Source organism: Macaca mulatta, chromosome 11 (genome assembly GCF_049350105.2).
Source record: "Macaca mulatta isolate MMU2019108-1 chromosome 11, T2T-MMU8v2.0, whole genome shotgun sequence".
In the NCBI taxonomy this organism is placed as follows: Eukaryota; Metazoa; Chordata; class Mammalia; order Primates; family Cercopithecidae; genus Macaca; species Macaca mulatta.
In genome coordinates this window covers 127565741-127706715 of record NC_133416.1, presented here as the reverse complement: position 1 = coordinate 127706715, position 140975 = coordinate 127565741, and the positions used below count along the sequence as shown (strand labels likewise).

At 49.2% G+C, this 140975-nt stretch overlaps 3 protein-coding genes and 3 non-coding genes across 21 annotated transcripts; 5 read left to right on the top strand and 1 right to left on the bottom strand.

Moving 5' to 3' along the window:
- The first annotated feature begins 37932 nt into the window (after positions 1-37932).
- On the top strand, positions 37933-66155 carry MSI1 (musashi RNA binding protein 1). 11 transcript variants are annotated; one of them, XM_077955421.1, is made up of 15 exons: positions 37933-38084; positions 38244-38284; positions 38848-38926; positions 39026-39110; positions 42378-42419; positions 43979-44071; positions 48049-48097; positions 49226-49308; positions 50099-50216; positions 53404-53484; positions 55487-55543; positions 59935-60003; positions 61161-61315; positions 61825-61887; positions 64366-66155. In XM_077955421.1, the coding sequence occupies exons 1-14, from the start codon at positions 38026-38028 to the stop codon at positions 61864-61866; spliced, it is 1053 nt and encodes a 350-aa protein (XP_077811547.1). In that variant the 5' UTR covers positions 37933-38025; the 3' UTR covers positions 61867-61887; positions 64366-66155. The 11 variants fall into 11 exon arrangements, with proteins under 11 accessions (XP_077811547.1, XP_077811545.1, XP_028685813.1 ...); XM_077955419.1 differs by having other exon boundaries at positions 61128-61315; XM_028829980.2 differs by having other exon boundaries at positions 38845-38926.
- A 10123-nt stretch (positions 66156-76278) lies between these two features.
- SIRT4 (sirtuin 4) lies at positions 76279-116437 on the bottom strand. Of its 6 annotated transcripts, XR_013401563.1 has the most exons (6): positions 105693-105750; positions 103421-103918; positions 98518-98812; positions 98172-98384; positions 82671-82752; positions 76279-77033 (listed from the first exon to the last, which is right to left on the bottom strand). XR_013401563.1 is itself a non-coding variant. In XM_015152957.3 (4 exons), exons 2-4 carry the CDS (start codon positions 103915-103917, stop codon positions 98232-98234), a joined length of 945 nt encoding a protein of 314 aa, XP_015008443.2. In that variant the 5' UTR covers position 103918; positions 115856-116437; the 3' UTR covers positions 98028-98231. The 6 variants fall into 6 exon arrangements, 3 of the variants coding, with proteins under 3 accessions (XP_015008443.2, XP_015008442.2, XP_077811555.1); XR_013401564.1 differs by lacking the exons at positions 76279-77033; positions 82671-82752 and adding an exon at positions 91235-91251; XR_001448248.3 differs by lacking the exons at positions 76279-77033; positions 82671-82752 and adding an exon at positions 97569-97889.
- On the top strand, positions 76595-83247 carry PLA2G1B (phospholipase A2 group IB). Its single transcript, XM_001088684.5, has 4 exons — positions 76595-76735; positions 79294-79453; positions 80274-80401; positions 83046-83247. Exons 1-4 carry the CDS (start codon positions 76702-76704, stop codon positions 83168-83170), a joined length of 447 nt encoding a protein of 148 aa, XP_001088684.1. The 5' UTR covers positions 76595-76701; the 3' UTR covers positions 83171-83247.
- On the top strand, positions 97926-98032 carry LOC114671154 (U6 spliceosomal RNA). Its single transcript, XR_013401763.1, has one exon. It is a non-coding gene; the product is annotated as a U6 spliceosomal RNA (small nuclear RNA).
- On the top strand, positions 115643-115783 carry LOC114671243 (U4 spliceosomal RNA). Its single transcript, XR_003721118.1, has one exon. It is a non-coding gene; the product is annotated as a U4 spliceosomal RNA (small nuclear RNA).
- Positions 116438-116669: 232 nt separating the features above from the next.
- LOC114671242 (U4 spliceosomal RNA) lies at positions 116670-116810 on the top strand. Its single transcript, XR_003721117.1, has one exon. It is a non-coding gene; the product is annotated as a U4 spliceosomal RNA (small nuclear RNA).
- Positions 116811-140975: the final 24165 nt, after the last annotated feature.

Sequence of the window (140975 nt, the reverse complement as noted above, 5' to 3'; positions counted from 1 at the left end):
CAGAGAAGTGCCAGGTTGAGCCCCTGACCTGCTGTTAACCAGCTGTTATGTGTCTTGAATAAACTCCTTTAAGATCTTTGTGGCCAGGTGTGGTGGCTCACGCCTGTAATCCCAGCACTTTGGGAGGCCGAAGTGGGTAGATCACCTGAGGTCAGGAGTTTGAGACCAGGCTGGCCAACATGGAGAAACCTCGTCTTTACTAAAAATACAAAAATTAGCAGGATGTGGTGGTGCGTGCCTGTAATCCCAGCTACTCGGGAGGCTGAGGCAAGATAATCGCTTTAACCCAGGAGGCGGAGCTTGTGGTGAGCCAAGATCGTGCCATTGCACTCCAGCCCAGGCAACAAGAGCAAAACTCCATCTGAAAAAAACAAACAAGATCTTTGTCTGTCTCTGCATCCATAAAATGGGCATAATAACGCCTTCCTCAGGGTTAGTGAGGATTCTATTAAATATTGCAGGCAAAATAATGCGTGCTTGGCTGGGTGTAGTGGCTCAGGCCTGTAATCCCAGCACTTTGGGAGGCTGAGGCAGGAGGATCACTTGAGCTCAGGAGTTCAAGACCAACCTGGGCAACATAGTGAGTCCTCATCTCTACAAAAAATACGAAAAATTAGCTGGGCGTGGTGGTGTGCACCTGTAGTCCCAGGTCCCCAGGAGGCTGAGATGGGAGGATCTCTTGAGCCAGGGAAGTCAAGGCTGCATTGAGCCAAGATCACGCCAGCCTGGGCAACAGAGCAAGATCCTGTCTGTAATAATAATAATAACAATAATAATTCTTGCTTGTCACCCAGCTCATCTCCATGAGGTTAGTTCTGTCCTTTCCATATTATCCCCCTTCTCCATCCCCCAGACTTAGCAAGAGCAAGGCAAGGAGAGAAAGGAAAGCATCTTTTATCTTTTCCTAGCCAGCCCGGTGGGATCTCCTCCCCTCCTCCCCTGCCCAGCATCCATAATAGCACAAAATGTGCACGGAACCTCGCGTTGTGTTCCTGGGTTTGAGTCTCAGCTCAGCCGTCCTCTTCCTAGGCTTGTGACCTTGGATAAGTCCCTGTCACCCCCCGCAGCTGAAGAACATGCTCCCTCACCGAGTCTGATGAAAACGCCCTCCGCAAACGTGCCTGGCACATGGTTTGTTTATTCTCTGGGTCTGAAACGGTGAAAGGGGCAGAGCTGGGTAGGTCGGGCTGCCTTGGGCAGGGCTTTGGTCAGCAGAGGGGCCGGCTTCACGCCACTTCCCATCTCCTGAATAATTCATGACAAACAAAATGACTGGGCCAGACCTGGGCCCTCCCTCCTCCTGTCGTGAAGGCAGAAAAGTTTCTAATTACAGATCAGCCGGCCAGGCTCCCTGGGCTCCCTGGGGCCCCTGGGCGCTGCACACAGGGGGCATTTATGGGAAAAGACCATGGAGGGGAGGGGTTCGGTCCCAGCCCCTTTCCAGAAGAAACTCAACTCCTTTTGAAATTGTAGCCTTGGCCTGCTAAGGCCCAGGAAGGGACTGGGGAAAGAAACTTAGAAGAGGAAGAGAAAACCCTGCCGAGGGGTCAGAGAGAAGCGCCCAGAAAAAAATGTCAGGTCAAGGAAGGGGTTCTGGGGAAGTCCTGGTAAGAGGAATGCACGGGGCATCAGGGAAAGAGATTTGCTCGAGTCCCATGGAAAGCATGACAAAGCTGGGCTTCAAAAGGAAGCTGTCCTTCGAAAATACATTGAAAAGAATAAGATCCAGCGTTCTACAGTACAGTAGAGAGACTAGAGTTAATAATTTGTCATAGAGCTCAAAATTGCTTGACTGGGAGTGGTGACTCACGCCTGTAATCCCAACACTTTGGGAGGCTGAGGTGGGCAGATCACATGAGGTCAGGAGTTCGAGACAAGCCTGTTCAACAGGGCAAAAAACTCCGTCTCTACTAAAAAAACACAAAAATTAGCTGGGTATGGTGGCAGGTGCCTGTAATCCCAGCTACTTGGGAGGCTGAGGCAGGAGAATCACATGAACCTGGGAGGTAGATGTTGCAGTAAGCCGAGATTGCGCCACTGCACTCCGGCCTGGGCCACAGAGTGAGATTCCATCTCAAAAAAAAAAAAAAAAAAATTGCTGGAAGAGAGGAACTGGGATGCTCCCAATATGAAGAAGGGGTGAATATTTCTGTTAATGGGTGTCTCAGTTATCCTGATTTGATCATTATACATTGCATGCATGTATCAAAATACCAGATGTGCCCCCAAAATATGTACAATTATTATGTATCTTTTTTTTTTAAAAAGGAAGATGTCTTGACTCCAAAAGCACAGCCTCTCAGTTACACTACAATTTCCTCATTCATCTGTAAAATGGGGAGATGCCCAATGCTACCTTACAGCATTACTGAGGAGTTACACGAGTTAATAAATATAAAGTGCTTAGAATACTGCCTCACACATAAACTAAAAATATATATTAGTAGTTGTAGAGTTTTTTTTTAAATATATTATGCTCCCTCCATAGAGTGGTCAGTAAAGGGTGAAGGTGACAAGAAGAGAAGATTTGGGGAGATTGTTAGACAGAACAATGATTGTGAGGCAGTTTAGTATAGTGATTAAGATAAGGAGCCCATACATAATACCGTAATAATAATAATAATAAAAGAGGTCAGCTGTGGTGGCTCATGCCTATAATCCCAGAACTTTGGGAGGCTGAGGTGGGCAGATCACTTGAGTTCAGGAGTTCAAGACCAACCTGGGCAACATGGTGAAACCCCATCTCTACTAAAACTACAAAAATTAGCCAGGCATGGTGGAGGGTGCCTGTAGTCCCAGCTACTTGGGAAAGTGAGGCATGAGAATTGCTTGAACCCAGGAGGCGAAAGTTTTAGTGAGCCAAGATGGGCAACAGAGTGTGACTCTGTCTCAAAAAATAAATAAATAAAATAAAAAAGAGGCCAGGTGCAGTGTGGTGGCTCACACCTATAATCCAGCACTTTGGGAAGCTGAGGTGAGTGGATTGCTTGAGTCCAGGAGTTCAAGACCAGCCTGGGCAACATAGTGAGACCCTGTCTCTACAAAAAGTACAAAAATTAGCTGGGCATGGTGGTGGGTACCCAACTGCTTGGGAGGCTGAGATGGTAGGATTGCTTGAGCCTGGGAGGCAGAGGCTGCAGTGAGCCAAGATCGTGCCACCGCTCTCCAGTCTGGGTAACACAGTGAGACCCTGTTTCAAAAAAATTAAAAAAGTAAGGATTCCAGAACTAGGTTGCCTGGGTTCAAATCCCAACTCTACCTCTTACTAGCTGTGTGATCTTGTGCAAGTTTGCTGTAGGTCTCCGAGCTCCTATTCACCGTCTAAAATAAATGGTAGCCACTGCAGTTAGTGGAGAGTGGTGAACAAAATGGCCAAGGTACCTGTCCTCATGGAGCTTACAGTCTAGCAGGAAGGTTCCATTAATCAAGAGCATTTATTGCATGCCAACTGACTGCAGGTCCTGTGCACTCTGCAGACATTCTCTTAACAAAATTTCACAGAATCCACCCCTGTCTTACAGATGAAGAGGGTGAAACTCAAAGAGGTCACAGGCAGAGAGAGGATTTAGAACTGCAAGGTCACTCCACAGTATGGATGAGTCACCACATTAGCATGGTGAGCGAAAAAAAAGCCAGATGCAAACGAGTATACATTGTATGATTTCATTTATATGAAACTCTAGAAAATGCAAACTAACTTATAGTGACAGAAAGCAGATCAGGGGTGGTGTGGGATGGGTGGGCGGGGCATCCACTGCAAAGAGCCTGAGGAACCTATTTGAGAAGATGGAAATGTTTTACATCTGACATTGATACCAGTTACACGGGTGTATGCGTTTGTCAATGTTCATCGAACTGGACACTTAAAATGGGTGCATTTTCCTGCATGTAAATTATACCTCAATGAAGCTGATCTTTTCAAGGGGGTGGGGAAGGTATACCAGACTCCAGAGCTCTGCAACCCTTCTTATATTATTCCAGTGTCTGATTTCAAGCTCATTTGTGGGCAGAGACTGTAACAGATTCATCTTTAGGTCCTCCCCTCACTTCCCACCCCAAGGGCCTAGCAACATTCTTTTTTGTTGTTGTTTTTTCTTTTTTTTTTTTTTTTTTGAGATGGAGTCTGACTCTGTTGCCCAGGCTGGAGTGTGGCAGCACAATCTTGGCTCACTGCAATCTCTGCCTCCCAGGTTCAAGAGATTCTCCTGCCTCAGCCTCCCAAGTAGCTGGGATTATAGGTGACTGCCACCACATCTGGCTAATTTTTGTATTTTCAGTAAAGACGGGGTTTCATCATGTTGGCCAGGCTGGTCTCGAACTCCTGACCTCAGGTGATCTGCCTGCCTCGGCCCCCCAAAGTGTTGGGATGACAGGCATGAGCCACCACGCCCAGCCAAAATTCTTAAACCCAATAGTAAGATTAGCAAGTATACCCTGGGCACCTTCTTTGTGCTGGGTGCTGCGGTCACAGACCAATCAGTCTGGGGGGAACGCAGAAGGAAAGGGCCAAATAGACACAGTATAGTGGGTAAATGTGCTGATGGAGTAAACAGTTCATTACTGGTCCACAGCAACGAATCCTGCATAGAGCCTGGAACTTGGGATGTGAAGATCTCAAACTCTGCAATGCATCGCCTGCATTCAAATCTCCACTCTACCGCTTGCTGCATGACTTTGGGTGCCCATTTTAGCATGCCAAACCTCAGTTTCCACCTCTGGAAAATGGAGATCATAGTAGCTCCAATCTAGGGGGGTGTTATGAGAATTAAAGGAGACAGCAATCAAATGTTTAGCATGGCAGGCATAGTAAGTACTCCATAATTGTTAGCCATTCTTAGCATGATTGAAGAGCAAGGAGGTGGGAAGAGGCACATGGGGTGTGTGTATGTGTAGTGGGGGTTTGCTACCCAACCTGAGGTGGGAGAAGGCTGAGAGGTGCTTTCCCAGAGAGGTGATACTCAGAGGAGGAATTGGCTAGTTTAAGTAGCCATGGGCGCAGGAGGGAGTGGGAACAGCTTGGAACAAACGCTCAATAAATATTTGCTCAATAAATAAAAAAATAGAGACTGTGCAAAACCTGCCTGTAACCAAGGGGACAGAGAGGGCCTGCCAGAGGAGACTGGGGGATCCTCAGGAGGCGGGGGCTGGGTGGCTGGTCCCTACAGGTAGGCTCCAGACCTTCCTAGCCTGGCCCGACCCCACCCTGTGCCCTGCCCAGTTCCCCTGATAGGTTTGGACAGGCCCAGACCTGAGGCCTGCAGCCCACCGGAGGAGGAACCGGTGGGGAGGGCTGGCGGGACGAGGGTCCTCGCGGGCCTTCTCCCTCTAATGAGAATGGGCCAAGTCCCCGCAAGGCGCCTCCCGCGCCCCCGTTGTCCGAGCCACAAAGGACCAGGATCAATGGAAGGCGGGAGCGGCCGAGGGGCCTCCTCTTTGTGCGGCTGTCTCAGGCCTGTTTGCGCCGCCGTCTCCGCGCCCCCATTGATCAGGCATGTGGAAAGATTCCGCCTCCCGGGCTCCCTTTGTGGCCGCGTTGCCAGGCTGCGCCCGGCGTGACTGCACCGCGCAGGCTGCACCCGCCTGTGGTGGGCACCGGGCTGCGAGACGGGGTGGGATCCCAGGAGGGCAGGGTGGCCAGACTTCGCAAATAAAAATACAGGACCTCCAGTTAAATGTGAATTTCTGATAAATAACAAACAAAAGCAAAAAGCAAAAAAAAAAAAAAAAAGTATAAGTATGTCCCAAATATTGCATGGGACATACTTACACTCAAAAAGTATTTGTTGATCATCTGAAATTTCTGAAATTTCAACTTAACTAGGCGTCCTGTATATTATCTGACACACTTTGAGGGGGAAGCTGAATACATCTCCATTTTCTAGCACTTATATTACCCCCAACTTCAGTGGTTGAAACTTTGTTTGCTTGCTTTTTGTTTTTTATTTTTATTTGTTGGCCATATCTGCATACCCCGAACTGCTCTTTAGATACAATTTCTCTTTAAATAAATTTATTTTTAAAAACCTTAACCTGGCCCAGCTCAATGGCTCAAACCTGTAATCCCAGCATTTTGGGAAGCTGAGGTGGGAGGATCACTTGAAGCTAGGAGTTCAAGATCAGCTTGGGCAACAAAGTGAGATCCCATCTCTACAAAACAAAACAAAAAACTCCCTTAACCTATTAACAGTGATTTATTGATGCATAGTGCAAATACATTAACTTGAACAAATATGAAATGTACCTGTTGATGCATTTTGCCTACAAGGACACTCATGTGACCGCACCCACATCAAGCTATAGAATATTCCCAGCCAGGTGTGGTGGCTCATGCCTGTAATCCCAGCACTTTGGGAGGCTGAGGTGGGTGAATCACTTGAAGTCAGGAGTTCGAGACCAGCCTGACCAACAAGGTGAAACCCCCTTTCTACTAAAAATACAAAAATTAGCCAGGTGTGGTGGTGTACGCCTGTAATTCCAGCTACTCAGGAGGCTGAGGCAGGAGAATTACTTGAACCTGAGAAGCGGAGGTTTCAGTGAACCCAAGTGGTACCACTGTACTCCAGCCTGGGCAACAGAGCAAGACTCCATCTCAAAAAAAAAAAAAAAAAGAGAGAGAGAGATAGAATATTCCCATCACCCCAGAAGGTGCCCTGGGATCCCTGAGCAGTTGAGCAGTATCCACCTCCCCACTGGCAACCACAGATTTGCTTTAGCTATTCTTGAACTTCATATCGATGGAATCGTATAGTATAATGTGTACACTCGAGTCTAGCTTCTTTCCCTCAATATTATGCTTGTAAGGGTGGGCACGGTGGCTCACACCTGTAATCCCAGCACTTTGGGAGGCCCAGGTGGGCAGATCAGGATCACCTGAGGTCAGGAGTTTAAGACCAGCCTGGCCAACATGGCGAAACCCCATCTCTACAAAAATACAAAAATTAGCCAGGCATGGTGGCAGGTGCCTGTAATCTCAGTTATTTGGGAGGCTGAGATAGGAGAATCACTTGAATCCAGGAGGCAGAGCTTGCAGTGAGCCAAGATTGCGCCACTGCACTCCAGCCTGGGCTACAGAGTGAGATTTCAACTCAAAAAAAGAAAAAGAAAAAAAAGTCTGTGACATTTGTCCCCATTGTGGATTGACCAGTTGTTTGTTCCCTTTCGCTGCTGGCTGAGTATGCCATTATATGGCTGTTCCATGGTTTGTTCCTCTATTATCTTGTTGATGGGTGTCTTGGTTGTTTCTGGGTTTTGTTTTGTTTTGTTTTGTTTTCTGAGACGGAGTCTGGCTCTGTCGCCCAGGCTGGAGTACAGTGGCGTGATCTCGGCTCACTGCAAGCTCCGCCTCCTGGGTTCACGCCATTCTGCCACCTCAGCCTCCCGAGTAGCTGGGACTGCAGGCGCCCGCCACCACGCCCGGCTAATTTTTTGTATTTTTAGTAGAGACAGGGTTTCACCATGTTAGCCAGGATGGTCTCGATCTCCTGACCTCATGATCCGCCTGCCTGGGCCTCCCAAAGTGCTGGGATTACAGCTGTGAGCCACCGCACCCGGCCTCCAGTTTTTGCTATTATGAATAAAGCCACTGTGACCATACTTGCACTGGTCACTGTATGAACTTAAATATATTTAACCTAAGCAATACTATTTGTGAACTCATAGGCTTAAAATGCTGTTTTAATTTTTTTTTCTCCTGCACGTGAAATATATAACGATGACACGTTTCTGGGAACATCTTTGTATTGACCAAGCTCACCTTTTGCACCGTCAATGGTCACATACCAAACTGCAGAATAGACGTTAAAAGAACAGACTGGCTTGGGGGTAGATCTTGAGCAAGTGCGTCAGTCCCTCTGGGCCTCGGTTTCTTCATTTGTGCAATGGGGGGTGATGATGTTAATTATCTCACAGAGTGGTTGAAAAGGCAAAATGGGCCAGGGGTGGTGGCTCACACCTGTAATCCCAGCACTTTGGGAGGCTGAGGAGGGTGGATCATGAGGTCAGGAGTTCAAGACTAGCCTGGCCAAGATGGTGAAACCCTGTCTCTACTAAAACTACAAAAATTAGTCAGGTGTGGTGGCAGGTGCCTTAATCCCAGCTATTTGGGAGGCTGAGGCAGGAGAGTTGCTTGAACCCGGGCGGCAGAGGTTGCAGTAAGCCGAGATCATGCCACTGCACTCTAGCCTGGGTGAGAAAGTGAGACTGTAGAAAGAAAGAAAAAGAAAGAAAGAAAGAAAGGAGGGAGGGAAGGAACAAAATCGGATAACACCTTATAGAAGGGCCAGCCATGGTGGCACACAGGAGAGTTGCTTGAGCCCAGGAGATTGAGATCAGCCTAGGCAACATAATGAGACTCCATCTCAAAAAAAAAAAAAAAAAGATACAGCATAGGGCTGACACACAGTGGGTGCTCTACACAGGGAGCTATTATCCAGTGCTCGATGGGCAGTAGCAATTGAACTGGCTATGTTAGATGCTTGTTCTCATTCTATTCTCATTTCAACCCTTTGAGGTAGCTACTGTTATTATCAACCTATTTTGCAGATTAGGAAACTGAGGCTCTGAGAGGCAGTCACTTGCCCAAGATGGTATAGTTAGTAAGTGGCAAAGGCATCACCTAGTGTGTTTTCCAGAGCCCAAGGGGGCAGGAGGGACCAATGAGGCTCTCATGCCTGGAGATGAGAATGGGTTAGATGGGAGGAGGAGCTGGGTACCTTCTCCTTCCTGCCTCTGCGTCCCCAATTAGCGCCCAGCTTGAAGGCAAGCAGGTTTCTCTTTGGAGGGTGGGAGGAGCTGGCCTGGACATTTCTAGGAGACGCCAAGCCTTCCAGCCAACGGGCAGGTGGGAGGACAGGCAGGGCAAGTCTGACGGGGTAAGCGGGGGAACAGAGGAAGCCGGAAGCCGGAGGAAAAGCCTGGCCTCCTGTAGCCACAGCCACGGAGCAGAGCCCGGCCTCGCTACCTGCCATCTGAAGGGCACGGGAACTGCTGATCTCAGGCGATTAGCATAACAATCCCCGATCCGGCGTCCTCGGGTCCCAAAGCTGGGTCTGCACAATCCCATTTCAAGCCAGCTCTTTCTTTAGCTGGTTAATTAGGGAGGGCACAGACTACTTAAAGGGCCCTGTACACAGGGCCCTGGCTGGAGCTGGGAGTGGGAGAGGGCCCGACAATACCTTGAGTCCTGGCAGGTGTGGGTGCTGCCATAGTGCTTCACCGCAGGCTGCGGCGAAAAGGCTGCTCTCACCGGGGATTTAACCGGGCCTCCTGTTTCCACCCTCCAAAGCCCCATTAGCACACAACTAGGATAGATATGGCCTGTTCACAGCTTATGCCAGTGCTCGGCACAGAATAGGTGCTCAAATATAACTTCTAAAATAAGTAACTGGGCCAGGCGCAGTGGCTCATGCCTATAATCCCAGCACTTTGGGAGGCCAAGGCGGGAGGATCACTTGAGTTTCAGACCAACCTGGCCAACGTGGCAAACTTCGTCTCTGCTAACAATACAAAAATGAGCCAGGTGTGGTGGCACATGCCTGTAATCCCAGCTACTCAGGAGGCTGAGGCATGAGAATCGCTTGAACCCGGGAGATGGAGGTTGCAGTAAGCCAAGATTGCCCCACCACTTTCCATCCCGGGCAACAGAGCAAGACTCTGTCTCAAAAAACAAAAATAAAATAAAATAAATTATCCAGGTGTGGTGGCGCGTACTTGTGGTCCCAGCTACTTGGGAGGCTGAGGTGGGAAGATCGCTTGAGCCTGGGAGGCTGAGGCTTCAGTAAGCTGTGATCCTGCCACTGCATTCCACGCTGGGTGACAGAGCAAAAACTTGTCACAAAAATAAATAAAACAAAATAACTCCCCATGGAGCCCGTGGTCCAGAACTCAGGACTGTACCTACTCCTATAATGAGGGCTGGGTGCTAATGGAGGGTACAGGGACAGCCCCAGCCTTGCAGGTCCCTCAGGTTCCTAAACCCTTCCTTCCCTTTCCCACAGCCTCCTTGCACTGCAAGTCCAAGAGGGCACTTAGATCAGAGTAGGCAGAACACAGTCTTTGGGATGAGATAGAGGATAGAGCTAGGTTCAGATCCTGGCTCTGCTGCTTACTAGCTGTGTGAGCTGGAGGAAGTCTCCTAACCTCTCTGAGGCTGTTTTCTCTTCTGTAAATGGGGACGATCAAAATCTGCTTCAAAAGTTGTTTACAAGTATTTCGTAAAATACCATATGAGAGCATCTGCCACAGAGCTGGGGCTCAGGGAATGGGAGTCCTTCCTCTTCTGTCGAAGTACCCACTGCCTTTCTACCTGCACAGCTAATGTTCCCCAGGTGCCCATCATGCACCCGCTCAGTGCTTACGTTCTCTCTGCCATCCTGTCAAACGCCCTTGTGAGGTGGGTTCTGTGGTTTTTAAAGAAAAGAGGCCCAGCGGTGCAGTAGCTCATGCCTACAATCCCCGCTTTTTGTTTGTTTGTTTGTTTGTTTGTTGTTTGTTTGAGACGGAGTCTCGCTCTGTCACCCAGGCTGGAGTACAGTGGCACGATCTTGGCTCACTGCAACCTCTGCCTCCCGGGTTCAAGTGATTCTCTTGCCTCAGCCTCCTAAGTAGCTGGGATTACAGGCACCTGCCACCACGCCCAGCTGATTTTTGTATTTTTGTAGAGATGGGGTTTCACCATGTTGGCCAGACTGGTCTCAAACTCCTGACCTCAGGTCATCTGCCTGCCTCCCAAAGTGCTCGGATTACAGGTGTGAGTCACTGCGCCTGGGCAATAATCCTAGCACTTTGGAAGACTGAGGTGGGAGGATCACTTGAGGCCAGAAGTTTGAGATCAGCCTAAGTAATGTAGCAAGACCCTGTTTCTTCAAAAAAATTATATATTAAAAATTTTAAGGCTGAGCATGGTGGCTTGTGCCTCTAATACCAACACTTTGGGAGGCTGAGGTGGGAGGATGGGGCTTAAGCCCAGGAGTGCAAGATCAGCCTGGGCAAAATGGTGAGACATCATCTCTACAAATAAAATTTTTTTAAATGAAAAAATAATTTTTAGGCCAGACATGGTGGCTCATGACTGTAATCACAGAACTTTGGGAGGGCAAGGCAAGCTGATCACTTGAGGTCAGGAGTTCGAGACCAGCCTGGCCAACATAGTGAAACCCCATCTCTACTAAAAATATAAAAAAATTAGGGCCAGGCGCAGCGGCTCACACCTGTAATCCCAGAACTTTGGGAGGCCAAGGCGGGCTGATCACAAGGTCAGGAGACCGAGACCATCCTGGTCAACACGGTGAAACTTTGTCTCTACTGAAAATACAAAAATCAGCTGGGCATGGTGGCGCGTGCCTGTAATCCTAGCTATTTGGGAGGCTGAGGGAGGAGAATCACTTGAACCAGGAAGTCGGAGGTTGCAGTGAGTCAAGATTGTGCCACTGCACTCCAGCCTGACAACAGAGGGAGACTCTGTTTAAAAAAAGAAAGAAAGAAAGAAAGGCTGGGCATGGTGACTCACGCCTGTAATCCCAGCACTTTGGGAGGCCGAGGCAGGTGGATCACCTGAGGTCAGGAGTTCGAGACCAGCCTGACCAACATGGAGAAACCTTGTTTCTACTAAAAATACGGAAGAAAAAAAAAAAAAAACAGCCAAGCGTGGTGGCGCATACCTGTAATCCTAGCCACTTGGGAGGCTGAGGCAGGAGCATCACTTGAACCCAGGAGGCGGAGGTTGCAGTGAGCTGAGATCACACCATTGCAGTCAGCCAGGTCAACAATAGTGAAATTCGGGCCGGGCGAGGTGGCTCAAGCCTGTAATCCCAGCACTTTGGGAGGCCGAGACGGGCGGATCACGAGGTCAGGAGATCGAGACCATCCTGGCTAACACAGTGAAACCCCGTCTCTACTAAAAAAATACAAAAACTTAGCCGGGCGAGGTGGCAGGCGCCTGTAATCCCAGCTACTCGGGAGGCTGAGGCAGGAGAATGGCGTGAACCCGGGAGGCGGAGCTTGCAGTGAGCTGAGATCCGGCCACTGCACTCCAGCCTGGGTGACAGAGCGAGACTCTGTCTCAAAAAAAAAAAAAAAAAAATAGTGAAATTCGGTCTAAAAAAAAAAAAAATAGTCAGGTGTGATGACGCATGCCTGTAATCCCAGCTAGTTGGGAGGCTGAGGCAGGAGAATCTCTTGAACCCGGGAAACCCACTGCACTCTAGCCTGGACCACAGAGTGAATGAGACTCTGCTTCAAAATAAGTAAATAAATAAATAAAAATAATAATACTTTTTTAAAAAGGAAAATAAAGTCAGAGGCAAAGTGACTTGCCTAAGGCCACAGAGCTAGAAAGTTTCAAAGGGAGGCTTGAGCTCAGCTGACCCTAAGAACAATGGCTCTGGAGCCAGGAAAGGATGGGCATTATTGGAGCCACTACTCCCTTTCCACTCAGCCAGTCAGATAGTCTCAGATATCTTTTGATCTTCTGCTGTGTGTTAAGCATTGTGCTGAGGGCAGGGGATGGAGCTGAGCACAATCGCCATTTTCCATCAATTTCTGTGAGTGTTAAGGGCCTGAGGACAGTAAAACAGGGTGATGGGCTAGAGGCCTGGGGGTCTAGGAAGACTTCTCATAGGTGATACTTGAACTGCAGGATTGCCATGGGAAGAGGGGGGCAGGTAAGTGGGAAGTATTCCAGGTAGGCGGGAGAGCAGGTGCAAAGGTCCTGAGGTAAGACTGAATTTGGGGTATCTCAGGAACCGAAAGGCAGCCAGTGTGGCTGGAGCACTGGGAGGGAAAGTGAGAGTGGGATGGGCCAGGCTGGAGAGGGAGGAAGGGCCTTAAGGGATACCCTAAGAACTCCTTCCTTCCCTTCCTCCCTCTTCCTTCCTTTATTCCCTCCCTCCCTTCCTTCCCTTCCTCCCTCTTCCTTCCTTTATTCCCTCCCTCCCTTCTTTCCCTTCCTCCTCCTCCTTCCATTCTTCCCTCCATCTTTTCCTGCCTTCCTTCCCTTCCTTCCCTTCCTTTCCTTCTCCTTCCCCTTACCTCCCATCCTTTTTTCTTACTTCCTCCCTCCATCTCTCTCTCTCTTCCTCGTTTCCTTCCTTCCTTCTCTTCTTCCTTCCTCCCCCCTCTCCTTTCCTTCCTTCCCTCCTTCTTTCCTCTTCCCTCCCTTTCCTTCTCTCCTTCCTCTGTCCTTCTTCTTCTTTTTTTTTTTTTTTTTTCAAGACAGAGTCTCGGCCAGGCATAGTAGCTCACGCCTGTAATCCCAGTACTTGGGGAGGCCGAGATGAGGTCAGGAGAGTTCGAGACCAACCTGGCCAACATGGCGAAACTCCGTCTCTAGTAAAAATACAAGCATTAGCTGGGTGTGGTGGCGGGCACCTGTAATCACACCTACTCAGGAGACTGAAGCAGGAGAATTGCTTGAACCTGGGAGGCAGCGGTTGCAGTGAGCCAAGATCACGCCAATGCACTCCAGCCTGGGCGACAGAGCGAGACTCCAGCTCAAAAAAAAAGAGACAGAGTTTTGCTCTGGCACCATCTCAGCTCACTGTAACCACTGTAACCTCTGCCTCCTGGGTTCAAGCAATTCTCCTGCCTCAATCTCCCAAGTAGCTGGGATTACAAACACCTGCCACCACACCCGGCTAATTTTTGTGTTTTTAGTAGAGATGGGGTTTCACCATGTTGGCCAGGCTGGTCTTGAACTCCTGACCTCAAGTGATCTGCCCACCACGGCTTGCCAAAGTGCTGGTATTACAAGCGTGAGCTATTGTGCCAGGCTCCTTCCTTCCTTCCTTCTGTCCTTCCATCCTTCCTTCTTTCCTTCCTTCCTTCCTTCCCTCTGTCCCTCCCGTCCTTCTTTTTGCTCTCTCTTTCCTTCCTTTCTTCCTTCCTTTCCCCCTTCCTCCCCTTTTTCTCTCCCTTCCTGCCTTCCTTCCTTCTTTCTCTCCTTCCTTCCTCCCCTCCTCCCTCTCTTCCTTCCTCCTCTCCTTCCCTCCCTCCCTCCTCCCCCCTTCCTACCCTCCTTCCTTCCTTCCCCTCCTTTCTTCCTCCCCTCCTTCCTCTCTTCCTTGCTTCCCTCCGTCCTTCCTTCTTTCCCTCCGTCCGTGCCTACTATTTCTCAAGCACTGGCCCAGAAGGCTGCAGGCCTGAGTCTCTCTGTGCTTCTCTCCCTCTTCCCTTCTCCCTTCCTCTCCCCTCCCCCTCCTCTTCTAACAGCTGCCCCACCCCCACTGGTCCAGCTCTTCCCCTCCCCCCTACCCCATCCCCTCCCCTCCACTCCATCCCCTCCCCTCCACCCATCCCCTCCCCTCCACGCCACCCCCTCCCACTGACAATGGGGAGGAACCCTGGGCTCAGCTCCCTACAGTATTGTCCCTTTAAGGAATCCCTAAATCCGGACACCCCTCTCCTCCCCCACCTGAGAACCAATTAGGGTTCCCGAATTCAAGTAGAGGCTTTTGTGTGTCACGTGTTTGGGGAACAAAGCCCTCTCCGGCAGGAATAAAAGCTTCTATTCAGGAGCCAGTTTGTTCTCATTCTAATCGTTTCCACTCCAGCCTCGCCTCCTTCCCGGGTTCCCAGGGCCGCCCAGCTCGGCCTCACCTTCCCGCCTCAGCACCCTGTATTAGTGCCCTACCCAAAAGCAGGTGGCCATCGACCCAGGGCTCTGCCCACCTTTTCTTCCCGAGAGATCACGTGACGCCGACCGGCTGCGAGCTGGGCCCTGTGCTCAGCGCTGTGTGAGCATGATTGTATGGGACTGTGAATATCCTCAATGCAACGGAGGAAACTGAGGCTCAGGGAGGTTAGGGCACTTGCCTGAGGTCATATAGCTGGTAAGACAGGGAGTCTACACCCTCGGGCATTATTCTGCGGTACCCCCAGCTGGCCCTAGCATAGCACAGGGTGCGGAAGAAGGGAGCTGCCATTTTTATAAAGCCCACGGGGCCAGGCACCTGCTGGATGTTAGAGACTCCTGACAATGCCACTTGAAGGAGCAACAATTGAGGTCAAAGTCACTGACAAGTTAGAGGCAGGATGGCGTTGGGACTCAGAACTTGGAGGGAAACAGTGGGGCCCTCAGGTCTGAAGATGAAGAGACGGGGGAGTATGGGAAGCCCATATTATGAAGCCATTAAGAAAACTGTATTGATATGGAATGGTAATTGACACATTGCCAAGAGAAAAAGGCAGTACACTGAGTGGAATATAATCCCATTTGCATAAGAGGAAAAGGAAAGATCTACACACAAACACATATACACATATTGCACATTTCTATATGTATGGAATAAATTTGGGAAAAAACATCATAAATTGTAGTATCCTGTATTTCCTTTGAAGAGTGGAAATAGAGCATGGAGAAAAGTCACTTAGTACCATTCTGTGCTGTTTGAAAAAAGATATTTTCTTACTATGATCATGTATTTATTTTATGATAATTATTTTTGTTTCATTGAAGTTAACCATTTTAAAGTGTGCATTTCAGTTGCATTTAGTATATTTACAACGTTTTCATCACCCTAAAGGCAAACTTCTAACCTCATATCCAGTAAGCAATTACTTCTCATTCCTTATTCCCCCCGCCCCTGGCAATCACTAACCTGCTTTCTGTCTATACAGATTTACCTATTTTAGATATTTCATAGAAATGGAATTACAGCATTTCATAGAAATGGAATCAGTATGTGACCTTTTGCGTCTGGCTTTTTTCTTTTCTTTTCCTTTTTTTTAAGATGAGTTGTCACTCTGTCCCCCAGGTTGGAGTGCAGTGGTGCAATCTCGGCTCACTGCAACCTCCACCTCCCAGGCTCAAGCGATCCTCCTGCCTCAGCCTCCCAAGTAGCTGGGACCACAGGTGCCCACCACCACATCCAACTAATTTTTTTGTATTTTTGGTAGAGTTAGGGTTTCTCCATGTTGCCCAGACTGGTCTCAAACTCCTGGGTTCAAGCAATCTATCCGCATTGGCCTCCCAAAGTGCTAGGATTAAGGCCAGCAAAATGTACCCCCAAGCCCAGCCTGGCTTTTTTCATTTAGGATGATGTTCCTGAGGTTTATCCATATTGTAGCATGTGTCCTATTTCATTCCTTTTAATGTCTAAATAGTATTCCCTTGTATGGGTATACCGCATTTTGTTTACCCATTCATCATTTGATGGACATTTGGGTTGTTTCAATCTTTTGGCAGTCGTGAATGGTGCTGCTATGATCATGCATGTTTTTGTCTGAATACCTGTTTTTAATTATTTTGGGTATATACCTAGGATCTGGGTCATACGATAATTGTTTTACTTTCTGAGAAACCATCAAACTGTTTTCCACAGTGCCACACCATTTCACGCTCACACCAGCAATGTACAGAAAGCTTCAATTTCTCCACATTCTTGCCAACACTTGTCATTTTCCATTTATTTATTTATTCATAGCTGTGGTAGTAGGTGTGGAGTGATATCTCATTGTGGCTTTGCCTTGCATTTCACTAATGGCTCAAGATGAATATCTTTTCAAGAGCTTATTAGCTATTTGTGTATTTTCTTTGGAGAAATATCTATTCAAGTCCTTCGCCTATTTGTACTTATTTATTAGTTTGTTTTTTGAGAAAGAGTTGTGCTTTATTGCCCAGGCTGGAGTATAGTGGCTTGATCACAGCACACTGCAGCCTTGACCTCCCTGGGCTCAAGTCCTCCTGCCTCAGCCTCCCAAGTAGCTGGGACTACAGGCACACGCCACCATGCCTGGCTAATTTTTGTAATTTTTTTTGTAGAGAGAGGGTTTCACCATGTTGGCCAGGCTGTTCTCAAACTCCTGACCTCAAGTGATCCGCCCACCTCAGCCTCCCAAAGTGCTGAGATTACAGGTGCTACAGGTGTCAGCCACCGCACCCTGCCCTTTTCACTTGTTCGTTTGTTTGTTTTTTTGAGACAGAGTCTCGTTCTGTCACCCAGACTGGAGTGCAGGGGCACAGGGTGCAGTGGCTCACGCCTGTAATCCCAGCATTTTGGGAGGCTAAGCAGGAGGATTGCTTCAACTCAGGAGTTTGAGACCAGCCTGGGCAACATGGTGAGACCTTGTCTCTACATAAAAGAACAGGCCGGGCGCGGTGGCTCAAGCCTGTAATCCCAGCACTTTGGGAGGCCGAGACGGGCAGATCACGAGGTCAGGAGATCGAGACCATCCTGGCTAACACGGTGAAACCCCGTCTCTACTAAAAAATACAAAAAACTAGCCGGGCGAGGTGGCGGGCGCCTGTAGTCCCAGCTACTCGGGAGGCTGAGGCAGGAGAATGGCGTAAACCCGGGAGGCGGAGCTTGCAGTGAGCCGAGATCGCGCCACTGCACTCCAGCCTGGGTGACAGAGCCAGACTCCGTCTCAAAAAAAAAAAAAAAAAAGAACACAATTTAGCCGGGCGCGGTGGCTCACGCCTGTAATCCCAGCACTTTGGGAGGCCAAGGCGGGCGGATCACAAGGTCAGGAGATCAAGACCACAGTGAAACCCCGTCTCTACTAAAAATACAAAAAATTAGCCGGGCGCGGTGGCGGGCGCCTGTAGTCCCAGCTACTCAGGAGGCTGAGGCAGGAAAATGGCGTGAACCCGGGAGGCGGAGCTTGCAGTGAACCGAGATCGCGCCACTGCACTCCAGCTTGGGGGACAGAGCGAGACTCCGTCTCAAAAAAAAAAAAAAAAAGAACACAGTTTAGCTGGGTGTGGTGGCAAGAGCCTGAAGTCCCAGGTACTTGGAAGGCTAAGGCGGGAGGATGGCTTAAACTCAGGAGTTTGAGGGTGTAGTGAGCTATGATTGTACCACTGCACTCCAGTGTGGGTGACAGAGTGAGACTCTGTCTCAAAATAAATAAATAAATAAAAATAAAACTTGTGCATCAAAAGGCACTATCGAGAAAGTGAGGCCAGGTGTGGTGGCTCACGCCTGTAATCCCAACATTTTGGGAGGCCAAGGCAGGCGAATCACTTGAGGTCAGGAGTTCGAGATCAGCCTGACCAACACGGTGAAACCCCAACTTTATTAAAAATACAAAAAATTAGCTGAGAGTGGTGGTGGGTGCCTGTCTCAAAAAAAAAAAAAAAAAAAAAGGCCTGATCTTGAGTGCTCCCAGGGACACACCCCTCTGGTGCTTGCTGGTGCTGCCGATGCCAGAGTGAGGTCAGCCCACCCTCTAAAGGCACAGCCGGGACAGCTGCAGGCAGGCATGGGAGTGGGCTGTCCAGGTTGGGTCTGACTTTCCTCTTCTGAGTCACAAAATCTCACATCAGAAGGATGGGTGTTTGAATCCTGATTCCATCTATTTCCCAGTTGTGTGTTACTATATTAAGCTATATTTGGCCACGTGCAGTGGCTCACACCTGTAATCACAGCACTTTGGGAGGCCGAGGCAGGTGGATCACTTGAGGTTGGTAGTTGGAGACCAGCCTGGCCAACATGATGAAACCCCTTCTCTACTAAAAATACAAAAATTAGCCAGATGTGGCGAGCACCTGCAATCCCAGCTACTTGGGAGGCTGAGGCAGGAGAATCACTTGAACCTGGAAGGTGGAGATTGCAGTGAGCCCAGATCGTGCCATTGCACCCCAGCCTAGGCAACAGTGTGAGACACCGTCTCAAAATAAAAGCCATATAGCTATATTTAAAAAACAAAGTCCTAACAGACTTTTTTTTTTTTTTTTTTTATAGACAGGGTATTGGCCGGGCACGGTGGCTCAAGCCTGTAATCCCAGCACTTTGGGAGGCCGAGACGAGCAGATCACGAGGTCAGGAGATCGAGACCATCCTGGCTAATATGGTGAAACCCCGTCTCTACTAAAAAATACAAAAAAACTAGCCGGGCGAGGTGGCGGGCGCCTGTAGCTGAGATCCGGCCACTGCACTCCAGCCTGGGTGACAGAGCGAGACTCCGTCTCAAAAAAAAAAAAAAAAAAAAAGACAGGGTATTGTTCTGTCATCCAGGCTGGAATGCGGTGGCATGATCATAGCTCCCTGCACCCTCAACCTCCTGGGCCCAAGCAATCCTCCCACCTCACGTTTCCAGGTAGCTGGGCCCACAGGCAAGTGCTGCTATGCCTGTCTAATTTTTTAATTTTTTAGAGACAGGGTCTCCCTATGTCGCTCAGGCTGGTCTCAAACTCCTGGCCTCAAGCAATCCTCCCACCTCAGCCTTCCAGAGTGTTGGTATAGGTGTGAGCCTTACACTTAGCCTTTTTTTTTTTTTTTTTTTTTTTGAGACGGAGTTTCACTCTTGTCCCTCAGGCTGGAGTGCAATGACGCAATCTCCGCTCACTGCAACGTCTGCCTCCCAGGTTCAAGCAATCCTCCTGCTTCAGCCTCCTGAATAGCTGAGATTACAAGCATCCGCCCTCATGCCAGGTTAATTTTTTTTTTTTTTCCGAGACAGAGTGTCTTGCTCTGTCGCCCAGAGCTGGAGTATAATGGCTTGATCTTGGCTCACCACAACCTCCGCCTCCCGGGTTCAAGCAATTCTCCTGCCTCAGCCTCCTGAGTAGCTGGGATTACAGGCACATGCCACCTCACTTGGCTAATTTTTGTACTTTTAGTAGAGCCGGGGTTTCACCATGTTGGCCAGGCTGGTCTCAAACTCCTGACCTCATGATCTGCCCGCCTCAGCCTCCCAAAGTGTTGGGATTACAGGCATGAGCCACCGCGCCCAGCTGGTTATTATTTCTTAAGGCTTAAAGAGGACAGTGTATCTTCCCCACAATTTACCTATTTGTTCATTCAGCCAAGATGTAAAGAATGCCTACTATGTGCCAGCCATAATGGGGAACAAGAAGAAAGCAGTCCTTACTTCCTTTTTTTTTTTTAAGAGGTGAGAGTCTTGTTATGTTGCCTAGGTGTTTGCAACAGTGCCTGGCTAACAGGCCTTTCTTTTGAGAAGCATATGACCTCGGGATACACAGACATTACAATATACACACACAAATACATATTGTGTGTATTTGTGCAGTGGAGCAATTATAAGTCACTGCAGCCTCTACCTTCTGGACTCAAGGGATCTTCCCACTTTAGCCTTCCAAGTGGCTGGGTTTGTGTAAAGGCATGAGCCACCATACTCTGCTAATGTTTTATTTTTAGTAGAGGTGGGGGTCTCAGTCTATTGCTCAGGCTGGTCTTGAACTCCTGGCCTCAAGTGGTCCACCTGTCTTGGGCTCCTATCTAGCTAGGATTACAGGGACATGAACATCACTCTCAGCTAACTTTACCCTCTCCATTTCTGATGAATGAGTTTTTTTATTTTTGTTTTTGTTTTGTTTTGTTTTGTTTTGTTTAGATGGTGTCTCACTCTGTCACCTAGGCTGGAGTGCAGAGGTGCAATCTCGGCTCACTGCAACCTCTGCCTCCCAATTTCAAGTGATTCTCATGCCTCAACCTCCTGAGCAGCTGAGCAGCCAGGATTACGGGCGTGTGCCACCATGCCCAGTAATTTCTGTATTTCCAGTAGAGATGTGGTTTCACCATGTTGGTCAGGCTGGTCTCGAACTCCTGACCTCGGGTGATCCACCCACCTCAGCCTCCCGAAGTGCTGAGATTGCAGGCGTGAGCCACCTAGGCTGGCCAAATGAGTTCTTTTTTAATTTAATTTTCTTTCTGCCCCTGAAACCCCCCTGAATGAGTTCAATTCTGCATTAGTCAACCAATAATTTAATGTTGACCCAACACCATGGTGGACACTAGAGGCAACAGTTGGGCCAGTGGCAAATACACAGTTCAGCCAACACAGGTACCCACTGGCTCTCCTTTGAGGAGTGCCCACTCCTCCATTTCTGCTTTTCTGACCCAGCTCAGATGCCAGCCTTCCCTTTCCTCTCCAACCCACTGTGCTCCCTCCCTCCCTTGAGCTTCCAAAGCTCTCTTAAGGCTCTCATACTTTGCTTTATATAATTTGTCCCTTTACTGGAGCATAAATGCCTCAAGAACCGACAGCAAGCCTTATTCAGGTGTGGATGCCTCCAGAGTACCTGATACGGTGGAAAAGGCACATTTGATTCATTCACTGGGAAGAGAAGATGCAAAGATGCAGCCGCTGAGTACTAGCTGTGTGACCTTGGGCAAAATAATTATTTCTTTGGATCTCTAAGTTTATCCGTAAAGCAAGAAGGGGGCATCAGAGGCTCTCCAAGGCAGCCTTTCTCAACCTTTATAAAATTGGGACACTCCTGATGAATGGCATTCCCACGTGACTCATGCTTCCATGGTGTTCAGATAAGATAGTCTGAATTCTACATAACCCCAGCTCTTCCTCTCTCCCTCCGGAGAGCTTGTCCAAAGGCCAGGGAGCAAGAGTGACGGTATTTATAGACATAACCTTGACTCCACTTTTCCTCATTTGTTTATTTCTTTTTCTTCTTCATTTATTTATTTAAAGCAAAGAAAGCATTCTCAAGCTTCAGTAGAGGTAGTGTTTAAAAGTACCAGGCCAGAAACCAGAGACACCTGACTTTGAATCCCCTCTTTGCCATTTCTGAGTGCAGTATCCTTGGGTAAGTTTACTGAGCCTCAGTTTCCCCATCTACAACATGGGAGGATCATCATAGAACTAACTTCAGAAGGCTGTAGAGGGGATTAAATGTGATCAGACAGGAAAGCTCTTAGCACCATGCTGAGTGGATGGTAAGGGCTCAGTAAAATTGTCAATATTGGCCAGGTGCAGTGGCTCACGCTTGTAATTCCAGCACGTTGGGAGGCTGAGGCAGGCGGAGCACGAGGTCAGGAGATCCAGACCATCCTGGCTAACTCAGTGAAACCCCGTCTCTACTAAAAAATACAAAAAAACTAGCCGGGCGTGGTGGCGGGCGCCTCTAGTCCCAGCTGCTTGGGAGGCTGAGGCAGGAGAACGGTGTGAACCCGGGAGGTGGAGTTTGCAGTGAGCCAAGATTGCGCCACTGCACTCCAGCCTGGGCGACAGAGTGAGACTTCATCTCAAAAGAAATTAATTAATTAATTAATTTAATTTAATTAAGCAAAGAAAGCATTCTCGAGCTTCAGTAGAGGTAGTGGTTAAAAGTACCAGGCCAGAAACCAGAGACACCTGACTTTGAATCCCCTCTTTGCCATTTCTGAGTGCAGTATCCTTGGGTAAGTTTACTGAGCCTCAGTTTCCCCATCGACAACATGGGAGGATCATCACAAAACTAACTTCAGAAGGCTGTAGAGGGGATTAAATGTGATCAGACAGGAAAGCTCTTAGCACCATGCTGAGTGGATGGTAAGGGCTCAGTAAAGTTGTCAATATCTACTTTGTTGTTATTAGTTACATGTTACATGTGACACACTAAAAAATTGGGATATGATGCTAAAGACCAAAAAGTAAACTCCTTTTTTTTTTTCTGAGGTGGTGTCTCGCTCTGTCACCCAGGCTGGAGTGTAGAGGCGTGATCTCAACTCACTACAAGCTCCGCCTCCTGGGTCCACGCCATTCTCCTGCCTCAGCCTCCTGAGTAGCTGGGACTACAGGCACCCGCCACCACACCCGGCTAATTTTCTTGTATTTTTAGTGGAGATGGGGTTTCACCGGGTTAGCCAGGATGGTCTCGATCTCCTGACCTCGTGATCCACCTGTCTCGGCCTCCCAAAGTGCTGGGATTACAGGCCTGAGCCACTGCGCCCGGCCAGATATAGCTCAATCCTTCTTTACCTTTGTTACTCTATCTCCACTCGCTCATCCTATTCCTCTTTTAATTTTTTCTGTTTTGTCTTTTTTACTTTTTTTTTTTATAAAGTGTCACTCTCACTTCTTTTTTTCTTTTTTGACAGGGTCTTGTTCTGTCACCCAGGCTGGAATGCAGTGGCACAATCATGGTTCACCGTTTGCTCAAACTCCCAGGCTGAAGAGATCCTCCTGCCTTAGCCTCTCAAGTAGCTGGGACTACAGGCTCATACTACCACATCTGGCTAATTTTCTTATATTTTTGTAGAGATGGGGTTTTGTTATGTTGCCCAGCCTCGTCTTGAACTCCTGGCCTCAAGTGATCCTCCCACTTTGGCCTCACAAAGTGCTGGGATTAGAGGTATCAGCCTCTAATCTATGCTCGGCTTGGATGAATTTCAAAAACTGTATGTTGAGGCCGGGCACAGTGGTTCATGCCTATAATCCTAGCACTTTGGGAGGTGGTGGAGGGCAGATCACTTGAGCCCAGGAGTTCGAGACCAGCCTGGGCAGCATGGCAAAACCCCATCTCTACGAAAAATACAAAAATTAGCCAGGTGTAGCGGTGCATGCCTGTAGTCCCAGCTACACGGGAGGCTGAGGCAGGAGGATCGCTTGAACTCGCTTGAGGTCAAGGCTGCAGTGAACCGAGATCATGCCACTGCACTCCAGCCTGTGTGATAAAGTGACACCTTGTCTCAAAACAACAACAACAACAAACTGTATGAGCAAAAGAAGCCAGATGAAAAAAAATACATACAAAAATTCCACTTATATGAAATTATGGAACAGGCAAAACTAATCTATCGGAAGACAGGTCATAATCGCGTTTATCTTTGGCAAGAGGGAAGCAGATATTGACTTGGAAGCAGGAGATAACTTTCTGGAGGAAGGAGAGGTTCAATATCAGTGCTGCCCAATAGAAATAAAATGCCAGCTACACTCATGCCTGTAATCCCAGCACTTTGGGAGTCCGAGGCAGGCGGATCACGAGGTCAGGAGATTGAGACCATCCTGACTAACATTGTGAAACCCCGTATCTACCAAAAATGCAAAAAATTGGCCGGGCGTGGTGGTGGGTGCCTGTGGTCCCAGCTACTCGGGATGCTGAGGCAGGAGAATGGCGTGAACCCGAGAGGCAGAGCTTGCAGTGAGCCAGGATCGCGCCACTGCACTCCAGCCTGGGTAACAGAGCGAGACTCCATCTCAAAAAAAAAAAAAAAAAAAAAATGCCAGCTACAGCTGTAAATCATATATATAATTTAAAATTTTCTAGTAACCACATTAAAAAGACATAAAGGCCAGGCGCAGTGGCTCACTCCTGTAATCCCAGCAGTTTGGGAGGCTGAGGCGGGTGGATCACCTGAGGTCAGGAGTTGGAGACCAGCCTGGCCAACATGGTGAAACCCCATCTCTACTAAAAATACAAAAATTAGCTGGGCCTGGTGGCTGGTGCTTGTAATCCCAGCTACTCAGGAGGCTGAGGCAGGAGAATCGTTTGAACCCAGGAGGTGGAGGTCGCAATGAGCCAAGATTGTGCCACTGCACTCCAGCCTGGGTGAAAGAGTGAGACTCCGTCTCAAAAAAATAAACAAAACTAACTAAATAAATAAATAAAAATAAAAAGACATAAAATGAAACAGGTGAAATGTATTTTAATAAAATACTCAAAAATGTCGTTTCAACATGTAATCAATGTAAAATTATTATCACTGTATTTTACATTCATTTTCTGCATTCTTTGATATCCAATGTATATTTTGCACTTACAGCACTGGTCAGTTTGGGTCAGCTGCATCTCAAGTGCTCAGTAGACACACGTGGTGAGTGGGCACTTTTATGGATCTGTATCTTAATCTGGGTTGTAGCTATTTATAAAAATTTATATATAAAACTTGGGAGGCACTCCCGCCTGGGTGACAGAGCAAGACTTTGTTTCAAAAGAAAGAAAGAAGGAAGGAAGGAAGGAAGGAAGGAAGGAAGGAAGGAGAAAGAAAGAAAGAAAGAAAGAAAGAAAGAAAGAAAGAAAGAAAGAAAGAAAGAAAGAAAGAGAAAGAAAGAGAGAGAGAGAGAAGGAAGGAAGGAAGGAAGGAAAGAAAGAAAGAAAGAAAGAAAGAAAGAAAGAAAGAAAGAAAGAAAGAAAGAAAGAAAGAAAGAAAGAAAGAATCATTTGTATTGTTAAATGTATCTGTCATTTGTTCTTTTTTTTTTTTTTTTTTTTGAGATGGAGTTTTGTTCTGTTGCACAGGCTGGAGTGCAGTGGCACGATCTCAGCTTACTCCAATCTCTGTTTCCTGGGTTCAGGCAATTCTCCTGCCTCAGCCTCCCCAGCAGCTGGGACCACAGGCTTACACCACCACGCCCAGCTAAGTTTTGTATTTTTAGTAGAGATGGTTTCACCATGTTGGCCAGGCTGGTCTTGAACTCCTGGTCTCAAGCAATCTGACTGCCTCAGCCTCCCAAAGTGCTGGGATTACAGGCGTGAGCCACCAAGCATGGCCTTTTTTTGTTTTGTTTTGTTTTTTTGAGATGTAGTCTCTGTTACCCAGGCTGGAATGCAGTGGCGTGATCTTGGTGTGATCTTGGCACACCGCAACCTCCACCTCCCGGGTTCAAGTGATTCTCCTGTCTCAGCCTCCCAAGCAGCTGGGATTACAGGCCTGTGCCGCCACACCCAGCTAATTTTTGTATTTTTTTTTTTTTTTTTTTTTTTTTGAGACGGAGTCTTGCTCTGTCGCCCAGGCTGGAGTGCAGTGGCCGGATCTCAGCTCACTGCAAGCTCCGCCTCCTGGGTTTACGCCATTCTCCTGCCTCAGCCTCCCGAGTAGCTGGGACTACAGGCGCCCGCCACCTCGCCCGGCTAGATTTTTGTATTTTTTTAGTAGAGACGGGGTTTCACCGTGTTAGTCAGGATGGTCTTGATCTCCTGACCTTGTGATCCGCCCGTCTCAGCCTCCCAAAGTGCTGGGATTACAGGCTTGAGCCACCGCGCCCGGCCTGTATTTTTAATAGAGATGGGGTTTCACCATGTTGGCTAGGCTGGTCCTGAATTCCTGGCCTCAAGTGATCCACCCGCCTTGGCCTCCCAAAGTGTTGGGCGCCCAGCCCTTTTCATTTTACATAGTATTCCATTGTATGAATATATCATAGTTTATCCATTCTCCTGTAGATAGACATTTGGATTACTTCTAATTTCTGGTTATTATGAATAATGCTGCTATCAGTGTTCTTGAACAGTCTTTAAATAGACTCATTTAAATTATTTTTACTGTTTTCTGGTTGTTAAGATAAATCTATACTCACAGAAAAAATTCATAGTCATACTAACACACGCCTCCCCACCACGTTAAACAGTTTTTACTGTTTTCTGGTTAAGATAAATCTATACTCACAGAAAAAATTCATACTCATACTAACACACACTGCCTCCCCACCACATTAGTGGTTTGAGGCAAATGGCTTATGGTTTGCTATAAACTCTTTTCCTCCACATATAGAATCACGTATTATCATTATTAATAAAATTGTCACTTTGACGGTTCTTCCCTTGGTTGCCTTACTCCTGGGGATGCTGCATAGCTCTTAATCCTTGCCCTTCTTGTTCTAAAGTCTCTAGAAGACCAAAACTGGAAAAGATGTAGTGATTATCTAGTCCAGAGAAGGCAACTCTATAGCACACCTTCTACTGTTCCGTGACTACCTGCACCAAGGCAGACATCACTAATCAATCACCGATTTCTATCCTTGCCCAGCCCTAGCCACTACCAGTCATTTTGGAGGTAATCTGGGAGGCCAAGTAGAAAAACTGAAACCAGCCGGGCGCGGTGGCTCAAGCCTGTAATCCCAGCACTTTGGGAGGCCGAGGCGGGCGGATCACGAGGTCAGGAGATCGAGACCATCCTGGCTAACACGGTGAAACCCCGTCTCTACTAAAAATACAAAAAACTAGCCGGGCGCGGTGGCAGGCGCCTGTAGTCCCAGCTACTCGGGAGGCTGAGGCAGGAGAATGGCGTAAACCCGGGAGGCGGAGCTTGCAGTGAGCTGAGATCCGGCCACTTCACTCCAGCCTGGGTGACAGAGCAAGACTCCGTCTCAAAAAAAAAAAAAAAAAAAAAAAAAAAAAAAAAAAAAGAAAAACTGAAACCAATTTTCCATCTCTGGAATAATATGCCACTTTCCATTTTGCACATGAATAAACTAGTGCTCAGAGAGGGGAAGAGCCTGCTTCAAGGTCGGAGGTGGAGCCCCAGGCTCCTAGCTCCCTAATACTTTTTCCACTAAGTTCACAAACTCCAAAAACTATTTCCCTGGTCCCTGAAAACCTGGGCTCTAGAGAGGGCGCTTTGTTCTCCAGACGGGGCTCAGAGATGAGAACCTCTCCTGTAGCCAGCCCCTCACCTTTAGGTCTGGCCTAAGTGTAAGAGAAGCCCCTGCCTGCAGCCTGGCACCCCTTCCCCACAGTCAGCACTGACAGACCTGCGCTTTCACTTCTCCGGGTCCGCAGTTTCAGTTTCCCAAAATAAACATTAAAAAAAAAAAAACATAAAGGAGGCACCCTCTTAACATCTTTGTCTTTGGCCCCTGAATTGTAGAATGATTAGTTGAACAGATTAAATCACAGAGTTAATTACAGCAGAGAGGTGACTTCAGATGCTGAAACCATAAAACTCTGAAGCATCCCCCCTTTCACTGACACATCAAACCAGCCCTGGCTGTCATTGGAAGCGACAGTGAGAAAGTGAGAAAGCGGGAGAGTCAGCAGGTCTGGACAGACTGTGGGTGTTCTCAGCTGGGCAAGCAGAATAGTTTATTTAATTCCCTCTCTGCCAGGGCAGCGGGGGAATGTCGGGGGGTGGGGAATGGAGCCAGCGTGTAGCATAATGTTTGGGTCAGGTAGAGCTGGACTTTTAGACTGGTCAGCTGCATGACCTTGGGCATGTCACTTCAGATGTTTGAGTCTCAGCTTCGTCATCTGTTAAGGCAAGCACATTAATAGAACCTACTACATTTAATTATTGCAGTGATTCAAATGACCTGGTTAAAAAGATGTATATCACCCAGGCGTGGTCGTGCACGCATGTAATCCCAGCACTTTGGGAGGCTGAGGCAGGAATATCGCTTGAGCTCAGGAGTTAAAGACCAGCCTAGGCAAAAAAGATGTATGATAAACTATTGTGAGTGTCTCCAGATTGTCACATCTGTGAAAGTAGGAATCACTGTCTGTCTCATTCACCATCTCATCCTCCAGCCCTAGCACAGCGATGGCTTCTAGGCAAGTACAACTAGTGAGGCTGGGTGTGGTGGCTCATGCCTGTAATCCCAGCACTTGGGGAGGCGGAGGCGGGCAGATCACTTGAACTCAGGAATTCGAGACCAGCCTGGGCAACATAGCAAAACCCTGTCTCTACAAAAAATACAAAAACTAGCTGAGTGTGGTGGCTTGAGCCTGTAGTCCCAGCTACTTGGGGGACTGAGGTGGGAGGATCCTTTGAGCCCAGGAGGTGGAGGTTGCAGCGAGCCGAGATCATGCCACTGCACTCCAGCCTGAGTGAGAGTGAGACCCTGTCTCAAAAACAAACAAACAAAACCCAACTACTGAGTACTTAGTGTAAGGCATGGTACTGAGGATAAGGGGTGGTGGAGCAGAATGCAAAGAGGTTTAAGGGACTTTCCCTTAGAGAGCTCCCATTCCAGCATAACAGACATTCCAGAACCATCTGTAATAATAGGTACACTGTGTGTGCATTAAATAGGTGGATAATATAAAGTTATGTTCATGATGTTCATGATAAAGTTCATGATGGGAATTCTGGTGTCAGACCTGAATTCAAATCTCAGCCCCCTCACTTACCACCCTTCTTATCTTTATTAGTAAGTTGACCTCTCAATGCTTTCGTTTCCTGATCCATAAAATAGGGACCTACCTCAGAGAGCTATTGCAAGCATTGAATGAGTTTCCCAATGCAAAGTGCCTGAGACACAATAATTGCTCAATACATCTTAGTTATTACTTTAGCATTTAGTACACATGATCCCTGATTTACAATGGTGTGACTTACAAGATTTTGACTTTGTGTTAAGTTTTTCCAGGTATGAAATGCCATATATATATATAATTATTATTATTTTTTTTTGAGACAGGATTTCACTCTGTTGCCCAGACTGGAATAGAGTGGCACAATCATGGTTCACTGCAGCTTCAACCTTCTAGGCTCACCTCATGCCTCAGCCTCCAGGGTAGCTGGGACTACAGGGTGTGCCACCACACCTGGCTTTTTGTGTTGTTGTTGTTGTTGGAGACAGTCTTACTCCCTTCACCCAGGCTGGAATGCAGTGGTATGATCATGGCTCACTGCAGCCTTGACTTCCTGAGCTCAAGCCATCCTCCCACCTCAGCCTCCTGAGGAGCTGGGACTACAAGCACGTGCCACCGCTCCTGGCTAATGTTTTGTATTTTTAGTAGAGATGGGATTTCACCATGTTGCTCAGGCTGGTCTCAAACTCCTAGACTCAAGCAATCCTCCTACCTCAGCCTCCCAAAGTTCTGGGATTACAGGTGTGAGCCACTGAGCCTGGCCTGAAAATATTTTTGGCTTATGATGGTTTTATTGGGATGTAGCTTCATTGTAAATAGAGGAGTATCTGTATGTGACTTTGGACAAATTACTTAACTTCTCTAAGGCTTGTTTTCTTGGTTAGAAAAATAAAAATATAGTAGTTTCTACCTTGTAGAATTGCTGGGAGAATGAAATGGGAAAATCCCTGCAAAGTGTAAAATGCTTAGTACCATGTCTAGGATGTGGAAAGTGTTTAATAATTTCTAGATAATAATAATAATAATAAAAGTGAAAGCAAAATGTTAAGGGAGAAAAGAGGGGCAATTCATTTCCATGGACAGGCAATGAAATCAGGGAAAGGTTCAAACTAGGTAAATTTTTTTTTTTTTTTGGTAACAGCTTTATAGAGATATAATTCACATGCCTTCCAATTTACCCACTTAAAGTATATAATTCAACATTTAAAATATATTCACAGAATTGTGTAACCATCACTATAACCAATTTTAGAACATTTTTATCACTCCCGAAAGAAACCTGGATCCATTGGCAGTCACTCCCCACTTCCCCATGTCTTCCCTCACACTCCAAGCTCTAGGCAGACACTGTTTACTTCCTGTTTCTGCGGATTTGCCTATTGTGGACATCTCACGTACATGGAATCATGAAATATGTGGCCTTTTGTTTCTGGCTCCTTTCACTTAGTAAAATGTCTTCAAGGTTCATGTGTGTTGTGAAATGTACCAGTAACACATTCCTTTTTATGGCCAAATAATATTCCATTGTATAGAGTTGATGGACAGCTCTATCCTTACCTTCCCGTCGTGCTGCCTTTTTTCTTTTGTTTTGAGATGGAGTCTCACTCTGTTGCCCAGGCGAGAGTGCAGTGGCAAGATCATGGCTCGCTGCAGCCTCTGCCTCCTGGGTTCAAGCGATTCTCCCACCTCAGCCTCCCCAGTAGCTAGGATTACAGGCATGTGCCACCACGCCTTGTCAATTTTTGTATTTTTGGTAGAGACGGGGTTTTGCCATTTTGTCCAGGCTGGTCTCAAACTCCTAACCTCAAGTGATCTGTCCACCTCAGCCTCCCAAAGTGCTGGGATTACAAGCGTGAGTCAGCACACCCGGCACCCCCACAGTACTTTTGATGGACTACCTTTACTTTCCCATAGTGCTTTAGAGTGTCTAAGGTGCTTTCAAATACATGATCTCACTTAAGTCTTGCAGCAACTCTGAAAGTAAATGGAAGCTCAGAAGGCTAAGTGGTATATCTCTAGAACCACCCAACCAGAAATGGTGGTAGTCCCAAGACCAGCATATGGATCTTTGGACTCTCAGTCAAGTGCTCTCATTACTCCAGCTGATAGCCTTCTGGTTAAGTCCAGAAATTTGAGAGAAGGAAAAAAAAAAAAAAAAAAACCAGAAAAATTAGGATGAAAAAGTGAGGGACTGAAGACCTATGTCCACGCAAAAACCTGAGCTTTATTCATAATTGCCAAATCTTAAAAGCAACCAAGATGTCTTTCAGGAGGTGAAGGGATGCATAAACTGGGGTACATCCAGAGCACAGACTATTATTCAGCACTAAAAACAGAGGAGCTATCAAGCTATGGAAAGACATAGAGGGGGCCAGGCAAGGTGGCTCACACCTGTAATCCCAGCACTTTGAGAGGCTGAGGCAGGTGGATCACTTGAAGCTAGGAGTTCCAGATCAGCCTGGGCAACATGGTACAACCCTGTCTCCACAAAAAATACAAAAATTAGCCAGGGGTGGTGGTGTGTGCCTGTAGTCCCAACTATTCTGTAGTCCCAGCTGTTTGGGCGGCTGAGGTGGGAGGATCGCTTGAGCCTGAGAAGTTGAGGCTGCAGTGAGCCTGATCATGCCACTGCATTCCAGCCTGGGCAACAGGGTGAAACCTTGTCTCAAACAAACAAACAAAAAAACCCAAGAAACAAACAAATGAAACCCACACACAAAAAAAGCCACCATGGAGGAATCTTAACTGTGTGTTACTAAGTGAAAGAAGCCAATCTGAAATGGCGACATACCATGTGATTCCAACTATATGACATTCTTTTTTTTTTTTTTTTTTGAGATGGAGTCTCGCTCTGTCCCAGGCTGCAGTGCGGTGGTGCGATCTTGGCTCACTGTAAGCTCCGCCTCCCAGGTTCACGCCATTCTTCTGCCTCAGCCTTCCCAGTAGCTGGGACCACAGGTGCCCGCCACCACACCCGGCTAATTTTTTGTATTTTTAGTAGAGACAGGGTTTCACCATGTTAGCCAGGATGGTCTCAATCTCCTGACCTCGTGATCCGCCCGCCTCGGCCTCCCAAAGTACTGGGATTATAGGCGTGAGCCACCGCGCCCGGCCTATATGACATTCTTGAAAAGAGAAAACTATGGATCAAGATCAGAGGTTGTCAGGGGTTGGGGGAGAGAAGAACAAATAGGTGGAGCACAGAGAATGTTTAGGACAGTGAAACTACTCTGTATGACGGTATAATAGGAGATACATGTCCTTATGCATTTGCCCAAACCCATAGAATGTACAAAACCAAGAGTGAACTCTAAACTATGGACTCTGGGTGATAACAATGTGTCAGTATAGGTTCACCAGTTGTAACAAATGTACCACTCTGGTGGGGGATGTTGACAGTGGGAAAGGTTAGACACATGTGGGGGCAGTGGGTATGGGGAAATCTCTGTACCTTCTCATCAATAAAAATAAAATCTACTTTTTAGACTGGGCATAGTGGCTTACATTGTAATCCCAGCACTTTGGGAGGCCGTGGTGGCGGAGGATTGCTTGAGTCCGGGAGCTTGAGACCAGCCTGGGCAATGTAGTGAGACTGTGTTCTGCAAAACAGAACAAAACAAAAATTCGCTGGGCATTGTGGCGTGCATGTGTGGTCCCAGCTACTTGGGAGGCTGCGATGGGAAGACTGCTTGAGCCCAGGAGGTTGAAGCTACAATGAACCCTCATTGTGCCACCACACTCCAGCCTGGGCAACAGAGTGAGACCCTGTCTAAAAAAAGAAAGAAGGCCGGGTGCTGTGACTCACACCTGTAATCCCAGCACTTTGGGAGGCCGAGGCGGGCGGATCACGAGGTCAGGAGATCAAGACCATCCTGACTAATATAGTGAAACCCCGTCTCTACGAAAAATACAAAAAAAAATTAGCCGGGCGTGGTGGCGGGCACGTATAGTCCCAGCTACTCAAGAGGCTGAGGCAGGAGAATGGCGTGAACCTGGGAGGTGGAGCTTGCAGTGAGCTGAGATCATGCCACTGGACTCCAGCCCGGGCGACAGAACAAGACTCTGTCTCAAAACAATAAATAAATAAATAAAGTATATTTTAAGTAGGGGAAGTTTGTAAAACGGACTGATTATAAATGCATGGCTCTTAATCGGCTTACAGTAAATTTTCCTTGTCTTGCATGGACAAGAAATGGGATGTTCCGGATAATTCAGAACTTTGCTTGGATATTGCATTTTCTTTTGTTCTTTTTTCTGAGATGGAGTCTCACTCTGTCACCCAGGCTGGAGTGCAGTGGTGCGATCTTGGCTCACTTTAACCTCTGTCTCCCAAGTTCAACCAATTCTCCTGCCTCAGTCTCCCGAGTAGCTGGGATGACAGGCGTGCACCACCATGCCAGGCTAATTTTTGTATTTTCTGTAGAGACGGGGTTTCACCATGTTGGCCAGATGGTCTCGAACTTCTGACCTTGTGATCCACCTACCTTGGCCTCCCAAAGTGCTGGGATTACAGGCAAGAGTCACCGCGCCTGGCCAATATTGCATTTTCAAAGAATGAGAACACTGAAATACTCTGCACACTAAAACCATATGGATTATAATTTAATCTTTAATTTTGTTGTTTTCATTCTCAAAGGCCCTTCAATAGATCTTAAAGCTGTGTTTCTCCAAGAGTGGCCATGGAAACCCCTCAGCTCTCAGCCTCCTCATCTGATAGAGGTGTTTGTTCAAAAACTGCCATTTTATGAGACCCCATCTACCCCGAGTCCACTTGACCTACAGTTTTAGAGTAGTGAAAGTCAAAACATGAAAGTTGATTATCATCGCGCTTAAGAGATGCAGACATTCTGCTTAAATGAGTTTTGTATCATAGAGTAGACTCCTTTACCTCATCTCCTTCAAGTCTTTGCCAAAACATCACCCTCCCCATGAGAATGTTGATTTAAAATTGCATCTCAGGTTCATGCCTGTAATCCCAACGCTTTCAAGGGCAGAGGTGGGCAGGTCACCTGAGGTCAGGCGTTCAAGACCAGCCTGGCCAACACGGCGAAACCCCATCTCTACTAAAAATACAAAAAATTAGTCAGGAATGGTGGTGGATGCCTGTAATCCCAGTTACTGGGGAGGCTGAGGCAGGAGAATTGCTTGAATCCAAGAGGCAGAGATTGCAGTGAGCCGAGATCACGCCACTGCACTCCAGCCTGGGCGACAGAGCAAGACTCCATCTCAAAAAAACAAAAACAAAGAAACAAACAAATATATATATATATAATTGCATTTCACCTTCTTCCCCATGGTACCCACCCTCCCTATCACCCTTCCTTCTCTGTGGCACTTACAACATCTAACTGAACACACCATTTATTTATCTATTATTTATTCATTCACTCATTCATTCATTTACTTATATGACTCATCTCTAGAATGCAAGCTTTACAAAGGCAGCTGCTGGGACTACAGCACCTAGGACAATGTCTAGTACATAGAAGATGTTCAGTAAATACGTGCCAAGTTGCATAATATCATTTACTCACTGTCTTTCTCAAGAGGATTTTTTAAAAACTATAAAGCAAATTCTTCTTTTATTCTCTGAGTGTTCTGTATATGTAGTACCAGAGAAAAAGAGCTGGAACCACATCCTCTAATCTCTTAATTCTGAAGTCTGGGCCAGTTGCTCTAAAGATCATTTTTCCTTAATACCACTGAGATCCTCAATTTACTATGAGGATCATGCGTTTACAACTGCATTGTCCTGTGAGGGCTACCGCTAGAAGGACTTGTGGCCCCTACTGTGAACAAAATGGACTGAAGGTGCGCGACTGAGATAAACCTGCACTGAAAGAGAACTTGTCTAAGTCTAACCCATGTTACTGTGATACTAACAAGCTACCGACCAAAAGAGATAGACCTTCTCGGAGATCCTGAATGAAGATGCTAATACATGGATCCTATCTCAAGCTACTTCTTACACAGCCTTGGCTGACTCTGAACAGATGCCCTTACCCATTTCCTTTTTTTTTTTTTTGATCCAAAATTTGTTTATTGAGATGGTTTCCCACTCATCTTGATTCAGAGTGCTTTGAGTGCTGCTTCCTCCTGAAGGAACATCCTTCTGTAGCCTTCTTTTCCTTCTGTAGGCTGGCAGAGAACAGTGGAGCAGGCAACACACAAAACTGCCGTTTGTGCATGGCTAAAGACCATGGTGATTTTATAGCATCCTGGGCATGTCACATCCATGAAGTAGGAATCAGGACTCTGCACCAGGCGTTCTTCTTGTGTTTTCTCTTCTTTTCTGGAGAGGGATGACGGAGATCCGTTTCGAGGGGCACGTTCTCGCTCTCGTGGGTAGGTTGCCGCTGCCGGAAAGGACCCATTTCCTATCCTTCAAGCTCATCTGGCCAGCAGCACCAGCACACAAACCAAAGTCCAGAACACTGGGAGATCCCTACTCCCTGCACCTCTCCAATGACTCTTTTTAGCTTCAGACCTAAGAAGAGTCAGCTCCCTAATACTGCAGAGGCTACCTGCTCACCCTCGTCTGTGTCTCTCCTACGACACAAACTGGAATGTTTTTGTGTTGAAATGGTAAGAAATGCCTTGTGTGGGTTGCCCCCCAGTCCCCAGTCCAGGGGATGCTGAGACACTGTGGGGCAGAGTAGGGGACACAAACAGGAAAAAGCAAGTTTGTTTCTAGTGTTATGCTCACAGGGTGGCAGGATATACCTGCTGAGCGTTCCCAGAAGGTCCCCAAGGAAACCATTACTGTAAGTCTCTCACTTTCTTCTCTGCATGGTGGCTGGGGTTGGGGGAGGGAAGGAGGGCTAACAAGAGGGGGATGGGCACCCTTCCAGGGGTCAGAGTTATGATGCCCAGGAATAAAAGGTGTTGAATTCAGGATGGATGTGAAGGTGAACAGAAAAGGGTTTGTCAACAAGGGTTGTCACTGGATTACACGGGATGGATTACACGGGATGGGGGAAGGAGTAGAAGGTGAGTTGGGAGGGAGGGGCTTCTGTGGCACTGAGACCCCCAGCAGGAATGGGGAGAAGGGGTGTTGGCCGCCTAAGCTTCCTGCTTTGACCCTTTCTTGGCTGGTTTCAGTCAGGGAAGTGAGGGGTTCTAAGGCTTGAATATGGAAAGGTGGGGATATGGAGAGGTGGGGATATGGAGAGGTGGGGATATGGAGAGGTGGGGATATGGAGAGGTGGGGATAAGGAGAGGTGGGGATATGGAGAGGTGGGGATAAGGAGAGGTGGGAATAAGGAGAGGTGGGGATATGGAGAGGTGGGGATAAGGAGAGGTGGGGATATGGAGAGGTGGGGATAAGGAGAGGTGGGGATAAGGAGAGGTAGGGATAAGGAGAGGTGGGGATATGGAGAGGTGGGGATATGGAGAGGTGGGGATAAGGAGAGGTGGGGATATGGAGAGGTGGGGATATGGAGAGGTGGGGATAAGGAGAGGTGGGGATATGGAGAGGTGGGGATAAGGAGAGGTGGGGATATGGAGAGGTGGGGATAAGGAGAGGTGGGGATATGGAGAGGTGGGGATAAGGAGAGGTGGGGATATGGAGAGGTGGGGATAAGGAGAGGTGGGGATATGGAGAGGTGGGGATATGGAGAGGTGGGGATAAGGAGAGGTGGGGATATGGAGAGGTGGGGATAAGGAGAGGTGGGGATATGGAGAGGTGGGGATAAGGAGAGGTGGGGATATGGAGAGGTGGGGATAAGGAGAGGTGGGGATATGGAGAGGTGGGGATAAGGAGAGGTGGGGATATGGAGAGGTGGGGATAAGGAGAGGTGGGGATATGGAGAGGTGGGGATAAGGAGAGGTGGGGATATGGAGAGGTGGGGATATGGAGAGGTGGGGATATGGAGAGGTGGGGATAAGGAGAGGTGGGGATATGGAGAGGTGGGAATAAGGAGAGGTGGGGATATGGAGAGGTGGGGATAAGGAGAGGTGGGGATATGGAGAGGTGGGGATATGGAGAGGTGGGGATAAGGAGAGGTGGGGATAAGGAGAGGTGGGGATGTGGGGATATGGAGAGGTGGGGATAAGGAGAGGTGGGGATATGGAGAGGTGGGGATATGGAGAGGTGGGGATAAGGAGAGGTGGGGATAAGGAGAGTGGTCCCGCAGCTCCCCTGGCAATCCAGAATACTTTATCAGGGTTGTTCCCAGGCTGGAGGGAGGGAATTTTAGGGGTACCATGAGGTGACTCCCAGGAGCCTTGGGTGCAAGTACTGGGGGATCCCAGAGACCCAGAAGATGGGGGTAGAAAGGAAGGTGTTTGTCTTCATGGGGAGTAGCCTCAAAATAAGAGGTATTGAGGGAAGCCATTCCAAATGCAGTGGGTAGGTAGTTTAGGCTCTTCCAATCGGATGGGTGGAGCTTAGACCTCTGCAAAAGAAGGGGGTCATTCGGAGGGGACGGGGCACAGCTAAGGCGTTGGGCTCCTAAACTGGAAACGGGAGGCTCTAAGAGGCACTGCCTTTTCCTCCAGCCTCAGTGTGGTGGGGGTGGTGAGCGTCTGAAACCGGGTTTCCCGAATCAGGACAGAAGTCTGGAGCTCACAAAAACCGGCCAGGGAGGGAGAGAACCAGGGGAGACTCCTCACACCGGGGGGTGGGGGTGACGGCAAACTGGGAACCCGGGCTTGGGGCGGGGGAGTTTCTCAACAGACTATAGGGTCCACTAATGGGGACAGCAGGGATTTGGGGAAGCTAAGGGGGACTCTCACTTTGGGCACCAAGGGCTGAGGACGGATTGGGGAAGCGGATGCGGTTTCTACTGGGGTGCTGATGGAGGTTCCCCACGCGGGACGCGAGGCACTGAGAAGGTCCCCAAACTGAATATGGGATCGTGGGAGCGGAGACAGGACTCTAAATTAGAGCCCTGGGGTGGGGGCGGGGGGCTCTGAATTAGGCTGGGAGGAAACTGGGGGCTCTGAGGGTGGCTTCTCGCTCCAACTGGGGAAATGGAGCGTGTGGGGACTGGGGGGCACTGGGGCTATCTCCCCCCCGACCCGAGGAGATTGGGGTTCTCTTCAATTCTGGACAGCAGGGACCTGAGTGGGAAGACCGGGGAGGGTTCTCGATCCGGAACCGAGCTACCTTGAAGGCACCGGGAAGCGCTTCATTCCGGGAGGGCGTTCCCGCGGCCGGGCCCCCGCGCCGGGGTGGGTGGGGGGTGCGGCCGCGCCCTGGTCCCGGCCCGCACCGGGATTCGGGGTCTCGCTCGGCCCCGGGGACCCGGGAGCCCCGCGGGAGGGGGGTCCCGGCGCCGCCGCCTCCGCGGGCGCCCGGGCGCGCGGGCGAGCGCGGGGCTTTATGCGCGCAGGGCGGCGGGGGGAGGAGCCGGCAGGTCGGCCCCCGGCGGGCCCTCCCCTCGGCCGTCCCCGCCCGCCCGCCCGAGCGGGGTCGGGGGAGGGGGCAGCATGGCCTGTCCGTCCGGCCCCCTTCGCCGCGCTCCTCATCTGCCCCGCGCCGAGCGCCGCCGCCGCCGCCGCCGCCGCCGCTCCGCTGCCCGCGCCGCCCGCGGCTCCCGATGGAGACTGACGCGCCCCAGCCCGGCCTCGCCTCCCCGGACTCGCCGCACGACCCCTGGTACGGCCCGGCCCGGCCTGCCTGGCCCGCGCCCGCCCCGGCCCCGCCAACATGGCCGATCCGGGTCGGGCCGGGCCTCCCCGGGGCCCGGGCCCGCGCCCCCTGCGCCCTGGCGCCCGGCGCTCACGCGGGCCCTTTGTGTCTCTCCTCCTCCCGCAGCAAGATGTTCATCGGGGGACTCAGTTGGCAGACTACGCAGGGTGAGCGAGCCCAGGAGCGCCCGCCGGTCCGGCAGGGCACCCCGGACCCCCCGGCGCCCCGGACCCGGACACCCCAGCCCAGCCCTGCGCCCTACTGACCCCGGGCGCCCTCGCGCCCTCTTTCGCGCCCCGCCCGGAGACCCCGAGAGCGACGGGCGATCCGCGAGCGCACCCGGCCCAGCGGGTGGAGGGGAGCAGATGAGGGGTTCAGGGGGTATCGGGGGGTGGGCTGGGCCCCCGGGACCCGCCGGCGGCAGCGCCAACTCCGCTCGCACCTGCGGCTCAAACTTTTGTGAGGCTGCTCCCGGAGCGGCGGGAACCCGGCCGGAGCCGTCCCCCCTCCAGCCCAGCTCGGCCCTCGGCTTCCCGGGGCCCCGGTGGGCGCCAGGAGGCTCAGCGGGAACGGGGCGAGGGCGGTGGGGGGCGGCGGCAGTGGAGAGCGCGCGGGCAGCTTGGCGCGGGGGCGGCCGGGCCGCTCCGGGGTCACCGGGGGCAAAGGACGGGGGAGGGGGGAAGGGCGCGGGGCCCGGGCTGGTCCGAAGGCGGGTGTGTGGTTACAGAAGGGCTGCGCGAATACTTCGGCCAGTTCGGGGAGGTGAAGGAGTGTCTGGTGATGCGGGACCCCCTGACCAAGAGATCCAGGTGAGCCCCTCACCCCCTCCTCCTGCTCCCGGCTCGCCCCCCTCCACCCGCCACTCACTGCCTTGTAACCATCTGCCTCTCCCTCACTACGGCGCGCAGGGGTTTCGGCTTCGTCACTTTCATGGACCAGGCGGGGGTGGATAAAGTGCTGGCGCAATCGCGGCACGAGCTCGACTCCAAAACAGTGAGTGGCCCTCGGGGCTTCGGGGGTCCTTTGGGAGAGGGAGGCTGCCGGAGGAGAGGGTCAGGACTCTCCCCAGGGGACAGCTGGACGGGGTCCGTGAGGAAGGAGGGAGTTTTTCTGAGTAAGAGGGCTGCCATGCTCTGAAACTTTGTCACTAGAGTTGGGGGGGAGAGGGAGGAGAAAAATCCCCGGCTTGCCATGAGATGCTACATCCCCCCTCCACTAGGCCTGGTGAGGGGAGAGGCAGCTGCCACCCTCTCCCTAGAAGTACTAATCATGATGCCTCAGAGCAGAGATTGGGGTGGGGCTAGGTCCCTCCCCCAGCCCAAATTGGGTGAGTCAGGGTAGCAGTGACCCACCCGGTGGCTTCTGTGAACTCTAACTAGTATTTGGCTCAGCGACACCCCCTCTTCATCCAGACCAATGGCAAAGCATCCCTTGAAGCCCCCTCCCTTCCTCCTTCCCTCCTCCCCCGACTTTTGGTCAATGAGCTCCTTGCTTTGTGTGGAAGACAGGGACCTGCTTTGCCCACGGAGGGGATTTATGAGAAGGGCTGTAGCTTGCCTGGAAACGACCCTTTGGAAAACTAGATCATAGGAGAAGCTGCTTGGTTGGCATTCAGACTCCTGGAACATTTTGCTGTTGTCCCACAGCTCCTTCGTGCCTTAGACCCTGCAGGGGGCGCTGGCTCCAGGGCAGATGGAAAAGGAGGAAAGTCAGAGGAGGGGGTTACCCCATCTGATGGGGGTGTCTGTCTGCCGGGGTCAGGGATAGTGTGGATCTCTTCTCTCCATGCTCCCTGGCTGTCCCCCAGTCCTGGGCCTCTCTGCTTGGGTGCTTGGGTCAGTCCCTGGCTCCTGTTTACCTGCAACAATAGCTGCTTGTGCCCAAGAATTTGTCAAATTACCGCCTGTCCCCAGCTCCTGTTATCTCTGCCCAGTGGCTCCCGCTCCTGCTCGCAGTAATGAGCAAATGAGGCCAGGCCTCAACTTTGCCGGCTCTGAAAGGATCTTCTTGGCGCAGCCTGAGTGACCCAAGCCTGGAAATGGAGAGACAGTGGCCTATTGTTTTTGGTGATTATCTGCCATCAAGCTGCCTGTTCTGCTACCATCCCCTGTCCTCAGAATGCACTGATGGCTTCTGCAGTGCTGAGGAAGCTGAGATTTAGGGGCTGGGGGATGGAGGAGTGGAAGATTGATAAAGGGGAAGAGAATGAGGGAGGAAGGAGGGTGAGATGACTATCCTTAGGAGATGGGGCCGAAAAGAGCCAGGGCTTTGTCTGTGTTTGGCGTCCTCCAGCCTGGGAAAGGGGGTGGGAGGGAGGTTTACTGTGGGGAGTCTATTTTGAGTTCTGACTTTCACCTTTTATTTACTTGTTGGGTTTTATTTATGTTGCCAGCTGTGAGTCACAGTGGAGGTGGGGTGTGTCAGGGATGGGGTGTGCGTGGGTCTGTGGGAACATGGCTTGGGTACCGTCTCCCCATCGGGGTCTGTGTAGGGGGACTGTGTGTGGTGCGCTGGTGGCTGGGGCGGCTGCTTCTGGGAGAAATAGGATGGACATGTCCGTGGAGGTGTGGAATTGAAACTTCAGGCGGGAGAAATGGGCAGTTGTGATTTTTCCCCGGAGCCCAGTGGGACTTGGCAGGAGAGGAGCCATTGCCCTAGTGTGGATTTTGGAGGTTCCATCTCTGTGGACAGATTCCAGTGGGGGAGCCTGTAGGAGGCTAGTTCCTGGTCTGTGCCATTCAGAGAGAAGCCAGAGCCAGCTGCCTAGAACGAGGCTGAGTTTTGAACACAAGGAACTTTGGGAAAAGACAGATCTTCCCTGCGATTGGCTGGTGAACTTATGAATGACGTCCACCCATGTGGGTGGCAAAAAGCTCTGGCCTGACCTGGCCCCGTAGGCCCTGCGTGGATCACAGCGTCTCATGCCCTGTCTTTTGCTGTTTGTCATACAGCTATAGTACCCAGGAGTACACCCAGATGCCTCTTGATTTTTCCCTCTAGTTGTTCACAGCCAAGGGCAAAGGTGGCCTGCTGGTAATAGCACCTTTGTTTGTGCAATGAAGGGCAGTTCACAAAGGGCCGCTTTCACCCGCGTTATCTCATCTGATTCCCCGCAGCTGCCCCTGGGAAAAGCGGGTGTGATTGTCCCCACTTTGCAGATGAAGGAACTGAGGCTCAGAGAGTTCGAGTGCATTACCAAGAACTTGTCCGTGGTCTCACAGGCTTGGCAAGAGGCCCAGAGTTTCTAAGTTCAAGTCCCATGCCCTTTCACGTCACCGAAGACTGCACTCTGCCTTGCCCCAAGCCCAGCTGCATTATCAGGGAGCTGTTTGCTCACAGCCTCAAGGAGAGCTGTTTGATGTTGATAGTACCGGGAAAACAGAACTGAGCCTACTCCTGATGGTTATGAACTGTCATCCTGTAGTCTTTTGCAGACAGAGTATTCCCATTTGCAGGGTTTCCAAAGCCTGAATTGCATACCTTACCTAGATAGGTCATCTGTGTGAAGTCAGTTACGCAAGGAAGGCCCTCGATTTACCTGATACTTGAAGGAATAAGACGGCTTACATTGTTTTTGTTTTTGTTTTTGCTGTGAGCTAGACACCATGCCAAGTGCTTTGTATGCATTATCTCCAATAATCTGCTGATGACCCTTTGAGGTGGGTGTTATTATTTGCCCATTTTGCAGGTGAACTTGACCCTGACGTTCAAAGAGGGGAAATAACCTGTCCATAGTCTCACAGCTGGGCAGCAGTGCAAATGGAATTTGAAGCCAGCAGTGGGACGTTAGGGTCTAAATGCTTAACTGGCTGGGCACAGTGGCTTATGCCTGTAATCCCAGCGCTTTGGAAGGCTGAGGCGGGTGGCTCACCTGAGGTCAGGAGTTTGAGACCAGCCTGGCCAACATGGTGAAACCCCATCTCTACTAAAAATTCAAAAATTAGCTGGGTGTGGTGTTGCGCACCTGTAATCCCAGCTACTAGGGAGGCTGAGGCAGGAGAATCACTTGAACCCAGGAGGCAGAAGTTGCAGTGAGCTAAGATCGTGCCACTGCACTCCAGCTTGGGTGAGAGAGTGAGACTCTGTCTGAAAAAAATAAAAATAAATGCTTAACCACTATTCTGTCCTCCTAGAGGCTTTTGTGATTTCTGTCACCTTTGTGTCCTGGGAGGAGAGAGGTCCTGAGGGCTGAAGGCTGTGTGGTCACTCTTCTAAAAATGCGATAACCAAGACCCCTTCTACCTCTCCCTTTTCTTGTAGATTGACCCCAAGGTGGCCTTTCCTCGGCGAGCACAGCCCAAGGTAGGTGTGTCTGTGTCTGGGAGGAGCTCTCTTACTGCGGGCAATGCTGAGCAGTGATTTTCCCAGTATTTTCTGCTCTGGAAGATGCTTCTGGAACCTCTGCTTGGAGTGTTTGTGGAATGGGCTGGGCTGGGAAAAGGGAATTCTTCACGTCCTTGCTCTGTGGCCTGAGCAAGGACACGTCTTTCCATGTGAGCTCTGGAGTGGACTGGAGAGGGGCTTGCGTGTGTTGGGAGAAAGGGGAGCTACTCAGAGGATTCATCGTCCTGTATTTGAAGCCAGTAGAGTTTAGAGCCTGAGTCTAATTCCAACATCATAGACCACAGCCTTAATGCCCAGGCCTCTGGAAGTGAAATACAGGACAGACTTAGACCCTAAGGCTGCCCTACAGTCAGGCTAGGAAGCTACCCTTGGATCCCCCCAGTCACCCTTTGCAGAGGCAGAGGGGACCACGGACTCTGTCACCTGTTGTCTTTCAGTTTAGATGTCTATGGCTGCTTTCTCAATGCTCTCTTACCCTGCTGCTCTGGCGAGTTCTCCCAGTGAGAGGGGCAAGGTGTGCAGAGAATGGATTTCTGAGCAGTTGAGCGATACAACACTCAAAAAACTTTTGGTGCAGGGCAGGGGCCTAACAGTCTATTCCAGGCCTCAGGGCAACTAGCCAGGTCTTCCTTGGGAAGCAATTGAACATAGAGGACAGGAGGAAAGACTGATTGCAGAACACAGGGTCAGGACCCCTGAGTTCTCATGGGTCCTAGGACGAGGTCCCTCTCCAGGAGAGCTCGCTTTCCTCCTTTGCCAGGTGGAACTAGAGCTCTTTAAGATTCCGGGCCAGTGAATTCCATCAAGGCCCCCAGCTCCTGCCAGGGCTGAAGGAGAGGAAGAGTTTTGGGAGACAGGAAAGGGGCATATCTGGAAGGGTCCAGTAGAGGGCCTGAAAGCAATTATGGAGCAGGTATTCGAAGGAAGCCGCACCAGGGAGCACATGGTCGGAATTGGGTTAATTCCATTAAGCAGTTTGGTGACAGAAGGTGCTTTAGTGTTAGGATGGGGCTGGGAATTGCCGCGGATTAGCCATGCGCTCCTGGGGTAATTAGGACCATGTGTTCTTCCTAAAACAGGGCTGGGGCCACCGGGCTGCCAGAGGTTGTGTTGGGAGGAGGCTGATGAGGAAAATGTCGGCATTGAGTTCAGGGAGACTGTGATGGACCTTGGGGGTCTCCCAGGAGGGCCGGTGGGGTCTTAGAGTTAGTCTGTGGGTCTAAGTCACCAGCCCGCCCCCTTCCCTGTGTTAGTCCTTAGGGAAGGCATTTTCTGGACATAGTCCCTAGGGAGGGAGGCAGGAAGGAGGCACACTCGAGCCAGCCAGGGTGTGGGTGCACAGCTGCCCATAACAGGCCTAGAGGCGGGGGTCCAAGAGGGAGCTTGGGGGGCCTTTCAAGAGGCTGGGGCCACAGAGAGCTTGTCAGCTGGCATCCTGGCAGGGGGGCTCGAGCCCCTGCTGGTGGCGGTAGGCCACAGGACTCAGATGCCCACTTTCTCATTCCCTCCCCTAACAGATGGTGACTCGAACGAAGAAGATCTTTGTGGGGGGGCTGTCGGTGAACACCACAGTGGAGGACGTGAAGCAATATTTTGAGCAGTTTGGGAAGGTGGGTTTAAACTGGGGGCGCTCGCTGCTGGGGCTGTGAACATGCTGTAGAATGGGGCACTAGCAAGCCGAATTCAGCCAGGTCATTCAATTCCTGCAAAAGATGAGAGCCAGGCTGGATCCTGCTGTGGGGGGAGACCAGGCCAATCCACCTTGCAGCCTCCTGGCTCATCTGTGATCCTCAGACTCAGGACATCCCTAGGGACAGAGAAGCCACACAGTAGCTGGCCCTGTTGTTGCCCTTCCACTGTATTTTTCTCTTATCTTCATTCTCGCAAGGGAGGCAGTGCTCCCCGCAGCCAGTTCAATCAAGTCACCCTGTGGCCCCCTGGGAGTTTGCACCTGTCCAGGCTGCGGGCTATTGAACCTTTCCCCACTCCTTCCATTCGAGGATGATAAGGAGGCAATAAATATGACTCCCAATTGTACTCGGCACCCTATTTGCACAGGTGGGGAGCTTGGAGCAGGAGCTGGGGGGCTGCTGGTCCCCTGGGTATTGGGGGAAACTGATGAGAGCACCCCCCCAATTCCTGATCAGGCCCGGAGGATTGACTGTGAGCTCTGAGGGGCATGGAGCTTTAATTTCTGGGCCTCTGAAGAGGTAGATGTTATGGTGACATCTGACAATAGGGTGTCCTCTGAAAGGTGGACAATGTGAACTTTGGGGTCCCATGGGGAGATGGCAGAGAGGGGCCTAGGTTTGAAGTCTAGGAGGGAAAGAGGGTTGTTTTGCTTGGGGCCGGGGTCCCTGGTCTTTCTTCTTTTAGGTGAGACAGGCGAGAGGCTGGGTCTCTACTTTCCCATCAAGATACTTCGAGTCACCCCCAGGCAAGCGAAGGGGGATGTGGCCTGGGAAATGGGCCTGGGATTGTGTGTGTGTGGCAGGGAGGTGTCCCCTGGCCAGCTGAGGCTGGTGGTGTGGGGGACCAGAGGCCTTGGCTTTCGTGCCTCGGTGGGCACCTGGGTCCGGGATGGAGGGCAGGTCGGGCGGGCCTGGGCCCCAGAGGGTAGAGCGCTCCTGGGAAGCAGCAGGCCCGGCTCGGCTGCGGCAGGGTGTCTTTGTGTCTGAGCGCCGAGCATTAGAGCTCGCACTAATCTGATCCAGCAGCTGTGATTGGAGGCCGCCTGCCCCCGGGGCCGGCGTTGCCATGGCAACCGGGCCCCAGGAGAAGCCGTCAGCGGCCGCGTCTTTTGTTCGGGCCTAAATCGGCGTTGGCATGTGAAACCGGCCCGGGGAGGCCAGGGGGAGCCGGAGAATAGGCTGCCAGGGAGCGAGGGGGACAGCCGGGAATGCCAAGGGCCCCGCGGCGGGGGGCCCCCCGCCCGGATCGAGGGGCCGCCGCCGAGGGGGGAACAATGGTCAGCCGCCATGGCTGCCACTCAGGCTTAGCGGCCGCCGAACTTGGCGGCTCGGCTCCCACTGGTCAGCAGGCCTCGGCCGCCTCCCCTCCCCCCGCCCGATCCCCCCTGCCCTCGGGTTCCCATGGAGACCAAAGCCTATTAAGGACACTGGGCCGGGAGCCTCCCTCCCCTCAGCTGGCCCCAAGAGGGGACACCGGTGGGGGTAACCCGGACCCCCAGCCATCTTCCTTGTCCCCTGCCCTGGCCTCAACCCCACCGTCCCACTAGGGGCCTCTCCAGCCAAGGCCCAGGTTGAAGGCTGTAGTGGGGCCAGGGATGGTGTCCTTCCTTCCAGGGTTGGGTGGAGGAAGACGAGAAAGGTTGTAGATATGGTCTGAATCCATCTGTGGGTCAGGCAGGGAATCGGAGCTGTAGGATTAGGGGGGAGGGTGTGGCCGGTTCATTCATTCATTCAAAAAATGATTGAGCCGCAGTCAAGGTGCTCAATAGGATGGTGTCATGGCCCTAAATGACACAGATGCTGTCCTCATGTAACCTTCAAGCCAATAGTATCTGGCTGCTCTCTCTCCAGCTTTGCCATGCTCCCCCATGTAACTATGGGCAAGTCCCTCCCTTGTAAAGATAACAATAATAGCTGTTATTTATTAAGCACTTACTGTATCCCGGATGCTGTGAGTTAAGAGTGTTACATGCACTATCTCACTAAATCCTCCCATAGCCATGCTCGGTGGTGCGCACCTGTAGTCCCAGCTACCAAGGAGGGTGAGATGGGAGGATTGCTTGAGCCTAGGAGTTCAAGACTAGCCTGGGCAATATAGCGAGAACCCATTTCCAAAAAAAAAGTGTCTTTCATTTAACTTCAGCCTGTAAGATAGACACTGTTATGCCCATTTCACAGATGAGGAACCAAAGCCAGAGAGACATCAAGTCACCTGCCCAAGGTTACCCAACCAGCAAATGCAGGATTCAGGATTCCAACTCAGGCCCATCCTACCCAAAGCCTATGCTTTGATCACAATCCTTCTTTCTGGGTTTCTGTTTCTCATTGGTTAAGCAAGGGGTGGGGAAGATGTGCTGAACCTGAAATGACTGTCCCATTCAGGTGGTCCGGCTGATTGGGGATTGGGACTCAGAGTGGGTCCATAGGGTGGGAGTGAGAGTGCCACTCTGCAGCATGGGCCCCGGTGCAGGCAGCTGTTTGAGAAGAGAGATGTCATGAGATTCTCCAGGGACCTTGTTGCTCCTGGCTCAGTGGGATCCTGGTTCTCCCAGCCGGAGTCAGAGGCCCACTGTAGCTTGATGGCTAAGAAGAGCTGGAGGATCACTGTAGTTCAGGGTCTTTAATGGGGCAGGGGAGGGCCTTTAGAAGCTGGATGATGGGGTTGGGCACGGTGGCTCACACCCTTAATCCCAACACTTTGGGAGGCCGAGGCGGGTGGATCACTTGAGGCCAGGAGTTCAAGACCAGCCTGGCCAACACGGTGAAACCCCGTCTCTACTAAAATACAAAAATGAGCCAGGGGTGGTGGGCACCTGTAATCCCAGCTACTTGGGAGGCTGAGGCAGGAGAATTGCTTAAACCTGGGAGGCGGGGGCTGTAGTGAGCCGAGATCACGCGACAGAACTCCAGCCTGGATGACAGAGTGAGACTCTGTCTCCAAAAAGAAGAAGGTGGATGATGGGCCTGGAAGTAGAGGGAAGGAGAGTAGGGAAGAGGCTGGTTACCCATGGCTTGATGGCTTGAGAAAAGTTTTTTTTTTTTCATCCTTTGGATGTCTGGTCATTTGGGGGAGGGTCGGGGCCTAGAGTAGGATTGGGTTGGGTATCAGAGGCAGCCCCTGATTTATACCAAAAGTGACTTAGACCTTAGCTAAGAAAGAAGGCAAGGAGGAGGCACCAGATGCAGGCAAAAGGAAGGTGGCACCAAGGCCTTTGGTGACCGTGTATCCAAGGGGTACCTAGAGGAAGTAACAAGAGTGGACTGGGGTCCAAGAGAGGATGGATGATGTAGACCCTCCTCTTTCCCCAGTCTCCTTCCCCTCCCCCAGTCAGTGGGAGGCAAAGCAGCCCAGGCACTGAACTCTACTTGCTTTAATTACAGCCTCTAGCAAAAGGAAACCTCAATTAGAGGAAAAGATCTGTAGCCGGAGAGGGGAGTCCAGTCTGGTTGCTGTCCTCCTGGCCTTTTACAGAAGGGATGAGACTTTTGCTTCCCCATCTTGTCATTTTCCTGCCTCCCATATTTCCTTCTCTAGCATCTTCTCTGTGCGTCCCCAGCTTGGTCAAGGTCTTGCTGTGTGATCTTGGGCAGGCAACTTCACCTCTCTGAGCCTATTTTCTTATCAACACCATGGGGATCTTACCGTGCAGAGAATGTTGGGAGGATGATGGAGCTTAATAAATGCAAGCTGGTCCATTGAGATGATGGCAATTGAAAAGGGGGTGCTATGGCATTCAGTGGGGTTGCAGAAGGAAAGTTGTCCCCTGTGCAGGAAAGAGGTTTAAGGTCAAGCCTGGAGTGGGCAAGAGGGCAGTGGGTTGCTGGAGCCCCTGTTCCTTGGTGGTGGTGGGTTCTGCTGGTATCTGCTGGGTCCTCCATGGCGGGCTGTGTTTCAGGTGGACGACGCCATGCTGATGTTTGACAAAACCACCAACCGGCACCGAGGTGAGTGTGGCCCCCTCCCCCTTCCCAGGCTGGGCCCCGTGGTCAGCCAGGGGGCTGCAGGTCACAGCTGCCCTTTCATCTTGCCTCCTGACATCCTATCCCCCAGGATCTGCGTCCTCTCCCGGGCCTGGCCTTACAGAAGGCTTTTGTCCCGCTATTTCCTGTGCTAGAAACTTGCCGAATTGCAGACACACAAGAGGAACAGAGGAGTACCTCCTCAGCCCCTGCAACCCACTGAGCCTCCTACCCTCACCTTAGTGGTGTCTGCCTCTGCCCAGGCTTACCTTGTCCCTGGTAACCAGAGCTTAGGCCAGGCCGCCCAGGGTCAGGCTGACTCCACAGCTCCAGGCAGTCACCTCCAGCCCAGCCCCCAGCCCCCAGCCCTCAGCCCCGTTGCCTCTGAACCTGTGAGAGTCTGGGCCACACCGTGTGTACCCCCTGGCTGTTTTCTCCCGAGGGCCTTACCTTCTGAGAAATCCCTTTCCAGCCCCTGGGGCACACTCAGGAGGAGACGGGATTGTTTCTCCAGTTGTTTCAGGACTTTTAGTCCATTATGGGAGTGGGGTATGTGCTCTGTGTGTGTGTGTGTGTGTATTTGTATCTGTGCAAAAGGGGGTATCTGTGCCTAAATATCTGTGTATATCTGGTATGTCAGGGTAACTGTACGTGTAGAGCAGCCCTGAGAGTGTGTGTGATACGCACGTATCTAGGTGTGTGCATGCGTGAATGTGTGTATGTCTATGTACATTTGTATGTTTGGACATGTACACCTTTGTGTAAGTTTAAATGAGTGTGCATGTGTATTCTTTCTCCCCTCTTTGGAAACACCTAAGGACAAGAAAAAGCATGTTGAGTGTATTCTCATCACAGCTCTACCACTTTCTAACTTGCTGTGTCACCTTGGGCAAGTTACTTCACTTATCTGAGCCTTATTTTCCTCATCTGTAATCTGGGACTTGAAACCCTGTCTCAGTGGGTGGTTGAGAGGATTCCAGGCTGTGAGCAGAGCCTTTCATTAACTCTCACTTGCCAGAGAGAGAGGAGCGGGGATATTGGTGTGACCTGGGGTTGGGTTTTGACCCTGCGCTCTGGTTCTGACCTTGCCTTTATGCTTTGTCCAACCTCTAGGGTTCGGGTTTGTCACGTTTGAGAGTGAGGACATCGTGGAGAAAGTGTGTGAAATTCATTTTCATGAAATCAACAACAAAATGGTGCGTTGGGACCGGGTGCAGTGGCTCACACCCGTAAGCCCAGCACTTTGGGGAGGCTGAAGTGGGCAGATTACTTGAGGTCAGGGGTTCGAGACCAGACTGGCCAACACAGTGAAACCCTGTCTCTACTAAAAATACAAAAATTAGCCAGGCATGATTGTGCGCACCTGTAATCCCAGCTACTCGGGAGGCTGAGGCAGGAGAATCGCTTGAACCCAGGAGGTGGAGGTTGCAGTGAGCTGAGATTATGCCATTGCACTCCAGCTTGGGCAACAGAGTGAGTGAGACTCTGTCTCAAACCAAACAAAACAAAACAAAAACAAAAACATGGTGAGTTGGGATTGGATGGAGCACAGGTACAGAGAAGACTGGGGCTCCTTGGGGGGCCTGCCAGGGAAGCTTTGAAGTTCTAAACGGAGGCAGAGGGGCTCAGAGTGAGTGGAGGCAGAGCCAGTTCTCCCACCCCCTGAAAACCTAGACAGGAAGGCAGTGTTACACGGTAGTTACTCGGGCAGATGACTTCCCTTCTCTGAGCCTCAGTTTCCACATCTGTCAAATGGGAGTGGAAAAGCTCCTCCATCATAGTATTAGTGTAAGCATTCATTGAACGATTGCATGCAAAGCTGTTTACACACTCCCTAGCATACAGTGAGTGCTCCATCAGTGGTAACCATGAAATTGTTTTCAGGTGGACAGTGAAATTAATAAAATTAATAGAGTCTTTCCAGGGAACAAGAGGGCTAACGACCCTAGCTCTATGGGAAAGACTAACTGCTAGGTCTCATTGCAGGTGGAATGTAAGAAAGCTCAGCCAAAGGAGGTGATGTCGCCGACGGGCTCAGCCCGGGGGAGGTCTCGAGTCATGCCCTACGGAATGGACGCCTTCATGCTGGGCATCGGCATGCTGGGTATGCGCGAGCCTGCACCTGCGGCTTCTTTCTGTCGGAACTGCTCCCAGGGCTAGCAGGGGCTGTGTGGGTGTTGTACCTCCTCTGTGGTCTGCCCTCCACCTGTCTGAGTCATTGGGCAGGAGTAGGGACTAGGGATCCCTCCCGTCTGGCAGTCCTACCCAAGGTGGGGTGGTTTGGTTGGGGGGTGCTGCCCTCTGGTGGTAGCCAGCAGAAAGGTCCAACCATATTAATTGGTCCTGTCAATCTGTCCGTTCTCTCGTCTATCCATCCCTCCATCTGTCCATTCCTCCATCCATTCATCCATCCAGTACACAGTTATTGAGCAACTCTATATGCCAGACATCATGCCAGGAATGGCAACAATGACTTTCCTTGGAGCTTTACAATCTGTCAGGGAAAAGAAGTAAGAAGATACATAGATTTCAGATGCAGAAGTGTAGGGTGCGGAGAGTGTGGTCACAGGGAACTTGACCACGACTTGGAGAAGTGGAAAAAGAAATTACATTTAAGTTGAGTCTGCAGGTGGAGTAGGAGCCAGTGATGGGGAGGCTGGAGAGACGGGAAGGGGAAAAGTGTTCCAGGCCTTTGGAGGGGCAAAAGGAAGGCTGCCTGGTCTTATTCATTCAAGTAATATTTATTGAGCAACTTCTGAGAAGTGGAGCCTGCTCTCATGGGGCTTCCCTTCAAGTGGGAGACAGGAGTAAATGGGCACTGCCTCTACAGAGTGACTGGAGGCTGTGGGAGGCCCAAGGAGGCACCTAAACCCACCTGGAGGCTGGGGAGACTTCCTGGAGGAGGTGAAGGCTGCCATGAGCCTTGAAAGCTGAGCAGGAGTCAGCTGTGCTTTGGGTCCAAGACTGAGGATGGTAAATCTGACTTCGGCCCCCAGGAAGCTCAGAGGCTCCCTGGAGAGATGAGATGTGTACACACAGAAAGACAACAGTACAAGGGGGTCTTTATGCCAGGCCTGGGGGAGGGACGCACAGAGAGGTATTCTGGGAATTCAGAGGAGGGGGCACAGCATGGGCTAACGGGTCAGAAGTGGAGGAGGTGAGCAGCCTCCAAACAGGGCACAGTCTTCCTTGAAGTTTTCCTTTTTTCTTTAACATGTTATTTGGAAGTAATCCCAAACTCAGAGGAGCTGCAAAAATAAAACAGTACAAAGAACATCCGTATACCGTTATCAGATTCACCTGTTCTTAACATTTTGCCCCCATTTTGCTTGATCGGTTTTACTCTATGTGTAGACATGTGTGTGTATGTGTGTTTGCAAATATGGATGTATACATATATACACACACACACTTGTAATTTTTCACTGAATCATTTGAGGGTTAGTTACATGCATCGTGGCCCTTTACCCTTTGATGCTTCCTAAGATTAGGGATATTCTTTCACGTAACCACAGTGTAGTTATCAACTTCCTAAGTTTATAATTGATACAATATTTTTATCTAATCTACTTTCTATTTTCCAGTTTTATCAATTGACCCAATAATGCTCTTTTTTTGTTTGTTTGTTTTTGGTAGAGACGGAGTCTCACTATGTTGCCCAGGCTGGTCTCGAACTCCTGGCCTCAAGCAATCCTCTCGCCTCAGGCTCCCAAAGTGTTGTGGTGGTAGGCATGAGCCACTATGCCCAGACCAGTAATACTCTTTATAGAATATTTTTGTCCTTTAGAACAAGATCCAGGCTACAGTCAGGTATTGTAGTTAGTTGTCCTGTCTCTTTCACTTTGTTTTATTTGGAACATTGAGAAAGTTTTCTTCTAAGGTGATTCATGAGCTGTTTTCACCCTTCATTTAAAAAGTGAAAAAAAGTCGGGCACTGTGGCTCATGCCTGTAATCCCAGTACTTTGGGAGGCTGAGGTAGGCGGATCACCTGAGGTCGGGAGTTCAATACCAGCCTGACCAACATGGAGAAACCCCGTATCTACTAAAAATACAAAATTAGCTGAGGGTGGTGGCACATGCCTGTAATCCCAGCTGCTCGAGAGGCTGAGGCGAGAGAATCGCTTGAACCCGGGAGGCGGAGGTTGCTGTGAGGCGAGATCGCTCCATTGCACTCCAGCCTGGGGAACAAGAGCGAAACTCCATCTCAAAAAAAAAAAAAAAAAGTGGAAAAAGAAAGAAAGAAATTATCTAACAAATAGTGAAATCGGTGGTTAAGAGGCTTGGAGCCAGTCAGATCTGAATTTGAATCTTAATTGCACCATTATTGCTAACTATTTGAGTTTTCTTTGAGAAGACAGAAAATCAGCACTTAAAGAAATTATGGGTAGTTTCTGGCCAGATGTGGTGGCTCATGCTTGTAATTCCAGACCAAGGCAGGAGGATCACTTGAGGCTAGGAACTCGAGACCAGCCTGGGCAACATAGCAAGACCCCATGTCTACAAAAAAATTAAAAAATTAGCCAGGCATGGTAGCACACGCCTTGTAGTCGCAGCTACTGGGGAGGCTGAGATAGGAGAATCACTTGAGCTCAGAAGTTTGAGGCTGCAGTGACCTATGATTGCACCACTCTGCACTCCAGCCTGGGCAAAAGTGCAAGATCCTGTCTCTAAAAAAGAAAAAAGAAAAAAAAAATCATGATATAAGTTCAGATAATGATCATCAGTACTAAGAAAAACCAAGGTAACATGATAGAGATTGTAGCTGATGGGAAGGAGGACGCCTGTGGGAAGATGTTTCAGAGTCTTGTACAATGAAAGGGACTCAGGCATGCAGTCATCTGGAAAGAGAGCTCCAGGCAAAGGCACCGGCATGTGCAAAGGCCCTGAGGTGGGAATGAGCTTGGCAAAGCTGAAAAACAGCAAGGAAGCCAGTGTGGCTGGAGCAGAGGGAGGGAGGGGCAGCGTGCAGGAGACGAGGACAGGAGGGAAGCAGGAGCCAGAGCTCGAAGAGCATTGGATTATTCTCAGCCAAAAAGTGTCACCTTTCAGAGCCTCGGTTTCCTGTCTGTAAAATGGGGTGCCTAACAGTACCTACCTCTAAGGCGAGTTTAACGGGATAATAGTGTGCAGTGTGCTCAGCACAGGGCTTGGCATGAAGAAGGTATTTGGAGGGTACAGCTCTTATTCATGATACAGGAAGGTGAGGGGACATGAGTGGCTCAGGTCCTTCTCCTTGAGCAGGATCCGCCCTGTGGATGAGACATCTGACACTGCCCCCTTACCCCATCAGGTTACCCAGGTTTCCAAGCCACAACCTACGCCAGCCGGAGTTATACAGGTCTCGCCCCTGGCTACACCTACCAGTTCCCTGGTAAGTCCTGCTTGGTAACCCTCTGCTGCCAGCATGCCCCTGGTTCCCGGGCAATCTGACTTCTCAGGGTGGTGTCTGGGGGTGCATGGCTGGGGGTCTGCCTGCTGGAGGCTTGGAAGGAAGGGCATGTCTGAGGAAAGAGGGCCTCTCCCCACCCATCCCACCTCCACCCCCTCCCCAGAAGCTGGGGACAGGGGCTCCCAACGTGACCCTGCATGGCACCGTTTTCTCCCAGGCCATCCTCTGCCTGCCTCCTGCCTGTCTCTCCTCCCCGCCCGACTCCGGGGTTGCCACTTCCACCAGAGAAGGCATTGGGCTTGTAGTGGGCGCCTCTCCGAGGGCCATTGTTGATTGCATCATCATGGACACCTATAATGGCCAGGCTGTAGACTGAACTCTTTCAAGTCCAAACAAGGTATTATGCTGAGACCCTATATGCTGAAAACCAATTGAAAAGCATTCTCATCACCACGCTCATTTGTAAGCCAACATAAAGATAACACTAGACCTGAAAGCAAATGTCAGGAAGCCCAGCAGTTCTGAAGTTCCCCATGATGACTATTCAATACAGTTTTCTTTGAAATAAGAAATACCAAACTTTTGCAAGGCTATATATTTATTTATTTATTTACTTGGGGGTCTTATTTATTTGGAGGGCCCCTAAGCACTTACCTCCTCTGCCTCAGGGCTGTTCAGCTTGGAGAACGTTGTGTACAGGATGTTGCCTAATTCTCTCAATAATCTCATGGGGAAGCATGCTTATCCTCATTTTAGAAATGAGGACGTAGACTCAGAGAGGAAGAATGACAAGCTAAGATGAGCCAACTAGGAAGTGGCAGAGCTGGGACTTGAACCCAAGCTTGACCTGTTCTACCTATTCTAGGGTCATCACTTTTCATCAAGCTGCCTTCCCCCCAACACACACACACACACACACACACACATATACACACACACACAGACACGCATACATACATACATATACACACACACACACATATACACACACACACAGACACACATACATACACACATATACACACAGACACACACACACACACGAGAAGAGGATTCTGGGAGATGTTTTTGGTAACAATCAATTCTAAGCCTTTTAGAGACACCCGAGGCTGGACATGGTGACTCATGCCTGTAATCCCAGCACTTTGAGAGCCTGAGATGGGAGGATGGCTTGAGCCCATGAGTTTGAGATCAGTCTGGGCAACATAGTGAGGCCTTGTCTCTACAAAAAATTTAAAAGTTAGCCAGGCATGGTGTTGTGCACCTGTGGTCCCAGCTACTAAGGAGGCTGAGGTGGAAGGATCGCTTGAGCCCAGGAGGTTGAGTGTGTAGTGAGCTGTGTTCATGCCACTACACTCCAGCCTGGGCAGCAGAGTGAGACCCTGTCTTTTTTTTTTTTTTTTAAAGGGCCGGGCGTGGTGGCTCATGCCTGTAATCCCAGCACTTTGGGAGGCCGAGGCGGGTGGATCACGAGGTCAGGAGATTGAGACTATCCTGGCTAACACAGTGAAACCCCATCTCTACTAAAAATACAAAAAATTAGCCAGGCGTAGTGGCGGGCACCTGTAGTCTCAGCTACTTGGGAGGCTGAGGCAGGAGAATGGTGTGAACCCGGAGGCGGAGCTTGCAGTGAGCAGAGATCGCGCCACTGCACTCCAGCCTGGGCGACAGAGCAAGACTCCGTCTCAAAAAAAAAAAAAAAAAAAAAGAAAAGAAAAGAAGGAAACAAACAACTGGAATCGTACCTCCAGCTTTGCCCTGTGCCCAGGGTATAGGTGGCAACTCTGCTCTGTCTCTCTCCTCTATGTCTGTCTCCTTGCCCTCCCCTGCCTTCTGGGAACTGTGCGCTCCCCTCCCCAGCTCTTGGGTCCTGTGCATGGCCTGTCTCCTCACCCAGTGTCCCTGTCGGTGCATTTGTCCTCCCTGGGCCATGTCTAAGGGGCCTCCCCTGCTTCTTCCTAAGCTGTTTTACGTTTCATTTTAGAATTCCGTGTAGAGCGGACCCCTCTCCCGAGCGCCCCAGTCCTCCCCGAGCTTACAGGTCAGTCGCTCGGATTTTGTATACCTCTCAGGCCACATGGGGAGAAAGAGAAGGGGCCCAGGGAGCTTCCTGGGGAAAGCTAACGGGATCCTTTTCTCCTGCCCGCCAGCCCTCTGGCTGTGGGGACACAGCAGCCTGTGCCTGGGCACTGGCCAGTCTGGGCGGCTACATGGCCCTTAAGGGTGGGGCATAGGGCCAAGCCAAGCAGATGGAGGCAAAGTCACTCATTCATCCATTTGGCAAATATTTATCTAGCACCTTCCTTGTGCCAGCTCCATGGAGGCTCTGGGATCCCGCAGTGAACAAGCCAGGGTCTCAAACTGATTGCAGAGTGGGCCGGGTGGGGACGTCTGCACTCGGCATGGGCGTACCTGCCCTCGGTGCCAGCCAGCTCTTGCCGGGAGGGGATACAGACTCACTGTGCTCAGATCTCATGTTTTTCCAGAGATGCCAGAAACCTGGCTTTTGCTTTCGTATGAATTTGTCCATTATTTTTCAATGTTGGCAGCAGATTCTAAATGTTGACAACACTGTGAGCCAAATGAAATATTGCCAAGGGCCGAATCCAGCCCTTTGGTGACTTCTGGACCAGTAGGGTGAAGGTGACAGGGGGCCGGTTCCCTGACTGGAACCTTCACTTGGGCCAGCCAGCTCAGCTGCAGGGCTGGCCTTGAGCCGAGGAGACTGCGAGCACGTGGGGTGGGCTGCACGGGGTTTCTCTGTCCAACCTGCTTCTCCCCCACCCCACCCCCAGACTCTCCCCTCAACCTGGCCATGTGTGGAAGATGTGAGCATGGACCTTGCTTTAGATAAGACCTTCCTTCCAAGGAGTGCTCAGGGTTCCCCCAAAATGGGGGAGAGGCAGAGAAACCTGGAGTGAAGGAAGGGGTGGGAGGAGAACCCTAGAGATGCAAGTGACAGAGGCTCTTCCCTGAAAAGAGGGAGAGTTTGGCCAATAGTTGTGGGGGTGGAAGGCTGGAAGGAGGTCCTTGTTACTCATTTAAGAAATATGTGTTCTGGGTCTGGTGGCTCATGCCTGTAATCCTAGCACTTTGAGAGGCCAAAGTAGGAGTATCCCTTGAAGCCAGGAGTTCAAGACTAGCCTGGGCAACATGGTGAAACCCCATCTTTACTAAAAAAAAAACTGAAAACTAGCCAGGTGTGGTGGTGGTACATGGCTGTGGTCCCAGCTACTTGGGAGACTGAGGAAGGAGGATCATATGAGCCCAAGAGGTGAAGGCTGCAGTGAGCCATGATTGCATCACTGCACTCCAGCCTGGGCAACAGAGCGCCATGTGTTACGGACCTACTGTGCACAGGATGCTCTCCCAGACCCTGGGGACAGAGCAGGCATAAGACAGAGGCAGGCCCTGATCTCACAGAACTTGCAATTTAGAGAAGGGAGCAAATACTTATTATATAAATAAGTCATTCTTTACAGTATGGTAAGCGCATGCTAGGGTTGACTCCTCTGATTTTATGGAAATGCCTAAATGAGCCAAACAACAGACCTCAGAGCCCAATCCCTGGCCTTAAAGAAATGACAGAAGAAATGTCTCTAAAAAGATATCTTGGCAGGCAAGGGAGTAGGGTCAAGGATCAACAGTGCTTGGGCACCTGGGATCTGAACTTTTCTCTAACCTTGCAGAAAAGGAGATTTGGGTGGCTTTTTCATGCATTCAATAAATATTAATTGTACCAGACACCACTCCAGGCACTGGGGACACAACAGTGAATGAGACGGACAAGGTTCCTGCCTTCCTGGAACTGAAATTCCAGAGGAAGGAGACAGCAGTAAACAAGTAAACAGGCCAGGCACGGTGGCTCATGCCTGTAATCCCAGCACTTTGGGAGGCTACAGCAGGTGCATCACTTGAAGTCAGGAGTTCAAAACCAGCCTGGCCAACATGGTGAAACCCCGTCTCTACTAAAAATACAAAAATTAATTGGGCGTGGTTGTGCGTGCCTGTAATCCCAGCACTTTGGGAACCTGAGGCAGGCAGATCACCTGAGGTCAGGAGTTTGAGACCAGCCTGGCCAACATGGTGAAACCCCATCTCTACTAAAAATAAAAAATAAAAATAACCAGGCATGATGGTGCATGCCTGTAGTCCCAGCTACTTAGGAGACTGAGCCAGGAGAATCACTTGAATCCAGGAGGCAGAGGTCGCAGTGAGCCAAGATCATGTCACTGCACACCAGACTGGGCAACAGAGCTAGACTCTGTCTAAAAAAAAATCAAGTAAAACAAGAAAGGCTTACCTGAGTATTCCCAAAGCAAATAAGATATTTTTGGGCTGGATGCTATGGCTCAGGCCTGTAATCCCAACACTTTGAGAGGCCAACACAGGAGGAGTTGGGAGGCGAACACAGGAGGATAGCTTGAGGCCCAGACCAGCCTGGGCAACATACCAAGACCCTATATTTTATTTTATTTTATTTTATTTTTTTGAGATGAAGTTGTGTGCTTGTTGCCCAGGCTGGCGTGCAATGGCACCATCTTGGCTCACCACAACCTCCACCTTCCGGGTTCAAGCGATTCTCCTGTCTCAGCCTCCCAAGTAGCTAGGATTACAGGCATGTGCCACCACGCCCAGCTAATTTTTTTTTTTTTTCCTGTATTGTTTTTAGTAGGGACAGGGTTTCTCCATGTTGGTCAGGCTGGACTTGAACTCCCGACCTCAGGTGATCCGCCTGCCTTGGCCTCCCAAAGTGCTGGGATCACAGGCATGAGCCACCGCACCTGGCCTTTCCAAGACCCTATCTTTACAAAAAAATTAATTTAAAACAATATATTTTTGGAGGGTGAGAAGTTCCATAAGGAAATTAAAGCAGGGAAATGTGCTAAGGCGTTAGGGTTGGGGACAAAGGGCCACCTCAGTGGGGGTATTCAGGGAAAACTTCTTAGAGGAGGTAGCATCTGAGTGAGAAGGAGCCCACTGTATGTAAAGTTTTCAGGAAAGATTCACAGTAGGAGGTGCTCACCTCTCAGCCCCGGGGAGCTCCAGGCTCAAGCCATTCAAGCCACTAGGTGTTTTTTTTTTTTTTTTTTTTTTGAGACGGAGTCTCGCTCTGTCGCCCAGGCTGGAGTGCAGTGGCCGGATCTCAGCTCACTGCAAGCTCCGCCTCCCGGGTTTACGCCATTCTCCGGCCTCAGCCTCCCGAGTAGCTGGGACTACAGGCGCCCGCCACCTCGCCCGGCTAGTTTTTTTGTATTTTTTTAGTAGAGACGGGGTTTCACCGTGTTAGCCTGGATGGTCTCGATCTCCTGACCTCGTGATCCGCCCGTCTCAGCCTCCCAAAGTGCTGGGATTACAGGCTTGAGCCACCGCGCCCGGCCATTTAAAACAATATATTTTTGGAGGGTGAGAAGTTCCATAAGGAAATTAAAGCAGGGAAATGTGCTAAGGCGTTAGGGTTGGGGACAAAGGGCCACCTCAGTGGGGGTATTCAGGGAAAACTTCTTAGAGGAGGTGGCATCTGAGTGAGAAGGAGCCCACTGTATATAAAGTTTTCAGGAAAGATTCACAGTAGGAGGTGCTCACCTCTCAGCCCCGGGGAGCTCCAGGCTCAAGCCATTCAAGCCACTAGGTGTTTTAAGCAGAGGCCCTTTCTACTCCTTCAGCAGTTATTAAACACCTGCTGTGTACAAGGCAAGGTGCTAGGTGCTGCAAAGGTGAAGATGAAGGCAGACAGCAAACAAGGGGATAGGTGCCTGTGTCTGAAGAGGAGATGGCAAACAAGGAGGCTGAGGGGATTTGGCGGAGGCAGTGGTCATTTCTGGGGGTCAGGGAGGCACTTGGGGTGCTCTCAGGGGATAGGGGCGAGGGGAGCAGGACAGGCAGCAGAGGGTGTGGTGCAAAGCTGTGGCTTCAGTGGGAGCCCAGCCCCAGCCTGACCCCTGGGGCACTCTACCTGGGAGCAGCAGGCCTGGGGGCCTGTCCCGTGTGTCATCTATCACTAGCTGTTGTGGGCTGTGAAGAAGGATGTGAGCTCCCAGGCACCTCTAGGCCAAGTGCCCCCTGTTTTGCCAAGGGCACCCTGGAGAAGGGGGCAGTTGTGGGCAACTTTCACAGCTGCTCAGGGTTGGGTGCCCTGCCTCCACCCTCCATGAGCTTTGGGTTGTTGGAGCATGTGCCCCCAGTCCAGGGCAGAAATTGAGGCTCAGCTACTCACTGGGAAGCTGTGCTCTCTCCCACCTTTTTCCATCCATGCCATGGGTCAGGACACAGATGGTGGCCCAAGGTAGCCTTTTCTGCCTTGACCCTGGGGCTACATGGACCCCTGTGAGGTAAGGCCAGGCTGGAGAGGCTCTGGCTAGAAGGTAGGGGCCTCCTTCACCCACCTCTGCCCCCACTGCCATGCTGATGTGCCCATCGCTTTCTTTTCAGCCATTCCTCTCACTGCCTACGGACCAATGGCGGCAGCAGCGGCGGCGGCGGCTGTGGTTCGAGGGACAGGTGAGCTCTTCCGGGGTGCAGGAAGAGAGATGAGGCAGCACAGGGAGCAGAGAAGTCCAGGGGAGGGGAGGTGGCCACTGCCACCCCTTTGCAGAGGGACACTTGTTCATTTACTCAAGTATCAACTGATCACCTGCTCTGTGCTGGGCATCGTGCCAGCATGGGCGAGCCAGCCAGCAGCAAGACTGGCAGGGTCGGCCGGGCAAGGTGGCTCCTGCCTGTAATCCTAGCACTTTGGGAGGCCGAGGTGGGCAGATCACCTGAGGTCAGGAGTTCCAGAGCAGCCTGGCCAACATGGTGAGACCCTGTCTCTACTAAAACTACAAAAATTAGCTGGGCGTGGTGGTGCACGCCTGTAATCCCAGCTACTCGGGAGGCCAAGGCAGGAGAATCGCTTGAACCTGGGAGGTGGAGGTTGCAGTGAGCTGAGATCACGTCACTGCACTCCAGCCTGGGCAACAGAGTGAGACTCCGTCTGTCTCAAAAGGGAAAAAAAAAAAAGACTGATAGGGTTTCTGCCTTCCAGGGCTTGCAGCCTGGTGGTGGCATCAGGTATTAAAAAGGCAATAATGCTGATGGCTGATGCTGCTGCACTAGGGGGTGTCCGGTACCAGAGAAGCTCCCAGCTGGGGCCTCTAGGAAAGGCCAGAGAAGGCTTCCAAGAGGAAGGGCCCCTTAACTTCGCATTCAAAGGCAAAGAGGAGGAAAAGTGTTTCTGGTTGAGGGAATAGCATATACAAAGGCTTGGAGGCCAGTGGGTGTGGAGAGTGCAGAAGTAGGGAGTGGAGAAAAGAGGCAGAAGGAGCCCGGGTGCTGGGGAGACAGTGGAAATTGCAAGTAGCAGAGGGACGCGGGTCAGGGTTTAGAACATGCATTCAGTTGCCAGGTGGGGTGAGGTTGGGAAGGGGCTCAGGAGAGGAGGCTGCTGAGTGGTCAGATGAGATGATGGGGGTCAGGGCTGGGGTGACTGGGTGGGTGGGTGTGGGGAGATCTCCAGGAGGTGGGCCCACAGGACTTCCTGAAATGTGGGGGTCCAGGTCAGGGTGGGTGGGACAGGCTTGAGGGTGTGCCGTGGGGTGGCAGAGAGCGCCGGGGCTATCACCGTCTTCTTTCTGGGTTGCCAGGCTCTCACCCCTGGACGATGGCTCCCCCTCCAGGTTCGACTCCCAGCCGCACAGGGGGCTTCCTGGGGACCACCAGCCCCGGCCCCATGGCTGAGCTCTACGGGGCAGCCAACCAGGACTCGGGGGTCAGCAGTTACATCAGCGCCGCCAGCCCTGCCCCCAGCACCGGCTTCGGCCACAGTCTTGGGGTGAGTGGCCAGGCCTGGCGGCCTCCACCTCACCCCCCACACCTTGAGAGACCCCCAAGTTGGGGAAGGGAGAGACTTTCTTTGTCTTTGGGGGCAAAAGGAGGGTGAGGGAGGATGAATGGAGAAAGAGTCAGTAAGGAAGAACAGTGGGGGTTATCATTCATTCAGTGGACACTTAGCTATCGCCTCTGAATGCCAGGCATAGTGGGCTCTAGGTGAAAATGAGACACATGGCGTCTCTGCTCGCATGGAGGTTCGATTCCAGCCCGGGGTGCCCTGGTTTTATCCAGGGTACTGGTTTGTGCAGATTCCCTGGCCCTTTGTTGGAGAATCTTTGAGCAGACCTGCAGTGGCGGGCGATCTGGGAAGGCAGACCTGCAATGGGGGGACGATCCAGGCAGGTATAGAGGGGTCTGCGCCTCACCTCAGATGTCCTGCAGAGAGAGAAGGAGCCCCTGATCTTCCTCTACTTTCCCAGGAGTCTAGGAGTCAAATGCTTTCCTTTTCAGGGCCCTTTGATTGCCACAGCCTTCACCAATGGGTACCACTGAAGCAGGGGACGGTGGCAGGAGGTGAGGATGGGGGGGGAGGTGGGGACAGGTGGTGGGGTGGCACTGGGGAAGCCTGTCCTGGGCCATCGAATCTCGGACACAGACCCCATCCCTGCCCTCAAGAGTCACAGTCCCAGGGGAGACAGATCTTTATACCAGCTGTGGTCAATAAACATGAAAAGCTGCTCACCCTACTCCATTTAAACACAGAAATCAAAGCAACAGTAAGGCTTCACATCCCACCTATCAGGTTGGCAAAGATTATTATTATTGAGACAAGATCTCGTTCTGTCACCCAGACCTCCTGGGCTCAAGGGATCCTCCCACCTCAGACTCCTCCCAAGTAGCTGGGACTGCAGGCACATGCCACCATGCCTGGCTAATTTTTTTACTTTTTTTGTAGAGACAAGGTTTCACTGTGTTGCCCAGGCTAGTCTCAAATTCCTGGGCTCAAGGGATCCTCCTGCCCTGGTCTCCCAAAGTGCTGGGATTACAGGTGTGAGCCACCAGGGTTTGCCACAAAGATTTTTTAAGATCTTTTATTATTTTTTATTCTATTTTTTTAGATGGAGTCTCGCTCTGTCTCCCAGGCTGGAGTGCAGTGGCACAGTCTTGGCTCACTGCAACCTCGTCCCCTGGGTTCAAACAATTCTCATGTCTCAGCTTCCCGAGTAGCTGGGATTACAGGCATGTGCTACCACGCCTGGCTAATTTTGGTATTTTTTTGGTTTAGCAGAGGCGGGTTTTGCCATGTTGGCCAGGCTGGTCTCAAACTCCTGGCTTCAAGTGATCCATCTGCCTCGGCCTCCCAAAGTGCTGGGATTACAGGGGTAAGCCACCGTGCCTGGCCCTTTTATTATTATTATTATTATTTTTAATAGAGATGGGGTCTCACTGTCACCCAGGCTGGAGTGCAGTGTGCAGTCACAGGTCGCCACAGCCTGGAACTCCTAGGCTCAAGCCATCCTCCACCTCAGCCTCCCAAGTAGCTGGGACCACAGGAACAAGCCACCATGCCTGGCTAAGATTTTTTTAAAAATTTTTTGTAGAGATGGGGTCTCATTATGCGGCCCAGGTTGGTCTTGAACTCCTGGCTCAAACGATCCTCCTCTGCCTCGGCCTTCCAAAGTGCTGGGATTACAGGCATGAGCCACTGGGCCCAGCCACAAAGGTTTTTTAAGCTGAACACTGCCAGCATTGATAAAGATACGGGAGAAACAAGTAAGTACAGTGGCTCAGGGGTTCCCGGGACAGTCTGGCAATGTTTGTTCCTGTTTCAAACATTCATGCCCTTACACCCAACAATTCCACTTCTAGGCATTTATTTTTAAAACTGCAAATAACTGAAATATCCATCAAAAGGAGAGTGGTTAAACAAATTAGTGTATGTGTATAGTGGTATAGTACACAGCTATCAAAACAGGATACCTTGACCAGGTGCGGTGGCTCACGCCTATAAGCTCAGCACTTTCGGGGGCCGAGGTGGGCGGATCACCTGAGGTCAGGAGTTCTAGACCAGCCTGGCCAACATGGTAAAACCCCATCTCTACTAAAAATACAAAACTTGGCTGGTGTGGTGGTGTGCACCTGTAATCCCAGCTACTCGGGAGGCTGAGGGACAAGAATTGCTTGGACCAGAAAGCAAAGGCTGCAGTGTGCCGAGATCAGGCCACTGCACTCCAGCCTGGGCAACAGAGCAAGACTCCACCTCAACAAACAAACAAACAAAAAAGCAACAGGATACCTTGACTTGTGGGACTGTGTACACGGCCATCACAGTGTCTATCCAGATGGCGGGAGACTGTGAGCCCATGATATTCTGTGCATTCACCCATTCATTTATGAGCCCTATTCCAGGAAAGAGGGATGAACAAGACGGACAAAGTCTTCTCTCATTTCACAGGACAAAAATCAAGTGAACGTATGAGATAATTCCAGATTGTGCATCACAGGGCTATTTTAGATGTGGGGTTCAGAGAAGGTATCTCTGAGAAGGTGACATTTGAATAAATCCAGCCATTCAAAATCTGGGGAAAGAGCCATCCAACCAGGGAACAGAAAGTGCAAAGTCTGGCTGGGTGCAGTGGCTCACATTCGTAATCCCAGATCTTTAGGAGGCCAAGGCTGGAGGATGGCTTGAGACCAAGACTTCAAGATCAGCCTGGGCAATATAGTGAATCCCCATCTCTGCTACAACAACAAAAATGAGCAGGGTGTGTTTGCCTTCCCCTGTAGTCCCAGATATTACCTGTAATCCCAGATTCTCAGGAGGCTGAGGCAGGAGGATCACTTGAGCCTAGGAGGTTGAGGCTGCAGTGAACTATGATCACTGCCACTGCACTGCACTCCAGCCTGGGCAACAGAGCTGGACCCTGTCTCTAAAAAAAAAAAGTAAGAAGAAAAAAGTGGATAGTTAATGAACAAATCTCTTCTGGGAGAGGACTGGGGAGGGCTGCGTGTGCCCCAGGAGCCCCCATAATCTCCTGGCTGTGTTCCCAGCGCCCCAGCCTGCAGCTGACTGAGGACCACGAGTGAGCCAGCGAGGGGGCGGGAGACCTCAGCCGCAGCCGCCGCCCCCTCCCCCGCAGCGACGCGGACCCGCTACTGCCTGCCCCCCACTCCCCGGGCCCGGCCCCTGCCCTGCTACCCCCCGACAGCGTCTGGCTCCCCTACTAACGTCCCCCTCTTCGCCCTTGCCCCCATCCCCACCCGCCCCTCTCCCGGCCCTGCTTTTATTTATTTTGGATTAGCCGGTTGCCCACCCCAGCCCTCTGGTCCCTCCCTCCCTGCCGCGCCCCCCTAGGACCAGCCCCTCCCCAGAAGGCTTTTGGATTTGTGCATAGCTAGAGTGAAGGCGGAGGGAGCCTGCTACAGGCCGCAGCCCCAACCCCTGTTTTTTATTCTGATTTCCCCTCCTTTACTCTTTCCTTTTTTTTTTGTTTTTTTTTTTGTTTTTTTTTTTTTTAAGAAACCGTTTTTAAACTATTTCTAGGTTTGTGAATGTGAAGCCCCAGGCCGCAGGGGGCAAGGGGCCAGGTGCCCCCCACCAGCTGAGAACAAAGTGTCTATCTGGGTTGTGGGCCCCTAGCTTCCTCCCTCCAGCCCTGGAGAGGAGGGCAGGGCTGCAGGGAGGCCAGGCCGAGCCCCTGGAACCATCCCGTCCTGTATCATATGTAAATACTGTGAGGTGATGTGCCCACCCCTCTCTAAGGCCCCTCGGGGGTGAGGGGCTCCCCCCTCCCCTGTTTCTGTCCCCTCAGACACCGTTACTGTAAGCTTGCAGGCCTCAGCTGTGGCCACGGCAGGCCCGCTCTCTCAGGCCCTCGGGGTCAAGGCCTTGGTTGGACCTGCCCACCCCGAAAACCCAGTGTGGGGGCAAAGGGCGCGGGAAGAGCAGGGCTTGCCCGGAGACACTGCTGGACGGGAATTAACTCTCCAAAGGTCTCCCCTGCCCCCTACCTAGGCTGGGTCTTCATGGTTTCTGCTCAGTCTGTCCCCTCTTCCTCCTCGACCCCCGCAATGAGTGGGCACCAGGGGACGCTCTGGCAAGGGCAGACCCCAGGGGAAAGCAAAGGGCGTCTCAGGGAACCCCCACATTCTCTCACTGAAGTTTCCCACCAGGATGACCCCACAGCCAGAGTCCCTTGGCAGCCCTCACCCCAGAGCCCCCTTCCAAGGAAAAAGAGATGTTCAGGGCATTGGACCTTCATGAACAGTGGCCTGGCTGGCGTGGCAGGGCCAAGGCCCACCCACTGCCATCCCCCTTCTGTGTGTCCCTGTCCCCCAGTTCTGAGGCCCAGGGCCTGAGCTCTCTTCCCCAGCATCGCCCCCACCCGGAAACCCCGCCTTTGGAGAGTTAATTGTCTGTGTGAGGTGCTTAACCTACCAGCCCTGAGAACACAAAGCAATAATCTTTGTTACTGAGATGCGCGGCTGTTCGTGTTTTGGTTTTTTTTTTTTTTTTAATGTTTCCTAATAAAAGAGAAGCTGCATTTTATTGGTTTTTATTTTTAATTTTCTACACGTTTGAGCTGAGTCCTGAGACACTTAGCTTCCCTCTCCCCTATCCCCATACCCTTCCACCCCACTGGGCCCAACCATGGGCTCAGGACCCTGGAATTCCGTTTTCTGATTTGTTTGGGGAATTTTTTTTTTTTTTTAAGATGTTACATGGTGTTTCGAAGCCAGCAAGTTACCACCCTCCGGTGTCTCTTCTCTCCACATCTGTAACTTCTTTTTCCAGGTTTTATTTTCAGTTTTAAATTCCTAATAAATTATTTGAAAACGTTGCTGGGCTTGTGAGTGTCTTATGTCTCTGTGCATTAAGGGATACCTCATTTTCCTGCTGTAGGGATGGCAGGACTCACCTCCATCCTCTTAGCGTCCTGGCAGGATCCAAGAATTAAATTGACACAAGATAGATGAATAGGGCCAGTCATGGTGGCTCATGCCTATAATCCCAGCACTGTGGGAGGCAGAGGTGGGCAGATGACTTGAGATCAGGAGTTCGAGACCAGCCTGGCCAATGTGGCGAAACCCCGTGTCTATTAAAAATACAAAAATTAGCCGAGCGTGGGGGTGGGCGCCTGTAGTCCCAGCGAATTAGGAGGCTGAGGCAGGAAAGTCGCTTGAACCCGGGAGGTGGAGGCTGCAGTGAGCCACGATCATGCCTCTGCACTCCAGCCTGGGTGAGAGTGAGACTCTGTCTCAAAAAAAAAAAAAAAAAAGAACAGGAGAAAAGCATACACATCTATTTATCAAAAGTTGTGCGTGGCATGGGAGCCTCCATAAAGAAATGAAGGCAGTGTGGTGGCTCATACCTGTACTTTGGGAGGCTGAGGCAAAAGGAGTGCTTGAGACCAGAGGTTCAAGACCAGCCTGGGCAACATAGCGAGACCTTCATCTATACAAAATATTAAATTATTTAGGCATGGTGGCACAAGCCTGTGGTCTCAGCTACTCAGGGGACAGAGGTGGGAAGATTGCTTGAGCCCTGGGAGTTGCAGGCTGCAGTGAGCCGTGTTCTTGACACTGCATTCCAGCCTGGAGGACAGAGCAAGATGCTCTCACTCTCAAAAAGAGAGAGAGAAATGAAGACCTAAAGCAGCAGTTAGAGTTACTTATATACTGGATTGGACAAAGAATAGTCAATTATGAAAAAGCCACTCAATTATGTTGGAGAAGCTTAAAAGATGATAGCTATCTTGGGCCAGGCATGGTGGCTCACGCCTGTAATCCCAGGGAGTGAGGCCAAGGGATTGGGAGGCCTCATCCCAATGAGGCCAAGGCGCCTCATTGGGAGGCCAAGGCGGGTGGATCGCCTGAGCTCAGGAGTTCAAAACCACCCTGGGCAACATGGTGAAACCCCATCTCTACTAAAATACAAAAAATTTGCCGGGTATGGTGGCATGCACCTGTAGTCCCAGCTACTCGGGAGGCTGAGGCACAAGAATGCGCCCAGGAGGCAGAGGTTGCAGTGAGCCAGGGTCACGCCACTGCATGCCAGCCTGGGTGACAGAGTGAGACTCTGTCTCAAAGAAAAAAAAAACCTATTTTGGCTGGGCACACTGGCTCACAACGGTAATCAAAGCACTTTGGGAGGCTGAGGCAGGCGGATCCCTTGAGTCCAGGAGTCCGAGACCTGCTTGGGTGATATGGTAAAACCCCATCTCTACAAAAAAATACAAAAATTAGCCGATGGATGGTGGTGCAGGCCTGTAGTCTCAGCTACTTGGGAGGCTGAGATGGGAGGATTGCTTGAGCCAGGGAGACAGAGGCTGCAGTGAGCTGAGATGGCACCACTGTACTCCAGCCTGGGTGACAGAGCAAGACCCTGTCTCAAAAAAAATTTTTTTAAGTTACTTTAACAAGGGTCTGCACAGAATTATCTCGGTACCAGCTTCTCGCCCTTGAAGATAAGGATGTTGCCTTTCCTTCCAGTACTGGTTGGGGGTCTTTCACTCAGGAATTTCATCATCTTCTGCCTTTAAGAAACAGCACAAAGGTGAGGGTGATCATCTTGTTCTTGCTGTTTTTCAAGTGCCTTTAGCTTAAATAATCAGTGTGGATATTTTTAAATATTCTCTGCACCTTCTCCCTCCTGCCTTCCTCCTGGGAAGGTCTTTACTTTCCACTTGACTCAGAGCTTAGTGTTGACAATGAGATACCACTTCACACTCATTGCTGGGATTACAGGTGTGCACCACCGGACCCAGCCCTTCAAACAGATACTTGTACGCCAGTGTTCACAGCAGCAGTATTCATGATAGCCAAAAGGTAGAAACAACCCAAAAGTCCATCAATGGATAAATGGATACATAAAATGTGGTCTATCCATACAATGGACTATTTAGTCAGCCTTAAAAAGGAAGGAAATTGGGCTGGGTGCTGTGGCTCATGCCTATAATCTCAGCACTTTGGGAGACCAAAGCAGGTGGATCACCTGAGGTCAGCAGTTCAAGACCAGCCTGGCTAACCTGGTGAAACCTTGTCTCTACTAAAAATACAAAAATTAGTCAGACATGGTGGTGGGCACCTGTAATGCCAGCTACTTGGGAGGCTGAGGCAGGGGAATCATTTGAACCCAGGAGGTGGAGGTTGCAGTGAGCCAAGATAGTGCCACTGCACTCCAACCTCCAGCCTGTGCAACAGAGCAAGACTCTGTCTCAAAAAAAAAAAAAAAAAAAAAAGAGGGAATTCTGGCATATACTACAACATGGATGAACCTTGAGGACATCAGGTTACATTGTGTTATGTGAAATAAGACTGTGGATGAAATACTATACGATTCCACTTACATGAAGTACTGAGATTAGTCAAATTCATAGAAACAAAAAGTAGAATGGTGGTTACCAGGGGCTAGGGCAAGGGGAAAGGAGAGTTGTTTAATGGGTGCAGTTTCAGATTTGCAAGATGAAAAAGGTTAGCAGTGTGAATATACTGAACACTACTGAACTGCCTATTCAAATATGGTTAAGATGGTAAACTTTATGTGTTTTTTACCAGAATAAAAAAATCCTTAAAGTTTGAAATGCATACAGAAGTGCTTATGAATAAAATGACTTGAGAGCTATGATTTGCTTTAAAATAGCCAATAAAAAAGAAGTATGTGAGTGATATGGTTTGGCTCTGTGTCCCCACCCAAATCTCATCTGGAATTGTAATCCCCAGGGAAGGACCTGGTGGGAGGTGATTGGATCATGAGGGTGGTTCCCCCCATGCTGTTCTCATGATAGTGAGTTCTCACAAGATCCAGTGGTTTAAAAGCAGCACTCCCGGCCAGGCACGGTGGCTCACGCTTGTAATCCCGGCACTTTGGGAGGCCAAGGCGGGCGGATCACGAGGTCAGGAGATTGAGACCACGGTGAAACCCCATCTCTACTAAAAATACAAAAAATTAGCCTGTAGTCCCAGCTACTCAGGAGGCTGAGGCAGGAGAATGGCGTGAACCCGGGAGGCGGAGCTTGCAGTGAGCCGAGGTCGAGATTGTGCCACTGCACTCCAGCCTTGGCTACAGAGCGAGACTCTGTCTACAAAAAAAAAAAAAAAAAAAAAAAGTAGCACTCCCCACTCTGCTCTCTCTCTCCTGCTGCCATTTAAGACTTGCCTTGCTCCCCCTTTGCCTTCTGCCATGATTGTAAGTTTCCTGAGGCTTCCCAGCCATGTGGAACTACTAAACCTCCTTTCTTGATAAATTACCCAGTCTCAGGTAGTATCTTTATAGCAGTGTGAGAACAGACTAATACAGAGAATTGGTACCAGCTCTCACGAGATCTGATGATTATATAAGGGGGAGTTTTCCTACACAAGGTCTCTTCTCTTGTCTTGCCACCGTGTGAGACGTGCCTTTCACCTTTTGCCATGATTGTGGAGGCGTCCCCAGCCAGGTGGAACTGTAAATCCATTAAACCTTTATTTTCTTCCTAGTCTTGGGTATGTCTTTATCAGTAGCATGAAAACTGACTAATACATATGAAAATGCCTGGATATCCAGGCAGAAGTCTACTGCACCATGTCTGGGGGCTACACAGAGCAATGGGGCCCTGGGTCTGACCCATGAAACCATTTTTCTGTCCCAGGCCTCTGTGCCTGTGATGGGAGGGGCTGCCATGAAGATTCCTGATGTGCTCTGGAGACATTTTCCCCCATGGTCTTGGCCATTAACACATTTGGCTTTTTGTTACTTATGCAAATTTCTGCAGCTAGCTGGACTTCCCAGAAAATGAGGTTTCCTTTTCTACTACATGGTCAGGCTGCAAGTTTTCCAAACCTTTATGCTCTGCTTCCCTTTTAAACATAAGTCCCAATTTCAAACCATCTCTTTGTGAATGCACATGATAGAATGCTTTCAGAAAAAGCCACATCACCTCTTGAACGCTTTTCTGCTTAGAATTTTGTTCTGCCAGATAACCTAAATAGTCTCTCTCAAGTTCAAAGTTCCACAGATGTCTAGGGCAGAGGCAAAATGCCACCAGTCTCTTTGCTAAAGCATAGCAAGAATTACCTTTGCTCCAGTACCCAGTAAGTTCCTCATCTCCATCTGAGACCACCTCAGCCTGGACTTCATTATCCATATCACTATCAGCATTTTGGTCAAAACCATTCAACAAGTCTCTAAGAAGTTCCAAGCTTTCCCACATCTTCCTGTCTTCTTCTGAGCGCCCCCCACAAACTGTTCCAACCTCTGCCTGTTATCCAATTCCAAAGTCACATCTATAGTTTCAGGTTATCTGTATAGCAGTACCCCTAGCAGAGGTTCTCCATGAGCCAAGATCATGCCACTGCACTCCAGCCTGGGTGACAGAACCAGACATCATCTCAAAAAAAAAAAAAAAAAAAAAAGAGAGAGCGAGATCCTATACCCAACCTGCATGTATTATGTTCCAATAATCTGTATTACCTTTTTTTTTTTTTTTTGAAACAGGGTCTCCCTCTGTTGCCCAGGCTGGAGTAGAGTGGTGCAATCACAGCACAATGTAGGCCTTGAATTCCTGACTCAAGCAATCCTCCCGCCTCAGCTTCCCGAGTAGCTGGGATTGTAAGCCTGAGCCATCATGCCAGGGCTATATCACTCTTCAAGTTTTCCAGCGGAGTCCAGGGATCAGTCAAGTTTGGGAACCACTAACTACATTATCCCTTCTCTGGATAGATGGGGAGGTAGACAGTGCCATTGTAGCAGTTAGGGGGCTGTCAGGAAGATCCGGACACTGAGGATGCTGGCTTTGGAAGTGGAAAAAGTTTTCATTAAACTGGTATATTGCCGGGCGCAGTGGCTCACGCCTGTAATCCCAGCACTTTGGGAGGCCGAGGCAGGCGGATCACGAGGTCAGGAGATGGAGACCATCCTGGCTAACACACTGAAACCCCATCACTACTAAAAAAGACAAAAAAATTAGCCGGGTGTGGTGGCGGGCGGCTGTAGTCCCAGCTACTCGGGAGGCTGAGGCAGGAGAATGGCGGGAACCTGGGAGGCAGAGCTTGCAGTGAGCCGAGATCGTGCCACTGCACTCCAGCCTGGGCGACAGAGTGAGACTCCGTCTCAAAAATAAATAAATAAATAAAAAATAAATAAACCGGTATACTGCCTCAACTTGCTCCTTGGCACCTGATGGTGGGCTAGCCTATGCAAGGCTCTTAGTATCCTTCCTAGCACAGCCTCACAGCATGTTAATTGCTGCTGCTGCTGCTGTTGTTATCACTGGAGAGAGCAGGAATCAGAGGCAGGTAGACACAGGTTCAAATTTTTTCTCCACCACCTTCTAGCCATGTGACTTTGAGAAAGTTACTTAAACTCTCTGAACCTGCTTCATCATCTATAAGATGGGGAAGATGATGACAACCATCACAGCAATAATAACTATATCAGAAGAGTGTTGTTAGGCTGAAAGACAACATATGTAAAGCACAGTGCTTGCACAATGCCAAGCGTAGAGAAACACTCAGCAAATGGTAGCTGGCAGCTGCTGTCAAGCACTTCCTAGAAACAGGAGCCTTACCCTTTAGAAGCCAAGAAGACGTGACCTTGCTAAAGTGTGGGTATGCCATCACCTGAAGGAGTCAAGAAGCTATGCTTAGCTGTACTTTCCACTGAAGAGTGTGTTTTTCCCAGGCTGGGAGAGGCTATGCTTTGCACACCTGTGCAGGGATCTGGGGTGGTGGAAGGTCAAGGTACAAAGAGCACAGGGCCTTGGGGAGCTACCCAGTGCCCTTCCAGGTCCCTTATACTGTCACCTCTGTGGCCGGGGCCTCAGAGGTCTGGGCTGTCAAGAGTTAGCATGTCTCTTTCCAGGGGGAGAAGGTTGTGGCAGCAACCTGACCCCCTCCCCACCAGGTGCTTTGTCTAAACTCCAGCACGTGGAGTTTGTCCAGATTGTCCTTAGGAAGGCTTTCATGGGCTGGGGAAGGAGGGAAGTCGTAGGTTGAACTGAATCTCTTCCTTCCTCAAGGGACTTTCGGTACTCCCTGGCCTGAGATGGTAGCATGAGAACCAAATCCAACTCTTACCTTGGTCCTGGTGTGTGACTCTGGGGCAGTCACTTAACCTCTCTCAGCCTCAGCTGTCTTCTCTATAAAATGAAGTTTGTACTTGGACCTACCTCAACCTTTGTGCCAGGTTCTTAGCATATGGGACCTGGGATGGAGTTAGCACTCGGTTAATAGTAATTCATAGCCAGGTGCAGTGCCTCACGCCTGTATTCCCAGCATTTTGGGAGACCGAGGCGGGTGGATCACTTGAGGCCAGGAGTTTGAGAACAGCCTGGCCAACATGGCAAAACACCATCTCTAATAAAAATACAAAAATTAGCCAGGCGTGGTGGCACATGCCTATAGTCCTAGCTACACAGGAGGCTGGGGCAAGAGAATCACTTAAACCTGTGAGGTGGAGGTTGCAGTGAGCCAAGATTGTGCCACTGCACTCCAGCCTGGATAAAAGGTTAATTAATAACTTTACTTGCAACCACAGCTGCTTCTCCTTCTTTGAGCCACCCCAGTCACCCACTTAGTGTCCTTCAGGCCTAAATCTAGGAGCAGTGCCTGGTCCTCTGTCTTGTTATGACCCCAAGGAACCCACATAAGAGGGACTGAAGATTTTGCTGGGCAAGGCTTCGCTGTGCTTGGGCAGACTCCACTCATTCTGGGGCTGCAGAGGCAGGGCCATTCAGTCAAGCTGATGCGGGATTCTGACCTACCCAAGGCCCCCTTCATTAGTTCTCATAGCCCCCACCTCCCATGGGGCAGCCCTGAGACAGGCTCTGTGACAATCCACAGCAGCCCTATCCAACAGAACCTTCTGGGATCATGGAAACATTCTTTGGCTGCCAATCTGGCAGCCACCCACCACGTGTGTCTATGAGCCTCAAAATGTAGCTATTGTGACCAAGAAACTGAATTTTTAATGGTATTTCATTTCTATTTTTATTTATTTTTTGAGACAGGGTCTTGCTCTGTTGCCCAGGCTAGAGCGCAGTGGCACAATCTTGGCTCACTGCAACCTATGCCTCCCGAGTTCAAGTGATTCTCCTGCCTCAGCCTCCCAAGTAGCTGGGATTACAGGTGCGCACCACCACACCCGGCTAATTTTGTATTTTTAGTAGAGATGGGGTTTCACCATGTTGGTCAGGCTGGTCTTGAACTCCTGACCTCAGGTGATCCACCTGCCTCGGCCTCCCAAAGCCCTGGGATTGCAGGCGTGAGCCACTGTGCCCGGCCCAGAAAAGAGATGATTAAACATAAAGCAGCCATGTGATGAAACAGCATTTTGCCTCTGTGGTCTTCCTCCCCTAAACCCATAACTCTAATCTAATTATGAGAAAAACATAGGACAAATTCCAATAGAGAGCTGGGCACAGTGGCTCACGCCTGTAATCCCAGCACTTTCAGAGGCCGATGCAGGCAGATCACGAGGTCAAGAAATCAAGACCATCCTGGCCAACATGGTGAAACCTCATCTCTACTAAAAATACAAAAATTAGGGGGACGTGGTGGTGCACGCCTGTAGTCCCAGCTACTCAGGAGGCTGAGGCGGGAGAATCACTTCAACCCGGGAGGCAGAGGTTGCAGTGAGCCGAGATCACACCACCGCACTCCAGCCTGGTGACAGAGTGAGACTCTGTCTCAAAAATAAATAAAAATAAATAAATAAAAATCAGCTGGGCGCAGTGGCATGTGCCTGTAATCCCAGCTACTCAGAGGCTGAGGCACAAAAATCACTTGAACCTGGGAGAAAGAAGTTGCAGTGAGCCGAGATTGTGCCACTGCACTCCAGCCTGGGCAACAGAGTGAGACTCCAACAAACACACACACACACACACACACACACACACACAAATTCCAAGAGAGGGTCATCCTGACCAATACTCCTCAAAACTATCAAGGTTGCTGGGCACAGTGGCTCATGCCTGTGATCCCAATGCTTTGGGAGGCTTAGATGGGAGGATCACTTGAGGCCAGGAGTTCAAGACCAGCCTGGGCAACATAGGGAGACGCCTTGTCTCCAAAAAAAAATTTTTTTTTATATGGAGTCTTGCTCTGTCGCCCAGGCTGGAGTCCAATGGAGCAGTCCTGGCTCACTGCAAGCTCTGCCTCCTGGGTTCACGCCATTCTTCTGCCTCAGCCTCCCGAGTTGCTGGGACTACAGGTGCCCGCCACCACCCCCGGCTTATTTTTTTATTTTTAGTAGAGACGGGGTTTCACCGTGTTAGCCAGGATGGTCTCCATCACCTGACCTCGTGATCTGCCCGCCTCAGCCTCCCAAAGTGCTGGGATTACAGGTGTGAGCCACTGTGCCTGGCCCAAAAAATTTTTTTTAATTAGCCAGGTGTGGTGACACATGTCTGTAGTCCCCACTAATCGGGACGCTGAGGTGGGAGGATTGCTTGAGCCCAGGAGGTTGAGGCTGCAGTGAGCTATGATCGTGTCACTGCACATCAGCCTGGGAAACAGAGCGATACTTTGTCTCTAAAAACAAAACAAAACAAAACAAAAACAGATAAATAAATTAACTAGGCCCTCCTTACCCCACAGGGTTGTTGTAGAGGTCACATAGAAACAGAAGAGCACCAAGTTAACCAATTATAAATCTATAGCGAGAGAAGCAGATCAGAGACCAGGCAAGGTAGCTTATGCCTGTAATCCCAGCACTTTGGGAAGCTGAGGCGTGTGGATCACCTGAGGTCAGGAGTTTGAGACCAGCCTGACCAACATGGTGAAACCTTGTCTGTACAAAAAATACAAAAATTATCCAGGCATGGTGGCAGGTGCCTATAATTCCCAGCTACATGGGAGGCTGAGGCAGGAGAATTGCCTGAACCTGGGAGGCGGAGTTTGCAGTGAGCCGAGATTGTGCCACTGCACTCCAGCCTGGGCGATGAGAGCAAAACTCTGTCTCAAAAAAAAAAAAAAAGAGAGAGAGAGAAGCAGATGAGCAGTTACCAGGGGCTGAGGGAGTATGACTGCTAATGGGTACAGGGTTTCTTTCTGGAGTGATGAAAATGTTCTGGAACCCCGTACAGGTGATGGTTGCACAACACTGTGAAGGTACTAAATGTCACTGAATTGTTTACTTAAACGTGGTTATGCTATGTGAATTTCACCAAAACAATGTTATATCGATATTTGATGTAACCGTTCTCTTTTTTTTTTTTTTTTTTTTTTTGAGATGGAGTTTTGCTCTTGTTCCCCAGGCTGGAGTGCAGTGGCGCCATCTCAGCTCACCGCAACTTCCGCCTCCAGGGTTCAAGCCATTCTCCAGCCTCAGCATTCCAAGTAGCTGGGATTACAGGCATGCGCCACCACACTTGGCTAATTTTGTATTTTTAGTAGAGACGGGGTTTCTCCATGTTGGTCAGGCGGGTCTTGAACTCCCCAACTCAGGTGATCTGCCGCCTCAGCCTCCCAAAGTGCAGGGATTACAGGCGTGAGCCACTGCGCCTGGACTCTGATATGCCAGTTCTAATGTCCTTTAGTATTCTATAAGTTAGATCCAGGCCTTTGGAATCCAAAGCCCAGGTTCTTCTCACAAACCCACACTGCAGAGGGGAGTGGTGGGATAAAATAAACCCTGTGTCTTGGAATCAGACAGATCTAAACTGGAGCCCTATTTTGTCGTCTGCCAACTGCGTGATCTTGGGCAAGTTACCGCACCTCTCTGAACCTATCTCTTCATCTGCAAGCTGCATGACTGATGGGACTATTCAACTAGACCCAGTGCACAGATTCAGGCACTTGATGAGACATGGAGGCTGCAGGCAGCAATCTTTTTTTTTTTTCTTTTGAAATAGGGTCTCACTCTGCTGCAGAGGCTCAGTCACGGTTCATTGCAGCCTTGACCTCCCTAGATCACGAGATCCTCCCACCTCAGCCCCCTGAGTTGCTGGGATCACAGGTGCAATCCATCACCACACCTGGTTAACATTTTTTTTTTTTTTAAGAGATGAGGTCTCTCTATGTTGCCCAGGCTGCACTTCCTTCTTGTCTCCCTTATCCCAGCGTCCGACTGAACTGATGGCTTTGCTTTCCCCAACCAGCCCATGAAGCTGGGCTGAGTACAAAGTGGTGGGTATGAGGGTCAAGATTGTGAGCTCTGAAAACTCCAGAAACCATCCCTTTGGTTAACAGTTGCTAAGGACAAATGCATAACATGTTTTCCAATGATCCCTTGCTGGCAAATTGTCAGGGTCATTCCTGCAACAGATTCAAGGCCAGCCCCAGACTCAGCCAAGAGCAAAGCAAAGCAAACACTCCAGCCTTATCTGGGCAGGGGTGTGTGGAGACGGACTATAAGACTATAACCGAAACTGGTCATCTCAGTTCTCCTCTCACCTCCTTGACTGCAGGATGAAACTGCTTGTGCTGGCTGTGCTGCTCACAGGTAGGCAAGTCTCCCGGGCTCCGCCCGCCTTTCTCTCCCAAGTGAGCTAAGATCTAACTCCTCCGGAATGGGGGCCACAGGCCACAGTAGACAGGGCTGGCCAGCCCCGCAGTCTCAATTCGAGATTCCCAGTGGGCCTTAAGGGCTCCTCTATTGGGGTTCCCTCAAGGCTGGCACCTTTTCTTTTTTTTTTTTTTTTTTTTTTTGAGACGGAGTCTCGCTCTGTCACCCAGGCTGGAGTGCAGTGGCCGGATCTCAGCTCACTGCAAGCTCCGCCTCCCGGGTTTACGCCATTCTCCTGCCTCAGCCTCCCCAGTAGCTGGGACTACAGGCGCCCGCCACCTCGCCCGGCTAGTTTTTTTGTATTTTTTAGTAGAGACGGGGTTTCACCGTGTTAGCCGGGATGGTCTCTCGATCTCCTGACCTCGTGATCCGCCCGTCTCGGCCTCCCAAAGTGCTGGGATTACAGGCTTGAGCCACCGCGCCCGGCCTGGCTGGCACCTTTTCAACCTGCAAATCTGAACTCAGATTGCCTGAGCTAAGAAAGCTTGCCTTTATTTTCTTTTTCCAGACAGGGTCTTGCTCTATCGCCCAGGCTGGAGTTCGGTGGCGTGATCATAGCTCACCGCAGCTTCCAACTCGTGGGCTCAAGTGATCCTCCCACCTTAGTCAACTAAGTAGTTAGGCCAACCTCCCATTTATTTTATTTTATTTTATGTTATTATTTTAATTTTTATTTCACTTTATTTTATTCTTGAGACAGGGGCTCACTCTGTCACCCAGGCTGGAGTGCGGTGGCGTGATCTCAGATCACTACAACCTCCGCCTCCTGGTTTCAAATAATTCTCTTGCCTCTGCCTCTCAAGTAGCTGGGACTTGTAGCTCTCAAGTAACTGGCACACACCACCATGCCCGGCTAATTTTTTTTGTATTTTTTTAGTAGAGACAGGTTTTCACCATGTTGGCCAGGTTGGCTGACCTCCCTTTCAGTTTCTCCTCATCCTGCTCTATCTTTCCCCTTTCTAATGGAGTATCCAGTTTCCTTACTTATCACATTTATTATTATTATTATTTTTTTTTGAGACAGAGTCTTGCTCTGTCACCAAGGCTGGAGTGCAGTGGTGCGATCTTGGCTCACTGCAAGCTCCGCCTCCCGGGTTCACGTCATTCTCCTGCCTCAGCCTCCCCAGTAGCTGGGACTAAAAGCGCCCGCCACCACGCCCAGCTAATTTTTTTGTATTTTTAATAAAGACGGGATTTCACCGTGTTGGCCAGGATGGTCTCTATCTCCTGACCTCGTGATTCCCCTGCCTCGGCCTCCCAAAGTGGTGGGATTACAGGCGTGAGCCACCGCGCCCAGCCTTATCACATTTATTATTGTTTTTCTCTCCCACTAGGTTGTAAGCTCCATGAGGTTAGAGAGTATTATTATTATTATATCTGTTCACTGCTATATCTCTAGCTCCTAGGACACAGCCTGGCACGTAGTAAGTGCTCAATAAATATTCACTGGATAAACAATGCAGATAGTTTAAAACTTTCTGGCCTAGGGAGGCTGAGGCAGGAGAATGGCATGAACCCGGGAGGTGGAGTTTGCAATGAGCCGAGATCGTGCCACTGCACTCCAGCATGGGTGATAGAGCGAGACTCCATCTCAAAACAAACAAACAAACAAAAACTATCAGGCCTAGCTGGGTGGCACATGCCTGTAATCCTAGCACACTTCGGGAGACTGAGGCCGTAGGATCCCTTGAATCCAGGAGCCCAGAGACCAGCCTGGGCAATATGGCAAAACCCCGTATCCACAAACAACACAAAACATTACTGGGGTGTGGTGGCCCATGCTTGTAGTCCCAGCTACTTGGAAGACTGAGTTACAGCGAGCCATGATTGCACCACTGCACTCCCCCGGGAGCAACAGAGTGAGATCCAAAAAGAAGAAGAAAAAGAATATATATATATATATACACACACACACACATACACACACACACACATATATATAAACTTTATATATATAAAGTTTTCATTTAAAAAAAAAAAAACCGGCCGGGCGCGGTGGCTCAAGCCTGTAATCCCAGCACTTTGGGAGGCCGAGACGGGTGGATCACGAGGTCAGGAGATCGAGACCATCCTGGCTAACACAGTGAAACCCCGTCTCTACTAAAAAATACAAAAAACTAGCCGGGCGAGGTGGCGGGCGCCTGTAGTCCCAGCTACTCGGGAGGCTGAGGCCGGAGAATGGCGTAGACCCGGGAGGCGGAGCTTGCAGTGAGCTGAGATCCGGCCACTGCACTCCAGCCTGGGCGACAGAGCGAGACTCCGTCTCAAAAAAAAAAAAAAAAAAAAAAAAAATTAAAAAAATAAAAAATAAAAAAAATAAAAAAAACAACAACCTCTACCCACTTTCACTTCACCAGGTTCCTGGGTCCAACGGTTTTCGGAGGAGGCAGCTGGCAGGGGTCAGGGAGGCAGCATGGGGCCCGAGGGAGCAGGAAGGCAGTGTGTCCCCGGGGTGCTGGCAGACCGATTTGAACTCTGGCTATGTCTTCTTGCAGTGGCTGCCGCCGAGAGCGGCATCAGCTCTCGGGCCGTGTGGCAGTTCCGCAAATTGATCAAGTGTGTGATCCCGGGGAGCGACCCCTACTTGGAATACAACAACTACGGCTGCTACTGTGGCTTGGGGGGCTCAGGCACCCCCGTGGATGAATTGGACAAGTAAGTGATCCGCCTGGAGGAAAACTGGAGTGCCTGCCGGGGGCGGGGCGGGGCATACGCCAAGGATCTCATGAGGCATACAAAGGGGACTTGCATATCTGCTAAGGATAACATATTTTCACCTCTTGTCATATAAAGAAATACGTTCCAAGAGGACCCTGTAGCGAACGCTCCCCGTTAGAGATGGAAACAATGACCGACATGCAAAACAGTGGGAGATGCTGCCCTCCAGTGGCAGAATGTGGCAACAGTAAACATCACAGCAACAATCCACGTGTCATTTTCTAGCAGCGGTTAAGTGTCACACTGCACCTTCTGATTACAGGATTTTACTGTATGCTTGCAACCATGTTAAAAATCGCTTTCAGGCCAAGCGCGGTGGCTCATGCCTGTTATCCCAGCACTTTGGGAGGCCAAGGCGGGTGGATCACTTGAGGTCAGGAGTTCGAGACCAGCCAGGCCAACATGGTGAAACTCTGTCTCTACCAAAAACACAAAAATTAGCTGGACGTGGTGGTGAGCGCCTGTAATCCCAGCAACTTGGGAGACTGAGTCGGAGGTTGCAGTGAGCCAAGATCGTGCCACTGCGGTCTAGCCTGGGTAACAGAGCAAGACTCTGCCTCAAAAAAAAAAAAAAAAAAAAAAAAAATGCTTCCAATAAATATATGATAAAAGGACTTATATTTTTTCAAGCCATAGGATCATTTCTCCTGGAGCATCTTGGCGAAGTCATCCCCACCTGTTCCTGAGAGTGGGCAGGTGAGGGCTGACCTATTGCTCTGCCCTTACTACTATCTCAGCTGTCCCTCCCACTTTCCAGGTGCTGCCAGACACATGACAACTGCTACGACCAGGCCAAGAAGCTGAGCAGCTGTAAATTTCTGCTGGACAACCCGTACACCCACACCTACTCATACTCGTGCTCTAACTCTGAGATCACCTGCAGCAGTAGGTTTACCCCTTCCTTGACCTATGAATTCTAGTAGGTTCTCAGTAGGCTGGGGGGAAATAATAGTAATAACAGCCATGATTTAGTGATAATTTTCTTGGTTCTGGGCAGTGTCTCCTTTAATCCTCACAACACTATGGGATAGGTACAATTATTATCCTCGCTTAACAGATAAGAAAACTGAGGCTCAGAAGGCTGAGCTATTTGCCCAAGATCACACAGCTTGTAAGTGGTGATGGTTTGCTTTTGTTGTTGTTATTTAGAGGCAGGGTCTTGCTCTGTCACCCAGGCATGAGCACAGCGGTGCAACCATAGCTCACTGCAGCCTCAACCTCCTGAGCTCAAGGGATCTGCTGACCTCAGCCTCCCAAGTAGCTGGGACTACAAGCGTGCACCACCATGCCTGGCTAATTTTTAAATTTTTTTGTAGAGACAGGGTCTCACTACATTGGCCAGACTGGGCTTGAACTCCTGGCTTCAAGCAATCCTCCCACCTTGGCCTCCCAAAGTGCTGGGATTACAGGCATGAGCTACCATGCCTGGCTACTTATTTCTTTATATTGCATCTTTCCAATAGAATGTAAGATCCACAGAACAGGGATTACTGTCTATTTTCTTCCTTTTTTTTTTTTTTTTTTTTTTTTTGAGACAGAGTCTCACTCCATCACCACAACCTCCACTCAGCTCACCGCAATCTCTGCCTCCCAGGTTCAAGCAATTCTCCTGCCTAAGCCTCCTGAGCAGCTGGAATTACAAGCGTGCACCACCACGCTCTGCTAATTTTTTGTATTTTTAGTAAAGACGGGGTTTTACCATGTTGCCCAGGCTGGTCTCAAACTCCTGACCTCAAGTGATCTGCCTGCCTCGGCTTCCCAAAGTGCTGGAATTATAGGCATGAGCCACCATGCCTGGCCAATTACTGTCTATTTTCTTTATTGCTATATCCCCAGATCTAGAGCAGTGCCTGGCATATAGTAGGTGCTCAATAAATAATTGATGAATGCATAGCCTAGATATGCATTCGTTTTCTTTTTTTAAAACAATCTTGACAGCTTTGCAGAATAGATACAATCTTGCATTCTGCCTTTTCATTTATCACCTTGTCATGACTTTTTCATATTGCCTCAGACCTTTATTGTTTCTATTTCTTCCATTGTTACTATTTTAATCACTGAATAATATGGCTTAATTTGCTTATACATCCTCCTGTTCCACTTTAGAAGGCCAAATTTACAAATCTGTTGAAAGCTATGAACCCTCTCCCCAGGGAAATACACGTATGTATACACACACACACACACACACGCACACACAATTTCTTTTTAATGTTTGCAACTAGGACAAGAAACCTGCAGTAGAGGACGTTTGTTCATATTAATTAAAAATAACTCAGTTGAGCACAGTGACTCACGCCTATAATCCCAGTACTTTGGAAGCCCAAGGTGGGTGGATCACTTGAGGTGAGGAGTTCGAGACCAGCCTGGTCAATATGGTGAAACCCCATCTCTACTAAAAATACAAAAATTAGCCAGGTGTAGTGATGCACACCTGTAGTCCCAGCTACTTGGGAGGCTGAGGCAAGAGAATTGCTTGAACCTGGGAGGTGGAGGTTGCAGTGGCCGAGATCATACCACTGCACTCCAGCCTGGGTGACAGAGTGAGACTCTGTCTCAAAAAAATAAACAAATAAAATAAAGTATTGGAAAGAAACAAAACTAATAAGATTCCTGAAGGTAAGCAGAGATACATAAATTACATGTAATAAAGTTTAAATGCATTTTAAATGTAATCTTATTGTTTATTTTGGTTACAAAAGTAAACAAGCCAAAAATAATGCAACTTCAAACTTTACATAAATATCTATTTTGGAAAGTGGAAGGCATCTATAATCCTGCTACCCAAAGATAACCAGTTACATATTCCTCCAGATTTTTGGGACATACACTAGCTTTTTTTATTTGGGAAAACTTCCATGTGCAGGCATACCTAATTTTTCTAAATGTCTATGTAGTATTCAATTTAAGGATGTTCCGTAATTTTAAAAATACATGCTTTAAAGTAGAGAAACTAGGCTGGGCATGGTGGCTGAAGCCTGTATTCCAGCACTTTGGGAGGCTGAGGCAGGTGGATCACTTGAGGTCTGGAGTTCGAGACCAGCCTGGCCAACATGGTGAAACCCCCTCTGTACTAAAAATACAAAAATTAGCTGGGCATGGTGGCGAGCACCTGTAGTCCCCGCTACTCGGGAGGCTGAGGCAGGAGTATTACCTGAACCCAGGAGACGGAAGTTGCAGTGAGCTGAGGATCGCGCCATTGCACTCCAGCCTGGGCGACAAGAGGGAAACTCCATCTTAAAAACAAAACAAAACAAGACAAAAAAACACAAGATGCCCAGATAAATTTGACTCTCAGCTAAGCAATGGATAATTTTTTGGGGGGTATATGTCCCAAATATTGCATTCATTGTTTATCTTAAAGTCAAATTTAACTGGGCATCCTGATGTATTTGTATTCGCTTAATCTGTTAGCCCTAAACGTGCATCAGTGGAATGGCTGCCGGCTTGTTGCAGTTAATTCTTCTTGCCCCTGGATTGTACAAAACAGGGTCCACCTTGGCTGTCCTCTCCTCTTGTCCCTCTCCAGGCAAAAACAAAGAGTGTGAGGCCTTCATTTGCAACTGCGACCGCAATGCTGCCATCTGCTTTTCAAAAGCTCCATATAACAAGGAACACAAGAACCTGGACAGCAAGAAGTATTGTCAGAGTTGAATATCACCTCTCAAAAGCACCACCTCTACCTGCCTCAACTCACACTGTGCCCTTCAATAAAGCACCTTGTTGAAAGACCTCATGTTTGGATATTGTTTTATTCTCTCTCTATAAACTAGGTCTCCGCCTAGTCTTTTATTTACTTTATTTATTTATTTATTTATTTATTTATTTATTTATTTATTTTGAGGCGGATTCTTGCTCTGTCGCCCAAGCTGGAGTGCAGTGACGCGACCTTGGCTCACTGCAACCTCGCCTCCCAGGCTCAAGCGATCCTCCCGCCTCATCCTCCCAGGTAGCTGGGACCACAGGCATGCACCACCATGCCTGGCTAATTTTTGTATTTTTTTGTAGAGACAGAGTTTCACCATGTTGCCCTGGCTGGGCTCAAACTCCTGAGCTTAAACGATCCGCAGGGCTCGGCCTCGCAAAGTGTTGGGATTACACGCGTGAGCCGCTGCGCCTGGCTACTCTGCCTAGTCTTTTGTAAATATCATTTCTTCCAGCCTTGGAAGCTAAGTTGAATTAGAAAGACACTTCCAGGAAGCAAGCAAGCACCTTGAAACCTGAGTAATGATTAACAATCACCATCTACGAATTATTTACTCTGTACCAGGACTGTGTGTCCGTAAATCCTCTTGACAGCCCTATGAGGTATTGGCACTATTAGCAAATATTATTTTCCTATACTGAGGCTCAACAGGAGAGGTCACTTTTCCAGAGCTATCATCTAGTAAGCAGCAGAGAAGGAATTTGAACCAAGCAAGTCTAACAACAGAAAACACATGCTGAACCACTGCCCTTCCCTGTCTGAAGTGGTAGGCTTTCGTTTGAGCCAGACCTTGCCCCCATCTCATGATTCTGCCTTCATTTTCAACTATATATATATATATATATATATATATTTTTTTTTTTTTTTTTTTTTTTTTTTTTTGAGACGGAGTCTCGCTCTGTCGCCCAGGCTGGAGTGCAGTGGCGCGATCTCGGCTCACTGCAAGCTCCGCCTCCCGGGTTCACGCCATTCTCCTGCCTCAGCCTCCCGAGTAGCTGGGACTACAGGCGCCCACAACCGCGCCCGGCTAATTTTTTGTATATTTAGTAGAGACGGGGTTTCACCGTGGTCTCGATCTCCTGACCTTGTGATCCGCCCGCCTCGGCCTCCCAAAGTGCTGGGATTACAGGCGTGAGCCACCGCGCCCGGCCAATTTTCAACTATATTAAACCATTTTTCTTCAACGACTTTCTTTTCTAAATAAAAGACTTCACCACACTCTACAAGCTAATTTTGACACTATAGTCATGAAATATAATAAACATTAACAAGCCAGGCATGGTGGCACGCACCTATGGTCCTAGCTACTCAAGAGGCTGAGGCAGGAGGATCTCTTGATCCCGGGAGTTTGAGACTGCAGTGAGCTATGATCACATCACTGCACTCCAGCCTGGGTGAAAGAGTGAGACCCTGTTTCAAGCTACTAGGGAGGCTGAGGTGGAAGGATCCCCTGAGCCCAGGAGTTGGAGGCTGCAGTGAGCTGTCATCATGCCACTCACTCCAGGCTGGGTGACAAAGAGACACGCTATCTCAAACACACACACACACAAAAAAAACCCAAACAAAAACAAAACAAAACAAAAAACCAATAACAGCTTGCATTTCTTGAGCACTTATTGCATACTTCCTTGTTCTGAGTTTTCCACATCTCATCTCATTAAATGTTCAAACCAGTTCTGTGATATTGATATGAATATCAATTGATATTGATATGTTGATATTTCATGGATGAGGAACTACAAATTCAGAGAAGTTAAGTCATTTGTCCAAGATCACACAAATGGCAAGATCAGGATTTGGCCAGGTCTGTCTGATGGCAGTGCCCCAGCTCTTAACCACTAAGTCACTCAGTTCAATTCCTCTGTTAGTATTTATGACTATATTGACATTGAAATTCACCAGAGCTAGGCCAGGGGCAGTGGCTTACGCCTGTAATCCCAGCACTTCGAGAAGCCTAGGCGGGCAGATCACTTGAGGCCAGGAGTTTGAGACCAGCCTGGCCAACATGGCGAAACCTCATCTCTACTAAAAAATACAAAATTTAGCTGGGCATGGTGGTGTGCACCTGTAATCCCACCTACTCGGGAGACTGAGACAGAAGAATCGCTTGAACCCTGGAGGCAAAAGTAGAAGTGAGCCAAGATCATGTCACTGCATTCCAGCCTGGGTGACAGAGTGAGACTCTGTCTCAAAAAAAAAAAAAAAAAAAAAAAGCAAAGTTGAGAAAAGACCATAGGAACTATCAAAAGGCACCATTAAGCAGTTTCAGACCACTGGAAACTGACAGAACAGCCACCACTTCTGGGTGTGTGGTAGGCAGTAAAAGACCTTCTTCCATTTGAAGAAAGGAGTGTGTATGGACTTACCTTTTGGCATAATTACTCCCTCGTTTTATTTATTTATTTATTTATTTAATTTTTTGAGATGGATTCTCACTCTGTCACCAGGCTGGAGTGCAGTGGCGCAATCTCGGCTCACTGTAACCTCTGCCTCCCGGGTTCAAGCGATTCCCCTGCCTCAGCCTCCTCAGTAGCTGGGACTACAGGTGAGCACCACGACACCCAGCTAATTTTTTGTATTTTAATAGAGATGGGGTTTCATCATGTTGGCCAGGATGGTCTCGATCTCCTGACCTCGTGATCTGCCCACCTTGGCCTCCCAAAGTGCTGGGATTACAGACATGAGCCACCGTGCCCGGCCCCTCATTTTAGTCATCCATCCAATGATTATTTACTGAACACTTACTCTGGGCCAGGAACCATACAAAATGCTGAGTATACAATGTATTTGGGGCTGACTACAAGACAATGATTTAGTGTTAGTATCTGTCTACAATTCAGTCTGCTCTGAGACTTTTTTTCCTACTCTTCAAACTGGCATCCTTATATATATTACACTGTATGCTCCAGATGGTGTCATGTCTTTTGCACAATAACCTTGTCATCCTTTTTTTTTTTTTTTTTTTTTTTTTTTTTGAGACGGAGTCTCGCTCTGTCACCTAGGCTGGAGTGCAGTGGCCGGATCTCAGCTCACTGCAAGCTCCGCCTCCCGGGTTTACGCCATTCTCCGGCCTCAGCCTCCCGAGTAGCTGGGACTACAGGCGCCCGCCACCTCGCCCGGCTAGTTTTTTGTATTTCTTAATAGAGACGGGGTTTCACCGTGTTAGCCAGAATGGTCTCGATCTCCTGACCTCGTGATCCGCCCGTCTCGGCCTCCCAAAGTGCTGGGATTACAGGCTTGAGCCACCGCGCCCGGCCAACCTTGTCATCCTTGAAGTTCTATAGTTGTAGGTACTGTTATATCCACATCTGATGGATAAGGAAACTGGCTTAAAGATGCAAGGGATTGCCAAAAGTCATTCCTGGGTGGCACAGCTGACCTTGGAACCCAAATCCAGATAATTCAGAGAAGTGCTATCAGATTGTGAACTTGTTGAAGGCAGAGTGAGGTGTCTTAGCCACTTTTGTTTCTCTACCTGCCTATAGGAGACACTCAATAAATGATTGCTGAATGCTAAATGAAGCGTTGGTCATCAGTGCTCAGGGTCTTTTTAATTCTTTGGCAGGCAAGAATGGAACTATTCTCAAATTCAAATTCAACAAGCATAAACTGAAGAACCCTTCTTTGCATACTGTGCTATGAAGAATTTCAAGGGATGCAAAATCAAGTTAGACCTGGCCTTAGTCTTCAACGAACTGTGAAGGCCATAAAAAAGTATTTCTTCAGTGAAAAGAAATTGCAAGTCCCTGTTGGATGGAAGAAAAGTTGGCTTTTAGGAAAATGGTGCTTACTTTTTTTTTTTTTTTTTTAAGATGACACAACAAACAAGAGAGAGAGCAGTCACAGGGCTACTAAAGGCCCTAAAGATATCCTCTGATGTAAAAATCTATCTCTTGGGCCGGGTGTGGTAGCTCAGGCCTGTAAATTCCAGCACTTTGAGAAGCCGAGGCTTGCTTGAGTCCAGCCTGGACAACACAGTGAAATCCCGTCTCTACAAAAAATCAACAAGGTGTTGCATGGCTGTAGTCCCAGCTACAGGCGAGATGGGAGTATTACCTGAGCCCTGAAGGTTGAGGCTGCAGTGAGACTGCACTCTGGCCTGGGTGACAGAAAGAGACCCTATCTCAAAAAAAAAGAAAAAAGAAAACAAACATAAAACCAACAACAAAATAACCCACCTCTTTTTCATCATCAAGGCTCGGGAAAGAGAATAAATTCCCTTAATAATCTTTAAATGAACATTTGTATGAAAGTAGGATATGCAAAACTAATTTAATGGCTAGGATGATTTGAATGAAGAAATAAGGAAATAAGCTGGATAGAGTAATTTGATGGAGAGATTACAAATTCCAGCAACCACATTGTCTTCGCAATGTCTACCGTATCACATATGTTCGTTAAATAATTGTTCAGCGAAGTTAGTGTGACCTACTGTTTCGCCGAAGCCAAGGAGAAAAAGCCACGTGGCCGTATTTACCTTTTCATGGCACGTGATGCTGTGTGACCAACCCGATCAACCTCTAGTCCACCGCCCCCCATCCTCCGCCAAAGGATGTGATTGTGATTGGATATCTTATGAGCACGTCGCTCTCGATCTCTCTTTTCTATTGGTCAATAGCGGCCCAGCACCCCCCCCCCCCGTCTATTTATGCCCCTCCCCGGCCCAGGCCCCGCCCCTCTGGCTCGCCCAGGAAACCTGAGTTGGCGCAGGCGCAGTGGCTGGTAATGGTCACCCCCACCCCCAGTGGCGTCCGCGTGAGGTGGCAGAGGGTCCCGTCTGTAGCTTCCTGGGGTCCTGGCGGCGCTCTTCTCCTGAGCCAGAATCCAGCAGGAAGGACAGAATGGGCGCTAGAGTGTGAAAAGAGGGCGAACTCACGTGGATGTGACTCTCCGGGTCGCTCTTCCCTGTCCCCCAGCTCCCCCTGCCGGTTTCCTGTGGGCATCGCCTTCATTGCTTTTATCCCGGGGACGGATTAGCGGGTAGGGAAAGTGGGGTGCGGGGAACAAAGGGGAGCTGAGAGAACAGATGGCCAAGCGGAGAGGCGAGGGGATGTTGGGCGAGCCACAGGCCTCTGAGGCGCCCCAAATCTACACTTAAATTTCCACCCCCACATTGAAGGGGGAAAAAAAACCGAAGAGATTTGCTGGTCTAACCTCCATGCTTTTGTATGTTGTTTCCTACCTTTTCCTACCTGGTGAAGGCATGTTTACCTTTCACAACCCAGCCTGGGTCACTTCTGGAAGTTTCTTGAGCTTTGTCCTTCTTCCCCAGGTACAGCTGCTGTTACCCCACCGGGTTTCTACAGCAGAAAGTCCGAGAGCGAACTCAGAACTGGACTGGCCTTCATTCCTGGCCTAGTCACCCTCTTGGTGACCTTGGGCAGGTTACCCGAAATAATAGTGCCCATATTGTAGGGTTGGGGGAATTAAGTGTGCAAATATGTTGTGTAAATGCTTTCTAAGTGCTTGTTGTATAGTAAATGTTCAATAAATATTATTTTCCTAAGGGGAAGGAGAGGAAAGGATAATGCACTTAAATTTTTCTTTAGAAAGTCTTTATTACATTAAGCAAGCCTTGGTTTGTCATCTTTTTCTATTTTTTTTTTTTTTTTACTTTTTATTACTATTATTTTTATTTTATTTTATTTTTTGAGATGGAATTTTGCTCTTGTTGCCCAGGCTGGAGTGCAATGGTGCGATCTCAGCTCACTGCAACCTCCGCCTCCCAGGTTCAAAGATTCTCCTGCCTCAGCCTCCCAAGTAGCTGGGATTACAGGCGCCGGCCACCATGCCCAGCTGATTTTGTGTTTTTAGTAGAGAGGGGGTTTCACCATGTTGGTCAGTCTGGCTGGTTTCGAACTCCTGACCTTGGGTGATCTACCCACCTCGGCCTCCCAAAGTGCTGGGATTACAGACTCATGTGAGCCACCGCGCTGGGCCTATTAGTAGTAGTAGTAGTAGTTTTTTTTGTTGTTGTTGTTGTTGTTTTTTTGAGATGGAATCTCACTCTGTCGCCCAGGCTAGAGTGCAGTGGCGCTATCTCGGCTCACTGCAAGCTCCGCCTCCCAGGTTCACGCCATCCTCCTGCCTCAGCCTCCCGAGTAGCTGGGACTGCAGGCACCCACCACCATGCCCGGCTAATTTTTTGTATTTTTCAGTAGAGACGGGGTTTCACTGTGTTAGCCAGAATGGGCTCGAACTCCTGACCACATGATCCACCCGCCTCGGCCTCCCAAAGTGCTGGGATTATAGGTGTGAGTCACCGCACTGACTGGCCTTTTTTTTTTTTTTTTTTTTTTTGAGACGGAGTTTTGCTCTGTCACCCAGGCCGGAGTGCAGTGGCATGATCTTGGCTCACTGCAGCCTCTGCCTCCTCGACTCAAGCAGTTCTTCAGCCTCAGCCTCCTAAGTAGTGGGATTACAGGCACTGGCCACCACGCCCGGCTAATTTTTGTATTTTTAGTAGAGACGGTTTTCACCATGTTGGCCAGGCTAGTCTGGAACTCCTGACCTCAGGTAATCGGCCCACCTCGGCCTCCCACTGAGCCCTGTTTGCAATTTTTTTTTTTTTTTTTTTTTGAGACGGAGTCTCGCTCTGTCACCCAGGCTGGAGTGCAGTGGCCGGATCTCAGCTCACTGCAAGCTCCGCCTTCCGGGTTCACGCCATTCTCCTGCCTCAGTCTCCCGAGTAGCTGGGACTACAGGCGCCTGCCACCTCGCCCGGCTAAGTTTTTTTGTATTTTTAGTAGAGACGGGGTTTCACTGTGTTAGCCAGGATGGTCTCGATCTCCTGACCTCGTGATCCGCCCATCTCGGCCTCCCAAAGTGCTGGGATTACAGGCTTGAGCCACCGCGCCCGGCTGCAATGTTTTTTAAAAGAGACAAACAGGTACACTTTGGGAGGCCGAGGCGGATGGATCACGAGGTCAGTAGATGGAGACCATCCTGGCTAACACGGTGAAATCCCATCTCTACTAAGAAAAAAAATACAAAAAAAATTAGCCGGGCATGGTGGCGGGCGCCTGTAGACCCAGCTACTCGGGAGGCTGAGGCAGGAGAATGGCGTGAACCTGGGAGGTGGAGGTTGCAGTGAGCCGAGATTGCGCCACTGCACTCCAGCCTGGGCGACAGAGCGAGACTGTGGTCTCAAAAAAAAAAAAAAAAAAAAAAAAAGCGACAAACAGGTACACAAAAAGGAAATGAAGCTCTGGGGAAGATGATTGTGAAGTCTAGTTAAAGAAGCTGGGCGCAGTGGTTCACAATGTAATCCCAGCCCTTCAAAAGGCCAAGGTAGGCAGATCACTTCAGGCCGGAAGTTCAACATGGCGAATCCCCGTCTCTACTAAAAATACTAAAATTAGCCAGGTGTAGAGACCCACGGGTGTAATCCCAGTTACTCGGTGGCTGAGGCACAAGAATTGCTTGAACCCGGGAGGTGAAAGTTGCAGCGAGCCGAGATCATGCCACTGCACTCCAGCCTGGGCTACAGAGTGAGATTCTGTCTCAAAAAAAGCACTCAATGTGGGCCAAAGGCAGATATGATGATTTCCTTTTCCATCATCCTGTCCATCTCCTAATGATAGTGACTGCATTTCCTTATTATGTGCCAGGTACTGTGCTACGAGCTTCACATGCATCATTGCCCTGCTTAATCTTAAAACCAACCCAATGAGGTAGCCACTATTATCTTCATCTACAAAGAGCCTGAAGTTAGACAAAAATAACTTGCCCAAGTCTTCTAACTAGTAAGTAGAAAAACTGGGATTGAGGCTGGGTAAGGTGACTCACACCTGTAATCCCAGCACTTTGGGAGACCAATGTGGGAGGATCGCTTGAGTCCAGGAGTTTGAGACCAGCCTGGACAACATAGTGAGATCCTGTCTTTACAAAAAATTCAAAAATTTATCCAGGCATGGTGGTACGCACCTGTAGTCCCAGCTACATGGGAGGATTCCTTGTGCCAAGGAGGTTGAGACTGCAGTGAGCCCTGTTCCTGCCACTGCACTCCAGCCTGGGTGACAGCAAGACCCTGTCTCAAAAAAAAAAGTTGGGGGACGTTGAAATCCAAGTCAATCTATAACCTAAGAGTTGTTTTGTTTTGTTTTTGAGACAGTCTCTGTCACCCAGGCTGGAGGGCAGTGGCACGATCTTGGCTCACTGCAGCCTCTCCCTCCCAGGTTCAAGCGATTATTGTTCTTGTGAGACCCCTCAGTACAATCTCTGACAGTTGGTCATGCTGCCTAGGAGTGTTGGATTTCCTATTGGTCCTTCCTCTGATCCACTCAGAAAAACTTTAGTTCACTTTTGCAAAAGTAGTAGCTGGGATTACAGGTGTGCACCATCACACCTGGCTGATTTTTGTATTTTTAATAAAGACAGAGTTTGGCATGTTGGCCAGGCTGGTGTCAAACTCCTGGCCTCAAGTGATCCACTCACCTTGGCATCCCAAAGTGCTGAGATTACAGGCATGAGTCACCTCACCTGACTACCTAAGAGTTTTAATTCCATTCTATATTCCTTTTCTAATAAATTGAGAAAAAGACAAAAAAAGAAAAACCTAGGCTGGGCACGATGGCTCACACCTGTAATCCCAGCACTTTGGGAGGCCGAGGTGGGCAGATTGCTCGAGGTCAGGAGTTCAAGACCAATCTGGCCAACATAGCGAAGCCCTGTCTCTACTAAAAATACAAAAAATAGCTAGGTGTGGTGGCAGGTGCCTGTAATCCCAGCTACTTGGGAGGCTGAGGCAGGAGAATCACTTGAACCTGGGGCGGGGGTGAGGGTGGGGGCGGGGGTGCAGAGGTTGCAGTGAGTGAGATCGTGCCATTGCAGTCCAGCCTGGGTGACAGCGCTAGACTGTCTCCAAAAAAACAAAACAAAACAAAACAAAAAACCTCCTTTCTTGGATTAGTCTAATTTCTTTCTTCATGAAGTAGAAATTACCTGTATTGTGACATAAACGTTAAGTAAAAAATCTATATCTCAAAGCAGTGTATTGAATCTCAGCAAGGATAATATATTTTGAATTAATTATTATATCTGGGCAGTCGGGTGCAGTGGCTCATGCCTGTAATCCTAGCACTTAGGGAGGCTGAGGTGGGTGGATCACGAGGTCAGGAGATCAAGACCATCCTGGCTAACTTGGTGAAACCCCGTCTCTACTAAAAAAAATACAAAAAAATTAGCCAGGCGTGGTGGCGGGCGCCTGTAGTCCCAGCTACTCGGAGGCTGAGGCAGGAGAATGGCGTGAACCTGGGAGGCAAAGCTTGCAGTGAGCCGAGATCACGCCACTGAACTCCAGCCTGGGCAACACAGCGAGACTCCATCTCAAAAAAAAAAAATTATTATATCTGGGCAACTTCTGTTGGGTGAGTTGGATGATGGTCAGGGTGACCAACTCATCCTGGCTTTAACACTGAAAATCCTGCATCCTGTGAAACCCCTCACTACGGGGCAATCTGTGATAGTTGGTCACGCTACCTAGGAGTGTTGGATTTCCTATTGGTCCTCCTCTGATCCACTCAGAAAAACTTTAGTTCACTTTTGCAAAAGTTCACCTTTATGTATGCCCAGGCATCTCTTGAGGGGTAAACTTTCATTAAGTGAGTTAATGTATTGTTAAATGCTTTGCACAGTGTTTGGTTTACGGCATGTGCTCAATAAATGCTTGGAGTTTTTTGGTTTGTTTTTGTTTTTTTGAGCGGACTTTCGCTCCTGTCGCCCAGGCTGGAGTGCAGTGGTGCAATCTCGGCTCACTGCAACCTCTGCCTCCTGGGTTCGAGCAATTATCCTGCCTCAGCCTCCCAAGTAGCTGGGATTACATGCACCTGCCAGCACACCCAGCTAATTTTTTGTATTTTTGGTGGAGATAGGGTTTTGCCATGTTGGCCAGGCTGGTCTCGAACTCTTGACCCCAGGAGATCCACCCGCCTCAGGCTCCCAAAGTGCTGGGATTACAGGCATGAGCCACTGCACCCGGTCAATAAATGCTTGTATTTAAGGGAGAGGTAAGAGAAGGATATCCATTTATGAGAGCACTAAGAGGAAGAATATGAGTTAGTGGGGAGGAAGTTTCCAGTCTTATGTGCCTATTTGCCTGTGTGAATCCCACTTACTAAAACCATGACAGCAGAGCACAACTGCCGAGGCAACTGAGTGGAGACACAACGCAAAGTTATGCTTAAGGCTGGTGTTGTGCAGCTGGGACCGCAGAACCAGGCCAGTGGCAAACTGATAGCACCCACTACTAGTGTGTCACTCTAATGAAGGGTACATGCAAGTGGGTTAGGAGCTGCCACAATGGTAGAAAGCAAAAGACTTAAAGCAAGGAGACAGACGTGAGGAGTGTCAGCTTCAGGAAATACCACCTTCCTCTTGGGGTGCATTTTTTGGTGGAAAGAATTCCATCTCAGGAGGAAATATGAACAAAGCAAACATTCCAAAGACTCTCCAGACTTGATTTCATCATTCATGCCAGTTCTGAGGTGCGAAAAGAGCCTGCCTTCCCTCTCTGGCTGCCTAATCTGCTCTCCATTGGCCATTATATTTTTTTTGTTTGTTTAAGTGCAGAAATCTTGGGCAAGGCCACTACATTGTAACCATTCCTGGTCTCCTTGGCCAAGTGTACTACTGGTTTTTACTTCAACTTTAGGCTGGCCACCTTTCCCACAATCTGATCATAATCTGCAGACAAATTAGATTGCTAAAAAAAGAAAAAAAACTATGCCAGACGTGGTGGCTCATGCCTGTAATCCCAACACTTTGGGAGGCCGAGGCAGGCAGATCGCTTGAGGTTAGGAGATTGAGACCAACCTGGCCAACATAGTGAAACCCCATCTCTACTAAAAACACAAAAATTAGTTGGACATTGTGGCGCACGCCTATAATCCCAGCTACTTGGGAGGCTGAGGCAGGAGAATCACTTGAACCCTGGAGTTGGGGGTTTCAGTGCACTGCACTCCAGCCTGGGTGACAGAGCAAGACTCCATCTCAAAAAAAAAAAAAAAAAGGAAAAGAAAAAGAAAAAAACTGGAAGAAAAGTCTACTTCACGGCCGGGCGCGGTGGCTCAAGCCTGTAATCCCAGCACTTTGGGAGGCCGAGACGGGCGGATCATGAGGTCAGGAGATCGAGACCATCCTGGCTAAGACGGTGAAACCCCGTCTCTACTAAAAAATACAAAAAACTAGCCGGGCGAGGTGGCGGGCACCTGTAGTCCCAGCTACTCGGGAGGCTGAGGCAGGAGAATGGCATGAACCCGGGAGGCGGAGCTTGCAGTGAGCTGAGATCCGGCCACTGCACTCCAGCCCGGGTGACAGAGCGAGACTCCGTCTCAAAAAAAAAAAAAAAAAGTCTACTTCAATTCTAGTCCTGGCTCTGACATTATATAGTGTGACCTTAGGTAAATCTGGATTTTAGTTTATTAAGAAATAAAATGGGCCAGGCACGGTGGTTCACGCCTGTAATCCCAGCACTTTGGGAGGCCGAGGTGGGCAGATCACGAGGTTAGGAGATCGAGACCATCCTGGCTAACATGGTGAAACGCTGTCTCTACTAAAAATACAAAAAATTTGCCGGGCATAGTGGCCAGCGCCTGTAGTCCCAGCTACTCGGGAGGCTGAGGCAGGAGAAGGGTATGAACCTGGGAGGCAGAGCTTGCAGTGAGCCGAGATCGCGCCACTGCACTCCAGCCTGGGTGACAGAGCGAGACTCCGTCTTAAAATTAAAAAACAAAAACAAAAAAAAAAAACTTTTATTTTTATTTTATTTATTTATTTATTTATTTTGAGACAGGATCTATGTCACCCAGGCTGGAGTGCAGTGGCACAATCATGGCTCACTGCAGCCTGGACCACCTGGGCTCAAGTGATCCTCCCACATCACTTCCCAAGTAGTTAGGACCACAGGTTTGTGCCGCTATGGCCAGATAATTCAGACAATTGTTTTGTATTTCTTTTTTTTTTTTTTGAGACAGAGTTTTACTCTGTCACCCAGGCTGGAGTGCAATGGCGCCATCTCAGGTACTGCAACCTCCGCCTCCTGGGATCAAACGATTCTCCTGCCTCAGCCTCCCGAACAGCTGGGATTACAGGCTCCCACTACCATGCCTAGCTAATTTTTTTTTTATTTTTAGTAGAGACAGGGTTTCACCATCCTGGCCTGGCTGGTCTCGAACCCCTGGCCTGTCAAATAAGGAAACAAAGGCATAAGGCCAGCACGGTGGCTCACGCCTGTAATCCCAGCACTTTAGGAAGCCAAGGCAGGTGGATCACCTGAGGTCAGGAGTTTGAGACCAGCCTGGCCAACATGCTGAAGCCCCCATCTCTACTAAAAATATAAAAAAATTAGCTGGACGTGGTGGCGGATGCCTGTAATCCCAGCTGCTCAGGAGGCTGAAGCAAGAGAATCACTTCAACCCAGGAGGTGGAGGTTGCAGTGAACTGAGATCATGTCACTGCACTCCAGCCTGGACAACAGAGCAAGACACTGTCTCAAAAGAAAGAAAGAAAAAAAAAAAAAAACGCCAGGCACGGTGGCTCACGCCTTTAATCCCAGCACTTTGGGAGGCCAAGGTGGGCAGATCACTTGAGGTCAGGAGTTTGAGATCAGACTGACCAACATGGAGAAACCCCGTCTCCACTAAAAATACAAAATTTGCCAGGTGTGGTGGCACATGCCTGTAATGCCAGCTACTTGAGAGGCTGAGGCAGAAGAATTGCTTGAGCCCAGGAGGTGGAGGATATAGTGAGCCAAGATCGTGCCATTGCACTCCAGCCTGGACAACAAGAGTGAAACTCCATCTCAAAAAAAAAAAAAAAAAAGGCCATCCACTGACTGGGCACGGTTGCTCACGCCTATAATCCCAGCACTTTGGGAGGCCAGCGCAGGTGGATCACTTGAGGTCAGGAGTTTGAGACCAGCCTGGCCAACATGGTGAAACCCTGTCTCTACTAAAAATACAAAAATTAGCCAGACGTGGTGGCGCATGCCTGTAATCCCAGCTATTTGGGAGGCTGAGGCAGGAGAATCGCTTGAACCCCGGAGGCAGAGGTTACAGTAAGCCAATATCGTGTCGTTGCACTCCAGCCTGGGCAACAAGAGTGAAACTCAGTCTCAAAAAAAAAGAAAAAAAAAATGTATGAAGTGTTCAGAATAGGCAGAAACAGAGTGGTTAGTTGTTGCCAGGGGCCTACAGGTGATAATTGCAGTGGTGGGAAACAGGAAATGACTGCTAATGGGCCCAAAATGTCTTCTTGGGATGATAAAAATGTTCTAGAATTAGATAGTAGTGATCAAAGCACACCTTTGTGAGCGCACCAAAAAACAAGTCAATTGTACATTTTTAAAGAGTATACTTTATGTTGTATAAATTATTATTTCAAAATTATTATTTTTAAAAGGGAAAAAGCCATGGCAGATTCTGGAACATTTAGTGTCTTAAAGAGCTACATGTCTAGGGCCAGGCGCAGTGGCTCACGCCTGTAATCCCAGCACTTTGGGAGGCCGAAGGCGGGCGGATCACGAGGTCAGGAGATCGAGACCATCCTGGCTAACATGGTGAAACCCCGTCTCTACTAAAAATGCAAAAAATTAGCCGGGCGTGGCGGCGGGTGCCTGTAGTCCCAGCTACTCGGGAGGCTGAGGCAGGAGAATGGCGGGAACCCGGGAGGTGGAGCTTGCAGTGAGCCGAGATTGTGCCACTGCCCTCCAGCCTGGGCCACAGCGCGAGACTCCGTCTCAAAAAAAAAAATAAAATTAGCTTTGGGGCCGGGCTCAGTAGCTCATGCCTGTTATCCCAGTACTTTGGGAGGCTGAGGCAGGTGGATCACTTGAGGTCAGGAGTTTGAAGCCAGCCTGGCCACCATGGTGAAACCCCATCTCTACTGAAAATACAAAAATTAGCTGGGTATGGTGGTGGGCGCCTGTAGTCCCAGCTACTCGGGAGGCTGAGACAGGAGAATTGCTTGAACCCAGGAGGCAGAGGTTGCAGTGAGCCAAGATCATGCCACTGCACTCTAGTCTGGGCTACAGAATGAGACTCCATCTCAAAAAACAAACAAACAAACAAAAAAAACGCCTGGGCATGGTGGTTCATGCCTGTAATCCCAGCACTTTGGGAAGCCAAGGCAGGCAGATCACTTGAGGTCAGGAGTTTGAGACCAGCTTGGCCAATATGGTAAAACCACATCTCTACCAAAACTATAAAAAATTAGCCAGGTGTGGTGTGGTACATGCCTGTAATCTCAGTTACTTGGGAGGCTGAGGCAGGAGAATCACTTGAACCCGGGAGGCGGAGGTTGCAATGAGCTGAGATCGCAACACTGCACTCCAGCCTGGGCAACAGAGCAAGACTCTGTCTCAAAAAAAAAAAAAAAAAGTTTTGGCCGGGTGTGGTAGCTCATGCCTATAATCTCAGCACTTTGGGTGGCTGAGGCGGGTGGATGGCTTGAGCTCAGGACTTCGAGACCAGCTTGGGTGACAAAGTGAGACCCTGTCTGTACAAAAAATACAAAAAATTAGTTGGTGTATGCATGTACATGGTGGTGCATGCCTGTAGTCCTAGCTACTTGGGAGGCAGAGGTGGGAGGATGGCTTGAACCTGGGAGGCAGAAGTTGCAGTGAGCCGAGGTCAGGCCATTGCACTTCAGCCTGGGTGATAGAGTCAGACCCTGTCTCAAAAAAAAAAAAAAAAAAAATTAGTGTTAGTGCTCTCTTCAGCAGCACATATGCTAAAATTAGAATGATACAGAGAAGGTTAGCATGACCCCCATGCAAGGATGACGTACAAATTCATGAAGCATTTCATATAAAGCTGAACAAATTTATTTTAAAAAAATGAGTTTTAATTAAGAATATCCAAACATTAAGATACCTAGAACCTTCTATACTTTGTCAGTGCACCCTACTCTGTCGAATGGGAACTGGAATCTGTTATCTGAGAAGGCAATTACCTTTAGCAGCAAGACTCAAGTGAGAGTCCCTGTTCCAGGTTCTGGAACATCAGGCTGTGGTTAGCGTGGGTCTATCAAAGGCAGCAACTCTCCACAACGAGAATTCAGTTTCAGACACGCCAAGTCATCTGACCGTGTGGGCCCAATGTTCAGTATTGCAATCGGCAGCTTCTTCTCCCGGGCAGTGAGGATAAACCTGTAACTGGAGTATACCTGCATGGGTAAAAGACACACATAACAATGTCTAGGTTCTCTAGCTCTAGAAAAAGTTAAACCAAAAAGGGGGTCTCTCCAGGACTCCCAATCCCACACAGGGGGCGGTTACCACTCTGGCCAAGTCAGATACCTGCAAGGATGATCCCACCACCAAGAGGGAGTCGGCTTCTTTTACACGCTTGTGCACAAAATCAACCTTGTCAGGGTTCACTGTGTCCCCGAAGAAAACGACATCTGGTTTCAGATGGCCTCCACATTGAACGCAGGATGGGACCTGAAAGCTCCGGACTTGCTCCTCTGAGAGAAAGACGTCACCATCAGGAGCCAGACCATAGGCCTCAGCACTCCAGGTGGGGTTCAGGACTTGGAAGCGCTCTTGCAGCACCCCCCGGGGAGTCTGTTCCCCACAATCCAAGCACAGGACCCTGGAACCAAGGAAGACGCTGACTGAACAGTATGTCCTTGGGAGGGACAAAGCTGTCAGAGATGTTTCGTCCCCAACCATTTTCAGCCCTTCCATTGCTGCCTCCTTTCCCTAACACACAATCCCCACCCCATTTTAGCCATACTTTCTATTTTTTTTTTTTTTTTTTGGAGACAGGGTCTGGCTGTTGCCCAGGCTGGAATGCAGTGGCATGATCTCAGCTCACTGCAGCCTCAACCTCCTGGCCTCAAGTGATCCTCCCACTTTGGCCTCCCAAAGTGCTGGGATTACAGGTGTGAAACACTGCGCCCGGCCCGTCTGTTTCCTTCCTGTACACTCCTTCCTAACCTTCTGCTATAGCTTACTTTTATGCTTAACATGACTGCAAATGCTTTGCCTGCTGGTTTCCTTAGTGCCCAAACCTGCGTTTTTCCCTCTATCCTTTCCCTTGCTCATCTGCCGCATTTGCCACTGTCTATCACCATCCCCTCTAAAATGCTTCTCCTCCTTGGTTTCCAGGACACAGTGTCTCCTGGTTCGTTCCCTTCTCACCTCTTTTTTTTTTTTTTTTTTTTGAGAGGGAGTTTCACTCTTATTGCCCAGGCTGGAGTGCAATGGCACAATCTTGGCTCGCTGCAACCTCCTCCTCATGGGCTCAAGTGATTCTCCTGCCTCAGCCTCCTGAGTAGCTGGGATTACAGGCATGCGCCACAACACCCAACTAATTTTTTTAGTATTTTTAGTAGAGACGGGGTTTCTCCATGTTGGTCAGGCTGGTCTCAAACTTCCGACCTCAGGTGATCCACCCACCTCGGCCTCCCAAAGTGCTGGGATTACAGGTGTGAACCACCACACCCGGCCCTCCTTTTCACCTCTGTAATCACCAGAGCTTGAGCCAGTGTGGGGGAGCATTTTGTGTCTGTTTTTATTTTTTTATTTTTATTATTTATTGTATTTATTTATTTATTTATTTATTTATTTGAAACAGAGTTTCGCTCTTGTTGCCCAGGCCAGAGTGCAATGGCACGATCTCGGCTCACCACAACCTCCGCCTCCCAGGTTCAGGCAATTCTCCTGCCTCAGCCTCCCAAGTTGCTGGGATTACAAGCATGTGCCACCACGTCCGGCTAATTTTGTATTTTTAGTAGAGATAGGGTTTCTCCATGTTGAGGCTGGTCTCAAACTTCTGACCTCAGGTGATCCACCCGCCTCGGCCTCCCAAAGTGCTGGGATTACAGGCATGAGCCACGACGCTCGGCCTATTTTTTTATTTTTTTAAGTGACAGGGTCTTGGCCAGGCGTGGTAGCTCTTACCTGGAGTGCAATGGCATGATTATAGCTCACTGCAGCCTCGAACTCCTAGGCTCAAGCAATCCTCCTGCCTTAGCCTTCCAAAGTGCTGGGACTACAGGTGTGAGCCACCACATCCAGCCTCATTTTTCTCCTTTTAGTTCTAGTCAGCCATCAGATTATGTTGATTTTCTTCTCTTAAAAGGCCCCCTGTGGCCAGATATGGTGGCTCACACCTTATAATCCCAGCACTTTGAGAGAGTAAAGAGAGAGAATCACTTGAGCCAAGGAGTTCCAGACCAGTCTGGGTAGACAGCAAGACCCTGTCTCTACAAAAAAAAATTTTTTTTGCTTGTCTTTTTGTTTTTTGGGACGGGGTCTTGCTCTGTCGCTCAGGCTGGAGTGCAATGGCGCGATCTCAGCTCACTGCAACCTCCGCCTTCTGGGCTAAAGCGATTCTCCTGCCTCAGCCTCCCGAGCAGGTGGGATTACAGGCGCCTGCCACCAGGCCCAGCTAATTTTTGTGATCTACCCACCTCAGCCTCCCAAAGTGCTGAGACTACAGATGTGAACCACCATGCCTGGCCAAAAAATATTTTTTTTAATTAGCTGGAGTTCTAATTACCTAGGAGTTCTAGGTTACAGGGAGCTATAATGGCACCATTGCACTATAGCCTGGGTGTATGAGCCAGACCCTGTCTAAATAAGAAAAAAAGGCCAGGCCGGGTGCGGTGGCTCACACCCATAATCCCAGCACTTTGGGAGGTCAAGGTGGGTGGATCACTTGAAATCAGGAGTTTGAGACCCGCTTGGCCAACATGGTGAAACCCCGTCTTTACAAAAATACAAAAAAATTAGCTGGGTGTAGTGGCGCGCACCTGTAATCCCAGCTACTCAGGAGGCTGAGACAGGAGAATTACTTGAACCCAGGAGGCAGAGGTTACAGTGAGCCAAGATCGGGCTGCTGCACACTCCAGCCTGGGTGACAGAGTGAGACTGCATCTCAAAAACAAAACAAAACAAAACAAAAAACCAACAACAACAAAAAACAGGCTAAGATAGAGGTAAGCAAATTATTTGTATTTTTAGTAGAGATAGGGTTTCACCGTGTCAGCCAGGATGGTCTCAAACTCCTGACCTCAAGTGATTTGCCTGCCTTTCTGCCTCCCAAAGTGCTGAGATTACAGGCATGAGCCACCGCACCCATCCCAGTTTCCTTTCTCTCTCTATTTTTTTTTTTTTTTTTTGATGGAGTTTCGCTCTTGTTGCCCAGGCTGCAGGCTGGAGTGCAATGGCACAATCTTGGCTCACCACAACCTCCACCTACTGGGTTCAAGCAATTCTCCTGCCTCAGCCTCCCGAGTAGCTGGGATTACAGGCATGCACCACCACGCCCGGCTAATTTCGTATTTTTAGTAGAGACGGGGTTTCTCCATGTAGGTCAGGCTGGTCTCGAACTCCCGACCTCAAGTGATCTGTCCGACTCAGCCTCACAAAGTGCTGAGATTGCAGGCGTGAGCCACCGCACCTGGCCAATTTCCTTTCTTAAATTTTTTTTTTGTAGAGACGGAGTCTGGCTGTGTTACCCAGGCTAGTCTTGATCTCCTAACCTCAAACAATCCTCCTGCCTCAGCCTCTTGAGTTGCTGGGATGACAGATATGAACCACAGCACCCTGGTGCACACAGTTTTCTTACAAGCAGTTTCCTGTGTCTCTCTTGCTTCAGATGTTCTCTGCCCATGGAAGCCTCCTTGGGAGGAGCAGAGTCAAAATGTTAGGGAATTAATTTCCCTAGAGTGATCCTGGACCCATAAGGGATGAAAGATGGTGAATAAATCCCTAGCTTCAGGGCCAAGCACAGTGGCTCACACTTGTAATCCCAGCACTTTGAGATGCCAAGGCAGGAGGATCATGTGAGCCCAGGAGTTTGAGACCAGCCTGGGCAACATAGTAAGGCTTCATCTCTACAAAAAAATAAAAATTAAATTAAAAATTAGCTGGGCATGGTGGCGTTTGTCTGTAGTCCCAGCTACTTAGGAGGCTGGGGTGAAAGGATCACTTGAGCCCAGGAGATTGAGGCTATAGTGAGCTATAATCACACCACTGCACTCCAGTCTGTGTGACAGAGTGAGAGCCTGTCACACACACATACACGTGCACACACAAACACAAAAGAAAAGAAAAAAGAAAAAAAAAATCACCCTAGCTTGCTTAACTTTTTTTTTTTTTGAGACGGAGTTTTGCTCTGTCGCCTAGGCTGGCATGTAGTGGCATGATCTCAGCTCATGATCTCAGCTCACTGGAACCTCCACCTCTCAGGTTCAAGCAGTTCTCCTGCCTCAGCCTCCTGAGTAGCTGGAATTACAGGTGCGTGCCACCACGTCCAACAAATTTCTGTATTTTTAGTAGAGACGGGGTTTCACCATGTTGACCAGGTTGATCTTGAACTCCTGACATCCCAAAGTGCTGGGATTACAGGCGTGAGCCACCACAACAGGCCTCAACTTTCTTTTAAAAAAAACATATGTGTATATATATATATGTGTGTGTGTGTGTGTGTGTGTATATATATATATAATTTACTTTATATAGAGACAGAGTCTCACTGTGTTGGCCAGGTTGGTCCTGAACTGTTGGCCTCAAGCAGTCTTCCTGTCTCAGCCTTCCAAAGTGCTAGGATTACAGGCATAAGCCATTGTGCACCATCCTCAACTTTTGTTTTCTTTTTTTTTGAGATGGAGTCTTGCTCTGTTGCCCAGGCTGGATTGCAGTGGTGCAATCTTGGCTCACTGCAGCAACCTCTGCCTCCCAAGAGATTTTCCTGCCTCAGCCTCCCAAGTAGCTGGGATTACAGGCATGTGCCACCACAACCACCTAATTTTTGTATTTTTAGTAGAAATGGGGTTTCACCATGTTGGCCAGGCTGGTCTTGAACTGCTGAGCTCACATGATCTGCCCGCCTCATTCTCCCAAAGTGCTGGGATTACAGGCATGAGCCACTGCGCCCAGCCCCAGCCCTCAAGTTTCATTGAGCAATCCTCCAACATGTCCTAGACAGTTGGAGGGTTCCTCACAGGACTGAACCCCAGTGCCCAAAGCAGTAACCCACTCATTAACACACCCTTTCCTGGCTTTCCTCTCTTTTCTGTTTTACATCCTCACTCCGTCAATGAATTTACTGGAATCAACTCCAAAGTAAACAACTTGTTCTGAAATCCTTTTCTCAAGGTCTAAGACTGCGGTGATCAAGACAGCCAAGGTTCCTACTCTCCCAAAACAACACACGGGTTTGCGTTCAAACCATGTACACCTCCTGCACCTGTGCATGCATCCGTGGAGCTCTGTCAGGCGCCGACTCCCTGCCTTGGTGTGCAAGGCATCCACATTTTGGGTCACCAACCAGTACAGCTTTCCGAGTTTCTCCCAGGTACTCAAAGCCCAGTGTGCAGGGTTCGGCTGGTGGGAGGAGAATTGAGGCCAGCCCACAAAGTTTCTCGCCCAGTACCGCTGGCGGATTGGGGCACTCCGGACAAAATCGCCATGCTGGATGGGCCTGCGGTCAGTGCGGGCATAAAGCCCCACCTTTTCTGACCTGTAGTCTGGTATCCCCGACTCGGTGGAGATTCCTGCCCCAGTCATTACGAGGAGTCTCTTGGAAAGTGTGATGAAGCGCTGTAACTCTTTGACCTTCTCAGGGTCCAAAGGAGGACTTGCTGGCACAAATAACCCAATGGAAGCTTTCGAGCACTGCCAGCTGGGGTTTGCGATCCAACGGCCTTTTGCTGACTTGAAAGTCAACCCAAAGCTCATCTTCATTCTAGAGAAAAAGAAACCTCATGTGAGAAAGTGGGGTGTTGGCCGGGCGCGGTGGCTCACGCCTGTAATCCCAGCACTTTGGGAGGCCGAGGCGGGTGGATCACAAGGTCAGGAGATCCAGACCACGGTGAAACCCCGTCTCTACTAAAAATACAAAAAAAATTAGCCGGGCGCAGTTGTGGGCGCCTGTAGTCCCAGCTACTCGGGAGGCTGAGGCAGGAGAATGGCATGAACCCGGGAGGCGGAGCTTGCAGTGAGCCGAGATCCCGCCACTGCACTCCAGCCTGGGCCACAGAGCGAGACTCCGTCTCAAAAAAAAAAAAAAAAAAAAATTAAAAAAAAAAAAAAAAGAGAAAGTGGGGTGTTTTTTTCTCATTTTTTGTTTCTTTGTTTGTTTTGTTTTTTGAGACAGAGCCTCCCTCCGTTGCCCCGGCTAGAGTACAGTGGCGCAATCTCATCTCACTGCAACCTCCGCCTCCTAGGTTCAAGTGATTCTCCTGCCTCAGCCTCCCAAATAGCGGGATTACAGGGGTGTGCCACCACACCCAGCTAATTTTTTAGTATTTTACTAGAGACAGAGTTTCACCATGTTGGCCAGGCTGGTCTCAAACTCCTGACCTCAGGTGATCTGCCTGCCTCGGCCTCCCAAAGTGTTGGGATTACAGCCGTGAGCCACCGCACCTGGCCCCATTCATTCTTTTTTGAGCCAGCATCTCACTCTGTCACCCAGGCTGGAGTGCAGTGGCATGATCTTGGCTCACTGTAACCTCTGCCTCCCGGGTTCAAGTGATTCTCCTGCCTCAGACTCCAGAATAGCCGGGACTATAGGTGAGTGCCACCATGCCCAGCTAATTATTGTATTTTTAGTAGAGATGGGGTTTCACCATGTTGGCCAGGCTGCTCTCGAACTCCTGAGCTCTAGTGATCTGCCCGCCTCGGCCTCCCAACGTGCTGGGATTACAGGTGTAAGCCTCCAAGCCTGGCCCTAATAAGTCAGGTTTTGTTTGATTTTGTTCATGTAATTAAGCACACATACACACTCCTTTTATTTTTTCATTTCCCCCTTATTTTAGTTTACCTTCCACTGCAAGCTCTGCTACTTGGATACATCAGAGAGACAAGACCCCTGCCTGTCAGCTTTTCTAGCTGTAACTATATAGGGCCAGGTGCTGTGGCTCACGTCTGAAATCCCAGCACTTTGGGAGGCTGAGGTAGGCAGATCACTTGAGATCAGGAGTTCCAGACATGCCTGGCCAACATGGTGAAACCCCGTCTCTACTAAACCTACAAAAAAATTTAGCCGGGAGTGGTGGCACGTGCCCGTAATCCCAGCTACTGGGGAGGCTGAGACAGAATTGCTTGAACCCGGGAGTGGGAGGTTGCAGTGAGCCAAGGTCGCGCCATTGCACTCCAGCCTGGGCGAAGAAGCGAGACTCCGTCTCAAAAAAAACCCTTTGACATATTATTTGATATAATGCATAAATCCTCTAGTGACATGCAACCTGTATGTAAACATTATTTTATGCTTGGCTTTCCAGATCTGAGATCAGGACCCCGCTTTCTCCTTGACATTCCACAGCAACACTTGAACAGCTAAACAAACACACATTCCGGTTTCCCGAGACCAAAGGGCCAGGGAAACCCCAGCTGAAAACGTGCATCAGCGGAACAACTGCTCTCTTCCAGGTCCCACCAAGGGCAAAGAGGAGAAATAGAATCCCTCACAAGAAATCCACAACTTCTAGAAAACCGCAGCACGCACAGAACACACTTACCTCTCACAGCTCTGCGGACACTTCATACCCCACAGTGGGGCTGTCTGATTACATTTGCATTTTGGGACATGTAGTCCTGAAAGATTAAATTATCAGAGAAAAACTACAAGTCCCATAATCTTCCGCGTCTCGCAATTGACGGCCCCAAATCATCCAGGATCGCCCCCTGTCGGCTCTTTCTGGTCAGAGGTCCTCTGTTAATATAAAAGCTTTTTAATCATGGATTGTTTTCAATTTTTGTGGGCACTTAGTAGGTGTATATATTTATGGTGTACATAAGTTTTTTGTGTGTGTTTTCTTTTTTCTTTTCTTTTAAGACGGAGTTTTTCTTTTGAAAAAACTCCAGGCTGGAGGGCAATGGCACGATCTCGGCTCACTGCAACCACCCCCTGCCAGGTTCAACCGATTCTCCTGCCTCAGCCTCCAGAGTAGCTGGGATTATTATTTATTTATTTATTTATTTATTTATTTATTTATTTATTTATTGAGTCAGAGTCTCGCTCTGTCGCCCAGGCTGGAGTGCAGTGGCGAGATCTCGGCTCATTGCAAGCTCCGCCTCCCGGGTTCACGCCATTCTCCTGCCTCAGCCTCCCCAGTAGCTGGGACTACAGGCGCCCGCCACCACGCCCGGCTAATTTCTTTTTGTATTTTTAGTGGAGACAGGGTTTCACCATGTTAGCCAGGATGGTCTCAATCTCCTGACCTCGTGATCTGCCCACCTCGGGCTCCCAAAGTGATGGGATTACAGGCGTGAGCCACGCGCCCGGCCTATTTTTGTAGTTTTAGTACAGACGGGGGTTTCGCCATGTTGGCCAGGCTGGTCTTGAACTCCTAACCTCAGGTGATCCGCACGCCTTGACCTCCCAAAGTGCTGGGATTATAGGCGTGAGCCACCGCGCCTGGCCATCTTTTCTCTTATTTTTTGTCTTCTTTTCTTTTCTCTGTGCCTATCTATGCTTTACCTACATGGGATGTTTTGATACAAACATGCAATGTGAAATAAGCACATCATTAATCATGAATCTAGATTTGACTTTTTAAAAAGTTTTTGTATTTTTAGTAGAGACAGAGTTTCACAATGTTGGCCAGGCTGGTCTCCAACTCCTGAGCTCAAGTGATCCAGGCTGGTCTCGAACTCCCAACCTCAGGTGATCGGCCAGCCTCGGCCTCCCAAAGTGCTGGGATTACAGGCCTGAGCCACTGCGCCTGGCCTAGATTTGACTAATTCTAAACATCAGAATTTGTAATCCTTTTCATTCACAGCGACAAAATCAAGTTCTTACCTTGAACTTGCAAAGAAATGCATTTATACATATCTAAAAAAGTGATAGTTTGTTTTTTTGTTTTTTTTGTTTGTTTGTTTGTTTGTTTGTTTTTTGAGACCGAGTCTGGCTCTGTGGCCCAGGCTGGAGTGCAGTGGCGCGATCTCAGCTCACTGCAAGCTCCAGCTCCCGGGTTCACGCCATTCTCCTGCCTCAGCCTCCCGAGTAGCTGGGACTACAGGCGCCTGCCACCACGCCCGGCTAATTTTTTGTACTTTTAGTAGAGATGGGGTTTCACCTTGTTAGCCAGGATGGTCTCGATCTCCTGACCTCATGATCCGCCCGTCTCAGCCTCCCAAAGTGCTGGGATTACAGGCTTGAGCCACCGCGTCCGGCCTGTTTTTTTTGTTTTTGAGACAGAGTCTCCCTCTGTCACCCAGGCTGGAGTGCAATGGTGCCATCTCGGCTCACTGCAATCTCCACCTCCCGGGTTCAGGCGATTCTCCTGCCTCAGTCTCCTGAGTAGCAGGGATTATAGGCGCGTGCCACTACGCCTTGCTAATTTTTTTATTTTTAGTAGAGACAAGGTTTCACCGTGTTAGCCAGGATGGTCTTGATCTCCTGACCTCATGATCTGCCCGCCCTAGCTTCCCAAAGTGCTGGGATTACAGGCGTGAGCCACCGCACCTGGCCAAAAGTGTTGTTTTTAGAGTTAATATGAAGCCAAATATATTATACTTGGACTAATGTACTTAACCTGCTTGGCTTCTCCAATTCTATTTATCATCTTGTTTTTTTGTTAAGTTAATCAACACAATGCCTGTGTCTCACTCCCAGTGATTGTGATCTACAAATTTCCTAATTATTCCTAATGTGTAGACAACCAGAACTGCTGCTCTACAGCATGACCTAAATCAATACATTTATAAGTGTCTGTGGACATAAAGGTGGGCAGCTAGCAGGGACCTTGAAGACCACCTAAGGACTCCCTTCCCCCATTTTAAGATGAATTGGGCTGAGCGCAGCGGTTCCCACCTGTAATCCCAACACTTTGGAAGGCCAAGGCAGGAGGATCACTTGAGCTCAAAAGTTTGAGACCAGCCTGGGCAACATAGTGAGACCCAATCACTACAAAAAATAAACAAAATTAGCCGGGTGTGGTGGTATGTGCCTGTAGTCCCAGCTACTCAGGAGGCTCAGGTGGGAGGATCACTTGGAGCCCAGGAGATCGAGGCTGCAGTGAGCCATAATTGTGCCACTGCACTTCAGCCTGGATGACAAAGTGAGATCCCATCTCTTTAAAAAATAATAATAATAAGTAAAGATGAACTGAAGTGCAGAGAAGTAATATGGAAGCTTGAGAAAGAGTTTCTAGGTTTTTGGTTCTATCGTTGTATCTTTGGAGGTAATATCGGTAAAATGACCATTTACTAGTTTGGGATGTGAGACAAACGTAAGAAGCCATGTTTGCTCATTTCTGCTTTTTTTTTTTTTTTGAGACAGGATCTCGTTCTGTCACCCAGGCTGGAGTGCAGTTGTGACATCACAGCTCACTGCAGTTTCTACTTCCCAGGCCCAAGGGATCCTCCGACCTCAGCCTCTCAAGTAGCTGAGATCACAGGCATCCACCACCCCGCCCAGCTAAATTTTGTTAGTTTTTATTTTTGTTGAGACGGGGTCTCACTATGTTGCTCAGGCTGGTCTCAAACTCCTGAACGCAAGGAAAGCTCTCGCCTTGGCGTCCCAAAGCACTGGGATTACAGGTGCGAGCCACCATGCCGGGCCTGCTTATTTTGACTTGCCAGCATCATTTCATGAAGCCTGTGACTCTGTGACAACATGCAGCTCTCCAGAAAGATGCTTTGAAAACAAAACAGAATAGAGCACACGGCCTTCCATGTCTCTTGTGAGTCACTATATTCATTAAAAGATAAATTACATCAAGCCTGTAATCCCAGCACTTTGGGAGGCCGAGACGGGCGGATCACGAGGTCAGGAGATCGAGACCATCCTGGCTAACACAGTGAAACCCCGTCTCTACTAAAAAATACAAAAAAAAACTAGCCGGGCGAGGTGGCGGGCGCCTGTAGTCCCAGCTACTCGGGAGGCTGAGGCAGGAGAATGGCGTAAACCCAGGAGGCGGAGCTTGCAGTGAGCCGAGATCGCGCCACTGCACTCCAGCCTGGGTGACAGAGCCAGACTCCGTCTCAATTACAGGCCGGGCACGGTGGCTCACACCTGTAATCCCAGCACTTTGGGAGGCCAACGCGGGTGGATCACCTGAGGTCAGGAGTTCGAGACCAGCCTGCCCAACATGGTGAAACCCTGTCTCTACTAAAAATACAAAAAATTAGCCAGGCGTGGTGGCGGGCACCTGTAATTCCAGCTACTCGGGAAGCTGAGGCAGGAGAATCACTGGAACCTGGGAGGCGGAGGTTGCAGTGAGCTGAGATTGCACCACTGCTTTCCAGCCTGGTGACAGAACAATACTCCATCTCAAATAATAATAATAATAATAATAGGGCCGGGCATGAGCCACTGCACCGAGCCACTTTAATTATTTAAAAGCTTATTTTTTTATTCTGGGGACATGGTCTCACTCTGTCACCTAGGCGGGAGTGCAGTGGCACAATCACTGTTCACTACAGCCTCAACCTCTTGGATTCAAACCATCCTCCCACCTCAGCCTCCTGAGTAGCTGGGACTACAGGTGGGCCACCACGCCGAGCTAATTTTTGTATTTTTTTTTGTAGAGACGGGGTTTTTCACCATGTTGCCCAGGCTGGTCTCAAACTCCTGGGCTCTAGGCTTTCCAAAGTGTTGTGATTACGGGAGTGAGCTACTGCGCCTGGCCGATTCTTTTTTTCCTTAGTGGAAAGAGAGTAGTAGCTCCAGCAACAGCGAAAGTCAGTAGTTGTAGGACCTACTAGGCGGGGAAACTTATCTGACATCGCCCCTCCTTTTTTTTTTTTTTTTTTTTTTTTGGAGATGGAGTTTCACTCTTGTTGCCCAGGCTGGAGTGCAATGGCGCCATCTTGGCTCACTGCAACCTCTGCCTCCCAGGTTCAAGCGATTCTCCTTCCTCAGCCTCCATAATAGCTGGGATTACAGGTATGAGTCACCGTGCCCGGCCACCCCCTTTTTTTTTTTCAAGGCTGCAGTGAGCCATGATCCTGTGACTGCACTCCAGCCACTGACAGCCCTTTCTGCGTTAGTTAACCTGACCACATCTGCTGAAAGAACCAGAAGCTAGACTGAAATTTTCGTTGTCAAAAAAATTATAATCCCCCCAAAATTCAAAAATTAAAATCCAGCACATTTTCTGCACACATTTTCTGAGTATTTGATCATAACTTTAAAAAATGTGAAAACAGTGACATTCTCCTTCCCCACCCACCAATTTTACTATGAAAAAGTTCAAACCTATGTCATTTTTTCAGTTCTCCAAGTGGAATGACCATCACTAATAGAGACTGGTCGGGAATTCTATTGTGCTTCTAGGCCCCCAAAAATCTCACGCTCTGAGGAAACGTTAGCTGAGTTTTCAATTTTTCTCATAGCGCTGGAAAATCATCTCTGGAAGGTGAAGTCATCCAAGTCTGTTTTGTTTTGTTTTCTTTCTTTTCTTTCCTTCATTCCTTCCTTCCTTTCTTCCTTCCTTCCTTTCTTCCCTCCCTCCCTCCCTCTCTCCCTCCCTTCCTTCCTTCTTTCTTTCTAATTTTTTGTATGCTTTTTTTTTATTTGTTTCTATTTCTTTCTTTTTTTTTTTTTTTTTTTGTCATCCAAGTCAGCTGGTGAAACACACAATTTCACTTCATAGCTACTGAGAGACGGTAATGGGCCATGCATTCTAGAATTCTCAAGGGCTGGGAAGTTCCTTTGATACCCTCATGGGATTAGGATTAGTCTTTTTCTCTTTTTTTTTTTGAGATGGAGACTCCAGTCTGTCACCCAGGCTGGAGTGCAGTGGCGCAATCTCAGCTCACTGAAACCTCTGCCTCCTGGGTTCAAGCGATTCTCCTACGTCAGCCTCCCGAGTAGCTGGGATTACAGGTGCCCACCATCATGCCCAGCTAATTTTTTTTTTTTTTTTGTATGTTTAGTAGAGATGAGATTTCACCATCTTGGCCAGGCTGGTCTTGAACTCCTGACCTTGTGATCCACCCGCCTTGGTCTCCCAAAGTGCTGGGATTACAGGCGTGAGCCACCGCGCCTGGCCTAGTCTTTTTCTCACAACTCCACCCCACCCAGAATTAATGACTGTATCCTTGACTGGATGATCAAAGTAAAATAATCTAAATTCTTTTCTTTTTTTTTTTTTTCCTACTGATTTTCCCTACCCTAGCAGGTGTTGGGAAAATCAGTATCCAGGCTGTGACTTAAATAAGTAGTTGGCTGCAGTGGCTCATGCCTGTAATCCCACCCTTTGGGGAGGCTGAGGCGGGCGGATCACTTGAGCCCAGGAGTTGGAGACCAGCATGGACAACATGGTGAAACCCCACATCTACAAAAAATACAGAAAAATTAGCTGGGCATGGTGGTGTGTGCCTGTTGTCCCAGCTACCTAGGAGGCTGTGGTGGGAAGATCGCTTGAGCCCAGGAGGTTTAGGCTGCACTGAGCCGTGATTGTGCCCGTGTGCTCCAACCTAGGCGACTGAGAACATGTCTCAAAAAAAAAAGAAAAAAAAAAAAGAAAGAAAGAACCACACAACACATCAGCATCAAACAGGCCTTTTAAAATGTCATTTTTGTATATAGATGATGAGTACATGAATGTTCACTGAGGAATTCTTTGAACATTTTGTGTTTAAAATTTTTTATAATAAAATGTTGGAGGAAATGTTACTTTCTTGGGGACTACTATTTGCATCTTAACGAGTAAAAAAACCCAAATAAATGTATTTCAGAGCATATAATTCAGTGAGGAAACAAGTTTAGATGTAGGTTTCTTTTTTTTTTTTTGAGATGGAGTCTCGCTCTCTGTTGCCCAGACTGGAGTGCAGTGGCATGATCTCAGCTCACTGCAACCTCTGCCTCCCAGGTTCAAGCGATCTTCCTGCCTCAGCCCCCCTAGTAGCTGGGTTAATTTTGTATTTTGTATTTACAGGGGTGTCGCCATGTTGCCAGGCTGGTCTTGAACTCCTGGCCTCAGGTGATCCACCCACCTTGGCCTCCCAAAGTGTTGGGATTACAGCCGTGAGCCACCACACGTAGACCAGATGTAGGTTTCTTTTTTTTTTTTTGAGATGGAGTCTTGCTCTGTTGCCCAGGCTGGAGTGCAGTGGCGCGATCTCCGCTCACTGCAAGCTCCGCTGCCTCCAGGGTTCACGCCATTCTCCTGCCTCAGCCTCCCGAGAAGCTGGGACCACAGGTGCCCGCAACCATGCCCAACTAATTTTTTTTGTATTTTTTAGTAGAGACGGGGTTTCACCATGTTTGCCAGGATGGTCTCGATCTCCTGACCTTGTGATCCGCCCGCCTCGGCCTCCCAAAGTGCTGGGATTACAGGCGTGAGCCACCGCGCCCCGCCCAGATGTAGGTTTCTAACAGCTTTCTACATCCTGAAGGAAAAAAGGCAGTGAGGGTGAAAGTTGCTTCAAATTTTAGATACTGTGAACATTTCTGTGGAAATAAATCCTTATTCTTTCAGCCTCTTTTTGAATTACAGTGTTCAAAGAAAACCCTTTTGAATTAACATATGATCCAGCAATTTTACTTCTAGGTATATGCACCAAAGAATAGAAAACAGGGGCCGGGTGTGGTGGCTCACACCTGTAATCCTAGCACTTTGGGAGTCCGAGGCAGGCAGATCACCTGAGGTCAGGAGTTCGAGACCAGCCTGACCAACATGGAGAAACCCCGTCTCTATTTAAAAAAAAAAAAAAATTTATATATATATATATATAAAATTAGCCGAGCATGGTGGCGCATGCCTGTAATCCCAGCTACTCGGGAGGTTGAGGCAGGAGAATCTTTTGAACCCAGGAGGCAGAGGTTGCGGTGAGCTGAGATTGCGCCATTGCAGTCCAGACTGGGTAACAAGAGTGAAACTCAGTCTCAAAAAAAAAAAAAAAGGAAAATAGGAACTTAAGCTGATATTTGCACACCAATAGCAGCATTATTCCCATAGACAAAAGGTGGAAACCAGCAATGTCCATCTAAGAATAAATGGATAGGACAGGCGCAGTGGCTCAGCACTTTGGGAGGCTGAGGCAGGCGGATCACTTGAGGTCAGGAGCTTGAGACCAGCCTGGCCAACATGGTGAAACCCTGTCTCTACTAAAAATACAAAAATTAGCCAAGCGTGGTGGCATGCACCTGTAATCTCAGTTACTCAGGAGGCTGAGACAGAATTGCTTGAAACCGGGAGGCGGAGGTTGCAGTGAGCGGAGACTGAGCCACTGCACTCCAGCTTGGGCAACAGAGCCAGACTCTCTCTCAAAAAAAAAAAACTGGGCCGGGCGCGGTGGCTCACGCCTGTAATCCCAGCACTTTGGGAGGCCAAGACGGGCGGATCACGAGGTCAGGAGATCGAGACCATCCTGGCTAACACGGTGAAACCCCGTCTCTACTAAAAAATACAAAAAACTAGCCAGGCGAGGTGGCGGGCGCCTGTAGTCCCAGCTACTCGGGAGGCTGAGGCAGGAGAATGGTCTAAACCCGGGAGGCGGAGCTTGCAGTGAGCTGAGATCCGGCCACTGCACCCCAGCCTGGGCGACAGAGCAAGACTCTGTCTCAAAAAAAAAAAAAAAAAAAAAAAAAAAAACTGGATAAACCGTTGGCCTGGGTGGCAGCTCATGCCTATAGTTCCAGCACTTTGGGAGGCCAAGATGGGAGGATCGCTTGAGCCCAGGAGTTTGAGACCAGCCTGAGCAACATGATGAGATCCTGTCTTTACGAAAAATACGCAAATTAGCCAGCTGAAGTGGGAGCAGGATCACTTGAGGCCTGGAAGCAGAGGTTGAAGTGAGCTGAGATTGCGCCACTGCATTTCATCCTGGGCGACAAAGCCAAAAGCTGTCTCAAAAACGAATGAATGGGACCGGCCACGGTGGTTCATGGCTGTAATCCCAGCACTTTGGGAAGCTGAGGTGGGTGGATCACCCGAGGTCAGGAGTTCAAGACCAGCCTGACCAACATGATGAAACCCCATCTCGGAGGGGTGCGGTGGCTCACGCCTGGAATCCCAGCACTTTGGGAGGCCGAGGCAGGCGGATCACGAGGTCAGGAGATGGAGACCATCCTGGCTAACACGGTGAAACCCCGTCTCTACTAAAAATACAAAAAATTAGCCAGGCCTGGTGGCGGGTGCCTGTAGTCCCAGCTACTTGGGAGGCAGAGGCAGGAGAATGGTGTGAACACGGGAGGCGGAGCTTGCAGTGAGCAGAGATCGCGCCACTGCACTCCAGCCTGGGCAACAGAGCCAGACTCCGTCTCAAAAGAAAGAAAGAAAGAAACCCCGTCTCTACCAAAAATACAAAAATTAGCTGGGCGTGGTGTCAGGCACCTGTAATCCCAGCGCCTCGGGAGGCTGAGGCAGGAGAATCACTTGAACCCAGGAGGCAGAGGTTGATCTCGCCATTGCGCTCCAGCCCGGGCAACAAAAGCAAAACTTCGTCTCAAAAAAAAAAAAGAATAAATGAGGTGGGTGCGGTGGCTCACACCTGTAATTCCAGCACTTTGGGAGGCCGAGGGGGGCAGATCACCTGAGGTCAGGAGTTTGAGACCAACCTGGCCAACATGGTGAAATCCCTTCTCTACTAAAAATACAGAGTGGTGGCGGGCACCTGTAATCCCAGCTACTTGGGAGACTGAGGCAGGAGAATCGCTTGAATCCGGGAGGCAGAGGTTGCGGTGAGCCGAGATCATGCCACTGCACTCCAGCCTGGGCAACAAGAGCAAAAACTCCATCTCAAAATAAAAAAGGATAAACATCTCATACAATGAAATATGATTCAGCCATAAAATTAATGAATTCCTGATACATACTACAACATGGATTAACCTTAAAAACATTATTCTGAATGAAATAGGTCTGACCCCAAAGGGCAAATATTGTATGATTCCATTTATATATATAAAGTACTCACAAACTAATAGAGATAGAAAGTAGAAAAGAGGTTGCCACGGGATGGAGGAGAAGGGAACAGGAAGCAAAGGTTTAATGGGTACAGAGTCTCAGTTTCCACCCTTGGGCATGGAAGATAAAGTTCTGGATGTAAGTAGTGGTGATGGTTGCACAACAATGTGAATATATTCTATGCCAGTGAATTTACACTTAAAGGTTAAAATGGTAAATTTTATGTATACTTTGGCACAATTTTTTAAAAAGTCTCAAAATAATAATAATAATAATCGTCTTTGGAGAAGTCAGTTACACTGAATCTGGAGCCAAGTGAACGGAACCCTGACTTAGATCCCTTTTCTCTCAACAGCCCCTAGCAGTCTCTGAATTAAGTCTATTAGCATGTTCCTCCCATAATGCTTTGCTCCACATCCACAGAAACCTAGTTAACTGAAATCAGCAACAATATGCAGAAACCACCTACGTAGCTCAGAAACATCTTCCTAAGACGGCATAATTTTCAAGCAAGCAATAAGTGAAGATTTTTCCATAGGCCCTAAACTCACCTTTGCGAAATAGGAAGCTGGCTTATTGGGAGTGATGACGAGGGGGCGGAACATGTTAGCTTTGCGCAGTGGCAGTATCGTAGCCAATGAGGTTTATCCGAGGCGCGATTATTGCTAATTGAAAACTTTTCCCAATACCCCGCCGTGACGACTTGCAATATAGTCGGCATTGGCAATTTTTGACAGTCTCTACGGAGACTGAATATGGAGGTGTTTAAAAAGATAGATGTTTGTGATAATGGTAAAGCTCAGTGTAAATGTAGTCCTTACCTGTCAAGTGGTTTTAGTTTTTGGAAGTGGGAGTTGCTGTTGCGATTGTTTTTACTCTTCAAGGTAAATTCGCGGTTCTTGCCAGCTGGCTGTTGCTTTCTTTCGCGCTGTTTTTTTGCTTTTGGGACGAAGTCTCACTCCATCGCTCAGGCTGGAGTGCACTGGCGTGATCTCCGCTCGCTGCAACCTCTGCCGCCCGGGTTCAAGAGATTCTCGTGCCTCAGCTTCCCGACTAGTAGGATTACAGGCGCCTGCCACCGCACCCCGCTAATTTTTTTGTATTTTTAGTAGAAACCCCGTTTCACCATCTTGGCCAGGCTGGTCTTGAACTCCTGACCTCGTGATTCACTCGCCTGGGCCTCCCAGAGTGCTGGGATTACAGGCGTGAGCCGCCGCGCCCAGCCGTGTTCTCCAGATTTTGTCACAGTAACGTCTTAAAATTATTCCCAACTCTCCCACCCTGCTGTTTCCGCACCCCCGAGCACAGCTAGTCGTCCCTCTGCGCCCTCCAGCTTACTTTCCCGCTGCTCACTCTCCTCGCTCAAAATTCGAGTCTCAACCGAGTCAGCTCTGTGACGTCACGTTGATTTGCATAAGATTCCCCAGCGTCCCAAGCGAATGTTCTTATTATTTCCAAAATCTGAAGTTTGACACGAGATGTTCCAACAACAAGAAACCTCCCACGCAGATGGGCCTTAAATACGGCTGGTGGAGTGGGAACACGTCGTATCCACGGACACACTGGCAGGTACTCACCCTCAATGTAATGGGAGACATCATCCGTGGGGGAGTGAGGCGCGAACTTAGAATCTCCAGCTTTGCGCAGTGGCAGTATCGTAGCCAATGAGGTTTATCCGAGGCGCGATTATTGCTAATTGAAAACTTTTCCCAATACCCCGCCATGACGACTTGAAATATAGTCGGCATTGGCAATTTTTGACAGTCTCTACGGAGACTGACTAATTTCACGTTTAAAATAAAAGGAGTTCATGTTGAGTTTTTTTGTGTTAGTGGTCGGAGGTTGTACGGGGTTTTGTATGGATACTGTGCGTCGTTTTTCAAGATGTATGACACGTAATGTTGGAAATTGGGTTCCCAGGCAGTTATCATTAATATTTATCCAAATGCAGCTAGCGAGTGAGCTACTCCACCTCCTTTGTCGCTGAAGGTCACAGATTCCCTTAAAGGGAAGGGGGTAACTCTGAAACCAACACGTTAACACATCCAAAGTCTTCCTTTTTGTTTTTTTGAGACGGAGTTTTCGCTGTTGCCCAGGCTGGAGTGCAGTGGCGCGATCTCGGCTCACTGCAACCTCCACATTCCGGGTTCAAGCGATTCTCTGTCTCAGCCTCCCGAGTAGCTGGGATTACAGGAGCCCACCACCACGACCGACTCGTTTTTGTGTTTTTAGTAGAGACGGGGTTTCGCCTTCTTGGCCAGGCTGGTCTCAAACTCCTGACCTCAGGTGATCAGCTCTCCTCGGCCTCCCAAAGTGCTGGAATTACAGGTGTGAACCACCACACCCGGCCCAAAGTCTTCCTCTTAAAGCGACCAAGAGGGAAAAAGGCACAGAAGACTTGCTCAGGTCCTACTGTGGAGTCCTCGGCAGAGCAGGGGCTGATCAGGTTCTCTTGCCCCTAGTGTGGTACTTGTTCCCACTACACCAGCCTCTTCCAGTCTCACCTTTTTACGAAGACCTGGGCTGTCCATGGACAGAGGTCCTCGGGAGTCACAATCCTGGTCATGGCGGATCCAGCTGGACCTGTTTAGGACACCGCCCATAAAACACTCCTCCAGCCTGTAGCAAAAAGATGTGGCAAAAAGGGTGGCAACAATACCTACGAGGTGAAAGGCGGTGCTGGGAAAAACAGCTCCAGTGGCAAATTAAACTCAGTCCTCAGTTCAAGGACATGGAGGCGAAGGTAGCAGTAAACTGAAATCGCGCCACTGCACTCCAGCCTGGGTGACAGTGAGACTCTGTCTCAAAAAAAAAAAAAAAAGAAGAAGATGAAGCCGGGCGAGGTGACTCACACCTGTAATCCCAGCATTTCAGGGGGCCAAGGAGGGCAGATCACGAGGTCAGGAGATCAAGACCATCCTGGCTAACACAGTGAAACCCCGTTTCTACTAAAAATACAAAAAAAATTTAGCCAAGTTTGGTGGCGGGCGCCTGTAGTCCCAGCTACTCGGGAGGCTGAGGCAGGAGAATGGGGTGAACCCGGGAGGCGGAGCTTGCAGTGAGCCGAGATCGCGCCACTGCACTCCAGCCTGGGTGACAGAGCGAGACTCTGTCTCAAAACAAACAAACAAACAAAAAAAAATTGGATTATACTCTACATATAGTTCTATTACTTCCTTTTTCTTTCTGCTATACAATACATTGTGGACACATTTTCCATGCCAGCACCTAGTTCCCCTTTTCCCACATAGATGTGACCTACCAAGGTTAACCAATCCCCCATACTGGACATGTGAGTTGTTTCCAGTTTTCTTTTTTTTTTTTTTTTTTTTTTTGAGACGGAGTCTCGCTCTGTCGCCCAGGCTGGAGTGCAGTGGCGCGATCTCGGCTCACTGCAAGCTCCGCCTCCCGGGTTCACGCCATTCTCCTGCCTCAGCCTCCTAAGTAGCTGGGACTACAGGCGCCCGCCACCTCGCCCGGCTAGTTTTTTGTATTTTTTAGTAGAGACGGGATTTCAGTGTGTTAGCCAGGATGGTCTCGATCTCCTGACCTCGTGATCCACCCGTCTCGGCCTCCCAAAGTGCTGGGATTACAGGCTTGAGCCACCGCGCCCGGCCTGTTTCCAGTTTTCCCATAAGCAATGCTATAATGAATACACTTGATGCTACATCGTCTTTCCTTACTCTTGGGGTATTTCTGGGGGAAAATCTTTCTTTCTTTCTTTCTTTCTTTTTTCTTTAAACAGGGTCTTGCTCTGCTACCCAGGCTGGAGTGCAGTGGTGTGATCTTGGTTCACTGCAGCCTCGACCTCCCAGGCTCAAGCTACTCTCCTGTCTCAGCCTCCCGAGTAGCTGGGATTACAGGCATGTGCCACCACCCCCAGCTAATTTTTGTATTTTTTGTAGAGATGGGGTTTCACCATGTTAGCCAGGCTGGTCTTGAACTCCTAGACTCAAGCTTTATTGCCCGCCTTAGCCTCCCAAAGTGCTGGCACTATAGGCATGAGCTACCACGCAGGCCTGGGGAAAATTTCTTTTTTGAGATGGAGTTTCGCTCTTGTTGCTCAGGCTGGAGTGCAGTGGTGTGATCTCGGCCCATGGCAACCTCCACATCCTGGGTTCAAGTGATTCTCTTACCTCAGCCTCCCAGGTTCAAGCAATTCTCCTGCCTCAGCCTCCCGAATAGCTGGGATTACAGGCACCTGCCACCACGCCCGGCTAATTTTGTATGTTTAGTAGAGACGGGGTTTCACCATGTTGGTCAGGCTGGTCTCGAACTCCTGGCCTCAGGTAATCTGGGCCTCGGAAAAATTTCTATAGGTAGAATTGCCTCCTCAAAGGCCATGCTCACTTTGCATTTTAATGAATATCCCCATACTGGCACCCCTAAGATTGTACCAATGTATTTGCCCAAAAAGCCACATATGAGGACATCTGGAGAAGGTTTGACATACACTTTTTTTTTTTTTTTTTTGTAGACGGAGTCTTGCTCTGTTGCCCAGGCTAGAGTGTAATGGTGCGATCTCGGCTCACTGCAACCTCCACCTCCTGGGTTCAAGTGATTCTTTCACCTCAGCCTCCCAAATAGCTGGGATTACAGGCATGCGCCACCACGCCTAGCTAATTTTTGTATTTTTAGTAGAGATAGAGTTTTGCCATATTTGCCAGGCTGGTCTTGAACTCCTGACCTTGTGATCCACCTGCCTCAGCCTCCCAAAGTGCTGGGATTACAGGCATGAGCCACCATGCCCGGCCTGATGCATACATTTGTAAGTGTTCTGCAGCTTTCATGGGGCTGTCACAGGTCGTCAGGGAGGGGAAGAAGCGGGAGGGTAAACGTATGCCCATTCTCCTGAGGCGCTGACTGTACAATCCAGCTTCAACCGAGGTTTGTCTTCCAGCTGTTTTCCAGGCAGAGAGAAGGGAGAAGGGGCTGAGTTGGGTGAGATAAAATGTCTCGGAGGGAGGAGAAATCTGCACTCATCCAAAACTTACTTTCTCCCTTTCCACCATATAGAGAATATCCTTGGATACATTAGCCACCCCACCCGCCATGAGGCCAACCCCCACCCGCTGGCTCCAGGGGATGGAAAAGTCCTACTACAAGGGCTATCTCAGCAGGGAAAGGGCCCACAGACCCCTAAACAATCTGCTTAGTGTTCAAGGCACTGCAGAATGTTAGCAAGAATCGCCAGCTTCTAGGATAAAAATATCCCGTGCCCAAGGGGCCCTCAGTGTCTGTCTCAAAACAGAGCTGGCTCTAAGCTCTACAGTTTCTCCATCACTGGGAAATTAACTGAGGCCAACTGAATTTTTTTTTTTCCCCATGAAACTTTGAAGCCAGACTTCGGTTCAAGACCTTGCTTCGTTATTCTCTACTTGCGTGACCACTCACCTACCCTCACCTACCCTCACCTACCTTCACTCACCTACCCTCACCTACCCTCTGGTGCCTCAGTGTCCCTGGCTGTAAAAACAAAGAGTCCTGATTCTATCTCAGAGTTCAGCAGTTCTCCACCCTGACTATGTGTGCGCGAAAACCACCTGAGGAGCTTTATAAAAATCCCTGTGCCCTGGCTGCATTCCAAACCCATTAAATCAGAATTTCTGAGGAATGGGTCAGGGCAAAAAAATGTGTATTACAGCTTCCAATGTTATGTTTCTCCAAGGAAGAGACCCACTACCAGAGAGATTTGGTGAGTTTTTTTTTTTTTTTTTTTTTAGACGGAGTCTCGCTCTGCTGTCCAGGCTGGAGTGCAATGGCGCAATCTCAGCTCACTGCAACCTCCGCCTCCCGGGTTCAAGCGATTCTCATGCCTCAGCCTCCCGAGTAGCTGGGACTACAGGTGCCTACCACCACGCCCGGCTAATTTTTTTTGTATTTTTAGTAGAGACAGGGTTTCACCGTGTTAGCCAGGATGGTCTCGATCTGACCTCATGATCCACCTGCCTCAGCCTCCCAAAGGGCTGGGATTACAAGCATGAGCCACTACGACCGGCCAGAGATTTGGTGAGTATTAAGTGAGATGATATGGGAAGAGTGCTTCCTTTGGTGCCTGTTTCAGAGTTAAGTACTTTAGTGGGGGTGGGGTGGTCATGGGACTGACTAGCTAAGCCTAGGTGGTTGTCAAGGAGGGCTTCCTGAAGAAGGGGGTAGCTAAGCTGTGAACTGAAGGAGGAGAGGCATTAACCAGGTCAAAGAGGGCAGGATGGATTTTAGCAGCAGTAATAGCACTGGCAGGGGCCTGGAGACAGGAATATGTGGCCTTTTTGTTGTGGTGGCGGTTGTTGTTGTTGTTGAGATGCAGTCTCGCTCTGTTGCCCAGGGTGGAGTGCACTGACACAATCTTGGCTCACTGCAACCTCCACCTCCCGGGTTTGGGCGATTCTCTGGCCTCAGCCTCCCGAGTAGCTGAGCTCACAGGTGTTCGTCACCACGCCCGGCTAATTTTTTTTTTTTTTTTTTTTTGAGACGGAGTCTGGCTCTGTCACCCAGGCTGGAGTGCTGTGGCCAGATCTCAGCTCACTGCAAGCTCCGCCTCCCGGGTTCACGCCATTCTCCTACCTCAGCCTCCTGAGTAGCTGGGACTACAGGCGCCCGCCACCTCACCCGGCTAGTTTTTTTGTATTTTTTAGTAGAGACAGGGTTTCACCGTGTTAGCCAGGATGGTCTCGATCTCCTGACCTCGTGATCCTCCCGTCTCGGCCTCCCAAAGTGCTGGGATTACAGGCTTGAGCCACCGCGCCCGGCGAGGCTAATTTTTATATTTTTAGTAAAGACAGGGTTCCACCATGTTGACCAGGCTGGTCTCGGACTCCTGACCTCAGGTGATCCGCCTGCCTCAGCCTCCCAAAGTGCTGGGATTACAGGCATGAGCCACTGTGCCCAGCCTTTTTTTCTTTGTCTTTCTTTTTTGAGTTGGAGTTTCAGTCTGTCACCCAGGCTGGAGTCCAATGGCACCATCTCAGCTCACTGCAAGCTCTGCCTCCCAGGTTCTAGCAATTCTCTTGCCTCAGCTTCCCAAGTAGCTGGGATTACAGGTGTGGGCTACCACGCCCAACTGATTTTGTAGTTTAGGAGAGATGGGGTTTCACCATGTTGGCCAGGCTGGTTTTAAACTCCTGACCTCAAGTGATCCACCCACCTCAACATCCCAAAGTGCTGGGATTAGAGGCATGAGCCACCATGCCTGGTGTCTTGTTTGTTTGTTTGTTTTTGTCTCTTTTTTTTTTTTTTTTTTTTTGAGATAGAGTCTCTCTCTGTTGTCCAGGCTGGAGTACAGTGGCGTAATCGCAACTCACTGCAGCCTCCACCTCCCGGGTTCAAGTGATTCCCGTGCCTTAGCCTCCCAAATACCTGAGGAGACTACAGGCATGCATCACCATGCCCAGCTAATTTTTGTATTTTTTTTTTTTTGAGACAGAGTTTCACTCTTGTTGCCCAGGCTGGGGTGGAATGGCACGATCTCAGCTCACCACAACCTGTGCCTCCCAGGTTCAAGCGATTCTCTTGCCTCAGCCTCCTGAGTAGCTGGGCTTACAGGCATGCGCCACCACACCCGGCTAATTTTGTATTTTTAGTAGAGACGGGGTTTCTCCATGTTCAGACTGGTCTCGAACTCCTGACCTCAGGTGATCCACCTGCCTTTGCCTCCCAAAGTGCTGGGATTACAGGCGGGAGCCACCATACCTGGCCATCATGGCCAATTTTTTTATTTTTTTATTTTTATTTTTTTGATGGAGTCTTGATCTGTCTCCCAGGCTGGAGTACAGTGGCACGATCTCGGCTTACTGCAACCTCTGCCTCCTGGGTTCAAGTGATTCTCCTGCCTCAGCCTCCTGAGTAGCTAGGATTATAGGCATGCGCCACCACGCCCAGCTGATTTTTGTATTTTTAGTAGAGATGGGGTTTTGCCATGTTGACCAGGCTGGTCTCAAACTCTTGACCTCAAGTGGTCCACCCGCCTCGGCCTCCCTAGTGTGCTGGGATTACAGGCATGAGCCACCACGCCCAGCCCAACAAGGCTTATAGAACAACCTGAAAATCATTCCCAGTGAGTGGAGCTGAGAAGGGAGGAAGTACAGAGTTGGTGAGGAGGCACATACTGGGTCCTCTAATGAGATCATGAAAAGCCACTGGGCTTTATTCTGGTGTCATGAAGGTTTTATGCAGGACAGTAACCGAGACTGTGTCCTTCTCCCAAATTCAGAGGCAGCCAGAGCCTTCCCAAGGCACTGTGTCCAAGTCAGCTGGGAATCCTGGACTCGCCCAAAGGCTGTGGCACAACCCCGACACTTCCCTTCATGGGTCAGACAGTTTTGGGTTTGAATCCTGACTCTTCCACTTTGTAGCTGTAGCTGGGGGCAGGTGACTTTACTGAATAAGCCTCAGTTTCCTGGCCTGTAAATTAGACATAAAACACCCATTAGGTTTTAAAGACTTAACATGACACCTTACACATGTTAAACAATGTGTTCTCAATAATAATAATAATAATAATATATATCTATTTTTGAGATGGAGTCTCGCTCTGTCACCCAGGCTGGAGTGCAGTGGCACAATCTCGGCTCACTGCAAGCTCCGTCTCCCGGGTTCATGCCATTCTCCTGCCTCAGCCTCCCGAGCAGCTGGGACTACAGGCGCCCGCCACCTCGCCCGGCTAGTTTTTTTTTTTTGTATTTTTTAGTAGAGACGGGGTTTCACTGGGTTAGCCAGGATGGTCTCGATATCCTAACCTCGTGATCTGCATGTCTCGGCCTCCCAAAGTGCTGGGATTACAGGCTTGAGCCACCGCGCCCGGCCATTTTTTGTATTTTTAGTAGAGATGGGGTTTCACTGTGTTAGCCAGGATGGTCTTGATCTCCTGACCTCATGGTCCTCCTGCCTCAGCCTCCCAAAGTGCTGAGATTATAGGCGTGAGCCACTGTGCCCGGCAATAACAATAATTATTATTATTAATTTACAACAACTCGATTCAGCACTTGGGTGGCTGGATAAATTCCCAAACCTGTCCTTTTCCCTCTTAGCCCTAAAGTCTCACCTCTGTTCTTCGATGATGCTAATAGCTACAATTTCTCTGCCCCTTTCATGCATTTTTGTTTTTGTTGTTAAATCCACATAACAGCCATGGAAGGCATATATATGTTTTATTATCCAGATTTTCAAATAAGTCAACTGAGGCTCAGAGTGGTCAAGTCAGTTGGCCTCAAACCACACAACTACTAAGTATTAGACCTGTAGAACCTCACTCCTATTTTGCTGATGAGAAAAGCGGGGCTCAGAAAGGTGAAAGGTGAGGTATCATGCCTAAGACTACACAGTTGGCAAACAGAACTGGGATTTTTTTTTTTTTTTTTTTAAGATGGGGTCTCACTCTGTCACTCAGGCTGGAGTGCAGTGGTGGAATCTCAGCTGACGGGACCTCCGCTTCCTGAGCTCAAGCGATCCTCCCACCTCAACCTCCCGAGTAGCTGGGACCACAGGCACCCACCACCACGCCAGGCTAATTTTTTGTATTTTCGGTAAAGACAGGGTTTCGCCATGTTGCCTAGGCTGGTCTCGAACTCCTGAGCTCAAGTGATCCACCCGCCTTGGCCTGGGGAGTACTGGGATTATAGGCTTGAGCCACCACGCCCCGCCAGAACTGGTATTGAAACCCTTGCCTGTTTTGGGTTTCCTGGACACCAGGGGTCTCTCCCAGAGGGCCAAAGTGTCTGGTAGGACCCACCCTCTGAGCCATGAGGCTCCTCCTTGAGATAAGCCAGGGGAGGCTGGAAACTACCCCTATTCTGGGGCCCTCAGCATACCTTTCCAAATACCAACCCCTCCTTCCAGAATGCTCTTCCCACAGCCTCCCTTTCGCAAAAAAATCAGGCCAGGGTTAGCTCTTTTCCAGGAAACATTTTTAAGTCTCAGTTGAATCATGCTTGAGCGGTTGAGGCCCCTCTTGTTAGTGTCTGTACTGCCTTTCTTTTCTTTTCTTTCTTTCTTTTTTTTGAGATGGAGTCTCACTCTGTTGCCTAGGTTGGAGTGCAGTGGCGCGATCTCAGCTCACTGCAATCTTCGCCTTCTGGGTACAAGTGATTCTCCTGCCTCAGCCTCCTGGGTGGCTGGGACTACAGGCACGTGCTACCATGCCCGGCTAATTTTTTGTATTTTTAGTAGAGACAGGTTTCACTGTATTAGCCATGATGGTCTCGATCTCCTGACCTCGAGATCGAGGTCAGCATCCCAAAGTGCTGGGATTACAGGCATGAGCCACCACTCACGGCCCGGCTCTCTCTCTTTCTGTTTCTCTTTCCCCCTTCCCCCCTCCCTCCCTCCCTTCCTTCCTTACCTCCTTTTCCCTCCTCCCTCCCTTTCTCTCTTTCTCTCTTTCTTTCTTTTTTGAAACAAGGACTGGCTCTGTCACCCAGGCTGGAGTGCAATGGTGTGATCATGGCTCACTGCAGCCTCCAACTCCTGGGCTCAAGCAATCTTCCTTCCTCAACATCCGGAGTACCTAGGACTACAAGTTGGCAGCTCTACAACTGGATAATTTTTTAAGGTTTTGTGGAGATGGGCTGTTTTCCTGAACTCAAGCAATCCTCCCGCCTGGCTTCCCTAAGTGCTGAGCTTATAGGCACCAGCCACCACACCTGGCCAGTAGTGACATTGTTTTAAATGTACTTTTAAAAAATTTTTTATTTTATTTTATTTTATTTATTTTATTTTATTTTATTTTTTTGAAACAGAGTCTCCCTCTTGTCGCCCAGGCTGGACTGCAGTGGTGTGATCTCGGCTCACTACAACCTCCCACTCCTGGGTTCAAGCAATTCTCCTGCCTCAGCCTCCCCGGTAGCTGGGATTACAGGCATGCACCACCATGCCGGGCTAATTTTTGTATTCTTAGTAGAGACGGGGTTTCACCATGTTGGCCAGGCTGGTCTAGAACTCTTCACCTCATGATCCGCCTGCCTCAGCCTCCCAGAATGCTGGGATTACAGGTGTGGGCCACTGTGCGTGGCCTATTTTTTAAAAATATTACTTTGTTTTAGCAATAGATTAAGTTACATACGTAGGCCAAACTCAGTGGCTCACACCTATAATCCCAGCACTTTGGGAGGCCGAGGCGGGCAGATTACCTGAGGTCAGGAGTTTGAGACCAACCTGGCCAACATGGTGAGACCCCATCTCTACTAAAAATACAAAAAAATTAGCTGGGAACAGTGGCGCGCATCTGTAATCCCAGCTACTCAGGAGGTTGAAGCAGGAGAATCGCTTGAACCCAGCAGGCGGAGGTTGCAGTGAGCCGAGATTGCGCCATCACACTCCAGCTCTGGGCGACAGAGCAAGACTCCATCTTGCGGGGGGAAAAAAAAACAACACTGCAGTTAAGACCCCTGTACTGTCTGGGGTGTCAGGCCTGGGAAGATCTGTGAATGGCCTGAGAAAGAGGAGAGAGGTTTGGGCTGGGGGCCAGGATATTGGGGTTTTCATCCTGATGCTACAACTAATTATGCAGCCCAGTTCACTCATCTCCTGGTATCTCCATGTCGCCAGCCTTTCATTCGTTCAAAAATAGTTACTCAAACCTACCATTCCAGATGCTGGTGAACAAGCAGCAAACAAGACAGACATAGTCCTTGTTCTCATAGCCCTGACATTTTAATGGGGGAGGCAGAGACAAATAATAAACAATTACACACATAAACGCAGAACATAATGGCAGAAGGTGAACATCAACAAATACCAGGGTAAGGAGATCTGATTTGGTGGAGTACGGGGAGACTTTAGATAACACGTTCAGGACCCACAGAGGTGGCATGTGAATAGCTATGCGAGATCTAAGACCAGCTATGCCAAGATCCCAAAGTGCTGGGATTACAGGCATGAGTCATTGCACCTGGCCCAATAAAGTTGATTTTTTTTTAACAAAACATAACATTGCCGGGTGCTCACGCCTGTAATCCCAGCACTTTGGGAGGCCGAGGGGGTGGATCTCCAGAGGTCAGGAGTTCGAGACCAGACTGGCCAACACGGTGAGACACAGTGTCTACTAAGAATACAAAAAACGACCCAGGCGTGGGTCGTTGATGGTAGTCCCAGCTACCCGGTAGGCTGAGGCAGGAGAATCACTTGAACCTGGGAGGTGGAGGTTGCAGTGAGCCAAGATCGCACCACTGCACTCCAGCCTGGATGACAGAGTGAGACTCTGTCTCTAAATAAATAAATAAATAAATAAATAAAATAAAATAAAATAAAAAAAGATAACATTAGGCTGGGTGCCGTGGCTCACACCTGTAATCTCAGCACTTTGGGAGGCCAAGGTGGGTGGATCACCCAAGGTCAGGAGTTCAAGACCAGCCTGGCCAACGTGGCAAAACCCTTTCTCTACTAAAAATTTTAAAAAAAAATTAGCCTAGCGTGGTAGCACGTGCCTCTAGTCCCAGCTACTTGGGAGGCTGAGGCAGGAGAATGGTGTGAACCTGGGAGGCAGCAGTTGCAGTGAGTCAAGATTGCACCATTGCACACCAGCCTGGGCGATACAGCAAAACTCCATCTCAAAAAAAATTTTAAAAAGATAACATTGGCTTATTGGCTTCTGGGTAAAAAATTGACAATAGGGGTCCAGTTTGGAGGTTCATGCAGTAATCCCAAGCAAGAGAGGGCAGTGCATGGCTGCACCTAGAGATATAATGGCGCAATGGTGCAACCATGCACCAGAGATATAACGGTGAAAATGAGGTGGTGGGGTGGGAATTGGGCTACACTTTGCAGATGGGCAGGCAGAACTGGGTGTGGAAATCGAGGACAGGAAGGAATAGAGGATGACTTCCAGGTGAGCACCTGGTCAACATGTGGGGTCCTTAAGTGATAGAGAGGAGGATGAAGGTGGAAATCCAGCCCCCTTCACCCGAGAAAAGGTTGGAGAATCTCTTGAGATCCATTTTGACCTTATAATACTTTTTCTTTAACTTTTTTTTTTTTTTTTTTGAGATAGGTATCTCACTCTGTTGCCCAGGCTAGAGTGCAGTAGCCCAGTCTCGGCTTATTGCAACCTCTGTCTCCCGAGTTCAAGTGATTCTATCTGCCTCAGCCTCTCAAGTAGCTGGAATTACAGGTGCGCGCCACCACACCCGGCTAATTTTTGTGTTTTTAGTAGGGACAGAGTTTCACCATGTTGGCCAGGCTGGTCTCGAACTCCTGACCTCAAGTGATCTGCCCACCTCAGCTTCCCAAAGTGCTGGGATTATAGGCATGAACCACCATGCCCAGTCACAATTCTTTGTTTATAAGCCCTCCCAGGCAGGCATGCCATGTGGAGAAGACAATATCCCCATCTCACAGATGAGAAAACTGAGGCTAAGAGAGACTCTCCCAGGATCCCCAATTGGGAACTAAGGAAAACTGGAATTCTAGCTCTAGCTCAAATCTTCTTTTTTTTTTTTTTTTTTTTGAGATGAACTCTTGCTGTGTCGCCCAGGCTGGAGTGCAGTGGCACAATCTCGGTTCACTGCAACATCTGCCTCCCAGGCTCAAGTGATCCACCCATGTCAGCCTCCCGAGTAGCTGGGACTATGGGGCCTGCACCATCACACCTGGCTAATTTTTGTATTTTTAGTAGAGATAACGTTTCGCCATGTTGGCCAGGCTGGTCTTGAACTCCTGACCTCAGGTGATCCACCCTCCTCAGCCCTAAGCCTCCCAAAATGCTGGGATTATGGGCGTAAGCCACCACGGCCATCCCTACATAGTTTTCTTTAAGTGGACCCACTTAAAAAAAAAAAAGTCCTGGCACGGTAGCTGCCCTGTAATCCCAGCACTTTGGGAGGCTGAGGTGGGCAGATCACGAGGTCAGGAGATTTAGACCATTCTGGCTAACATGGTGAAACCCCGTCTCTACTAAAAATACAAAAAATTAGCCGGCATGGTGGGCGGGCGCCTGTAATCCCAGCTACTCTGGAGGCTGAGGCAGGAGAATTGCTTGAACCCGGGAGGCAGAGGTTGCAGTGAGCCAAGATCATGCCACTGCACTCCAGCCTGGGCGACACAAGGAGACTCTGTCTCAAAAAAAAAAAAAAAAAAAAAGTCCGAGTGGGCTGGCTCACGCCTGTAATCCCAGCACTTTGGGAGGCTGAGGCAGGTGGATCACTTGAGGTGAGGAGTTGGAGACCAGCCTGGCCAACATGATGTTTCTACTAAAAATACAAAAATTAGCTGGGCATTGTGGTGCAGGCGTGTAATCCCAGCTACTCAGAAGGCTGAAGCAGGAGAATCAATTGAACCCATGAGGCAGAGGTTGTGGTGTGCCAAGATCGCACCACTGCACTCCAGCCTGGGCAACAGAGCGAGACTCTGTGAAAAAAACCCAAAAACCAAAACAAACAAACAAAAACCTTCTATTTATCCTAAACAATAATATTGGAACCATCACAGGTTTTATGTACTAATTAGATAATTTTCTAATACATAAACACATGACTATTAAAATAAGAAATCTGAGCTGGGCATGGTGGCTCATGCCTGTAATCCCAGCACTTTGGGAGGTCGAGGTGGGAGGATTCCTTGAGCCCAGGAGTTTGAGACAAGTTGGGCAACAAAGTGAGACCTCTGTCTCTGCAAAAAATATAAATAAAATAATAAAATAGATATTTGTACTAGCTGCAACCTCTCATTCCACCAGTGGCAGTTAGTCACACTACATTTGGGAGAATTATGCCTGGAACCACCCTACAGTGTTGTGCGTCAACTCAGTACTCGTGAAATATACATGATATATTTATCTAGATATAGCTGTTGTAGACCGCACTTTGCCAACACATAGTGAATGGACTAACACGACACTTAAACTTACACTTCTACTCCTTAAGAACTGACCTGCAGGAAATCATTAAGGAAGTGCTCCGAGATTTAGCTACAAGGATGTCCTCCTAGCATTGCTGATTGTAGTGAAAATTTGGAACTAACCAAATTTTATCAGGAGATTGGTTAAGTAAATCCTGGTACAATTATACGATGCAATGCTGTTTTACTCAAGGAATTGATGTTTCAGAAAAATGTTAAATGCCATGAAAAGAGGCTCACGCTGGGCTGGCCACAGTGGCTCATGCTTGTAATTCCACCACTTTGGGAGGCCAAGACTGGACAACTGGTTGAGCCCAGGAGTTCGAGAACAGGCTGGACAACATAGGGAGACCCCCATCTCTACAAAAAATTTAAAACAATAACTAGATGTGGTGGCGCACACCTGTAGTCCCAGCTACTCAGGAGGCTGAGGTGGGAAGATCACTTGAGCCTGGGAGGTCAAGGCTGCAGTAGCCGTGTTTGCACCACTGTACTCCAGCCTGGGTGACAGAGGGAGACCCTGTCCCAAAAAAAAAAAACCCAAACAAAAAACAAAGTAGTGATAAATGGGTAAATGAGAAAACCAAGTTTCAAAACAATGTACAAAAATATTCAAATACATATTTAATGTTTTATATCTAAAAACATTGTGTGTATGTTTTTTGTGTGTAAGAGAACGCTCTGGAAAACATACAACTGGTCATTCTTTTATTTTTGGATTATGGATTTTAATTTTCATCTTAGTTTATTCATTTTAAAATAAGTTTTTTACTTTAAAAGATATCTGTAGGTCTGAATCTGAAAGGAAATCCAATAAAAAATAAAATAAAAATAAAGAAGAGGTCTTTTTTTTTTTTTTTTTTTTTTTTGAGACGGAGTCTCGCTCTGTTGCCCAGGCTGGAGTGCAGTGGCCGGATCTCAGCTCACTGCAAGCTCCGCCTCCCGAATTTACGCCATTCTCCTGCCTCAGCCTCCCGAGTAGCTGGGACCACAGGCGCCTGCCACCTCGCCCGGCTAGTTTTTTGTATTTTTTTTAGTAGAGACAGGGTTTCACCGTGTTAGCCAGGATGGTCTCGATCTCCTGACCTCGTGATCTGCCCATCTCGGCCTCCCAAAGTGCTGGGATTACAGGCTTGAGCCACCGCGCCCGGCCAAGAAGAGGTCTTACTATGTTGCCCAGGCTGGTCTCGAACTCCTGAGCTCAAGTGATCCTCCTGCCTCAGCCTCCCAAGTGCTAGGATTACAGGTGTGAGCCACTGTGCTTGGCCATTTATTCGACTTTTTGAGACGTTTTCCTACAATAACCAACTATTGCTTTTGTAAAGAAAATGTCGGGCCGGACACGGTGGCTCAAGCCTGTAATCCCAGCACTTTGGGAGGCCGAGACGGGCGGATCACAAGGTCAGGAGATCGAGACCAGCCTGGCTAATACGGTGAAACCCCGTCTCTACTAAAAAATACAAAAAACTAGCCAGGTGAGGTGGCGGGTGCCTGTAGTCCCAGCTACTCAGGAGGCTGAGGCAGGAGAATGGCGTAGACCCGGGAGGCGGAGCTTGCAGTGAGCCGAGATGCGGCCACTGCACTCCAGCCTGGGCGACAGAGTGAGACTCCGTCTCAAAAAAAAAAAAAAAAAGAAAGAGGCCGGGCGCGGTGGCTCACGCCTGTAATCCCAGCACTTTGGGAGGCCGAGGCGGGCGGATCACAAGGTCAGGAGATCGAGACCACGGTGAAACCCCGTCTCTACTAAAAAAATACAAAAAATTAGCCGGGCGCGGTTGTGGGCGCCTGTAGTCCCAGCTACTCGGGAGGCTGAGGCAGGAGAATGGCGTGAACCCGGGAGGCGGAGCTTGCAGTGAGCCGAGATCGCGCCACTGCACTCCAGCCTGGGCGACAGAGCGAGACTCCGTCTCAAAAAAAAAAAAAAAAAAAAAAAAGAAAGAAAATGTCAACATCTATGTTGTAAGCTCTGGAACTGACTCTTCTAAATCTGCTTTTTTTCTTTTTTTTTTTTTTTTTTTTTGAGACAGAGTCTCGCTCTGTTGCCCAGACTAGAATGCAGTGGCTTGTGCAACCTCCACCTTCCAGGTTCAAACGATCCTCCTGCCTCAGCCCCCTAGCAGCTGGGATGACAGGCACATGCCACCATTCCCAGGTACTTTTTGTATTTTAAGTAGAGACGGGGTTTCGGCATGTTGGCCAGGCTGGTCTTGAACTCCTGACCTCAGGTGATCCACCTGCCTCGGTCTCCCAAAGTGCTGGAATTACAGGTGTGAGCCACCATGCCCAGCCGCTTTTTTTCCTCTTAACCTCTTTCTTCCCAACTTCAGTTAATGCAGTGCTAAGGCTAATTCATTAAGTGTGTGCTTAATAAATGTTATTCACCCAACAGATGTTTATTGAGCACCTGTTGTATGCCAGCACTGGGATAGAACAATGAGCAAATGGCCTCCACCTTTCTGAAGGCTGGAGTCTAAGGAGACAAACACAAATAACAAGTGAATAGGAATTATTATAATTATTATTATTATTTTTGAGACGGAGTCTCACTCTGTCGCCAGGCTGGAGTGCAGTGGTGAAATCTCGGCTCACTGTAACCTCCGCCTCCTGGGTTCACGCCATTCTCCTGCCTCAGCCTCCCGAGTAGCTGGGACTACAGACAAGGGCCACCACGCCCGGCTAATTTTTGTATTTTTAGTAGAGACGGGGTTTCACCATGTTGGCCAGGATGGTCTCCATCTCCTGACCTCATTATCTGCCCGCCTCAGCCTCCCAAATTGCTGTGATTACAGGTGTGAGCCACTGTGCCTGTCTGGAATTATTTAATGATAATCATGATGAGTGCTTCTAGAATGCTAAAAAAAAAAAAAAGATTTTATTTACTTTTATTTTTATTAACTTATTTTTATTTACTTATTTTTATTTTTTTTTGAGAGGGAGTCTTGTTCTGTCGCCCAGGCTAAAGTACAATGGCACGATCTCGGCTCACTGCAGCCTCCATCTCCCGGGTTTGAGTGAGTCTCCTGCCTCAGCCTCCTGAGTAGCTGGGATTACAGGTGTATGCTACCATGCCTGGCTAATTTGTGTATTTTTGGTGGAGATGAGGGGTTTCACCGTGATGGCCAGGCTGGTCTTGATTTCCTGACCTCAGGTGATTCATCTGTCTCGCCTCCCAAAGTGCTGATTACCGGGGTGAGTCACTGCGCCTGGCCCCAAAAAAGATTTTAATAACAGAGCTGACATAGTTCAGCAGGTCAGGGAACAGTTTTCTGAGGAAATGGTTTTTAGGTTAAAACCCCCAAAATAGATTGGGCACAGTGGCTCACCCCTGTAATCCCAGCACTTTGGGAGGCCAAGGTGAGTGAATCACAAGATCAGGCATTTGAGACCACCCTGGCCAACATGGTGAAACCCCATCTCTACTAAACATACAAAAATTAGCCGGGTGTGGTGGCACACGCCTGTAATCCCAGCTACTCGGGAGGCTGAGGCAGGAGAATGGCTTGAACCCGGGAGGCAGAGGTTGCAGTGGGCTGAGATCATGCCATTGCACTACAGCCTGGGTGACAGAGCGAGACTCCATCTCAAAAAAATAAATAAAATAAAATAACCCAAAATAATGATAGTTTTTTCTTTTTTTTTTTTTTTTTTTTGAGACGGAGTCTCACGCTGTTGCCCAGGCTGGAGTGCAGTGGCGCGATCTCGGCTCACTGCAAGCTCCGCCTCCCGGGTTCCCGCCATTCTCCTGCCTCAGCCTCCTGAGTAGCTGGGACTACAGGCGCCCGCCACCGCGCCCGGCCAATTTTTTGTATTTTTTTAGTAGAGACGGGGTTTCACCGTGGTCTCGATCTCCTGACCTTGTGATCCGCCCGCCTCGGCCTCCCAAAGTGCTGGGATTACAGGCTTGAGCCACCGCGCCCGGCCTTTTTTTTTTTTTTGAGACGGAGTCTCACTGTGTCTCCCAGGCTGGAGTGCAGTGGCGTGATCTCGGCTCACTGCAAGCTCCGCCTCCCGGGTTCACGCCATTCTCCCGCCTCAGCCTCCCAAGTAGCTGAGACTACAGGCGCCCGCCACCACGCCCGGCTAGTTTTTTGTATTTTTAGTAGAGACGGGGTTTCACCATGTTAGCCAGGATAGTCTCGATCTCCTGACCTCGTGATCCACCCGCCTCGGCCTCCCAAAGTGCTGGGATTACAGGCTTGAGCCACCGCGCCCGGCCAATAATGATAGTTGACATTTAAAACTGTATTGTTCAATGCGGTAGCCGCCAGCCACATGTGACTACTGAGTAGTTAAAATGTGGCTAACGGCTGGGCGCGGTGGCTCACGCCTGTAATCCCAGCACTTTGGGAGGCCGAGGCGGGTGGATCACAAGGTCAGGAGATCGAGACCATGGTGAAACCCCGTCGCTACTAAAAATAGAAAAAATTAGCCGGGCGCAGTGGCGGGCGCCTGTAGTCCCAGCTACTCGGGAGGCTGAGGCAGGAGAATGGCGTGAACCCGGGAGGCGGAGCTTGCAGTGAGCCGAGATTGCGCCACTGCACTCCAGCCTGGGCAACAGAGCAAGACTCCGTCTCAAAAAAAAAAAAGAAAAAAAAAATGTGGCTAGCTGGGCCAGATGCAGTGGCTTATGCTTGTAATCCCAACACTTTGAGAGGTAGAGGTGGGCGGTTGGCTTGAGCCCAGGAGTTCCAGACCAGCCTGGGCAACATGGCAAAATCTCATCTCTACTAAAAATACAAAATATTAGCCAGGTGCGGTGACGTGTGCCTGTAGTCCCAGCTGCCCAGGAGGCAGAGATGGGAGGATCATTTGAGCCTGGGAGATTGAAGCTGCAGTGAGTCTAGATCTCATCACTGTACTCCGGCATGGACAACAGAGTGAGACTCTGTCTCAAAAAAGAAAAAAAAGAAAAGAAAAGAAATGTAGCTATTTGGATTGAGATGTGCTGTACGTGTAAAATACACATTGGATTTTGAAGAACTTCATACAAAAAAAGAGTAAGATATCTCACTGATATTTTGTTATATTGATTACAAGTTGAAATGATAACATTTAGGATTTTTTTTTCTTTTTTTGAGACAGAATCTTGCTTTGTCACCAGGCTAGAGTGCAGTGGTGAGATCTCAGCTCACTGCAACCTCCGACTCCCTGGTTCAAGCGATTCTCCTGCCTCAGCCTCCCTAGTAGCTGGGATTACAGGCACCTGCCACCAGCTAATTTTTGTATTTTTAGTAGAGACGGGGTTTCACCATGTTGGCCAGGATGGTCTTCATCTCCTGACCTCGTGATCCGCCCGCCTTGGCCTCCCAAAGGGCTGGGATTACAGGTGTGAGCCACCGTGCCCGGCCAACATTGAGGATATATTGAATTACATAAAATATACCATTAATATTAATTTTATCTATTTCTTTTATTTATTTATTTATTTATTTTGAGATGGAGTCTCACTCTGTCCCCCAGGCTGGAGTGCAGTGGCATGATCTTGGCTCACTTCAAACTCCACCTCCCAGGTTCAAGCGATTCTCCTGCCTCAGCCTCTGGAGTAGATGTGATTACAGGTGCCCACCACCATGCCCGGCTAATTTGTGTGTTTTTAGTAGATCAGGCTGTTAGCCGGGCTGGTCTTGAACTCCTGACCTCAGGTGATCTGCCCACCTCAGCTTCCTAAAGTGCTGGGATTACAGGCATGAGCCACTGCGTCCAGCCATATTTTTTTATTTTTTATTTTTTATGTTTTGAGATGGACTTCTGCTCTTGTAAGCCAGGCTGGAGTGCAGTAGCATGATCGTGGCCCACTGCAACTTCCGCCTCCCGGGTTCAGGTGATTCTCCTGACTCAGCCTCCCAAGTAGCTGGGATTATAGGTGTGCACCCCCACACCTGGCTAATTTTGTATATTTAGTTGAGATGGGATTTCACCATGTTGGTCAGGCTGGTCTCGAACTCCTGACCTGAGGTAATCCACCCATCTGGGCCTCCCAAAGTGCTGGGATTACAGGCATGAGCCACTGTGCCTGGCCTGTTTCTTTTATTTACTTATTTACTTATTTTGAGATGGAGTCTCTCTCTGTCACCCAGGCAGAGTGCAGTGGCGCGATCTCGGCTCACTGCAAGCTCTGCCTCCCGGGTTCACGCCATTTTCCTGCCTCAGCCTCCCGTGTAGCTGGGACTACAGGCGCTGGCCACCGCGCCCAGCTAATTTTTTGTATTTTTAGTAGAGACGGGTTTCACCGTGTTAGCCAGGATGGTCTCGATCTCCTGACCTCGTGATCTGCCCATCTCAGCCTCCCTCTTTCATTTTTTTAAAGATCTTTTTTAGAGAGGAGGTCTTGCTGGTTTCCCAGTTTGGACTCAAACTCCTAAACTCAAGCAATCCTCCTGCCTCAGTACCCCATGTAGGTGGGACTACAGGCATATGCCATTGCACTTGGCTAAAAAAGTTTTGATTGGGCCGGGCACAGTGGCTCACACCTGCAATCCCAGCACTTTGGGAGGTGAGGCAGGTGGGATCACCTGAGGTCAGGAGTTCAAGACCAGCCTGGCCAACATGGTGAAACCCCATCTCTACTTTAAAAACTATAAGAATTAGCCAAGTGTGATAGCGGGTGCCTGTAATCCCAGCTACTCAGGAGGCTGAGGCAGGAGAATCGCTTGAACCCGGGAGGCGGAGGTTGCAATGAGCTAAGATCACGCCACTGCACTCCAGCCTGGGTGACAGAGTGAGATTCTGTCTCAAAAAAAAAAAAAAAAAAAGAAAAGTTTTGATTGCATATCTGGCTTGCATTCTGTTTCTTTTCCCCTCCTTTCTTCCTTCTTATTTATTTTTTGTTTGTTTGTTTTTTTTGAGACAGAGTCTTGCTCTGTCACCCAGGCTGGAGTGCAGTGGCGCGATTTCAGCTCACTGCAAGCTCCGCCTCCCGGGTTCACACCATTCTCCTGCCTCAGCCTCCCCAGCAGTTGGGACAACAGGCACCCACCACCACGCCCGGCTAATTTTTTTGCATTTTTAGTAGAGACGGGATTTTACTGTGTTAGCCAGGATGGTCTCGATCTCCTGACCTTGTGATCTGCCTGCCTCCGCCTCCCAAAGTGCTGGGATTACAGGTGTGAGCCACCACGCCCGGTCTCCTTTCTTTCTTTCTTTCTTTTTTTTTTTTTTTTTTTTTGAGACGGAGTCTTGCTCTGTCGCCCAGGCTGGAGTGCAGTGGCTGGATCTCAGCTCACTGCAAGCTCCGCCTCCCAGGTTCACGCCATTCTCCTGCCTCAGCCTCCCGAGTAGCTGGGACTACAGGTGCCCGCCACCTCGCCCGGCTAGTTTTTTGTATTTTTTAGTAGAGATGGGGTTTCACCGTGCTAGCCAGGATGGTCTCGATCTCCTGACCTCGTGATCCGCCCGTCTCGGCCTCCCAAAGTGCTGGGATTACAGGCGTGAGCCACCGTGCCCGGCCTCTTTTTTTTTTTTTTTTGACAGAGTCTCATTCTGTCACCCAGGCTGGAGTGCAGTGGTGTGATCTTGACTCACTGCAACCTCCCTCCTGGGTTCAGGTGATTCTCCTGCCTCAGCCTCCCGAGCAGCTGGAATTACAGGTGCATACCACTATGCCCAGCTAATTTATGTTTTTAGTAGAGATGGTGTTTCACCATGTCAGCCAGGCTGGTCTCGAACTCCCTCGAGTGATCTGCCCACCTTGGCCTTCCAAAGTGCTGGGAATACAGGTGTGAGCCATGGTGACCAGTCGAGTTCTGTTTCTTTCTTTTTTTCTTTCTTTGAGATGGAGTTTTGCTCTTGTTCCCCAGGCTGGAGTGCAATGGCGCGATCTCAGCTCACTGCAACCTCAGCCTCCCGGGTTCAAGTGATTCTCCTGCCTCAGCCTCCTGAGTAGCTGGGATTACAGGCACCTGCCACCATGCCTGGCTAACTTTTTGTATTTGCAGTATTTTCAGTAGAGACGGAGTTTCACCATGTTGGCCAGGCTGGTCTTGAACTCCTGACCTCAAGTGATCCGCCCACCTTGGCCTCCCAAAGTGCTGGGATTGCAGGTGTGAGCCACTGTGCCCGGCCAGGTCAAGTTCTGTTTCTAGTGCTGAGTCAAGAGTGTTATTTTGTGGTGACAAGGACCATTCTAAGTACTAGGTGTGTAGTTTCTTATTTAGTCCTGAGGACTCTGAGAGGCAGCTACTATTAACTTTTCTATAGGGGAAGAAACTGAGACACAGAGTAAATTGCCCAAGAGGAACCACTAGCAAGAAGTCATAGGGTTGTCCATCTGCTCTGTTAATGTCATTTAATCTTTAGGAAGAATGAAAAAACCTGATTGATTTTATCAAATGCAAGGGACTGAATGTTCATATCCTTGAAAATTCATATATTGAAATCTAATCTCAATTCGATGGTGTTAGGTGAGGCCTCGAGAGGTGATTAGGTCATGAGGGCAAGGCCCTCACGAAAGAGATTAGTTAGTGCCTTTATAAAAGGGAACCCAGAGAGCTGTCTTGCCCTCTTTGAGCCATGTAAGGATACAAGAAGTCAACAGTCTGCCACCCGGAAGAGGGACCTCCCCAGAACCTGACTGTGCTAGCACCCTGATCTTGAACTTTCAGCCTCAGAACTGTGAAAAAGTAGATTTCTGTTGTTTATAAGTCACTCGGTCTATAGTATTTTGTTGTAGCAGCCTGAACTAGACACCAAGTTTAATTGCTGTAGGGTGAGAGTTCAAGGGAAGAAGGAAGCCAGGGAGGAAATGGGGGTTTAGGAATGATTTACATGAGGAAATCTCTGGTGGGGACCTGAGTGTTCAAGTTCACCAGCACTGATCTCTGAAGCTTCAGTTCTCTTTAGAACTCCACGTGCCAATGAGAAACTTGCTCATTCAATGGGTACCTCGGCATTTCCAGACCACACAGCTTTGAAAAAGAAAGGTGTTAGACCTTTGGAGAAGTAGCGTATGCCCTGGGGTTGGTCTAAGTCGTAGCAGTTTCACTTAGCCATTTCATAACCAGGCCTTGGCATAAGCCTCCCCAGGTTCAAATCTCAGTTTCCTTACTTATTAGCTGTATGACCTTGGGTAACTCAACCTCTCTGACTCTCAACTCTTCCAGCTGTAAAAGGTGCTAACAGTGCTCATCTCCTAGGCTTGTGGTCAATATTAAATGTCTTGTCTACAGACCTGTGCACATGCTATTCCACACAGCTGGGAGTGGTGCGTGGCTACTCATCCTTTATGCTAGCCACTTTGCTCTTTTGCATGCACCTTTAGAATCAAGAAGGTAGACATCATGTTAGTCTTATTCATCATCCCAGCCTAGGCAACAGAGCTAGACTGTGTCTTAAAAATACAAAAACAGGCTGGGCGCGGTGGCTCACGCCTGTAATCCCAGCACTTTGGGAGGCTGAGGCAGGCGGATCACCTGGGAGTTCAAGACCAGCCTAGCCAACATGGTGAAACCCCGTCTCTACTAAAAATACAAAAATGGCCGGGCGCAGTGGCTCACGCCTGTAATCCCAGCACTTTGGGAGGCTGAGGTGGGTGGATCACCTGAGGTCAGAAGTTCGAGACCAGCCTGACCAACATGGAGAAACCCTGTCTCTACTAAAAGTACAAAATTAGCCAGGCATGGTGGTGCATGCTTGTAGTCCAAGCTCCTTGGGAGGCTGAGGCAGGAGAGTCGCTTGAACCCGGGAGGTGGAGGTTGCGGTGAGCCGAGATCGTGTGCCATTGCACTCCAGCCTGGGCAACAAGAGCGAAACTCTGTCTTAAAAAAAAAAAAAAAATATTAGCCAGGCATGGTAGTACACACCTGTAATCCCAGCAGGAGGCAGGAGATCACCTGAGATCAGGAGTTCAAAACCAGCCTGGCCAACATGGTGAAACCCCGTCTCTACTAAAAATACAAAAATTAGCCAGGCATGGTGGTACACGCCTGTAATCCCAGCAGGAGGCAGGAGAATCACTTGAACCTGGGAAGCGGAGGTTGCAGTGAGCTGAGATTGCACTACTGCATTCCAGCCTGGGCGACAGAGTGAGACTCCATCTCAAAAAACAAAAACAAAAAACAAAACAAAACAAAAAACATAAAAACTAAAACAAAATAGAGGCATATGCAAGTTGTTGGAAAAGAATGCAATAGAGTGTTTGAGGAACAGTCTTTGCTCTTGCATTTATTATAGGAGAATGTGGCAGCCACAGAAGCTGCTTGGATCTGCCTTTACAAAATGACTGAACGTGGTGGGAGCATTGGAACCCGGATACTTCTGTCCAAGGGGACTTCTCATTTTTTTTTATCATGGAGTTCCCTGATGGGTTGACCTGTCTGTCAGATCTGAGTCTCCTTGCCCAGCCCTTCTTATTTCGCCTTCTCTGTCACAGGCATTACCCCTAGCTTTACCTCAGCATCTCATCTGCTTTCTGGAGGACCTGACCTGGCCCAGAAGGCCTGGATTCTTGAGGGACAAGGGGAACTTGAAGCTGTACTTGCAAAGCAGTTTGATATAAAATCCACAAACTTCCATCACCCATCCCAACGGGTAGCAAAGGACCAATGATAGGATAATAATAACTACCTCTAGGAGGATTAATTTAGAGAATAGCTATATAGTGTCTGTCTTTTCAGACACTTAGTAAATGGTAGCTGTTATTATTACCCAATTTCCGAGTGTGGGGGAGCACTGGGCGTGACTTTCATGTCGTTTTCCCTTTAATGTCTAATGTGGGGTACCCTCTGCCCCATGCGCAGTTTTGGAAGAGGGTCTAGGGAGGGTGGATGTGTGGAAGTAATATTAAGAGAGATGGAACCACACAGGTATTGGGTTTGGGCCAGAAAGGGTGAACTGCGAGCTGCACTGCCATCGATCCAGAGGGCGACCCCAGGAAAGGTCAGCCACGGGCTCCAGGCCTTGCCTGGTACTGACTTATGATCCTCCTGGGTGGTGACCTACAGGTGACAGACAGACGGACAGATGGGCAAAACTGACTCTCCAGTGGACAGGCATGTGATGACCGAGTGGCCGACGAATGCACAGACACATGGCTGACTGTGGACGGATTTGTCATCCGCAGGGTCAGGCAAGTGACTTTGAGAGGGACAGAAAGACGGATGGGAGTGGCTGGAGGCCTGG

Bases quoted from the DNA above. Each gene is read 5' to 3' on its own strand.
- MSI1 (XM_077955419.1), top strand. From the start codon at position 38,026: ATGGAGACTGACGCGCCCCAGCCCGGCCTCGCCTCCCCGGACTCGCCG. The intron at 42,420-43,978 runs GTAGGTGTGTCT...CTCCCCTAACAG, and splicing joins CTCGGCGAGCACAGCCCAAG to ATGGTGACTCGAACGAAGAA. The intron at 55,544-59,934 runs GTCAGTCGCTCG...CTTTCTTTTCAG, and splicing joins AGTCCTCCCCGAGCTTACAG to CCATTCCTCTCACTGCCTAC.
- PLA2G1B (XM_001088684.5), top strand. From the start codon at position 76,702: ATGAAACTGCTTGTGCTGGCTGTGCTGCTCACAG. The intron at 79,454-80,273 runs GTAAGTGATCCG...CCCACTTTCCAG, and splicing joins CCCGTGGATGAATTGGACAA to GTGCTGCCAGACACATGACA. The intron at 80,402-83,045 runs GTAGGTTTACCC...GTCCCTCTCCAG, and splicing joins CTCTGAGATCACCTGCAGCA to GCAAAAACAAAGAGTGTGAG.
- SIRT4 (XM_015152956.3), bottom strand. From the start codon at position 105,718: ATGAAGTGTCCGCAGAGCTGTGAGAG. The intron at 103,919-105,692 runs GTAAGTGTGTTC...CTTTTTCTCTAG, and splicing joins TGTCCGCAGAGCTGTGAGAG to AATGAAGATGAGCTTTGGGT. The intron at 98,813-103,420 runs GTGCAGGAGGTG...CCTTGGTTCCAG, and splicing joins CTCCACGGATGCATGCACAG to GGTCCTGTGCTTGGATTGTG.